This window comes from Neolamprologus brichardi, chromosome 4, assembly GCF_056152115.1.
Source record: "Neolamprologus brichardi isolate AB-2024 chromosome 4, ASM5615211v1, whole genome shotgun sequence".
Lineage (NCBI taxonomy): Eukaryota > Metazoa > Chordata > Actinopteri > Cichliformes > Cichlidae > Neolamprologus > Neolamprologus brichardi.
Window position 1 is genome coordinate 3,939,029 of NC_142107.1, and position 142,572 is coordinate 4,081,600.

The 142,572-nt window shown below is 42.8% G+C and overlaps 7 protein-coding genes and 1 pseudogene across 15 annotated transcripts in view; 3 read left to right on the plus strand and 5 right to left on the minus strand.

Annotated features, from left to right (window-relative positions):
- Positions 1–6,270: 6,270 nt before the first annotated feature.
- Positions 6,271–24,040, plus strand: fscn1a (fascin actin-bundling protein 1a). The gene is made up of 5 exons (XM_035910838.2): positions 6,271–7,341; positions 17,898–18,054; positions 19,096–19,217; positions 21,151–21,318; positions 21,598–24,040. The coding sequence occupies exons 1-5, from the start codon at positions 6,501–6,503 to the stop codon at positions 21,804–21,806; spliced, it is 1,497 nt and encodes a 498-aa protein (XP_035766731.1). The 5' UTR covers positions 6,271–6,500; the 3' UTR covers positions 21,807–24,040.
- A 7,876-nt stretch (positions 24,041–31,916) lies between these two features.
- Positions 31,917–52,820, minus strand: rnf216 (ring finger protein 216). Of its 2 annotated transcripts, XM_006797986.2 has the most exons (17): positions 52,703–52,820; positions 51,543–51,676; positions 50,559–50,689; positions 49,102–50,451; positions 48,871–48,947; positions 47,863–47,971; positions 46,792–46,953; positions 46,594–46,702; positions 46,336–46,469; positions 44,998–45,048; positions 43,611–43,748; positions 43,060–43,208; positions 41,365–41,443; positions 34,549–34,646; positions 33,715–33,937; positions 33,249–33,318; positions 31,917–32,825 (listed from the first exon to the last, which is right to left on the minus strand). In XM_006797986.2, the coding sequence occupies exons 2-17, from the start codon at positions 51,607–51,609 to the stop codon at positions 32,434–32,436; spliced, it is 3,339 nt and encodes a 1,112-aa protein (XP_006798049.2). In that variant the 5' UTR covers positions 51,610–51,676; positions 52,703–52,820; the 3' UTR covers positions 31,917–32,433. The 2 variants fall into 2 exon arrangements, with proteins under 2 accessions (XP_006798049.2, XP_006798050.2); XM_006797987.3 differs by lacking the exons at positions 51,543–51,676; positions 52,703–52,820 and adding an exon at positions 51,388–51,454.
- Positions 52,821–54,531: 1,711 nt separating this feature from the next.
- smurf1 (SMAD specific E3 ubiquitin protein ligase 1) lies at positions 54,532–70,299 on the minus strand. 2 transcript variants are annotated; one of them, XM_006797989.3, is made up of 18 exons: positions 70,018–70,299; positions 63,490–63,528; positions 62,866–62,974; positions 61,116–61,249; positions 60,938–61,003; positions 60,737–60,812; positions 60,288–60,499; positions 60,111–60,195; positions 58,786–58,932; positions 58,359–58,593; positions 58,132–58,235; positions 57,688–57,802; positions 57,430–57,608; positions 57,169–57,306; positions 56,938–57,058; positions 56,561–56,762; positions 56,193–56,268; positions 54,532–56,105 (listed from the first exon to the last, which is right to left on the minus strand). In XM_006797989.3, the coding sequence occupies exons 1-18, from the start codon at positions 70,070–70,072 to the stop codon at positions 56,006–56,008; spliced, it is 2,193 nt and encodes a 730-aa protein (XP_006798052.1). In that variant the 5' UTR covers positions 70,073–70,299; the 3' UTR covers positions 54,532–56,005. The 2 variants fall into 2 exon arrangements, with proteins under 2 accessions (XP_006798052.1, XP_006798051.1); XM_006797988.3 differs by having other exon boundaries at positions 56,193–56,277.
- Positions 70,300–72,994: 2,695 nt separating this feature from the next.
- On the minus strand, positions 72,995–74,180 carry LOC102789417 (calaxin-like; annotated as a pseudogene).
- A 22,089-nt stretch (positions 74,181–96,269) lies between these two features.
- wipi2 (WD repeat domain, phosphoinositide interacting 2) lies at positions 96,270–104,884 on the minus strand. Of its 3 annotated transcripts, XM_087839645.1 has the most exons (13): positions 104,632–104,884; positions 103,744–103,826; positions 103,313–103,462; positions 100,689–100,858; positions 100,479–100,575; positions 99,664–99,761; positions 98,519–98,611; positions 98,300–98,370; positions 98,077–98,190; positions 97,807–97,971; positions 97,030–97,137; positions 96,843–96,940; positions 96,270–96,617 (listed from the first exon to the last, which is right to left on the minus strand). In XM_087839645.1, the coding sequence occupies exons 1-13, from the start codon at positions 104,703–104,705 to the stop codon at positions 96,505–96,507; spliced, it is 1,434 nt and encodes a 477-aa protein (XP_087695771.1). In that variant the 5' UTR covers positions 104,706–104,884; the 3' UTR covers positions 96,270–96,504. The 3 variants fall into 3 exon arrangements, with proteins under 3 accessions (XP_087695771.1, XP_006798054.1, XP_006798053.1); XM_006797991.3 differs by lacking the exon at positions 103,313–103,462 and having other exon boundaries at positions 98,083–98,190; positions 104,632–104,880; XM_006797990.3 differs by lacking the exon at positions 103,313–103,462 and having other exon boundaries at positions 104,632–104,880.
- Positions 104,885–109,493: 4,609 nt separating this feature from the next.
- Positions 109,494–124,482, plus strand: mmd2a (monocyte to macrophage differentiation-associated 2a). Of its 2 annotated transcripts, XM_087839647.1 has the most exons (8): positions 109,494–109,827; positions 113,358–113,439; positions 115,883–116,043; positions 118,467–118,541; positions 118,635–118,736; positions 118,919–118,988; positions 120,512–120,708; positions 122,786–124,482. In XM_087839647.1, exons 1-8 carry the CDS (start codon positions 109,799–109,801, stop codon positions 122,889–122,891), a joined length of 822 nt encoding a protein of 273 aa, XP_087695773.1. In that variant the 5' UTR covers positions 109,494–109,798; the 3' UTR covers positions 122,892–124,482. The 2 variants fall into 2 exon arrangements, with proteins under 2 accessions (XP_087695773.1, XP_087695772.1); XM_087839646.1 differs by lacking the exon at positions 122,786–124,482 and having other exon boundaries at positions 120,512–122,048.
- On the minus strand, positions 123,956–133,873 carry ap5z1 (adaptor related protein complex 5 subunit zeta 1). 4 transcript variants are annotated; one of them, XM_006797994.3, is made up of 18 exons: positions 133,755–133,873; positions 133,298–133,435; positions 132,288–132,468; positions 131,887–132,037; positions 131,421–131,533; positions 131,081–131,246; positions 130,756–130,809; positions 128,386–128,526; positions 128,250–128,287; positions 126,871–127,033; positions 126,531–126,709; positions 126,314–126,456; positions 126,101–126,219; positions 125,729–125,856; positions 125,526–125,623; positions 125,301–125,433; positions 124,964–125,178; positions 123,956–124,865 (listed from the first exon to the last, which is right to left on the minus strand). In XM_006797994.3, exons 1-18 carry the CDS (start codon positions 133,793–133,795, stop codon positions 124,613–124,615), a joined length of 2,454 nt encoding a protein of 817 aa, XP_006798057.2. In that variant the 5' UTR covers positions 133,796–133,873; the 3' UTR covers positions 123,956–124,612. The 4 variants fall into 4 exon arrangements, with proteins under 4 accessions (XP_006798057.2, XP_006798055.2, XP_006798056.2 ...); XM_006797992.3 differs by having other exon boundaries at positions 126,808–127,033; XM_006797993.3 differs by lacking the exon at positions 130,756–130,809 and having other exon boundaries at positions 126,808–127,033.
- A 2,371-nt stretch (positions 133,874–136,244) lies between these two features.
- card11 (caspase recruitment domain family, member 11) overlaps positions 136,245–142,572 on the plus strand; it is a 20,402-nt gene continuing 14,074 nt past the window's right edge. Inside the window, exons 1-4 of the mRNA XM_006797996.3 lie at positions 136,245–136,455; positions 141,048–141,247; positions 141,353–141,490; positions 141,916–142,092. Of these exons, the coding sequence (XP_006798059.2) occupies positions 141,058–141,247; positions 141,353–141,490; positions 141,916–142,092 (505 nt within the window). The 5' untranslated portion in view covers positions 136,245–136,455; positions 141,048–141,057. The remainder of the gene's footprint in view (positions 136,456–141,047; positions 141,248–141,352; positions 141,491–141,915; positions 142,093–142,572) is intronic.

The following is a 142,572-nucleotide window of genomic DNA, read 5'->3' on the forward strand; positions in this document are numbered from 1 at the left end:
TACACAGTGTTTTAATGTCTTTCGGCTCATTGTTTTGGTTTTACGTACCTCTGCTTTACTGCTTTGTCCCCGCTCTCCTGTCCAACACCAAACCGCTCAAAGACACAACTAGCAATCATCTGGTGGTCACCAGCTCCAAGTTAGATAAGGACAGAGACAGAAACTGGCCAGCTTCGTTATCAGGTACCTGCTTACTCAAACTGATAATACGCTAATGCTGCGTTTACAGTTAGCCTTTCAGTAAATGTTTATCTCTAAATAAGTTGACTAAACCTTAACAGGGCAGGCTTTGTAAGGGTAATGACACGATGCCGTCTGAAGGAAAAGAAAAGCTCAGTATCTGTTTGTTAAGACGGAGAGAGATTTAAAGTGTGCAGCTGTTTACTGCATCAGAGATGAAAGAATTAAGGTTGGAAGAAAAGGAAGGAAATTAGTCAGGAGAAAGATCTATCAGGGCTACAGTGTTCATTCATAAGGACAGGATGTGATGTCACAGGCTCTCACAGTGAGGCAGGAAGAGGTATTTTTAGTGGTCCCGATCAGGTTTCCCTTAAGGCGCCAATCATGCCACAATCAATTCAAGCACACACAAAAGACAGAGCTCTCTGGCTTCTCCTGAGTTGTGGGGAGAGCAGTGTGTGTGTGTGTGTGAGTGTGGGGGGAGGGGCTGAAAATGAGAAGATGTGACAGTTGCACCCACAGTTGACCGTCACGCCAGCATAAAAGCACACAGAAAAACAGATAATATGTGACGCTAGCAACACAAACGCATGCGCCTGCGCCGGCCTGCTTGTGGCTCATTGCACCGTCTCTCCTTGAGCGGCCTGCGTCTTTCTGTCGGCTTCGGGCGTCGCCGTCACACTCGCAGAATCTCACACACACACTTCGTAATGTGTTAACGAAGAGAGAGGCTGTGAAGTAGCTCTGCTGATCTCAGTTCAGCTGCTTTTCTGTAGCCATGACAATGTGAGGGCACAGGGAGCTGGAGGACACCCCCAGAGCACACACACACACACACACATGCTGAACTTTGACCTGACCTCTGTGTGAAGAATGGAGGTGAAGGCAAGTAGAGGGTGGGGGGCTGCCCAGTGGCTTCAGCTTCCAGTTCTTTGTTGGTGGAGAGGAGGCCCTTGGTAGGGCAGCAGCTGTGTGCACACACTCACAAGAAAACACACACACACACATTCCTTACTGATTGCAAGAGACACCAGCGCACACACACAGAGGACCCTCTCAGACATCCACTTTCAGGATTGTTTCAGTCCATCTTTCAAAAAGTTTTTTTATGCAGTTTTCTTCATATAACAGTACTTATAGAAACATTTAAAAGGCTTTAATTATGACTGACTGGACATTTAGCAAACCTGAAGCATGAAATCTGGAGAACTGTTTCTCAGGAATTTAAGAATATCAAGTATTTAATTTGTCAATGGCTGTTTGAAATCAAAGGCAACATAAAGCATAAGAACAAAAAAACATCCCTCTTACATTTCTGACTTTATTCAGCTTTGATAATGAGATATTTGGTTTAAAGTTTTAAGTTAAAGTATTTCTGCTATCGGTTATTTAGATTCAGTTATTGCTTAAGAAATTTGACTCTCAGACATTAGAGCTAACTATAGAAGCCCTATTGGGGGGTTTAACCTGTCATTAGCATTTTTCAGGGTGAACTTCACCAATTTTCAAGCTCTTCTTAGTGAGAAAGACTCATGAGGGCAGGAAAACAAAGAGAGGGAAAACAGGCATTTGTTGGTTTTATGACACAAGACTGTAATGACCAGGAAAGTGATCAATACAATCAATGGAAGGACCCTGTTGTAGAACAAATTTAGGTTGTTATGTCTCCCACACTAGACTGGAGCACACTAGGGATCGAGCAGTGATGGGAGGCTAAGAAATCATTGGACGCTCGGGCTTGAAATGCTGGCACGTTTGCTACAACCTTCTGTCACAGCATCGTATGATTTACTGCAGCAGGAAAAGTGGGACAGTTCATTCATGTCTTCACTGAGTTGGTCAATGCTCACTGTAAAATATAGGTTAATGCTTGAGAGGTGACGCAGATTCTGTTCCAGCCGGTTTCTCATTATTGCTCTGCCGTCCCTGGCGAGCTAAAGCTGCTCTGCGCTCAGTTGTGCATGTCTGCTCGGACCTGATACAACCCTAGCTGACCTAATATGAGATCTGTAGAGCGAGGACACTCCAGACACTTTGGTTTGCGCTTGCCTGCTCGCACACACTCACCATCAAACAATGGTTTCTGCAAGTTGGGGTTTGTAAATATAGGTCAGAGGAGAGGGAGAGTCCCCCTGCTCTCCCCATCGTTCTCCCTTTCTTTCTCACCGTGTTCATATCCGTCCCTTTCCTGCTCCTCACATTATTTTCTTTGTTCAGTTTCAGTCAGGTTAGTGAGTCACGACTAAAAACGCTGCAACAACTTCTCCACAGCTGCAGACAAAAACAACGACAGGGAAAAATGTTGCCATTACTTTAATTAGACTCAGGCGTCTCCTATAAAAAAAACAACAACTCTGTTTTAATAAAAATGTCTCCCAGGCTTCACTTTGATTTGCTTTTTTGTCCAAAGATGTTTCCTGATTGGTTGATGTCATAATGCAGCTGTGGAAAAGGAGGTGCCATTGGCTCCGGTCCAGAGGTGTGTCAAAGGCGGAAGCTTATTGGTCAGCTTAGCGTCCTCTGATGCAGTGCTGCGCCGTCTGCAGGTACTGAATGCAGCGTGCGCGTGTGTGTGTGCGATCTACAGCAGAGTGCCTGCCCTTCATCAACTGACAGATTTGAGGCTGATCACTATAGCAACCATCCTCAAAGCTGCTTTGAGAACAAAGATGGCGTCCCTCTCTCTTTCCCTCCCTACCTCCCCCACTGAGTCTCCACAGAGGCTTGTGCTGATGGGTGCTTGACTGAGGTGTGGTATAACATAACACTGCAAATATTACCACTCTCATCAGGTCCACAGCATCTGTAAGAGATGCATAATGAGACTGTGTGTGTGTGAGAGAGAGAAACTACCTCTCTCTCACGCATAATTTAAAGATGTATCAATGGAGGCAACAATGCATAGGGTGAGAGAGGTGTAAAATATTCACACACACACTCTATAGTAATGAAATGCCATTCCCATAGGCTGTATATAAAAGATGGCATAGCATCTCAATAAGCACGGCACAAGTAACGACGTCTGTATGTTGTATGAATGTTGATCCATTGGTTTCTGAAGTCTTGTTTAAAATGAGCATTTTCAACTTTGTCATTTTTGTCAGTTTAAAAAAACAGGATGTGATAAGGATGAGTGAGTGTTGCTCATTGGCTAACGACTTGTCAGCTATAAGTCGTTAGCCAATGGGAATAATAATAACATTCTTTCTGAAACATAGAATGACCAAAAGTACAAAATCGATTTCATTTTCTATTCAGCGTGATCCAAAATGAATGACTGAGCCCACAAACACACCAGGAAAGTGTTGACAGAGGTCAAGTGAGAAAGCCATTTTCGCATAGACTTCTATAGGACTGGAAGTCTTTTATCAGCCACAGCTATCGCCATCTGGTGGCCTTCAGACAGATTGCAGGTTTAAGGATCTTCTGCACTGGCTTCACTTTCCCCACCTGGAAGCTCCATCCATCATGTTTTATTCTGTCTATGAGCTCGATTTACTTTTGGTGCCAGCCTCCAGTGGCCATTATAGGAACTGCACTTTTCATTCCTTGGTTATTCCTTGAATGTTGTTGCCGTGTGAGTGATTCATCAATCATTATGTTTCTGATTTCTTTTTATTTCTTTTTTTGCTGGGTACACCGATTTGTTGTCAGTGACTTCATCGTTTCCACACACTTAGACGTAAGTAAAAACATCAGTAAAAGCATCTACAAACATGTAGCATGACGAAAAAAATCACAAAGTAGTTAAAGATGATTTTCCTAAATGGGCATGGCCGCAAACTAAAGCTGTAATTAGGATTTTGGTAAAGGGGATGAAATTCTCTGAGCAGCAAACAGCCTCAGAGAGGAGGGGAACATGTGTGATTGTTGACATGTCTGCTAATCCCACATCAAACCCAAATCAATTATTCATCTGAATCCTCTCAGTTAATTTGAGCTGTGTTTGTCAGCACATAATGAGAAGGATTCTGCACTTAGGAGAAAAAGCTCATTGATGATGCTGCAGGCAGGCAACCCCCCACCAAAAAACAGCCGATTCTTTCCAGTTCAGCAACACAAGTTGTCCTACAGTAAGACTATCTCTAAGATGGATGGGTGCCTGAAACATGATCTTTAAAGGATTGGCTAGCTCAGCTCAACCTAAGGACTAGAAACAGCTACGTTGAGTGTGTCCACAGAAATAATCCTCACAAACCTCACAAACTGAACTCTTGAATGATGTTGAACTTTTATGGGAAGCTTGATTATTGCACTTTTTCTTTCCTTGAGCTGTTTTTAAAATGAGCATGTTGTGCATGCATGACCCAGAAGTTCTTCAGTACATTGAAAATAGTTGAGGCTGCTGTACTGACACATTTTTTGCATGCTGTTAATCTTTCCATGGAAGCTCCACTGGGATCGCCACAGCTGCTGTACAAAAGTACAGATGCAAATGGTTTCTGTGTGAACTGCAATGACTCAAAAGGTGATGTTTCCGTGCTGATCTGCAGTTTAAGTCACTGCTTTACCACACACACACATACGGATACCTCACAGACCCTTACACGCACATTTTAAAATTAAGTTTTGCAAAATAAGGCTGTTAGAAATGAAAACAACACAAGCCCCCAAAACGGAAAAAAATACATGAGAACGAGTGTGGTGATTTTATTAGAGTGGAGCTGAAATTACACAGAGATTTGATTTGTTTGAAGATGTTCTGTCTGAAGATTGGATTTATTCAGACTGCAGGAGAGAAAGGCAAAGATTACTAGTGATTAGATTACTGGTTAGGGGTCAGATTACTTTACGTTTGCAAACCCAGCAGAGAGGGGAGTAACAAAGACCTCAGAGCCTCGTGATCAGTTCACCGGATGTGACAGTTATTAGTTTTTTGATTAAATGAAAACGAAAATCCTGTGTTTTTCTAACTATTAAAGTTTGTATTGTATTGGTTAAGATGTATAGGACTAGAGTGTGATGTACATCCAGGCCAGCTGCACTGTATGAATGATCCAACAACACAAACACCCATTCATTCATGAAAGTGAGTGGGAGTACATCACTCTTTGCTCCTCAGCTCCAGACACAGCAGATGACAAACAGAGCCACTGTCTGTTATAAATATAGCTCAAGCACTCATTAAATAAAAATATGATTATACAAGAAAAAATCACAGTGCAGGGAGGTTTCAGTGCTTTGGCTGGAGGGGGCTCCTGTTGGCAAAGTTAAAAAAGAACCAAAAGTTTATTAGTAATAACATTCGAACATTAGAGTAACAGAACATATAATGAATGCATATTTAGAAATTGTTTGTAACATGATGTAATACATCTTCTCTACCAACATGTGCAACACTTTTTACACTGTGGTGCTAATTTTTTATTTCTGAAATAGTTTTGTTGCTCTCCTGTTTTGTTTTGTTTTGTTTTTGTTTTGTTTTTTTGGGGGGGGGGTTGTTTTTTTTGTTTTTTTTTTTAGCTTGATGACAGATCTCTGACATGTTTGGAACAACTGCCCTTGAAATTTCACTGAGCCATGAGCTACTTCTGCGTTGGCCGTTATCTGTTTGTATGTTTTGTTTTGTGTGTGTGTGTGTGTGTGTGTGTGTGTGTGAGAGAGAGAGAGAGAGAGAGAGAGTGAGAAGGGGAGAGGATGCTCGCTCATGCACATGCACTGAGAAGATGCCAGTGTGATCTGTTTGACCTCTTTGTTTCCAGCCCTCTGATGTGCATGCTCGGCCCATGAATAGAGCTGTTTTGTGAGCAGACACACGCACACGGTCCTCGTGATTTGAATGCTGAACCGGTCTCATATGTGTCTGAAAGGGGGAGAAATTGATATTATTTTAATGCTTGGATGGAATAGATATTAAAATAGAGGGCTTTTTAAGAGTTTTGAGCTTGTACCAACACACACTGTTCGCATTTAGACTTCTAGGGAATTCTGATGGGAAGCGGGAAAACAGGGGAAAATACCTAAACTAGACGGATAAAAGCAACAGGGTTCGAGCAGAGGAGACAACCGAGCTCTGCTCCCAGATTGCTGGTCATCCCGGAGGGCGTGGCTTGATGTGCGACGTCACCGATGGTTATATAGGCTGCAGCTGTGGCGGCGGTCTCGCGCTGCTGAGACAGGCAGAGCACCGAGGACCGGCGGCGCGCGCTCACAGACTCCCCCAAACAAAGAGAAGCACGCGAGGCTGCACAGCATCCCACCCTTTCAGCCGCGAGCTCACTTGCAGAACCGCTCCTCCTCCCCTCTCCTCCTCCTCCTCGTTCTTCTCTCATCCCTCTCAGGACAGAACCGGTCCGAGGCTCGAGCGCACAGAAGCGACAATGACAACTAACGGAGCGACGAACGGAACCAGCGACATGCTGCAGATCCAGTTCGGTCTCATCAACTGCGGGAACAAATACCTGACGGCGGAGACCTTCGGCTTCAAAATCAACGCGTCCGCCACGTCCATGAAGAAGAAGCAGATCTGGACCCTGGAGCAGAGCGGCGATGACTCCAGCGGGAACGTGTTCTTCCTCAAGTCACACCTGGGCCGGTACATCGCCGCCGACAAGGACGGGAACGTCACCGGAGACAGCGAGACCCCGGGTCCGGAATGCCGGTTCATTATCACCGCTCACGACGACGGCCGCTGGTCCCTGCAGTCCGAGCAGCACGGCCGCTACCTGGGCGGCACCGAGGACCGGATCATCTGCTTCGCCCAGACCGCCTCGGTGGCGGAGAAATGGAGCGTGCACATCGCCATGCACCCGCAGGTGAACATCTTCAGCGTGACGCGCAAGCGGTACGCGCACCTGAGCGACAAGGTGGACGAGATCGCCATCGACCGGGATGTCCCGTGGGGAGTGGACTCCATGATCACGCTCGTGTTCCGAGATCAGCGGTACCACCTCCAGACGTCCGACAACCGCTTCCTGAGGAACGACGGCGCGCTGGTCGCCACGACGGACAAGAGCACCGGCTACACGCTGGAGTTCCGCTCCGGTAAGGTGGCCTTCAGGGACTGCAGCGGCAGGTACCTCGCGCCCTCCGGGCCCTCCGGTACCATGAAGTCCGGCAAGAGCGCGCGCGTGGGCAAGGACGAGATGTTCGTGCTGGAGCAGAGCCACCCGCAGGTCGTGCTCACCGCAGCCAACGAGAGGAACGTCTCCACCCGGCAAGGTGGGTGTGGTGGTGGTCCGGTCCAGATCCTCTGAGTGTGTGTGTGTGTGTGTGTGTGTGTGTGTGTGTGTGTGTGTCTGGTAGAGGAAGGGTTAACGTGATGGAATTTTGAGACTGCATCTCCCTCCTGCAGCGCGCGCACACACACACACACACACACACACACACACACACACACACACACACACACACACACACACACACACACACTGAATGATGGACACAGAGCATGGCCTAGACTTCTAGTCCCACACCAGAGGCCTGTGCGCACTTACACATGTTTAAACAATGCGTTTTGGGCCAAATCACCCTTCTTGCATAGAAAGTACTCCTGGTGTGCCAATACCAAGCAAATACAGGGCCAGTGTTGTTGATACCAGTACCAATACTTTTAACCTATAATGGCAGCTTATGTAGGGGAGAGCAGTGTGTCATGATTTATGAGAGGAATCTCTAATTTGCAAATTCTGAGCACATTTTAATGACCACTGAATCACTGATTTTTACATTACACTATAATTGGCGCTAATGCAACAAAACCCACCTTTAAGCTTTTCATGTACTCTGAAACTTGGTTTTTGTTTGTTTTTTGCATTTTTCATAGTGCATGTTTGGGGTAAATGATTTCCATTAATTCTATCACGCTTGTATCCATCTGATACCAATACCAGAACTGGTATCGATACTATCGATATTTGGATCCATCAGCCCACCTCTACAAAATGCAGCACGAAATCCACGCCATCATTAGCTGAGGGATTTAATACAGTGGACTCCCCCTCCCCCCCCCCCCCCCCCCCCCACCCGCTATTCCCAACCCCCTCAGGCTGGAGCAGATTAAAAGCACTGTTGTATCGTCTATGGTCAGTAAACTTTACAAACCACCACCATGCACACAGAGTTCTCAGCCTCTTACACACAGAGCACCGTGTGCACGCGTGCCTTCATTCAAATGTAAAACAGTCTTAAACTGGAAGGCTGACCGTGCCACAGAAGCAGAATGGCTCCACAGTTAGAGAAAGGGGAGAAGATGACTGAAAACTTGGTAGGCAACTGCTACTTTTGTCTTTATACCAAAACAGCTTGCTTAATTTAGGTCGGGTGAGGTTCTGACTGATATGACCAGGAGCATTTAAAAATGCAACACTGGAGTCCTCACCATCTGTGCTGCAGAAAAAGCTCCACAGTCTCAGCTGTCCAGTGAATGTGGATGGAAAAGCTGAAACTGGAGCCTTTGTGTGTCATTAAGAGAGATGCACAGCAGCATCCACTGCTGATGTGATTATTAGCTTCGATAAGGCGGAATAGTTTTTGTTTTTCTTCAATCTACTCCCCCTTCCCTCCATTACTGTTTGAGTGAGAGCTCATGGTCTTCATGCATGTCTGATTTTCGGCTGCATGACTGGGCAAGGACACAAGCTTGTCCCTCCACCTTCTTCCTTCCTTCCTTCCTTTTTTCCTCACCCCTCCTTACTCTTACTTTTTTCCCAGTCTGTCTCCTTTATTGTTCTAACCTTTGTTTTTAACACCTCTTCTATATTTCCCCTCCTCTGCCTTGCCACCCCTCCCCCACTCATACCAAGCCTTCAGGCTTGGCTGCTGTGTGTCTCCAGTCGTCATCGATGGCATGCGCATGCTGAACAGTTGTCAGCCTTGATGTGTGCCTGAATATCCCTTTTCCCATCATTAATCGTAAACAAAAAAAAAGAAGTATGATGAACTCAGCAGAAATTTGAGATCAGAGCCCGAGTGTGTGAATCATTCTCTAAATATCACTGTGAGCCAGCGCAGTAATCTCTGAGTATTTGCATGAGGCCGCGAGGCTCTGAAAGTAATGAACGACTTATAACTGATGCTCTCTGAATCGCTCTGAATATTTGGCGTCTGCTGAGAAGACTGGTGGTTTAGTTGCTTTTTTGTTTTGTTTTTTAAATACAGCTTCTATTTTCATGAAGTGTGATCTGTCTATCCTTTCATTTTCCTCTCTCATCTTTGTCACTCCCCGGGCATGTTTGCTCTGTCTCCCTGCTTTGTTTACTTGTCACAGAGACATTCATCCTCGACTCACAAAGTAGGAGTTGCTACTTTGTTTTTTTTCCACCTTCAAGCTCAGTCCCAACCCACAAAATGGTGGTCCATTTTGAAGGTGGAGGTTGCGGTATTAAAATGATGGGCCCCTGCAATGAGAGCACGAACTGCTCTTTAATAATCCACCACAAAAACAATCACACTGTGATCTGAATGCTGGCTGCTCCACCACAGTTTATTATGGAAGGTGCAGTATCCTGCTTACATGGCATGTGTTTAAGCAAATTTTGATACTAAGTGGCTTGTAATCGAGGAAACTGCACTTTGTCATATCCATCTCTTTACGATTCGAGTGACACATGGAGTATTGGATGCAGCATGGTGGATCTGCATTGATGGTTACCTTGTAGACAAACAAAAGTGTACTTGCACTCGATGTTTCTCAGTGAGAAAAAGGTCAAACAGAGGTGTTGGGTTCAGAATGTCTTTACCTTTATTACACACATGCTTGCTAGCGTGCACTCTCCCCCGTCATGAACTCTGTGGAGCACCTCTTGCGTGCGATGGCTGGTTTTAAACAACCAAGATGGCGACGGCCAGAACTAGTCTACAAACCAGCGAGTGATGTCACAGGTGGTGTGAGTCACTTAAGTGTGTTGCTTTAACTCAACGGTGCAGGGAAAGGAGCACTGCTATCATCATGTCTTTAGATGCTTTATGCTGAAATATTGGAAATCATATCAGACATGTACCCATGATGCCTTGCTCATGGGTGACTCAACCCAAGTCGTCCCTTCTGACTGCTACAACTTATAATGAGCAGGAGATCCGAATCTTGAGAGGGGGAAATCCACATTCAGCCCGCAAACAACGGGATCATTGTGATGCAGATTAAATGCCAAGTGGAATTAAACTGCCTCCAGATGTTTTTTCAAATCAACAGCTGCTTATAGTCCCCTCCACTCCATTCTAAAGCGGCTACTCGACTGACAGACCCAAGCCGTGATGATGGTTAAAATCGGCTGGCTTTCATTAGGGTTTTTTTGGGGGGGTTGGCTTGGGGCAGCTCAGTCGGGTCACTCTGAAAGCTGCTTTTGTCCAGTCAAAACTGTTGATTTGGTGACTCGCACTTAATTGCTGTTTGTCAAGTTCTCACGCTCAAAAGCAGTAAATCCAGTTTAGACATCCTTTCATTAGTCGGCCATGATTATTGAGTCGTGAAAGTCTCCTTTTTTTTTTTTTTTAATCTTTCTCATGCAACCCTACTTTAAGATAAAATTATAGTCTGCATTGTGTGTGTTTTCAGTTTTGGCTACTGCAGGTTAGTTTGCACAGACACCGTGTTACAGTGGAGCTCGCTGGAGGAAAAAGATTCAGTTGCTCGTTTCAGGTTTAGCACGTTTGATTTGTTGTGGTTACGTCATGGGAATCTGCATCCGCACACTTCAACGGTGCAGATGGTTAATATATTATGAATGCAGCTTCAGCTGATAGTATTAAGTCAGCTCATCCAAACACACCTACCAAAGACTCTGAGCTGAATGGGATTAGAAACGTTATCAGTGCTTTTGTTTGCACTTCATGAGACCTCCGTTAATCTAAAATGTTGCAAATAACTCAAATGTTGCAAATGTTTTTACAAGAGAGGAGCTGACTCTTAACTCCCTTCTGTGATTTATTTTGTTACAGCCCAGCAGTGTTTTAATAAATCCAATATTTCATATTGCTTCAGGTTGAGTCTGATGTCCGTCATCGTGTGACTTTAAACAAAACCCAAACTTCATTCAATTCAAAGTCGCTGAAATCAGTCTTGTGAGGACAGAGTAGGCATCACATCGGTGCCACAGTTTCTGCTGTTCACTAATCTGAACTCACAGCATTTTTAATTGCTTTTTAAACTGACTCGGTGCCACCGCTTGTTTCCGGCTCATAACATCCATTCTTCTTGTCTCTGCTCACGAATTCTCAGAGAGGCTGTTTAACGACCTGCATATGGACTCACGCAATTATCAGTCAGTTAGCCTGCAGCTCGGTTGCCCTTAAGTGGGCTGTTCTTCCTCTAAACTGTAGGGCAAGTGTGAGTGAAGACTGAGTGCTGGTTTGTCAGCTAAACCAATAAGAATCCGTCACATCCTGTTGGCGACCGGTGGTTGCTTTGTGACCACCGAGTGCTGACTGCTCTTTGTAAGCAACAATTCCCTGAGGGGCAAATGTGAGGTGACTCGGGGGGGTCTTTGGTTTTTGGTGACAAAGCTCCTGCTGTCTCCATAAAACCCAGAGGACTATGAAAACAACTAGATTCAACCAAACCTCCAACCCCCATTGTGAGACAGTTAGCTTACAGTACTGTGTACCATCTTAAGTCTCCCTTTATTTCTTTATAATTTGCTAGGAAAATGGGAAAGAAGTGCAGCAGCTTGTTGAAACATGCAATATCATATACTGTGTGTGTATAGTTGTGTATATAAGTATATAATACTTTAAGTAATCTTCAGGAATAGTTCTCAGGGCTTCTTTAAGAACGTTCAAAGTTCTTCTTTGGGTTTCAGCTGCTGTTTCTTCTGTTCTTTGTCCAGATGATCCCAATAATGTTCAACAAGGTTGAGGTCTGGGGTTTGGGAGGCCAATCCATGCCTCTCAGGTCCCGTGTCAGGTCTTTGGATTCTTTTTTCACCTTTATTTCTTAATGACGCAACTTTATCTTTGGCATTTTTCAGAGATTCAAGTAAACAAAATGTGAGCTAATGTTTTTTTTGGGGGGGTTTTTGTCTCTTTTTTTGACGGGCTGCTAGTAATAAATTGTCCAGTATGTGCAGACACTATGCTGGTTTATCTCTAGAGCCGGGAGTCTTTTTTTTAAATCTCTTGAATGATTCAGTGAGTAGTAACAAAAAAAACAACCCCATTCCTCTGAAAATGATCAATTGCAACTGATGCAACGAAAAACAGCCTGAAGATGACATATTTTAAGAAAATCCGGCTCCTTGGAAGCAAAATATCAGAAAACGAGGTGTGACTAAAGACACTTGCATAGTCTGGGGATCGAACAAACTGAGCTTTAAATGAAGCTCTTTAACTCTTGTTAAATGGTTGCTTCTCCCTATAAAGTCATCTATACGGATTACAGATTCATCTGTGGTTGCTTTGCATTAATTTGACAGAATCCTCATCTCCTAATTCATAAATAATTTTTAAGTCTGCGCATTAGTCAGGGTGAAACCAACCGTGTAATGTGTGGAAAACGCAGGAAACAAAAACACTGGCTCCATGTTGTGTCTGGCCACGAGTCAGCCCTGACACCCTCTCTGCCTCCTTCATCCCCACCCGTAAGCAGGAAATGAGACGTGAGAGGCGCAGCTCTGACCTTGGCTGGTGTGCGATAATCCCCGCGGGGTGAAGGGCGACTATTTGCTTTCTCTGACTGCAACAAGGTCGGCCAGTAGGATAAAAAAGATGGGAAGCATTTAATTTATGCATCCTTGGTAATGCTCGCTGGCTGTGACTGAGTGGGCACGATGGCGTTTTAATGTTTGCGCGCCCTCTGCGTGTTTGTGTGCTGGGAGCGCGCCAGAGGATCGGCCTCGCGTCAGCTGCATACCCACGAGGGGGGGAACCTCTCCTCCTCGATGTCTGCGCTTTATTATAGGTTCGGGTTCAGCTGGTCTCCAGCGTGTCATCCTGCCGTGCTCTGGGTGTGTCTCCACATCGCCGTCCTTGAGTTCACAGCAACTGTACTTCAGTAGAGACGAGCTGAACACACAGTTTGAATCAATTTGCCAAAAGATTTGGGGCATCCCCGGGCACGATACTCTCTCACATGCCTGACCTCCTTATCTCTGCATGCATGTGTGTTGTTTTTGTTTTTTTTGAGTCGAAGCAGCAGTGTTTCAGTGAGTGTGGGCCGGCTGGTTACACTCTGTGTGTTTGGATCAGAACAAAAGCTGATGATCTGGCTCCCTGTTTGTGCCCCAGCTGGTCGCCTCCTCAGTCAGGGCCTGGTGAACAATAGGAGCCACACAAAGTAGGCTTGATAGAATCGCGTGCGTTCACAGCAGGCCTCTGGTGCTGGCTCACTGAGGACAATCTGTGCCTGCCGCCATTAGGCTGAGTGCGATGGGTGGAGTGGACAGAAAGATGGAGGGGTTGTTTAAGTAGAGTGTGTGCATGAGGTTTGGGAGGAATCGGCATGTGTGGTTTGCTGGTGTGTGTACATGATTGCAAACCCTCTCTGTCCTCCTTCATAACCCTGTGAGTGTCAAGACTGATCAGTGTGGACAGATCTGGTTGTGTAGCAGCCTCGGCCTCACGGCGGAGGCTGCACGGCCTTCAGGGTGACTGTTTTGTCTGTCAGTCTGGTATTTTTATAGCAGTTTTTTTTAAATGTCCTTGTGATAACTCAAGACAAGGCAGCCGAATGTGTGAAAGTGTCTGACACCATCTGCAAGGCTGACTGAAGTTTATTCAAATCAGATAATCGGAGAATCATTTACTCAAATCAGCTCAGCATGCAAAACTGCGTCTTAGTTTCCGGGTTTATTTTCATATAGTGAAATGTTGTTTGTTTTTCCGCTGAAACTAACAGTTCCAAACTCACGCCAGACTTTAGCCGGTGCCGGTTTCAGTGTTTGTCTGATTTTTACATGCATGTATAATGTGTATTTTCACACGTCTTAGATTTGTACAAAAATGAAGTAAATGAAAAACATGAACTGAGAATGAAAAGCAGAAGCTAAAGTAAACCCTGCTGACCTTTTTTTATTCAATATTTTTAGACTGAGTTTAAAAGTGTGTGATGCTTGATATTACCCCAAGTCATCGGTCACTGAAATGAACGTATTCGAGCCTCGTGATGGTTTGGTGTCAGCAGTTGTTTTATTTTAGACTGAAGTAGTTGTTTTGCTTGGGCAGAGCGCAACTGAATAGACTGTTTGTTTGAAAAATTCCCTATTTTGGGAAGTATGCTTATCCTCTTGACTGATGACAGTCAGATAAGATGCGTGGTTAACAAAGTTATATGTTTTGAAGCTGTAATCTAATTTCACCGGTCGCCTCATAAGCAGAAAGAAAAAATCTCCCAAAACATTACCCCGCCAGCAGCAGCCTGAACTGCTGGTACAAAGCAGCATGGATCCATGCTTTCATGTTATTTATGCCAAATTCTGTCTGTAACGTGAATGTTGCAGCAGAAACTGAGACTCCTCAGACCAGGCAGCATTTTCCAAGTCTCCTGTTGTCCAATTTTAATGCTCTTGTGTGAGTTTTAGCATCAGTACGATGGGTTTTCTTCTATTGTGGTCTTCGGCTGCTGTAGCTGAACTGCTCAAAGGTTTGATGTTTTACATTCAGAGATGCTCTTCTGCATGGCTTGGTTATAACGAGTGGTGTTGGAATTACCTTCTCAGCGTAAAACAGCTTGTCCATTCTTGTCTGGCATAAACAAGGTATTTTATCCAGAGAATAATTTTTCTTCTCAGACCATCCTCTATAAACCGATGGTTCTGTGGGAAAATCCCAACAGACTAGCAGTTTCTGAAATACTTGGACCAACAACCATGCTATGTATAAAAAGTAACTTGCATCGCCTTTCTTCCACATTCTGATCCTCGCTTTGAACTTCAGCAGGTCGTCTTGAACAGATCTACCTGCTTAGGTGTGTTGAGTTGCTGCTATGTGGCTGACTGTTGAGAGATTTGCAATAACAAGGAGTTGAACAAGTGGCCAGTGAGTGTGCAGTCTTTGAAAGCAGTTAAAGGATTTTCATGCAAGTTATTTTTCACCATATGAGCATATGTAGCTCTTTTCACCAGAGCACTGATTTAAAAAGCCATGCCAGTTCATAATATGGAAACAGCCAGCAAAGAAAAAAGATAGGAGGAAGTGCATACTAATGAGTAGATATGGCCGCCACCACCACACCTGTGCTCCATGTGTCATTGACGAGTGGCTCAGGTTTCCAGGTTTGGCTCTTGATTGGTTCTTTTGGAGGACGGCGCGTGAAAACCACCAACTTTGCCTTTGAATAGATTTCTGTTCAGTGACTCTGAGTGCTGTGAGTCTCATATGTAATTTATCACATTTGTATGAAGCTCAGGTTAGCACCAGGTTAGCTTGAACTGAACAGATGTAATCAGCTAGATTGGCTCTGTCCACAGTAACAAGTCCACCTACCACCTGCTCTTGAAAGCTCAGTAATTACCACACCGATTTGTTCGCCTTGCCCTGGTTGTCTGGTTTGACCCCTAACTTCCTGAGCTGGATATCAAACTGCTTGTTTTCCATAGAGCCGCCTCGACACTGTATCAAAACAGAGTCCATGCTACTGCTTTGAATGAACAGCTCACGTTAACACAACCCAGATGACATAACTCACGCTTGACAGGCTTTTTTCTTTGTGCTCTTATCATTTACAAGTCAAAATTTCAAAAGTAAAGACCTCATATTAAAATTAGGTTTTGAATGACTTTCATAAGAGTCTTTTGTAGTGTTTTTAAAATTAGCACATTTGCTATTTGCATTGTAAAGTCGTCTCTAATACGTCATGGGTCAAAACCACCAGCAGATGGTTTGATCCACGCATAGCCACAGTCTCTGTAATACATGGACTCTGCTTTGCTACTAGAGTTGCGTTGGCTGAGCAGGAAGCAGCGAGCATTAGAGGAGCGTTCAGAGACGTGTCCTATCTTGGAGAAGACTGATCTTTTTGTTGCCATTTTTCTTTCTCCTTGTCCTCTTCAAACCCTTCTAAATGAACATTCTTGTTTCCTCCGTACCCCCTCCTCTCCACCATGTGGTTCCCATTATGGTTATATTTTCCTTCTTAATCATCTGTGTGTGTGCACATGTGTGCATCTCTGCATTTTTCTGCAGAAACTCAATCCCGAGTTGACTTTTAGTGAGCGCCAGACACAGTCCGTGAGCAGTAACTGTTGAACACCTTCATGTAACGCTGGCTCTGTGTGAATACTGTTACTACAGAGTGCTGCTGGCAGAAATAGTTACTGTTGGGGTAATAGTTCCTCTCTTAATGTGTTCACAAACACGTGTTGTGCCACTTGTGAGGCTGTTTTTTTCAAACATCTTTTTTTTTTTCTTCGTCTTCTTCTCCCGATTCGCCCTCTCACCTCTTGCTCTGCACACATTTACATAGCAGACAGGCTCTCTCGCTCTTTCTCTCTTTTTTGTGAGCCCTCTGGCTATAGGTCAGTGCACAGTATGATTTCATCATATACAATAGCGGGCTTTGTGCTGCTTAGATTGTATTTGTGCGTCTGGGTTTTCTCTCTTATAGTTGACTCATGTGTTTACCTCTTTGTTGCTCTTGAGTGCCTGACTAAGGTTGATTTGATTTTAATGAGGTCTGCTGATCTGTACAAACACACACATGCACTCACAGACTCACTGATTTTTGTATTTTTTTTTGGACTACAGATATACAGCAGGGGAAGAAGGACGTGGAAATGACAATTATAACTGTGATGTATTTTAAATGTTCACAGAGCTAAAGCTTTTTTCTTTTTTTACATTGGCCTACAAATTTTGTCAAGGCTAGCTGCCATCAATTAAATAGCCAATCAAATTATTCAGATAGTTCCCATTACTTTTGGTACACCTTAAGGGACGCCATCACTCTCGTTTCGTATTCTTGGAATCTGCTATAGTAGCTTTGCATGATTCACAGTTCAAAATAATCCTTTTTATCTTACACTGGGCCTTGTTGCAGTTTTCTTCTGATATCTGATTGGCTGCCCCTCTTTGAACAGCAGGTGGGTGGAGCTTCTGTGTGCCTGAGATGACCATATTAGGGATATGTTCTCACTGACATCATGCAGAGTGGGGGAAAAAATATCTCTGAAATACTAAATGCCTACAAAACCAACAACTTATACTTTAGTTGAGTGATGATGTTTTCATGCTAAAAATGGAAGCATGTTAATATTTTATCATTATTTGGGGATGTAGATGTAAGTGTTTAGCTTCAGTGCTGCTGTGCCTTGTCAGATTCCCACAGAGACTGTTGTCACCGCTGGCTAGCAAACTCTCTGTGTGCTGTGACCGTCCACTGTGACGCCTGATCCTTTGAAGTGTAGTGGGGTCTGTCTAGACCAGGACAGATGTGAGTGGGTGGGTGTGGGTTTGTGTGCAGCTGTGTTAAATCCTTCACTAATCTAAGCAGACTGATGTTGTTCATTTAGTACGTCTGATCCTGACCAGCGGATGTGAACGTGTGGGCTGTGTGTACCTCGGTGGGTATAAGGGTGCGTGCAGCGCTGTCCGGACATTTTTGAATTATGAGGACAGGGCTGATGTCCTCATAATTCTTGCAAAGAAAAAGCTTTTGGACAATGTTTGTATAGAAGTTTTAGAAGAAGTCCTTACTATACAGTTACCTGCCGTGTGTGTGTGTGTGTGTGTGTGTGTGAGTGTGTGTGTGTGTGTGGAATGTTAATGATGAATCTTCTGTGGTTATTCATATCCCTCTCATATTCATCAGCCTGACAAGGTCTCCCCAACATTTTAACCCCACACAGGTATGGACCTGTCAGCCAATCAGGATGAAGAAAGTGACCAAGAGGTATTCCAGATGGAGATCTGCCGTGAAAACAGGAAGTGCGCATTCCGGACTGCCGCTGGGAAATACTGGACCCTGACGGCTAACGGCGGCCTGCAGTGCACGGCCTCCACTAAGTAAGAATCGCACACATCATCACAGCTACACCTGCTTCAGTGAGGTCCGTTCATTGTGTGTGTGTGTGTGTGTGTGTGTCTGCTGACTGTGGAAAACTCAAACTGGTCCGTCATAGCTTCTGGTGTTTAGTCCTCACTCGTAATTTGACCTGTGTGTGGGAGGGATTGATGGCATGTTCATAGCTGTGGCATGCTGTGGGAGTTGAAGTGCATTTGTGTGCAACCCTAACCTGTGGAGTCATTTGCTTTAATGTACAGTAGTTCAGTCCAACCAAAGAGCTAGCTATTAACCCCTGACCTTTGACCCTATGCTCTTGAGTCACTTCTCTGTGAGGCCCCAGACAGATCCAGGAGTGGGAGTCTGGTCATTTTACATGTGATGCTTCAGTATTAAGAGGGAGTTTTACTTTTAAAGCCTCTTTCTTGAGGAAACGATGTGCGGCGATCAGGAGGAGCTGCAGATGTTTAGCATTAGCATGTTTGCACGTGTGCAGGAATGATGCAGAGGACAGCAGTAAACTGATCAGCTCGGTCACAAGCATGCGCTATGAGGGAGCTCAGAAACAGACCATTCTGTTTAAGATAAGACCGAGCAGATCCTCGACACTGAGGGGGGCCTGCAGGAACTTCACCAGATTCCTCAATCACATTCTTGAGATTTCCCTCTGTTTACTTCTCGCAGATTAGACCACCAAAGTGCTTTTTTTTAAACCAGCTGTGGTCTGCTGAAAACATTTTGAGAATGTTTCTGAGCTTCAGAGAATCAAAATCAACTTAAAAAATCCTCTCCCAAGTGAAAGTATTTAGTAAGCTACTTGATTCCACTTAACCAAAGACTTCAAGCTTATCCCTCTACCCGGATCCTACCTATCCAATTACCCAAGAGTCACTTGCACTGCGATAAAGCTGCTGGGTGTCTCAGTCTGTGAAGATGTGTTTGGGGGTTTTTTTGGGGTTTTTTAGCTGACAATCCTGCAAGTGCATTACTGCGTATCTGACTGCTGTGTAAGGTTTTTTGGGTATTTCTCTCCGTCTCTGCAGATCAGCTAATTGCTACTTTGACATTGAGTGGCGTGGGAAGAGGCTGACGTTCCGGGCTGCTAATGGGAAATACGTCGCCGCCAAGAAAAACGGCCAGTTGGCGGCCACCATCGACAGTGCAGGTTAGTGCGACGTGTTGATACAGCCGTGCAAACAGACGCACGGGGGCTAACCAATTTACACCTCTGCAGTGACGGGGAATTTCAGTGCAGTGGAAGTAATTCAATTGTGGCTCCAGTTGTGCACTCGAGAGTGGAGGGGTTCTGTTTTGTAAGCTGTTTAATGCTTTTTAAGACTGTTGCAGTCTTTTCGTTTCTGTTTTTTTGCCAAGTTCTTACTCGATGTATTGAATTAATGGTGCTGATTGGAAACATCATGGGGAAATTCCTGAGCAAGCAAGAGTGTGTGTGTGTGACACTAAAAATAAATAAGGGCTGGCTTTTGTTGAAAAGCTTCCTGCTGACTAAAAACAAAAAACCTCTTTATATCTCTCACAGCCATGAATGTGCTCTTTATCAGCCACAACATGGAAAGTGAAACCATCGCCCAACACGTTATATTGGCATTTTAGAAAATACAGGTTATGCTGACATTATGAAGGTTTTTTTATGTTACCTTCAAACACTGAATATTTTAAGCTCTTCTAGTACTGCAAAAACTGAGTTTATGCAAGACTGAAAGTCAATATTTGGTATGATCCCCTTTAGTCTCCAACACAGTCTGAACTCTCTTGCGCAGGTATAGAACAGTTCTCCAGGCTTCTTGAAGGACATTCAAAGCTCCTCTTTGGATGTTGACTGGCTTTTGCTCTGTTCTTTGTTAAGATGATCCCACACTGCTTCAGTGGTGTTGAGGTTTGGGTTCTGGGGAGGCCAATCCATGACTGACAGTGTAACATTGTGTTTTTTCTATCGAGATATGCAGTTATGCTTTTATCCCATTGACAGTGTGTTGGGGATCACTGCAAAGCGCATTGACACAGATTTTCAGTCCAGTTCTTGTATAGTTTGGTATACCTATTACAGCCTTTTCTCCCCGTTTGTGAGTAAGAATGACTTCTTTCTGCTGAGACCATTTCTCATGAGGCATCAGTGAACAGTAGATGGGTCAGGTGAAGTTCTGGATACATCTCTCAGGTCGTGTGTCAGGCCTTTCACCTAAGAGCTCGATGCGGGGGAAGAAAAGAAAAAGTGAAACAAACGTGTTCTTTTTGTTTTTTTGCAATAGGCTGCTAGCAACAAAGTGCCTAAAGGTGCAATTTAAAATTGCTTCTGTTGGGTGCCTTTTCTTCATTCTTGAATGATTCATAGTTTTAAATAAAAGATCTTCCCTGTGAAATGGTCAGATATAAGAAGCCAATGTTGAAATAACAGCTTCTCCTAACAGTCTTTTGTAGTTGTAGGGTTAGCTGACTTGATGTCAGCGCTAACCAGCTAGCTAACAGCTGCAGATTTTCTCATACACTGATGCCACATATTGTCAAGTAGTTTGGTTTATTTGTGTTACATTGATGTCCTTACATTGACATTACACTGAATTTTTATACATGTAACGCTTGGCCAGATAAGTTTTTATTAATAAGTGTTTATTAACTTTGGCTGCAAGCACATGATGAAAGTCTTTGTGCTAAATGGCTGCCTGTAACATTAGCATTTAATAGGCAGATCAACCCCTCTGTAAACACCTTTTTCCTCACATTATTCGGTGGCACAGAGGTTCTAGAAAAGGAAATGCCAAGCTTTTCCACAGAATTTAGCCTGACAGAAACTACAAGTCAGCAAGCGGATCACAAGATGCTCCGCTTATAGATCAGGCGTTGGTCTCCAGCACTGGCGGATCAAAGCTGACGGGTTTTTGCTTTGTGCTGCAGTTTCTCTTTCAGGAGGCTTTGGCAGCTTGAGCGCTCGCTGACACAGATTTCTGACATGAGTTGCATCACATACGTTATTTTTTAATGAGAACAAAGAGTCAGCATTTTTAATCATAAGCAGCATTCCAGCAAAACAAAGATGTGAAGACCGCACATTGCTCTGACACATCTGTTGTCTCTTTCAGGCGAGTCTGAGGAGTTCATCATGAAGCTGATCAACCGCCCGATCATCGTGCTGCGCGGGGAGCACGGCTTCATCGGCTGCAGGAAGGTGACCGGGACGCTGGACTCCAACCGCTCCTCCTATGACTACTTTACTCTGGAGTTCAGAGATGGAGCGTACAGCCTGCAAGGTCTGTTTTCAACACAACTGGGTCCTGCAGGAGAGGACTCACATTAATGGAAACTTTCATTTGTAGTAACCTTAAACAGTCAGCAAGCTGATGCTATAACGTCAGTATGTGGAGAGACACAGACACGGGGGGGTTTAATCATTTATTCTCCAAGAGATTTAGATTTTCACTGTGGACTCACAAGGTGTCTGTGCCAAAAAAAGATTTCAGTCTTTTGTTTCTTCCCCATGATTATCATTTTTCCTCCTCCCCTGTGCCTCCTCTCCACTCTTCCTGCAGACTCCACAGGTAAATACTGGATGGTGGGGAACGAGCAGTCGGTGGTGAGCAGCAGCGACACGCCCGTCGACTTCCTCTTTGAGTTCTGCGACTACAACAAGCTGGCCATCTGCCACGCCGCCGACGGGAAATACCTGCGCGGCGACCACGCCGGCGTGCTCAAGGCCAACGCCGACGACCTTGAGACCGCCACGCTGTGGGAGTACTGAGGGGGAAGCGGAGGGGGAAAACCCGCGGCGAACGGGGATGTGGTCGCCTGCCGCCGTGATGCCGGAGGAGGGAAACGAGAGCACGGCGGCGGCTCGACGACACCACCCGTCCACACATATATGGTGTCCTCACTCCCCCTCCCCTCCCCTCCTCCCTCCCCTCTTGCTCCTCAGTATATCCTGTACTTATAACTTTATATGTTGATGAACTGCACAGAGAGAACAGGAAGGCTAGAAGAAGGAAAGAAGGAGACGCTCCTTTTTCCTTTCCTTTTTATCCTTCCTCTCTTTTTTCCAGCTCTGCTCTGCAGTGCCGACCTTTATCTGTTGCCATAGTTACCACGGGGCTGTGCACTTTTCTTCTGCTCCAATCTGGTTTGCTGCTCGACCCATCCCCACCCCCCCATCCTCCGCCACTCACTCCGTCCTCGCCTTACGATTGGGCTGTTACTCCCCCCAGAGCAGAGCAGAGCCACGTTTAAAGAGCCCCCCCCTCTCTGAGTGAACCCCCTCGTCTTTCCACTCGTCTCTATTGTTTGTGTGAGCGGCACACGGTGGCAGTATTTATGGTGTCTGAGCTGATCTGGTAGAGTCCTTTTTCTACTTGATCTGATCTCTGAAAACAGACTCAAACCTCATCGCTGTGTCCTGTCAGGTGGCTGTAAGATAGGAAGGAGGAGGTCTGTTTCTCTGATGGTTGGCTCTTGTAGAAACTGGTTTTCTCACCAGGCTGTTTTCTTTTGTTCTTAATTTCCTTTTCTCTCTCATGAGCGGGCCTCGTGCGCCTGTGATGACTGTGATACAACTGGAGTGGATCTGCTGATGATAAAGATGTTGAAGATGTTCTGATCGAAGGGTTCAGTCTCGCCCGTTTTTCATCTCAAGTGTAGGAAATGTCCAAACAGTTTCCCGTGTAGTTCCTCTAGCTGTTTCCTCATTGGCTTGGCAGGAAGTCTGATTTCCTAGACCAAACGATGGGAAGTAGGAAGTTGATCGCTAATGCTATTGTCACAAGAATAGTGTAAAGAAACTAAGTGAAGCATTAAAAATGATGGGCCACATGTGGTGTGTGTAATGGAGGAGGAAAGAAGTCTGTGAAACACAGTTGGATTCATTTCTTTTTCCATGTCCGAGGCACAGACATTATCATGGGTAAGTGTACAGTAGGTAGTCCTAAAAAATAAAAACTGGAGTAAAATGATTTATAAACTCTTTGAAAGCTGCTTTTTCGATTCCCTCGACTTGGCGCACGCCTCAGCCTTTACATGTAGACCAAACCTTTGATACTGGAACCGACAAAAACTGGAACCTGGTGCTACTAACAACGTCCCGTCGAGCATCTCGCACACCGTCCGGGGACGGTTTTCCTGCTGCCTGTCCACCTCTACACCCGTTCCCCATTCCCTAAATCTGCTGCTTCTTTTCAGTCCGAGCAGCGCCGTGACCGCATTTACAGCGACGTCTCCATTTCTGTTTGCGTTGGATTTTTTTTTCTTATGTCTGAACTGTTGGTGAAAGTTCAGAAGAGACTTGTTTTAAAAGGAGGAAAGAAGTAGTTTGGTTTCGTGTTTGATTACAAATGGTCTGTAATGCAGTCATGTAGCACGCTGCACCCACGGGTCCTCCCCCACCTCCTCTTTGATTCTCCACCCTTCAGCAGTCTGCATTCATACTAACAGAAGCAGAACGTTTCTATCTGCTGCTTTTTTTTTCTTTTCTTTTTTTAACGATCCAGCAAAGATGATCTTGGCACGTGCACCCCCGCCCCCACCTGAATTATTGGGCTCTTCCACCCATCATCATCCAGCATTCCTCTGATCTGAAGGTCAGTATGGAAAACCAATCACTGCTTAGCCCACGTCCAACTTTCTGAAGTTTTTTTAATTTTTTAATTTTTTGGCATGAATGGTTGAGAATCTCGAGTGAATAAAAGGAGCAGTTGTCCTCTGAGAAACCAGCTTCTCCAAGGTAACCAAGACATGGGCTTAGACAAACGGATGTGGAAGGGTAAACATGTGGTAATGACTGTGCCTTACTCTTGAGTTTTCGGGCAGTAGACAAATTAGAAAAAAAGAGTCCACATCTTTGCTTTGTATAACTGGAACTTCCTTTTGTATTATTTTGTATAATTTTTCTTTGATATTTGTGGATTAATCTCTTTCTCTCTCTCTCTCTCTCGTGCCATTGGTTCACCTAAAATCCAACGACCAATAAAACTGGGATTTGGAACGCTACGTGGCTCAATGGTATTTTTTTCTCATTTCCTGGCAAGTTTCAGACAAAACCCTGGTGTCCTCAGTGACCTCCTCTCCAGAACTTTTTTTTTTTTTTTTGAACTGCATGCATTTTTAATAAAAACCTGTGCACATCTGCTGCAGTAGTAATGCTCAAAGCTCTGATTACATTGATCACGCAGCTCACCAAGATACTTGGTCAGTTATAGTTTCTGTGAAAAAGAAGCAGTCAAGTATGATCAAATGGAGGCTTTAAACTTTAGTCTGAGGGGTTTAATGTAAATATTGCATTACTGATGTGGAATTGCAGACATTTTTAATCTTTTCCTATATTTTCAAAAAGGAAATCTGCTTATGGAGCAAAGTAAGCTTATTAAAATCAAAAACTCCAAAAGGCCTGAAAGACTACATAAGAGTGCATGATGACAGAATTATTTCCATGGTTAAGAAAAACAATGTGAAAACCTCAAACTAGGAAAACACTATTGGATGCAAACCAGAGGTATCGCATCACAAAAAGGTAGGGGCAAGATTTAAGCAGTCTGATCAGTCCAGGAAAGACATTCATGGACAAATTAAGATTAAGAATTAAGATAAACTTCAAGAATGATGGGAAGCCTGGAAAAGTACTTCTGATCTGAAGCGTGGTGGAGGTGTGGGCACTCAAAAATAACTGGGTCAGTTTTTTGATATTGTGGATGCTGATTGGATCCGGATCTGAGAGCTACACTTTATAACGGATTCAGTCAGACGCCGCAAATGGATTGTTAGAAGCAGCCTGCATGTTTCTGAAGCAGTGTCCCATCAAAGTGCTTATTTAGGAAAGCTGGGGATTTAAAACTGCTAAGATCATAATGCAATAGCATTTGTGTCACTTGCTGAAGGCTACCTTGAAGCTGCAAAGACCTACAAACAGCAGCACAAAATGGTTCCAGTAAAGACATGTCAAAGGAGGATCTTTACAGGTTCCAGACTTTAAAAATATTTCTTTTCATCTCAATTCAGTTATTTATATAGCATCAAATCACACCAACAGTTGCCTCAAAAGTTTTATATTGTAACGTAAAGACTACAGTAATACAGAGAAAACCCCAACAGTCAGATGATCAGCTATGAACAAGCACTTTGTGACTGTGGGAAGGAAAAATGGGGTGAAATCTCCAGCAGAACTCAGAGCGGTGGCTGTTCTTGCCATCTTAGTTTGCCTTTTACAATTTTTTTTTTTTTTTTTTTTAATATTTCAACGTGAAATATCAGGAAATAAGACGACGTTCGTGTCCATCTTGCACTTTGATGGTCTCATTTCACATGCTTTATTGTGAAGGTAAACAGGTTTTGGAGATAAAAAGGAAAAAACTATCCAAAAGCTTCACATATTTTCTTTCTTTCTTCACTACTTTCTTCAACCGCAGAGGACGGATCAGGACGATGAATGTGCCAGACTGGGGGGGGGGGGGGGGGGGGGGCAGGGTTGTTAACACATATAAGGAGAAAGTCTGTGCATTTTACTCGACATTTAAAGCTTACTTTGAAGCCCAAGACTTTCTCAGGCTAAATTCTTCTTTTGTTCTTGCAAACTGATTTATTTATTGTATCCTCAAGAAGACGACATTTTCCAAGTTCAACCTGGATAATTCTGGAAACCCTAGTCCTTTCTTCCCCTGCTCGTTTCTCATGTAATCATAGCTTCATTTTTAGTCTCTTGCCAGTTTCTGACCACAGCAGCTCCATTTGTTGCACACACACACACACACACACTTTTTTTCTGTCTCCTGAATGGAGCCGTTGTGTTGAAACATTTATTCTAGCACAGAGAAAGGGCAACTGCTCACTCACACACACAAATGCACATTTCGGGTGGTAACGTAATGTTGGAGCCTCCAGAGAAGCCCTCTAATCCATCCCCCCCCCCCCTTCCCCCCGCACACCCCTGTCAGGTTTGCAGATCCCAGAGGAACGCCCAACATAGCAAAACAAACATACACCACCCTATCTAATCTGCCCCCCAACCTCCTCTCCTCCTCCTCCAGCTGCTGACTGATTCCGCTGAAAAAATGAGTCACTCAGAATATGACCCAGATCCCAGGAATGGGTGCAGCGGTTTGTGGGTGAAGTGTGAGGCTGCAGGCGGAGCTGGGTTGGCTCGCTCTCTCTCTGCCAGGAGGGGGAGAGAGAGGGAGGAGAGGTTGTGTGCGAAATGGCCGCTGTCTCCACCCACATCTTGTGCACCCCAGCAGTGTTACCATGGAAACACCAGCTGCTAGAAGCTTGGATAGTGTGTGTGTGTGGCACTGTCAGGGCGTGAAGTGTCAAAAACCTTCATTGCATTACTGATGCTCAGGCCTGGTTAGGTTTAATTTGAGGGGGTGGGACTGCACCGAAGGGTGAGGGGTGAGGAGCCTTTAGGGAACAGCACCAGGAGGAGGAGGAGGAGGTCCCCCTTTGATCAGAGAACAGCTCATTGAGCCATGCTCTACTGTGCGGACTCCTCCTCCAGCATCCATCCTGTGTGAACGTACACACTCCTCCACCTTCGCTATCAGCTCTCTCCGCTCTAATCAAATCTACCTCCCACCCACCATCACCATGTTTTTCCACTCTCAGGCAGTGGGTCAGTGGGTCAGCGTGTAATCTCTTTAGGGGATGTGAGTGAGCAATATGGGTCTGTGCAGGATGAATAGCAGGTTGACTCATTTTTACAAATCAGCCATCAAAGGCACGAATGACGCTTTCTGCATAGTTTCACATCTGCAGCGGCTCTTACGAGTACAGCAGTGGGTTGGTGGTAAAGGTAGCTGTACTGAGGGGATACAGCTGCATAAGCACATGCTCATTAAAAACATACAGAGCCATTAAAGAGACACACAGACGATAACACACACAAACAAAGCCAGCGGAGGTGGAGCAGCAAAAACCATCAGGGGACCAAATGCTGCCAGACACCAGCGCTCCCTGAGGAGAGCTCCAATATGCATGCACATGCGCACACACACACACACACACACACACACACACACACACACACACACACACACACACACACACACACACACGCCTGCAGTTCTATTTTTGTGAGGACCTCTGTTTATATGATGCATTTCCTTATCCTGATTCGGAGCGAGAAGACATCCCAGATTGCTCTCACTCTGCTCCGCAGTTGTTGTGCTGGTCACCGTGTAACATGCAAACAATATGTATACAGCAGTGTGAGCACAGGAACGTGGATGCAAAATAACAGGAAGCAGCAGGAAGCTGAGGCACTATTTGTCCATCACAGGTGTCCCAGAAGATATGTAGGTCACGTCTGTGGTTTGTGTTTTCAGGCCTGCCAGAATGCGACGCATTTAAAATCCGTTTCATCGTTCAATCCCATCCCATCCCTTCGGCTCCACAACCACTATTCAGGGAAAAGACTCGGTGTTTGTCTTTTAGAGGCTTGAATAGCCCATGGTGATACTGTTATTGTTCACATTTATGCATCGCTGCAGATAAGGACAGTCTGTGCATATTTACATGACCTTTTCTGCACACAATGACCATTCGAGGTACTCCACCTATCACACGCAAGACTTCAAACTAAAAGTACAGTCTGTGTTGGTGACATAAATGAAATCCTCTAATCATTATGGGATTTGCGTCTCCTAACTGAAATGAACTATATTGGAAGGGCTGGTTTTGACATATTGGTAAAGATATGCAGCAAAATATAGTAACACAGCTGGAGATAATAAAGGTATTGCTACCTTAGGACAAATAGTACGGTGAAAACGCTGATGAATGTGAGGTTTAAATAGATGACGGCGATGCTGTTATTGTACTGACTGAACTCCTGATTTGCCCTTTTATGCATCAGTGCAGTTAAGGACAGGCCCATGTATATTTATATGACCTTTTCTGCACACAATGACCATTCGAGGTACTCCACCTATCACACGCAAGACTTCAAACTAAAAGTACAGTCTGTGTTGGTGACATAAATGAAATCCTCTAATCATTATGGGATTTGCGTCTCCTAACTGAAATGAACTATATTGGAAGGGCTGGTTTTGACATATTGGTAAAGATATGCAGCAAAATATAGTAACACAGCTGGAGATAATAAAGGTATTGCTACCTTAGGACAAATAGTACGGTGAAAACGCTGATGAATGTGAGGTTTAAATAGATGACGGCGATGCTGTTATTGTACTGACTGAACTCCTGATTTGCCCTTTTATGCATCAGTGCAGTTAAGGACAGGCCCATGTATATTTATATGACCTTTTCTGCACACAATGAGCATTCAAGGTACTCCACCTGTGACATACAATAACATGAGGCACGTCTGTGTTGCTGCTGTGACTGAAGTCCTCTATTATTGCTACTTTTGTCTGCTCCCTTATTCACACAGCTCCACATGTTGGATGTAGCAGAGCGTTTGCACTAGATGCAAACACCCACACTCAAAGGGATTTGTGTCTCCTACCTGGTGTGAAGCAGGTAGCAAATGTGTAAAGCACTACTCTGTGGATGCTGCTATGTAATTAGCACTAGAACTATATAGTGATCTAAACTGAATGGGCCAAATGAAGCGGCCCACAGTGGACGAACTGTTTATTTTTCTTGTAGTCTCTGGTCTGGATGCATTAGCATGCTGTTATCTAAGCAGGAAGCATGGCTGAGGCTGACTTGGTGGTTCAAGCCAACCTTACTGAAGTCGTTGCACAGGAAGTACAGAAGGTCCTCTACCAATCGGAAGCTTTGATCCCTGTCTCTGCATGGCGACACTGAATCCTGAATTGTGTGTGTGAATGTTAGATAAAGTGCAGAATAAAAGCACTGTGAGTGTCGCTCATAGCAGAAGGTGCTCAGTAAACTCTACAAGTCCCGGTCCGTTTACTGCACGGGCAGCACATTAACACACACACCCGTCTCTTCAGATGTACTTTTCAGTATGTTTGCTATACTTGTGTACTTACACTTTCCTCTAATACTGTAAAAAGCCATGCCTCCATCCATGACAGTGTTTCAATCATAATACCAGGGTAACTATTGAGAGCTTGAATTGTGTAAGTGACAGCATCGACTGCGTTGCCAGAAATCTCCTTTATTCAATCTAATCATGTCAGCTAAGCCCGCCCTTTGTTGTTTGAATTAAATGAGTCATTAGGAGATAATTCCCTTTAATGCTATCCAACTGTAATCCATGACCCACACGCTCTTCTGGCAGGCCCTGGGGTGTCTTTGGGGACTAGAAAAGAATAGAGTAGAATAGGATTTCTAATTGAAAGAAAAGATTGTTTCTCAGGGATTCAAACTCATGATGTCGGCAGCAGTGACAGTCGGGATGAATTCTTACAGGCTCTGAGGTCAGGGCTAACAGAGGGTGGCACAATGAAACAATGAATCTTTGAAGGTACAGTCCAGTGAGTTTACACATTAGTCAGTCATCATGAAGGCATCACACAGCTTGTAAAAATAGCACATGGTGTTATGAACAGTGACCCCCCCTCCCCCTGTCTTTGGAAAGGCTTTTTAATTAGTGATGGGATTTCCGGCTCTTTTTAGAGATCCGGCTCTTTCGGCTCGGCTCACTAAAAAGAGCCGGCTCTTTCGGCTCCGAACCGGCTCTTCAGGTTGTTTTGTTGCTTTAATTATTTAATCATTAACAATAATATAAAATTATGCAGAAAAGGAATTACTAATGTAAAAAAAGTGGTTTTATTTATATATGTTTATATATGGCCCCTAGAGACAAAGCACGTACAAACTCTAAAGCATATACAAACTCCAAAAAGCACATACAAACTCCAAAACACATTTCTAGCGTTTACTGAACTTCCAAAACAGAGCTACCCAGATTACTTAAATTACACAATTGAAAACATGTGTGTATTGTTTGTGTATTTATAGACAAGCACTCATATTTATTCAAATAATTAAAAAAAAAAAAGTTCATTTACCTGTTACTACCACATACCAAATCCGGTTGTTGATACTTCCTGACTTGTGTAGCCACTAGGTAACAAAAGCGCAACACTGGGCCCAAGAAACCTGGAGCACTTCTGTTGTCTTTTGTACGTGTTTTGAAATTTGTACGTGCTTCTGAGTTTTTACGTGTTTTGGAGTTTGTACGTGCTTCTGAGTTTGTACGTGTTTCTGAGTTTGTACGTGCTTCTGAGTTTTTACGTGTTTTGGAGTTTTTACGCGTTTTGGAGTTTGTACATGCTTAGGAGTTTGTACGTGCTTCTGAGTTTGTACGTGCTTCTGAGTTTGTACGTGCTTCTGAGTTTTTACGTGTTTTGGAGTTTTTACGCGTTTTGGAGTTTGTACATGCTTAGGAGTTTGTACGTGTTTTGGAGTTTGTACGTGCTTTGTCTCTAAGGTCCACCATAAATATACTTTATTTATTCACTCCACATAAAATGTAATAAATAAATCATATAATACAAAAAACAACTATTTACATTTTAAACTTTTAACTATTTAAATTCAGCTTTTTCCTTTTAAACAAATTTAACGTGAAACAACACAAAACACTGCAAACCACAACACAATTAAATATAAATTAAAATATTAAAACAAAAAGAAGATGCACATTCTCTGTCATATGGGCCTGCATGATTTCTGAATCCTTTATCATCTGCAACTGAAAATAGCGGATGATTACTATACCTTTCTAATGTGACGTTGTTGTCCCTCGCTCTCTTTCTCTCTGGCTGTAACTAACGCCCCTCCCCCCTCTGCCCAGCGCAAAGTACAGGCCGCGCATGCGGAGTTTAGCGGAAAAAAGGGCGAGAGAGAGGGTGAGAGAAAGGAAAAAAAAACAAAAACAAAAAAAACCTCACGGCTCCCAATAAGGAGCCGGCTCGCGTCGTTCACTTCAAAGAGCCGGCTCTAAGAGCCATTCCGTTCGCGAACGACCCATCACTATTTTTAATCACATCTGGAAAATAAACTGATGATGTCACAGTGATGTCAGCAGAGCTTTTTTTTTGAGTTCATTAGTATAATAAAAGCGCTCAGTTATTTTAGCTGTCATGGAGGCCTAACTGGAAGGATACCAGGACTCACAGCAGGCAGTTTCCACTCTGCATTTGTGGTTGTCACTGAAAATTCCCCAAAATTAGGAGCTGAACTACCTTGAAGGAAACACGCAAGATGTATCCGTCTGTGCTATCACATGTATGTTTGCTAACCAACTTACTGCTCCGCCCCCTCAGCAACATGTGATTAAGAGTGAAAATGCTAAACTCTAATATAATCTATCACTCAAATCTCTTAAAAGTCCAAACCTCAGAGTTAAAAAAAGGTTTCAAATAACTTTAACTATATGAAGAAGAAAAAAAACAAACCTAAAATGATGCAATCATGCGTGAACGTGAATTTGAGTGAACGACCCAAAAACGACAAACGGCTGTGAGCCTCATTTACATGATTCAATTCATGTCGGCTTGGCTGGTTTAAGATGAAGAGTCTGATTAAAGTCTAATTCCAGCCCTCGAAGTCTGTCTCCCACCACCCATGACTAAAACCATTAGGACCCCCAGGCTAAAATGGAGCTTTTCTGTTTGCTAGTGTGCACGCAGAAATAAGAAGACAGCAAAGTGTGTGTTGCAAAAGTGATTTGTCACACTTGCAGCACGCTTGGCTGAACAAAGGAGTCCCCTCTGTCTGTAACATCACAAAGCCCGGCTGTCGCGACACGGCGATTGGTGGAAAACACTCCGTCTGTCATGTGATTGGCGCATAGCCCTGGGGCGGGATGGGTGGGGGGCTCAGTTATCATGAGTCAGCCCCTTTTTCTGCATGAGCTGAAGGAGGAAGGAGGGGGTGAAACAGAGGCTCAGACAGAGAGAAATGTCTCCCAACATCGGCTTTTGTACGAAGCAGCAGGTCTTAAAAATGCGAACAGAGGACTTTATTAAAAAGTTTGCAGTCTCACATGTTACACAAAAGATACAGAGCAAATGCTAACAATATTTTTTTTAATTTTACGCTTTTATTACTCAAAAATATCTGTATAAACGGGAAAGAAATTGTCTCAAGATTCTCAACTGTCCGTGAACATTTTAACGAAAACAAAAAAAAGGGTGGAAAAGAGTAACAAGAGGATCTCGCCATTATTGAAGCCCAAAATCAACATGAGAAGGCAAAAGTATCTGAAAGTGTGTTTGTGATTCTCTAAAAATGCACTTTCAGTGTGTTTTTCTTTATTTGAATTGATAAGGAGAGGCTAGCTCGCAGAGCTATCAAAACGGATGAAAACACTAGAATGAAAAACAATAAAGCACAATAAAAGGAACGAAAAGTAATAATCAGACGGGGAAAAACTTTACTGAAATACTGTAGTGAGGGTACATGAGTGTGTGTGCAGGGGCACACCGGGTCAAAGAAGGATTCACGCCACCGCGTTAGAAGCGTCTGTAGTAGCGGTGCGGTGGCCCGTAGTGCATCGGCATGTCCATCACATCCATGTTGTGCTGATGAAGGTTGAAGGGACCGGGGTTGTGGTGGTGATGGTGGTGGTTGTTGTTGTTGTTATTGTTCAAGGGAGGGAGGTGCTGCAGCGGGGGCACGTAGGGCGCCGGGCGAAGCCGCGGCATGATCACCTGGGGGTAGTGCGGCGGTGGCGCTGGTGGGTAGCGGGGACGCGGAGGGACGAAAAGGGGAGCTTGCACTGCCTGGGGGAGAGGAGCGGGCGGGGGGTTGGGAATGGGTGGGTTTTCTGCGGGTGGACCGACACGGGGCCGCTTGGTGTCTGCGACGGGCTCCGGTGGTGGGCCGACTCTCTTCCCTGAATTATCTGAGAGGAGAATGAAAATAAATAAAAGGATCGGTGAGGTGCAAAGCAGGATCAAATGTTTCCCTCACGCCTATCCTTCACATAAACCACACACAGGAAACGCTCGTGCAACTGCTGCCAGCACGCCTGAATAAATAATAGTCAAAGGGATGAAGAGGAAACACCGGAGAGGAAAAGTGTTGTCGTGGCAGTGCCACAGTTTCTTGTCAAAGAACATAATTCACTGCAAACTGAGCGATTAATAGCAGTTTGATGAGTGCCAACATTATTTAATATTGTTATTATTATCAGGGGCTTTTTGCTGTTATTATATAGTGCAGTGAAGAAGAAAGCGGGGCGGAGAGACACAGCAACACCGCTGCACTCAGCCTGACGGCGTATGAGCTAAAGCTCATCGTTTTCAGAGCATGTTTTATTACTGACCTGTGCACTTCTTATTCAGCTCCGCCTCCCCTTCCTTCTGGATCTCCTGAATGATTCGCTCATCATCTTGCTGTAAAAACACAACACACAGAGAAGTTGACACATTTCCAAAAACGCTGTTGCCATTATTACTTGACCTTAAACGGCTGAGCTGGTTCGTGTGTTAAACGGTCGTTAACCCGCGAGATCGCTACTACAACGTCTGCATTATGTAGTTCCAGTAGCTAGAGCACGCTTTACTTCCTGCTCTGTGCTACAAGTGACCGAGGACATCAGAGGATGAGCTGGAGCTTCTCCAGCTCATTAACTGACTGGAAACTAAAGGCTGGCTGTTGGTTGCCAGTGATTCTGTAGCCAGGCCGCTGTGGGCAGCCACGGCCTCAGATGGTCAAGGTCAAAGTGCAGTGGGAAACAGAACAAGCATCAAGATCTGTGATTATGAGAGTGTTTTGAGTTTGGAGCGCACCGTGGGGTCGGTCCAGAGGGAGCACTTGCGGCAGTGGCGGCAGGGAGCGCCGGGAGACCGGGCGTGCTGGCAGAAGTGGTTATAGCCGGTGATGGGCTCTCGGCAGAGGTAGCACATGAAGCTGCCGCAGCGGCACGACATCCGGTTGCAGCCCTCCGATTTGACCAGGCCCGTCCCACACTTGACGCACTTCCTCACCCGAGCTGCCGTCATGCGCTCCTCGCTGCAGCACAGAGAAAGTTTAGGAAAATGTGACTTTTCACACACACAGTATAACAAGTTTCTGTGAAGTATGTGGTGTTTATCAGAGGATGCCTGTGTGACACCAGTCCTGATGATATGAACTCCTTAATTTTCTTGTTATTTATCTGATAAAGGGCAGAGAAGAAGAGCTTCTGTTCTGGAAGCAAACAAAAAAAGACAAAAACAAAAACATGACAAGCGATCCTGTCCTATTGAGCCCTGAATATGGGGTTTGTTCCTCTGGATGCAGCAGAACAAACTCCTGCAACTATGATTCCCTTTTAGTTTTGTCCTGTTAGAATCATCAGACCCCGATCCTCTGATCTGTCTACCAGGCCGCTTCCCGTCTCCTTCAGCGCCTGGAAGTAAGACGATCTGCGACCGGCTCAAAACAGGAAGCACTGCCTCCAAGTCCGCTGGGCCTGCAGGAAGCAGCCGGCCTCTGTTTCCTCAAATGTTGTCCGGGAAACTGAAGTGTTTACCCAGCATCCTCTCTGGTAGATGTTAAATCTAGCTCTCCTCACATGTTAAATCTGAGCCATCCTGAGCACTCTGTACATTACTGATGAAGGCTTCCTGTGACCCACTTACAAGAGCACCCTCATGCGGATCTCGTCTCTCTCCAGGACCTCATCGCAGGTCTTCCCAACATGCTGCTTCCACTGGACGTGGCACTTTCGACAACTCTCCTAAACAGAAGAAGAAGAAAAAAAGACAGGAAGGGGATGTTGAGAAAGAGGGTGCTGCTTCTGTGCTTTTCTGCAATTGTACATTTCTTAGCATCTCATCAAAAGTCAGGAGATGCATCCACCCATAGTTTTCCCATTAATGCTGAGCAGGTGGTGTAGGGGGGTATTACACTGCAGTCAGAGTGTCTCCCACACACGCACACACACACCGCTGCCTCTGCTCAGCATGCTGCTGGTGCTGCCACTGCAGGGACTCGGGGCTTGCACGGTTAGGTGTGGCTCTCTCTCTGCATGACTGCAGCGAGAGCGCTCGCCGCTGACTGCTCGGTTGCCTAGAAACAACGACTCCAGGCTCCAACCTTTCTCCGTCTCCTCAGCCAAAAGCGCTAGGTTAAAGGGATGTTGGGGAGTGGCGGGGTGCAGGCGGCTCGAGGCTCCCACTCTTCCTAACCCTTAGCTAAGTGGTGTCACCATAAATATTTGAGCCCCTCATCTAATATTAAACAGTGTGACAGCTGATGCAGCAAAGCATGATCCACATCTCCACCGCTGCTGCTGCTGCTGCTGCACCTTCCCTCTGTGTCCTCCTCACACATCCTCCTTTCACTGGGGGATTTTCTTTTGTTATCATGCATGTAAGTCAGAGCTGATTTCACAATATTCAGTGAGACAGCTCTGCATGAGTAAGGTCAGCCAGAGGGTGGTGGGGGAGAATCTATGGTTTTGGCTGGTGCTTGAGTGATGAGCGCTCCCTAAAAAAGGCACAAGATCTGGATCCAGTTTAGTAGTTTCTTCAAAAACAGAAAAAAAAAACATTCTGAATAAAACTGATATAGAGATGAAAAGCACGGATTCAAACCATATGGAGGTTTGGGGTTCATTATGTCAATTATTATAAAGACCCAGTGACCTAATGGATAAGGCAACAGCGTCCAGGGCTCAGGATTGTGGATTCAAATCCCATCTGGACTACATTTTGTCAATTTCCCAACTGTGGAACTAATAAAAGTGATCTTAACTTATCTAACTGAGGAGCAAAGACATTAGAAACACTGTGTGACACTGATCTTGTAACTTGTGTTCTGCTAATAAGCTAATAAGTTGCCAGTAAGTCTCCCCGACAGCAGTGGTCTCCCAACAAGATAACTGCAAAACTGGAACATCTCCGGGACCCCGAGAAAGTGTTTAAGGTGCGGACTCAACCTGACACAACCAAGTCAAGAAAAGCCCAATCATCCACACACGCTGATGTAATCATGCAGATGAGTGAAAGCTAAAGAGGAAAATACCCCTATAGTCTGTAGTTAGAGAATAAGTGTTAGAGATTACAGGAGAGGAATAAACAGGAAAAGCTCAGGTAGAAGAAAAATTCTCCTTAAACCTCAAAAGAAAAGAGCCAGAGTGAGCATTCCTGGACTCAAGTGTCACAAAACCCCCCAAATCAAAACAAGAAAACGCCACCTCACACAAAGCCAGACAAGGGCGAGAACGACAGAACGATGAGAGCTCGCCCCCTAGTGGTGACATCGAGGCAAAGGAACGAGGAGAGCAGAGCGAGCGCGCCTGTCCGAGACCTGTTTGACAAGACACTGAAAAGCAGGAACACACCTGAGTTCTTATAGTGCAGCTAAAAATACAGCTGCTGATGTCACAGCCAAACCTCGTAGGGGGTGTGTCGCCCACGCCTTCACTTACACACACACACACACACACACACACACAGGAAAGAAAAAGAAACGAAAAAAAATTGAAGCAGGCTGAAATGTGACAGAGGTCACAGAGATAAACACACAGCAGCAGCACCACAAGTTTGTCTTTTTCACCCTCTCTCCATTCATTAATTCACACTCACTGCTCCTGCTATTTTTTCCCCAGCATGTTCCAGCTCGCCTTACTCCTTCATTCACAGCTCTCCTTTTCTGCGTGCCACTCCCTAACAGCACCTCCTTCCTACTTTCATTCATATTTTGCGTCTCCTCTAAATCTTTTTCTTCTTCTCTTGCGGTGGACGCTACAGCAGCCCTTATAAGGATGTGCACAGCTTCTGATGGGCTTGTAAGGGGATGTGTGTGTCTGTCAGCGTGTGGCTTTTGCTGCAATCAAACTCGAGTGGCATTTCGAACGGCAGGAAGGAAGAGGTTAAATCTGACATGACGAGCCATAAGCTTGTTGCTTGCAAACCCGTCACAGGTCTTGCTCCTTTGAGAAAATTCATCTGATCTACAGGAACAGCAACACCAAGTCTGCAGTGCACAGATTTGCACAGTGCTTTCACTTCCAGTGTCTCACATATCACATTCCTCAACAAGTAATCATGCACAGGCCGGGGACAAACCTGTGCAAATGTCCTCACAACCACATGTGGAATATGTTTGTGTAGGTCAGACAGAGCCAGGACAGATTGGGAGAAAGAAAAAAAAACTGAAGGAGAGGACAAAATCTGGGTCAAATTTGATGAGAACCACATTTGAAATGGACGAGGAAGTGTGACCGACCAGTCAGAAACCAGTATGAGGGGAGTGGACAGCGTGGCTAGCCAATGAGACGGCGGTGTGGAAGAAGGCGGGTGGGCTTACGGAAGTGTGTCAGTTACATAATGAGGCCCCTCCCTGCTTGAGATTGAGCGGGCTGTGGGGTAGACTGTACAGTGTGTATGGGAATAAAAAACACACACACGTGAAAACAAGAGAGGAATTAACACCTCAATATCACCCGTCTCTTATTAAACACTGGTGATAATACCAGCGCGTGTGTGATGGGGGTTTCCAGGTAACAACACACATCCCAATTCTAAGTGGAAGTGGAAGCAGCTTTTTGTGGCATATATAAGCAAACATATCTGTGAGCTTAAACGTGTTGGCTTTAAAAGCTGACTGAATTTGTTTTGCACTGCAGACGAATCACTGAGCAAGGATCAGACCCAGAGTTATCTGGAGCATGTCTAACTTTTAAGTCTCTGGATGTGTGTGTGAGCTTGTAATGAGGTGCAGCTGTGCAGTGATGCTGCAAGGCCAGCAACTGTAAGCCTATGGCTCCACCTACAGGCTGCTGGCAGGAATTGCATTGGATTTCTATTCTTCACTGCCTGAGGTCGAAGATCTGCAACAAATGCAAGCATAATGCTGAGCCAAAAGGAGGCATCTGAGAGCCACGTGCTAATAGAGAAGCTACGGTAAAGACAAAACGCTACTGTGGAGCCACAAGTAAGAAGAACTAGTCCAGCTTGGGCCAAGTCAGCAGATGTAGGATTACAGAAGAGGTTTGCTATGGAGGAAAAACCCTGCTGGCAGATGGAAAAGCTCAGGTGTAATTAAGAATCTGGTTAAAACCTCAGTTTTAGTTTCCTCCAGAGTTCCTTAAAAATCTTTTAAAAAGGCCTCTGGGAAAGTTGATGCTGGAAACACCCTAAAATACCAAGGCAGCAGAAATGCTGAGGAGGATAACTCACATGACTCATTTCTTACTGTTTCAATGTGGTGTCTGCACTGCTTTGAGAGCCGTTTAAAGGGCAAACAAGTCTCACACTGATGTCTCACAGCCCTCTGACTGGAACTAAAACAGGGTTTGCTCAAACACAAAGACAAAGTGCTGCTCTTGTATGAAAACAAATTAAAAAGTTAAGTACCGTAATTGTCGGGCTATAAGCCGCTACTTTTTGCACAAGCTTTGAACCCTGCGGCTTTTAGTCAGGTGCGGCTTTTCTATGGATTGTCCATGATTTTTGTGATATCGTAAGAGGATTTGTTTTGTTTGTTCCGCTGTTGTACGGCACTCCGTTGCCTGGCGGAAGGATTGGGGTTCAAGAGTGGTATGTTGGTCACATGTCCGTCCGCCAGGCAACGTAGTGCCGTACGAAGTAGCGCGAAAAACAAACTTCAAAGTAGCGCTACGCGTTCAGTGGGAGGCGTGGATGACGAGCGGGGATAAACTTACAAAAAGCAAGTTATGCCCAACTCCACCAGTGGATTCTGACAGCGTGGAAAAGTGTGAAAACATCCATGATCATCAACGGATTTCAAAGGGCTGGACTGCTGCATGATGGAGAGGAGGACACCGCCACGGCCCTTCAGAGGGTGTTCGACTCTGACAACGAGGATTTCTTTGGTTTTGAAAGTGACAACGAAGGAGAGAAGCGGAGAGTGGATGATGTAGCCATCCTGAGCCTGTTCGTATCTGACACTGGAGAAGAGGACTTTGGTGGTTTTAGTGCGCAGGAAGATGGTGGTGAATGACTGACTTTTCTTCTTGTTAAAGCCGTGTCACTGCACCTGAGCCTAAAAAGTAGTCCGAATCTATTTTTCTGGTGTGCTGTAGATTATTGTTATGTACTACATTTGTTACTCTTTTATGAAGCACAGTACATGTTTCGTACTTGTAATTACCGCTACTTGTACATATACCTAAAAAGTTATGCAAATATGTACCCATAACTTGTTTTTCAAAATATTAATAAAAGTGATGTGTCTCCAAACAGCCATCTCTTTCCTGACAATTCGCTTTGTGCATATTCTCTTACATATGATAAGTCAACATTGAAACACCTCCGGCTTTTAGTCAGGTGCGGATAATGTATGTACAAAACAGGATTTTCCCCTGATTTTAGCTTGTGCGGCTAATATTCAGGTGCGCTTTGTAGTCCGGGAAATACGGTATATCCCATTTTCAAAACAGAAAATGACAAACAGGAAAAATATTTTACACTTTGGAAGAGACTTTTTAAATATGTGCTTACACCACAGGGACATGCTACACGGAGGGCACCATAAGCCAATTCACAACAACCTGTTTCACAAGCCTGAATATGAGAGCTACTGGCAGCGTCGGGCATTTAATAAAATATTTTTTCTCTTGACTTGTCTGAGTCCAGGTTCTGTGGGCAGCACTCTCAGCAGAGACACCCAGAGCACCCTCCTCTCCCAGCTCATCTAGGAGAGATTCAGTCTGTCCACTGTCCCTACTCCAGGGACTCCGCTCTTTAGGAGGTACCCAGAACACTTCACCTGTGAGGGGGTCCAGCATCCTAGTCAGATTTCCAAACCACCTCAACCTGCTACCTTTGCTGTGAATGACAGCTCTACTCTGAGCCCTCCCCAAGCGCCTGCACTGCTCCCACTGTCCCTGATGGAGAGCTCAGACTCCCTTCAGACGAAGCTAATTTCTGCTGCTTGTATTTGCGATCTCATTCGTTCATTCATTTGGTCATCCACTGTCACCAGAGCCTGTGACCACAGATCTGGTCACAAGTCACACAACAGTGCCTGTACAGATTGCGAGCTTTACAGTTTTACTAATGTTTATCTGCAATGTCGCCATCTTGGATTGTTAAATTGGGGCTGGTGGGGTTGCTTCAACTTTCCGAGTGGGAAGTCTGACTTGAAGGGCTGTTCTAGTCGAAAATTTCAATTGGGAACTTGGAAATTGTGACTTCAAACAGAACACACCAGAAGAACCATGTCCTCAGTCTTGGAGGTGTTAATTTGCCCCTCTCCACTTCACACTTGGCTGCAAACTGCCCCAGCACAAGCTGGAGGGGCTCGCCCGATGAAGCCAGAAGAACAACATGATCTGCAAAAAGCAGAAAAAAAACCATCGGCTGCACCTAGAAATGAAAACTTGTCCTCTTTTCTTCTTGACCGTGTTTCTACAAGTCTCACAGACCTGATCTGTGCGGGCAAGATCCTGCAGTTTGCCTGCACTGTACAGACTGGCCTTCTGCCATGAAACTGGTTGAGCTCACCAGCTTTATAACCATGTTCTCCGTCCATGGCTACAAATTGGTTTGAAAGCGATTGCACTACTCCTGCTTCTCTTTCTTCTGCTTGTTTTTTTTAGCCTTTTTCTGTCAACTACTTTGTTAGCTTGCAGGTTTGATCTGTGCTTTTCATCATGTGCATGTGCAATGTTTTGTTGGCCAGATTAAAATCTTCAAACGGCCCAAATCTGGCCCACGGGCCTTCAGTTTGACATGAGAATTGAAAGAATGCGAGCTCATCGGTTAATGAAGGGTTTGACCTTATACCACTGTGCGAGGAGTCACATTTTTCTTGTATGGCTACTGACATAACCCCTTCCCAACTTCTCTCCTACCTTTGAGGGAATGCAAAGATAGCAGAGGTGTGTGTGTGTTTGCTTCTCTTTACAGTTGTGAGCAGGAGGGAGTGCGAGACGTTTACAGAAGCAGAGCTCACAGAAAAACAGAGGAAAACGGGAGGGTTGTATTTATGTGGGGAAAGGAGCGTGAATGAGCCTGTGTGTGTTTCTGTTTTTTTTTTTTTTGGCCTGGAATTTGTGTGACAACTCCGGCAGACAAAGAGCATCGCCTCCCCCTGCATTCCTCAGACAGAGGGAGGAGGCCCAGAGATAAACAGAGAGGGAGCCAGAGGTGGCGACCTCGCCACATGGAACGGTTCATCATTTCCAAAAGCTGCTCATCAATCTCTCCTCTGCCTCTCTCTCTTATGCATGTCGGGCTTCGTGTCCAGGCTGCACAGAGATGATTTATAGGTAGACACCATTTCGCTGTCACGACGCTCTGAATTATTCACGATCCAGTCGTCCACTCTTGGTTTGAAAATTTAGATTAGATCATCTGTGCTGTAAGTACTCTTACCCAGGGTCACATCAGAAGATGTGCAAATGAGTGTCGACCTACTTTGGCGGACACTTCTTTGAGAGAGTGTTTAATTCACTTTATAAACAGAGAGAGAGCAGAACTCACCTTGCGGCACCGAGGGTTGGGGCAGCTAAACAGAGACATGTCTTTGTCCAGCAACGCTGGGAAGTTGCAAAACGGACACCTGGAAGAGATCAGAGAGGAAAGGAAGATGAGAGGAAACGTACAAGGCATCTGTATATGATAAGATGATGGTACGCTGACAGCCGATTAGAGACAGTCACACATTAAATGACTCCAGTCATAATTCAGCAACTCTATGACTAAAAATGAGCTAGACAAAGCAGCCAGATCTTCAACATCCCACAGTAGGAGAGGCAAAGTGCTAATCATAAATAGGTTAGGCTGCAGCTAGCTATTATCAATCTGCGGACCATTTTCTCACGGCAATTTCTCTAAGCCCCCCTTCCCTTTCGTTCTGTAAAAGTGAAGATGAACTATACTGAACATGAATCCAGTCTGTGGGAGAACCTCAGCTGACTGGCTTTTGCATTACAGCTGAAATATTTTCTACTGTTTCTGTTTGCATCACCTGATTTGCATTTCCACCAACCCATGTTGTCGTGTAGACTTTGAATCTACTCCTGATGCTTTGCGTTTGCTTTGAACACATGATTAGCCCATGAGCTGAAGTTCTAGCCAATATTTAAAAAGTTTTTAAATGAAAATTTTACATTTTCAATAAAGGCTGGAGGCCACTTCTGCAAAATGACAGGGGGCTCAGGAGCCAGTTATTAAAAAATAACTGATTATCATTTATCATGATTTAATTTCATTCAGTTACATTTTTATAGCACTGAATCACAACAGTCGCCTCGAGGCGCTTGGTAAGACCCTGCAATAGGACAGAGAAAACCCCAACGAAACCCCCTCAAAGCAAGCACTTGGCGACAGTGAGAAGGAAAAACTCCCTTTTAACAGGAAGAAACCTCCGGCAGGACGAGGCTCAGGGATGGGTGGCCGTCTGCCAGTTGGGGTGAGGAGAGGGAGACAGGACAAAAGACAGACAGAGAGCCAGAGATTAGTAATAACTGATGACTGCATGCAGAGGTGTGTATAAACAGAGTGAGTGTGAAAAAAAGGTGAGTGAAAAACACACACTTGCAGTGCATCATGGGAAGCAGCCTAGGCTTATTGCAGCATGGTCACCAGGGTCACCTGAAGCCCTAACTACAAGCTTTATCTAAAAGGAACGTCTTAAGCCTAATCTTAAAAGTAGAGAGGTTGAATCCAAACTGGGAGCTGGTTTCACAGAAGAGGGGCCTGAAAGTTGAAGGCTCTGCCTCCCATTTTATTTTCAAATATCCTAGAAACCACAAGGAAACCAGCAGTCTGAGAGCGCTCTGTTGAGGTGGAATGGTACTGTGACATCTTTAAGATACCAGAGGGTCTAATTATTCAAGGCCTTGAACTTTAAACTTCAACTTTAAATACTATACAAACATTAAAATGCCCACTCATTTTTAAAATAGTGCATTTTCAAATTAACTGACTTTTTGGTGTTAACTTAGTAGAAAGATTGGACACCAGGCTAAAGATGAGCCTTATGTCCCTACAGCCCGTAATTCTATCCATCTGTAAACATTGCTGGAATCTCTTTATTCATTTTTATTAAGTCAATTAAAAATCTGTTTGTGGACAAACTGGCACCTCGAGTTATCAGTTACTTTATTATACCTATAAATCTGGGAGCAAAGAAAAGCAGAATCCAGCTACAGAGCTACCCCCACACACACTTACCTCACTAACTCATCTGCACAGGTGGCAGCAACCGCCTCCTCCGCCTGCCTCTCGTAATATTTACACAGTATATTCTCTGGTAGGACCTTCTCCAGCTCACACACAGGGTAGGAGCACGGGCAGCCCCCCTCCATGCAGCTCAGGTCCGACTACAAGAAGAGGACGGAGCGCGACTTCATTACAGAGCAGAGACGCTGCACGTTCAGTCACCTCCAGTTTAACTGACCATTATTATGACACATTATTAGGTACAACAGTGCGGTCAGATGAGGCGGATGAAAAACACGACAACCTTTTATGCAATACAGTATATACCAGTACCAGCAACAAGGCACCTAATAAATGGGAAAGTCTTTATTTTCACAATAATACATGGACAACAAACATTGATGATATTGCGAAATCTGTGCCCCGGCTCATATTCAATCTTGACATTTACTTGACAGCTCATCACTCAAAGAGGTGTGTATTATTATGGGATTAGTCAGTTATAGTTGCCAAGCAACATTATCAGTTAAGTCATATTGAAAATAGAAAATGTCTGCGTGTACCTTCCCAGAGCCGAACACCGCCTCCTGAGCGTATTTGACCAGGCACTCTTTACAGAACAGGTGACCGTCCGAACACTGCGTCATCTTCTCAAAAGCAAACTCCCCAAAACAGCAGCCACACTCTATCAGCTGACCATCCTGGAAAAACAATCGGAACACATCATAAGTCAAAAACCTCACATTGTGCAGAAAATCCTGACAATATCTAAAATGAACCTCGAATGAAACCAGCACATTCTGCAAGCTAACAAGTTTTATACTGGATTTATTATGATTATTTCTGAAATACAGAATATGAGGCAAAAACAGACATCGTAGAATTCTAAAAAGCTTAAATTTCAGTATTTTGTACCACAAAAGACCACATTTATTCTTCAACACAATCTGAGCTCTCTTGGGCAGCTTTCTTGTCATTTCTTTAAGTCATCTTCAGGAATAGTTCTCCAGGTTTCTTTAAGGACATTCAAAGCTCTTCTTTGGATGCTGACTGCCTTTTGTTTCAATCCATGATTGATACTTTCCATTGTGTGGTTTTATATCTAGGTTTGTTTTAACTGCATTGCTGGTGTGTTTGGGATCACTGTCATGCTGAAAGGTTAACTGTTTCAGGTTAGATACTGAGTAAGATCCTCAATAGCTTCTCAACAGCCACCCTTCCACTAAGATCATTTCTGATGATCCTTCAGTGAAGAGTAGATGGATTAGTTGGATCTCTCAGGTCCTGTGTCAGATCCTTGCTTATGTCTTGAGGACACGACTTTCAGACACTGAAATCTGCTGTAGATACTTCTTTAGACCTACCACTTCTTCTTTCATCCTCCACTTCTCCAGTTTCCGCACTGCTGACCCAGCCAAGCTAGACAGGCTTTCGGGTAATACTTTGGGAATCATGTTATATTAAATTTTATGCCTGTCAAACTGTGTTGTATTTGGCATTTTTAGTAGATTCAGTGAAAGAAATGGGAACAAATAAGTTTTTTGTGACAGGCCGCTGGTAAAAAAGTGGCTAAAGATACAATATAAAACTGGTTCTAAGCAAAGTTATCTGTTATGTGTAGGAACAACACTGGTGTCACAGAAGCTGCCTTATTATCATTATCATTATTATTATCATTAATACTATTATTATTGTTGTTTAAAAGCTTGATTGAAATGAGTGAAAAGGCAGCCAAATATCCAAAGAAAAAATTTAAGAGCTTTTGAAAGCCTCAAAACCACATTAATTAAAAAACAAACAAAAAACAAACGTCTGGCTCCTTGGCAACACTATAAAAAGAAATGAGGGGTGTCTCAAGACTTATTCACAGCACAGTGTTATCTGGAAACATAACTGAAAAGCCACTTTAGACTGAATGAACAGATAGAGATGCATTGTGATGAATCCTACCTTCTTATACTCATCTTCATTGACCTGAAGAGCAAGGAGGAAGTCCTCATGCTGGACACAAAGAGAGAGAGAGACAGAGCGGGGCAGTCGATTAATTGGTGAAGATCGGGCGCACGAGGTAAGCTGTAAGCCAACATTGATGTAACACTTTTCTACCTCTGCAGAGAGTGACCTGAAAACAGAGAGTCTCTGGGACTGAACCGGCTCCGCTGCTGGGTGTATGATGCCATGGGCGTATGCTAATTTAGCTACTGACTGTGCCTAAGTTTGACTAACATATTCACCCTACTAAGTGCTTGAAATCTAAATGACTGAACATTAGCCTCAGAAATCTCTGTATTCCATGTTATGCAACACGTCACAAGGTTATCAACAGTTGTGAAGCAGCTCTATGCAACATATCCAACCATTATAATTGTTCTATTCGCTGAAGCAAGACGCCTTTAATATACTGAGCAGCACCACATTATTCCCTGGTCTTCGAACAAATGCAGCTTCTAACAGTGGAGTTGTCCAATTAGTAACTTAAATCCTCAAGCGGTAGATAAATACAACCGCCTGTGCAAGGCAAGAAATTATCATCATGAAGCTGACTGCACAATATGAAGCTCCAGACTAGTTCCTATATGCTTCAGTTTGACTATGCGGTTCTATCACCTGCTAAATGGTTAATGGCACAAACAAAATAGGGAGAGGATAGCTACTGGTAGCTACCACAGACAGGGGAAATAGCGGACAGTGGAAACTCTACTCAGCAAAAAAAAAAAAAAATAAATAAAAGGCCTGGTAAACAGAAGCAAAGAAGGTGAAAGAGACCTAATAAAAACAAGAAGGAGCTTTGGATACTGGATGGAGAGAGCTCCAGGACTTGAGAGGGATTTAAAGCAACATAATTAGCCCCATATACCCGACTGCTTTAAAAGCCAAAGCTATCCAGTCTTTGAGACAATGGTGCAGGGTGGGGAAGGGTACAGTGGGAAAAGCTAGAAAGAGTGCTTGCTATACAAATGAGTTACTGCATTAGAAAGCTATTGTTTAGATAAGTGAAGTATATCATACTCTGTTAAAAAATGAAGGCTTATAGAGTTCAGGGTTTTCTTGCACAGAGGAATTCTTGGTGCAGAAAACAAAGAGGTTTTTACACAGCCATAAACACCCCCGTAAGGAATGTAAGGTAACACAGACTTGCTGCCTTTATACTCCATGAACCAATTATGGTTGTTGTGCTCAGTTCACTCCGCCACCCCCCACATAGGGCCATTCTGGGCTATAAAAATCGTGATAAATGCAACACTGAAGGAAAACAGAGTGTCTGAGTGAGTGTATTTGTGTGTGTACCTCTGCCCATTCCTTTGCCTTCTGCTGATAGAACGAAAGCTCCTTCTGCACAGATGCCTCCAGACTGCTGTATGTCCTACAGTACCGACGGTCATTCTCCAAGAAGTACATCCTCTTGTCAAACTTAACCGAACCTGGCGGACAAGGAAGAAACCAGTTACTGAGAGTTTCCAGTGGCTTGTGAAAGCAATTTCTGAATGTGCAAAAGAGCAATAAGTAAAAGATGCAAAAACAGGTGCATGCTAAAAGTTTTCTCACCATGCTCAAAGTGGAAATCGACGTAGCAGCGTTCCGAGGTCCTGCTCCGTCGTTTCTTTCCCGACGGGTCCCCTGACTCTTGCCACTTCTTCAGAGCTTCACATAAGGCCTGGGAGGAAGAGCGAGTGAGAGTTGAAAGGTACGACAGAAAAGAAGACAGAGGAGGCATGGTGTGCTCTCAGATGGGACTTTAGGTACCTTGCGTGTGATTGCATAGTGTCCCTTCAGGGCGTTGAGAGCCCATTTAATGTCCTGACAGCTGAGCATCCTGAAATCTGCCATGAGCAAGTCAGCGGCCTGCATCACAACTTCAGGTCCCACTGCGCCCAGCTTGCCATAATCAAACAAGTCCTCGGTCACCTGAAAGACCACAAACATGAAAACAGACACACACACACACACATATACGATTCACAGATTATATGAAGCTGTAGTCAGTGATCGGCTTGAGTGGAAAGGTAAAATAAATAAATATTGGTAAACCTCCAGCACTTAAAAGTCAATTCAACAATGAAAAATTGCAGTGTTTACTTGAACTAACAGCTACACCCTGACACAGGCAGTCATAGCTAATAGCTGTCTGCTAGGCCTCACCTCCACCCATTTGTATCACTGATGTGAATCTCTTCCCTACATTTACATCAGAGGAAACGTCTGGGACATTTTTATTATAATAATCTCAAAAATAAAAAGGCCTACTCTGAGATACAGCCCATCCATAAGGATTGTTCCTCAGTTTTGCTGACTGAAATTCTATTACTTCTGAAGTCCACGAATTAGTAGATATTAGTGTCTGATTGTTGCAGTTAGCTAATAACTTAGCACTCAACCCTTTGGTCTTAATATAATCACTTCTGACATCAAAATACCCCCAAAGAACATATACAGTCTATATTTACATACAGCATGGTTTATTTCTTTTAATTTGGTTACTAGACGGAGCCTCAGCACATCCATTCCATCATTCTACATCAACACTCTTTAACCACATTATAGACATAATCTGATACCAGAAATAGTTCCATTAGAAACTATAACGGTCTGCTCAGCTTGAATTCATGTAACGAGGAACCACGTCTCCGTTATTAATTTGTATCTACACTTTACATAACTGTCCTAAAAGGGCTTTTAAACCCTGACCCACACTGCGAGATCCTAGCTTACTTTGCACTTTTTACTGATTGAAATTCTACTGTTTGCACATTAACACCATTTACACACATTTTCTGTGCATCTAACACACACACACACACACACAAAGACACCTGCCTCATTTTGGGTGCCACCAGACTCTAGTAGGATGCTGGTGGGAGCTGATGTGGCTGCTGCCGTGTCTTTCCTCGGATAATCTTGAGTCTCCAACAGCAGGTTACAGATACTGGGAACAGAGCAGAGGGAAGGGGGGCTGCATGTGTACAAGCTCTCACAAACATTCACACAGTTACAACTGTGCACAGTGGCAATCATTTCATATGTGACCACCTACACCTGTCTTTATGACGCTGTGTAACATACAAGCTAAAACAGAATGCAATAATTTGCAAATCCTTTCAAAGGATAAAGGGACTACCAGAGAGTTAGAGACTGTATTGCTGACAAATATCAAGAAAACCGAGAAAAATTGTTATACTATCAGTCCAGAGGCCAAAAACTCTTGACCCTGGGCTCTTTGAAGATAGACTGAGGAAAAGGGGAAAACTGCCCTGTGATCAGACCAATTAGTAACTATCTTTACCGTGTACTCTGCACTAAAGCAAAGAGTTTAAATCAGCTTTTTTTAATCAGTGTACAAATCAAGACCCAAGATCGTGACGATACAGACGTACATATATGAAGGCATCACTAATACTGGAGAAGGTTCTGCTTATTTCAGCTAGACAATGGGAAACCACATGTTGCACAAAAATGATATATTATACATGTAACCACTTGAAACTGCAGCTTAGTATCCAAAAACTTGCAAATTGCTGATAAAAGAAGAAATGACACAAAAGAGAGGCAGATTTGACCTTGTCCCATCTTTTTCTGAATAAATTCTTTGCATAAATTCCAAATAAAAATGTGTATTTAAAGGAAATACAATTTCTCAGTTTCATCATTTCTTTTTTCTATTGAACTATTTTGAATTAATCACAGACTTTACATGACTTGCAAATCACTGCATTCTGTTGTAAAATTCACATGTGGCACATTGCTTCGAACATGGTTACCCAACAAGATTTATGTATCTATTTTAAAGCTCTACGTTAAGGTTAAATTAGATAAGATGATTCTTACACATTCAAGTCTTTCACATTATTCTTTTGGATCAGTTCTGCTACATAGGTTTCTTGGACATCGGGGAGTAGATCCAACTGTAGAGGATATTCAAAAAGTTGAGGAGAGCATGGCCAGAAAGAAGAATGGGGTTGGAACGGATGAAATGCGAGACAACACAGCACAATTACACTCATTTAACTTTATAACAGGTAAAAGAGATGCAAACAATTTTCATAATGAGATACTCACAACACCATTGATAAGGGCTCTAATGTGAGGCTGGTGCTCTGGTCTCTCCTGTTGTGCGGAGGGTCCAGGCCTTGCATCCTCTATCTGGGGGATGTCCTCTGGTGCTGGAGGCACTGCGACCAGATTAAGTCTTTCTGGGTTCTGACCCAGAATAAGTCGTGCTTCTTCTCTGTTGTGTGGGACTGAAGCTGCGGGAGCGGGAGGAGCTGGAGGAGCAGGAGGAGGGTTAGAGTTCACACCAGGTACCCTAATGTTAAGTCTGTTGGCTGGCTGAAGCAGACCCGAGGGACCAGCCTGAGCTGGAGGGTTTGGAAGGGCATTTTTGGGTGCCTGGCTCCCCAGGATGATCCGGTGACCTGCTTCTGGAGGACCCAGTCTCTCTGGGGCTGCAGCTATTAGAACTGCAGGGGGCATCCCTGGTATAACCTGAGGGGGTTGAGGAGGCTGGGCCGCAGCCTGGGCAGGGGCCTGAGCCAGAGGCTGCGGCTCAATCTGAATGAGATTGCCCCGCATTCGAGTGACTGGCACAGGCTGCAGCAGACCCTGGGGCTGGGTTATTAGAGCCGAAGCTTGATTTGGCTGTGGTGGAAGAACAACTAGCTTCACCTCCTTCAACTGGATGAGGTGGGGCTGCACTGACGCTGTTCCACCAGACTGGAACAGTGAAGTACTAGGCTGAGGGTGCGTCCGTATACGAGATGGAGGATGTGCAGACGAAGTACTGGCCTGAGGATTGTCTTGCGTAAGGCTACTCGTGCTAGCCTTTACTTGAGTCTTTGTAGAAGAACTTGAAGCAGTCACTGCAGCAGCACAAATATAGTTTGTGGCACTGGCAGAGGAGTTCGCGTGATGCTCCAACCGTAACTGTGCTGAGGAGCCAGGTTGTGGATGCGCGAGTCCAGATGTGCTAGGCTGAGGCTGGACAAGCACTTGTTCAGGTACTTGTGCAGGTATTCTGGATGAGATGGTGTTGGCCTTGGCATTTGTGGAGGTAGATGGGGTGTGGACAGAAGAAATTGCATGGAGCTCCCCGCTTGTGTCTGCTGATGTACCGTTGTGCTGCTGTGAGTTTATGGTCGGTTTTGGCTGGGAGAGTGATGAAGGGCCGAGATCCAGCAGTGTGTTTCCAGATGTGCTCGAGTGCGCCGGAAACTGTACTTTAATGGCTGCTTGGGGAGACGTGGTTCCCTTGGCATCTCTGGAGGTAGAGGGGGCACAGGCAGGGACTGGGTCCAGTGTGGAAACCCCAGAAGATGCGCTACTTTGACCTACAACTTTAATTGGGTTGTGCGACGCCCCGCTCCATTTCGCCGCTGGGCGGATCACGTGTCTGCGCGCAGGCATTAGCGGCTGAAGAGAGAGCAGAAAGAATCCCAGAAAAATGTATTCAAACATATATAAATAAGTCTCAAGTGACATACACGAAGAAAGCTTCAAGAATAATCTGCATCAGTTACCTCCAATATACTGACATCGTCGTCATCTGCATCGTCCGGGACTAAAACGGGACTGCTGGGTACAAGAGTCACAGGCTCTTCATCCGAGTCATCAGAAATAGTTATGAGTTCTCTCAAATGAGAGCGCGAGCCTGCACAGACACACGCACAGCGGAGTTATTAAACGATGCATTTACAGGGGATGTAAAAAGGGACATTCACTGCATCGTGTGGAAATTTAAGACAAAAGAGATGAGCGATTGCAACATGAGCTAATGCTGGATTTCTTTGCAGAAACGGTTAGTTCATCAGACAACTAGCTGAGGTGCTGAAAATAATCTGCACTTTTGCACTTCCTCCTAAAAAGTACAAAACACGAGGTTTATATGCGTGTGTGCAACAGGTCATATACAAGAAAGTGGCTGGACCTCTCAGAGCATAAGCAGAACATTTACATCTTAAAACGTGAAGCTCTGCAAGGCAAGCTATTCGAGCACATTTTGATAATTGTTTTTAGGTTTTTATTAACATACTGTTACTAACCTGAAGTTTATAAAGGTGGTGATGGGTTTATTAGATCAGCAAATTATTTTTTTATGTAGTTATGGAGCATCTGTTGCACTTTTTACACTGTTACAACAAATGCATGTACTATGCATGTCTGTGACTTCTCTCTGTGTACTCCAGCTGGTGTAGCAAGGCTGACTTACAATTCTAAATTGACCATAAAGCTTCATTTAGACTTCTGGTTGAGATTTACGGAAGGAGTTGAATTGGAGTGTTAGTGTGAATGGTTGTCTGCCTCTATGTGTTAGCTCTGCAACAAACTGGTGACCGTTCCAGGGTGTACCTTGCCACAGATGCGAAAGGCTCTAGCCCTTTCCATGACCCTAACTTGGACAAGTGGAAGCAAGCAAATGGATAGATGCATAAAAACAATAATCATATATCCTGGAGACAGACAATTGTGTCTACATGCATGCCGGTGCGGATGTGAAGTCTCACCTTGGCTGCGGTGGACGTTGAAGCTTGCCAGGTGAATGACCTCATCATCGCTGCCTCCATCTGCCATTGTGAAACTACACTTAGCAGCTCCCTGAATCAGCCCACATACACAATCACTGCTCAATCAGTAACATCTACACCCACACACACAGACACACACATACAGAGAGTTATGTTTCCATCAGAGGACATTACATACACACGCATTACTTTCCTGGAGATTTACCATAACCATAATCACTGCCTTTTAAACCCTTACCACAAACAAACTGTTCAAACGAAAATAGATTCGTGTTATGGGAACTTGTTTTATTTTATTTTTCTCGTAAAAAGGAGGCAAGTCCCTTCAATGTGACTTTTTATAACCATTAATTTCTATCGTTAGAATGTCTATGTATGACACGCGCACAACAACACTATCACCCTGCTGGTATTCCCCTGGAATCCAGCAAATGGTTTCAGTTTAACATCTGTCACATTTACAGAAAACGAGGAGAGCTGGACTCCACCCTGAGAACACAACTAATCTAATCGCACAGACTACTAAAGACTCAGGAGCACGTTAGTGACTCCCCCAAACACGTTACTAAAGAGAACTCAACAAAGACGGAAGCTCCACGGGGAAACAGAATGCGGAGTTGGGCTCATTTAAATCACCACCGACGAATAACATTAGCGCTACCACTGATGTGTTCGCCAGCACAGTCGTGTAAACAAATATGTGCTAACGACCTGTATCGGCTTTACTTGCGGGCGCAGCTCTGATCGTCCTCGATCTGATCAAAGGTGGCACAAATCTTGTGTTGTTAAAACAGGACACGCTAACCCAGCGAGAAGCTGCCTGTACTCGTCCCCCGCAGTCGTCCCCCGCACTTGCACCGCTTTCCCCGCCGTGACATTAGGTTTAACATGGCCCTTTTAGCATCAAGTTTAAGGCGGTGTTTGAAAACAAGCATCCCGTCATGGCTATCGATCATTTCCGCTGACACAAACAGAACAAACTGCTCTTAGCCAAGCTAGCATTCGTTAGCTTGGCTGGCTAGCTAGCCAGACTAGTTAGCTGACTTGTGCGAGGCTTCCTGTCCACAGAACCGCTTCAAACAGTCCCCACACGGCTCGAAGTCACAACACGAGAATATCTATGTAGAAAAGTACTATACCGCAGCTCCGTCTTGGTTCATGAGTACAATACGTCTTCTTGGTCAAGTGACAAACCGTGAATAACGAAACAAACTGCCAAAACAAGAACAGCAGAAACGTCACGACGTTAAAACACCCAGTCACCACGTTCAGACGGCCTGTGGGAAATGTAGTCCCACCCACACCAAGCGTTAAGTCCAAGATACAAACGTACCCATTCTGTCGCGAAATACAAGTTATCTACTGCCTGAGGTATTGTATTTATATGTAGGGCTCCTTAAACAAGAAGCAGAAAAACTTTGAACTATTAGCTCTCTCTCTCTTTTAGTTAGGATTAAAGAAAGCCATACTCAAACAAAAGATCAAAATAATATACTTAAAATGACTTTGAATATGAAAATCATATGTAACTATCAAATCTGTATTTTTAAATGCTCTGTAACGCTATAAGCTATTTTAAAGGAAACCAGCTATGCTTTTCACGTTTTCCTAACATTTATAGGATTCTATTGCAATGATGAATTAAATAAATGAATTAAATAATCATAAATAAACAGTTCAGTGTCTGTCCAAGTTATCCCACAGACTGCACTAAATACTCTGTTTCAGATGACTGACTCAGCCACTGAAGAATCTCCAATTTCTTTGCCTCTTGGGTTATTTTTTTACTGTTTGCTTTGGGTCATTATCCATTTGCAACGTGAAGCTCTGTCTTGCAGGATTTAGCTGAATCTGAGCAGACAGTATAGCCCTATACACTTCACAATTCATCCTGCTGCTTCTATCAGCAGTCACATCATCAATAAACACTGTATGGCAGCCATACCTCCACCATGTTTGACAGATGATGTGGTATGTTTCAGATCATGAGCCGTTTCTTTTCATCTCCAGACTTTTCTCATCATTCTGGTAAAAGTTCATCTGGGTTTCATCTGTCCATAGAACTTATTTTGTTATTTTACAGAGATGCAAAGGCTCTTTTAGATGTTTTCTCGCAAAGTCTAATCTGGCCTTATTCATGAATAACAGTTTGCACCTTGTTTTGAAATTTCATTCATGAAGGTGCTTCTTGATTGTAGACTTTGATAATGATATGCCTACCTCTTCCAGGGTGTTCTCGGGTTTGTTACATGTCGAGAACACCCTGGAAGAGGTAATCTGCTTTTCTTAACCTTGGGAGTTACCTTCTGTGTTGTTGAGCAGGTCAGGACTGGTTCATTTGTAAAACAATCTGGTTCATTTGTAAAAGACATTCTGTCTTTTACAAATGAACCAGATTGTTGATTTGCGCTCTCTCTCTGCGGTTTTATTTTTGCAGTCTAATGAAGGTCTCCTTAATTTGCATCAACATTTGTTTGTTACAAAATCCAACACTTGGAATCAACTCCTGATACTTTCTGTGCTTCGGCTGTTATGGAATACCATGGGAACAGGCCTCACCAGACTGTGAAACTGTTTGTCAGTCAATTGCCCAATTACTTCAGAGCCTCTGTAAATGGGGGGCACTGTGCATAAAAATGGCCCGAATTCCTAAACAGTTGTTAAACCCATTGAATTCAAGCTGAAAGTGTGCACTTCAATCACAGTTCCTTTAAAATCCACTGTGGTAGTGTACAGAGGCAAAAATGTCCAAATACTTAAACTTTACTGCAAATATTAATCATTTTGAATCAATTTGTGTGATTCGTGCAAAGTCCAAGAGCAAAGTAGGTCTCTTTTGCTTTACATGCTCTCATTAATGTTAATGTTTGAAGTGATGGAAACCTGCTTAAGAATACATATAATAAATGTGTTTGGTTTAATTAGACCCATAAGTGTCGACATAGAGACACAAGACACAAGCAATGTATTTTCAATGTAATTTCTTTTAATATAATCTTATTTACAACGCATTTTTCATAAATGTTTAGTACATAGTAAGTTACAATACTTCTGCATCCATTACACAGTGAACTCATACCCTTGATAATACAGACTGAAATGGTCCTGCTTATTAACAGTCTTCAATTTAAAACAGAACTTTCTATGTTGTTTGCTCAACTTCTAAGCTTCTGATTTCGTTCAATTTGGAGCATTAATGACTGTTAAGAAACTCATTCATGGTGGTCTTGAAGATGACTTCTTGCCAACATTCAGGCTATGGAGAGAAAAAGGGGCAGGGATCAGGGCCACAAAAAAAGCAGGTAAAATGAGGGCTAAAACTTGTATAAAAGGCTTAGGAGATGTAACTATACAGAATTCCAGAAACACGTTCTTTCAATCCTCGGTTTAAAAAAACAAATCCAGATGACCTCTCCATAACATCAGTAGAGTTAGAATTTTTTTTAAATCAAGGCTTGGGAAAGCCACTTTGATTTCATTTTTAACAGATGTAACAGGGCATTTAAAACACCAAAAACACTAGCAGGTTTCATACAATGACAAGGAGTATTTCTCTGCAGTAATACGAATGTTAAAAAAATGTAACAAAATTCAATAGAACCCACTTTGTGGGTTACTTGCATGTGAATTGACCCTTCAACTATGGGGGAGGGGGTGATGAGGACATTAGTGTGGGCTCCACGCAGAGCATATAGCAGCTTGGTCAGTAATCACTTAGTAATAAATAATAAAATAGAGTGGATCAGAGTGGTCGCAGATACAAACAAAGGAATTAAGATTTAAAAAAAAAAAGAAAAAGAGGAGCAGGCTCATTTGATCATTTTTACAGCGTAACCGAGTGTCATGCCTGACACAAACACAAAAACACGCAGACACATAGATCTGCACTCTCTCACATGCACACACACCCAGACAAACACGTGTACATACATGCGCTCATTCTGAGACACGACAGTGGTTAAACACGAAGCATGAATACTAGTCAATCAATCGACTCGTCAGGCAGAAAGACAAACAGGCTCTGTCTTTTTTCTTTTTTTTTGTTTCGTCGTCTTCTTCACAAATCTGATTTCTATGTTCCCGGCTTCGTATGCGATTGGCTGAATCCGTCCCGAGACTTCGCTGCGGTGGTTAAACATTCTGAAGGATGACATCATAGCTTGTTAAAACAGAAGGATAAAAATGCTTCTTCAAAACATTTGAAAAAATCTTTAGTTCTTTTTTTTTTTTTTTTAAATGTTCTCCTCTTGCTGTGCTTCCTCCTTTAACCTCCAACAGGTTCGGGAGGTGAAGGGGTGGCAGGAGAGTGAGTGTGTTCTTGTGATGCTTGGCTGCTCTGTATACTTGGTGTATACTTGATATTCGGTTTGTGTGTGTGTGCATATATGTAAAATGTCACATAGTCTGTGTGCACGTGCAAGGGCCAAGTGTGCGCAGATTCATCACTCCACAGCAAAGCCGCAGGTCTCCTCCACAGCAGTCAGCAGTTTCTCGTAAAGCTTCTCGTAAGACTCATAGGGAGGGATGTCTATCCTGTTGAAACTGGAGGCAGAAAAGAGTGAATTACTTACCTAAAAAAAAAAAAATATTGACACAATTATAGACACACTAAGAGAAATCGGTTCTTACCACGTGTGAGCCTTGGGCAAGTTTTCTGTGTTAGCATCTATCAAGTGGATGGTGAAGAGTCTTGGTCCTGCAGAACCTGTAGAGCCTTACACACATACATTCTAGTTATCACTGCTCTGGTACACAGAAAAGACTTTAAATAGAAAAAGCTCTCAACACTCTTTAATGGGTTTCAGACTGAAACATGCATCTAACCATTCTCACATGAAGCTAATATTGTTCTAATTTGGGTTAAAATGTTTGCATTTAAAGGCCTTGTATATGAGTTATGTGTTGAAAAAGTCAACTAAATGCTACCATCAAAGGAATAGCAGAAGCAAAGTGTAACCAAAAGGTGTATGTTGTGTTTGTACCAGTGCATGACCCACCCTGCAGCGCTTTGAATCCCTGTAGGGGGACCCTGGTGGAGCCTGTGACAAACTGCAGGAGGCGTCCTCTCCTCTCCTCACTGAAAGCCTCCACTGCTTGCCAGAACCACCGCACCACATTGCTTTCACTTGTGCAGTGTTTCAGACGGGTGTTAGTCTTCCAGTCTGCAAGGTCTATTTTTCCTAGTCCACCAATGATCAACTGAAGAGATTTAGAGACGGGGTGGTGGGTAGGGGTTTGAGATGGATACAATGAATTAGATAATAGATTAGAAGAAGAAAATTAATCAAAACTACCAATCCAACATGCAGATATGGTAAAAGTCATATAAATATTTAATAAGTACTAATATATTGTTGACGTATCAAACGCGTACCTCAAGTTCTTTATGGTCGAAGGGTTTTAGGAGGTGCTGTGGGATGAGCTCACTGAACCCCTTCTGCAGAGCCAGAAACTGGGCTTCAATTCCACGCATAAACCTCCAGTTCACATAAAGTCTGAAATGAATAAAAAAAAAAAAAATAAGTAAACGTCTGGCAGAAGTTTGCAAGTTATGTTTACACTCTGTATCCGACAGAGTTTAGAGTACTACTGTGGACTTATTTACCTTACATATTCCTTCTTGTTCTCCTCAGTGACGGGGACATTACGACCATTAGGCTTGAGTTCATGTTGTGAGAACTTCCCAAAGGCATTGTGCTCTACACAGAACGTGTGATCGAGTACTGAAGTGATGTCATTCTCCCTGCACACAACACATCAAAATAAAAGCTGAAACGGAAACTATGTAGACAAGCACGCAGGACACAAACTAAGCAGTCTGCCTGTGCCAGGCTGAGAGGATTCATTCATTGGTGCTTTTGCTCACAATATCCAGACGAGGCTCTTGTGCAACTCGGGGTCGGTGGTCTCCAGGTCGTTGAGTTGGATGGGTTTGCCAAGCAGCTGTTTGTAAAAGGGCAATGTGAAGCTCCCGTTGATGTAGTGACCGTGAAAAACTGCCAGGCCCATCACACGACCCACAAAGTGGAAATATGACAGGTGGTCCTTAAAAGAAAGACAGTGTGAGACAGAGTCGGGACTTATTAGCATGGTTCGTTATGTGGATTTACTTGTGTGTACTCACAGGATTGATGGAGGAGTCTGGGTTGATCTGTAGTGTGTAGATATTGTCTGTGGAGTACTGGAACAGGCCGTAATAGGGGTTTAACATCTCGTGACACAGCAGGTACAACCACTCCCTGCAGACAGACACCACAATGATCACAAAGATGAAGCAGCACCAAGACTTTAGTGAAAACAATCAAATACAAGATCCTGTCTTTGTATCCAGTCTTTTGTACAAGCAGTTGATGTAGCACTTTTTCAAAACATGTGGTAAATTTATAAATTATATAGTACTTAAGTTCACAGCTGTATGTCAGACTACCCCTTACTACCTGTAAATTCTCGGTGGGAAACACTGCAGTAACATTTAACATTTAAGCGCAGGCATTAAAAGAGCTGTCACCGCGTACTTAGCGCTGGTACTTGGATGATAGGATGATAAAAGCACCGTGCAGCAAATTACCTGGCCACTCCACCATAATCGAGTCCTTCCTCTCCCCTGAACTTCACCATTAGCCGTTTCTTCAAGTCTTTGGGCCTCATCTTCATTATCTGCCGGTATGACTCCTGTATAACGCACACAGCTTTAATTACAGGCTATCAGGTTTAGATCAGTTTTCTTTTGTTAATCGGTTATTTAATATTCACAGCCAGTGCTTCTGTGTTTCCTCCGCTTCCACCTGCACTCACCTCAAAGATCTCCTCTCGGGACACCTCTATACGACAGTGTCCCGCTTGAGGCTGCTGCAGCGACAGCTCGTGGCGGAGCAGCTTTAACTTGTGCACTAAATCTCTTTCGTATCGCGCTGCCACATCTCCATCCCCTCCTCCTCCGCCGCCGCCACTTACTCCTCCACCGACCCCCTCCTCACCCCCCACATCCATCTGGGGGGCCTGGGAAGATTCCTTCACTTGTGATTGCTGACTGGAGGTGGGAAGAAGTAGAGGAGAAGAACAGAAGGGAAATATAAGGTTGTGGAAGAATGATACGCACAGGATTACACACAGTCCCATTCAGCATAAGCAGTGAAATCTACCATAAGCTCATGTTTCTGTATATCACACCAGTCAGCAGCGTTAGTAGGTCGGTGGCAGATTAGATTGGTCCATGCTTTACCTGATAATGTTGTGTAGGCGCGGGTCTGTGAACTGTGTGGTTCGGTTGTTGTGGTCCACAAAGTAGATCCGGCCAGACACGGTGCTTCGGACCTCCCAGCCTACAGGTAAAGGCCCGAGTTCCTCACAGCTCACGCTGGCCAAATCCCTGCACCAGTAACACATAAACACAGTGAGACAGAGCACCACATTTCCACCTGTTCTGAACATGCATACTAAGTAGTATAATCCTCATACTGAACTAAACTTGGACCCCAAAGGCCCATGAAAAGCTACTAAGAGTTATTTTATTTATCTGCTGCTGAATAAGAGCATAAAAAAAGACACCGGGCATGCTCTAAAGACAAATGGATCAAAGTGTTTGTGCATTTCTTTTAAATATTGCTGCTCATTACAGGGTCGAACTGTGTATTTAGTGTTGGGTCACAAATTTGAAGAAACTGTTAAACCTCTTTGGGCTGCAAACATTATTAAAACCAAAACATTTGTTGAAGAAATGCTTGCACATGTTTACTGTGATCAGTACCTCACCATAACAGATTTTGCATTTTTCTTCAGTGTGAAACAAAACACTTGAATTTCATCATTTTTTGGCACTCTTTACATAACCCTTGAATCATAAACTTTAAAACACAGTCATTTTGACATGTTTATGATTAAGGTCAGCATATAGGGTCAGAAGTAATGGCCTGTTATGACAGATTTATAGTTAGCAGTAATTAATATTGCTGACATTTTTATGACCGGGGGCAGTTTGTACTCTCAAAACCATCCATAAATCTTACTAATTAAGAATTGTAAGTGGTGTAAAACTGCCACAGTCAGCCATTAGCACAAATTATGAGATCATAAAACAAGATGTATCTACACAAAGTATAACTTGTAGATAAAGTATGATATAAGATGTAGATAAGGCCTAAAATGTTAGCCTGAGTGTATAAATCAAATGCTTAAAACATTAATTTTAGTGTATTGACAAGTCAACCATATCACTCTAGTTTAGAATAGGTACAAGATTAGAGTTATAATCCCAACTATCTGATTGTCCTCTATGAGCATGCACTCAGCACAAGTAGGAACTCCCTCTTAACATGCAAAGAAAAGTTTAAATTACATGTAAACCTACATGTGAATGCACTCACTTACAGAAACAGACTTTTCTCGTTAAGCCTTTAGAAACATTTCATACAATCCTAAGTATAACCCTGAGAGTCGAGTACTTTAATGTGTTAAGTCTGTCTGCAGATGCAGTGGCTAAGTCTCTTTGTGGGCTTTCACCTCTTTTCCAGTTATGCTTGGACTAAATGAAGTGCAGCATAGTCATACCGTGGTATCCGGGGGTCATGCCAGGTGCTGACGCCTGTCTGTGTGTGGAGGAAGTACACCTGGCCCTGCACTGTTGTTCGCTGCTCTGTTTTAACAAGAAAAGAAAGCCATTAAATGGACTATGTGAGGTTTAGGTTAAACAAATATCTATAGCCACAACAGGAGTTCATCACTGACCGTATCCCTCTGGCAGGTCAGGCGGTTGGTGCCCATGCGGTCTGTTCTGAGGGGTGTGGCCATGACCTCTGGAGTCCTGCCCTCTGATTCGCTGGGTCTGAAGACGGCTCTCCTGACTGGGAGAGTCGAGCCGACAGTTCCCGCCTCCCGCGGCACCAGTGGAGTCGGAGTAGGGCAGCGGTTCTTCACTGAAACACCCCTCAAACACAGGCCTACACACAAACGCACAAAGAAAAACACACTGGAATCACATGACGGGTCAACTGCTTTTTATTTAAAACTCAGCGCAACAAAGACAGCAGGAGGGACAAATACTTAACAAATAGAACTAAAATAATCCTCTGACCTAAAACAGGTTGTTGTGTAACATCACATGAGATCCAAACAACAGTCTTGTATTTAAAAGTTAGGGTGTGATATTAGCAGGGTTAACATCTGGTGACACTCACCCATCATTTTCTAACAGTCCTCTACAGTCCACAACAGGGCCTCCGCTGCCAATGCGGTCTCGTGTTTGCAGGCTCACTGTAAACAAGGAGGACGGACAGGTCAGAGAGTTGACGCCGTGTTAGAGGGGGGAGCGCAGAACGTGCACACAGTGAAAGAAAAGCAACAATATGACTAATCTGTACATCGCTGTCCAGCCTTACCTACAATCTGCCCCCGCACTGCATCACTGTCAGAGGGGTTCAGCTTACATAGATCTAGACGCTGGTCTGAAACAGGAAGCAAATACACTTTTATTTTCTTCACAGAGCAGCACTAAATAAATGCTGTGAAAATGTGTGTATTTAAAATCAGAGCAGTTGATAAAGGCGACGGCCTTACATCCTGTGTCTTTTAGCCTGCTGATGGCATTAGAAAGCAGTCGTATGCAGCCCAGAAAACCTGCCCCCTGTCGTTTATGGATCTTCTTGTGGTTCCATATACTGATAGTGATGGAGTCTGTTTTACCAATGTAGCTAAAAGAAAAAACAAGTGACAAGTGCAACAGGTCTCTTTAATCCAGCTTTTGAAGGCGAGCCATTTTAAAGGTCAAAGATCTGAATGAATGAAACAATCAACATCTGTAGATCTTCTGCATCTTTAATGAGTTGTTACATTTACATATAACTGAAAATCAATTAAAATGATAAATCAATTAAATTGCTGCCAAAAGTGGAGGAGTTTAAGTGTCTTGAGGTCTTCACGAGCTCAATTCAATTCAATTTTATTTATACAGCTCCAAATCACTAGAACAGTCGCCTCAAGGCACTTTAAATTGCAAGGTAGACCCTATGATATTACATACAGAGAAAAACCCAACAATCATATAACTCCCTATGAGCAAGCACTTTGGCAACAGTGGGAAGCAAAAACTCCCTTTTAACAGGAATAAACCTGCAGCAGAACCAGGCTCAGGGAGGGACGGCCATCTGCTGCGACCGGTTGAGGTGAGAGAAGGAAGACAGGATAAAGGACATGCTGTGGAAGAGAGCCAGAGCTGTGAGACTGACGCAGGGATTGGGGGCAGATGCTGTACTGATCTGTGGTGATGAAGAGAGAGCTGAGCTTAAAACTGAATCTGTTGATTAACTGGTTGACCTATGCCCCCACCTTCACCTATGGTCATGAGCTCTTGGTAGTGACCGAAGGAATGAGGTGGCGGACACCAGTAGCAGAAATTAGTTTCCTTCGAAGGGTGGCTAGCCTCTCACTTAAACAGATTTCATATTTTCTGTGTCTGTGAGTTTGCTAGGGTCTGTTTGGGTCCCAGTGACGTCAAACTCATCATCAGACAGTCAGTGTGAGGGTCAGCTCAGGCAGCCACGTACCTGCCTGTTTTTTGTAACCGCACAGATTCATCTGCAGAGAATTTACATTACAATCCACCAATGACGCATCCCATCAAGGCAGCGTACTTCAAAGAAGTATAACAGGAATGAATATTTGGCTGTAGGGTCTCCAGCAGTCCGTGTCCCCAACAGAGACACAGGCTTTGCAGGCTTTAGAGACAGGGTGAGGAGTTGAGTCATTTGAGAGGGATTCAGAACAGCGCCACTGCTATTTCACATCGAAAGAAATCGTTCGGGCATCTGAAAAGGATGCCTCCTGCACACCAGGCCTCAGGTTAGACCCAGAACTTGCTGGCTCCAACCTGCTGGCTTAGGAATAACTCAGTGTCGCCTGGTGATGACTGGGAAGAGGTGGCCGGGGCAAGGGACTCTCTGTTTGAGTCCCCAGTATACCTGGTGCGTTTATCGCTTTGTGTGCTGCCGGTAATGTCTTTAAAAGTCACTTCTACTCATGCCCTGTGATAAGGCACAGGCAGCTGCCAATGTCTTTTCATGAATGATAGGTGTCGCCACTCAGACAACACCACCACATCTGTCAAAAACTGTTGTTTTATTTTAGTCTGTTTAAAAAGCACGACAGAGTACTGCTGCCTCCGTGATCTGAACACAGACAAGTGGTAGCAAATGGATGGATGGCTATGTTAAACTAATTATCATTCATTTTAAATATCTATACCTGAGCAGAAATTACTTTACTGTAAACGTATAGTAGATTTGTTTTTAGTGCTGTGGAGGAGACTCACAGGTCATAGTGCTGATTCCATTTGGGGTCCAGTGTGCTCTTTACTGTGTCTGTAGAGTGGCATTGACCTGATCCGTCCACCACGACTTTGGCAAAAGGATCTGGCAGACCTGCACACAAAAACTTGTAATTAAAAATCCGTTGCCCATAAAGTCTCTCAAAATCCAAAGTGGCTTAGGTGCTTCTCATAAACATGGTCTCCATGATAAAACATTTAACATAAATGGAGTTGTTGTATTTGTATCTAGACTAATACTGGCCTGCAGTTTAAAAACAAACAGGAAATTCAGTTTGTTTGCCATTCTTATTAACAGTACTTGAGATTCACCATCTAATCTGACAGGAAATGAAGACTCTAATCCAGGCAGCCTTTAACAAATTCTGACCAAGAACAAAACTGGGCACACTCGGAGAAGCTTTGCAGCCTTAAACAAACCCCTGATTGTGGGGTGACAGTCAGGGTCATTGTTGTATTCCAGCGCTACCACAGGTCAACAGTTATCCCTCAGAACAGCAAATGAGCAACATCAATGGCACTCTGTTTTCACAGTCGCTCCTATGTCACACGGGCTCTTTATAATGCCAGAAATATGCATGTGAAAAAGATCACAATCAAAGTACTTACGAAAGAAGTCTTTCTTTGCGAGGTTCTTGGCACATAATACTGCAAGAGAAAGGAGAAAAAAATTACACAAATATATGTAATATCACAGCACGTGGGCTGACACAGTGGACGCATCTGAGGGGAAAGAATGTGGGTCAGGATAAATGTATGAATACCAGAGGACGGTCATGAAAGTGGATATGACACGGACAGAGAAGTACAGGCTAGTGTCAGGCAAAACGCACAAAGACAGACACACGCTGAAAGACCACCCACGGAAAAAGCAGGAGACCACTTTCTATACCCACACCATCTTTGTAGAGTCAGAGAGCAAAGCTCAATCTGACCAAGACTCTGAGAATTTGTAAGTGTGTGCAAACTGTTGTTTATCGTGTACGTGGGTGTACACAAAGTCTGGTTATTTGTTTCCCCAGACAGCTGGCATATGACACCCTAGGCTAGCTCTCCTCTAACACTGAAAACACAAGAGATCAACAACTTTACAGCTATTTATTTATTTATTTTTTAGAAATACACTCAAGTGTTTGTTTCAGGGCAGAACAAAAACAAGCTGCATGTTGGTTTTCACAGCTGATGCAATGCAATTCAAAAGGTAAGCTGTAATCAACACGGATAATGTTTACACTTCAAGTCCACCGGGCCTTTGTCAAATTTATATGCAGTGTTTTTATTTGGGCTGGTAAGTAAAGTGTAGGGTGTATACCTGTGAGCTCTGCTTTGTAAAGAAACAGTAAGGTTTTTGTTCTGACTGCATGTGAGCTTTGTGTTTGCTGTTCGACACACGTATCTGTAAAGATCCGCTGATCACCGTGCATTAAAAAGGAGCTTCAAAGTTCCGCTTTTTTTAGTTATCTGTCCTGATGTTTCATCTCTTATTTCATCATGTCATAACAGCCAGTATGCTTAAGATTAGATTATCATCTTCTTCTGGTGCGCTAACATTTCTAAAGGTTAAAAAAAGAAGAATGTATTGGGCTAGCTTCATTTAGTCACCATCGGCGTCCAGAAGACACTGTAGTATTTCTGGCTTCTCATCCCGTCACAGACGACGGCAGATCTAAACTTAGTTTTAGTCATTTTTAACTTTAGTTTTTAGGAAGAGAAGAATCCACACACTCCGTGTCATGACTACGTGGGCAACAGCACAAATGCACAAACAGCACTTTCTGCCATAATTAGTAATCGTTTGCTTTGGAAGGCACTGAAGAGTGGAAATCACTAAAGCTGCACTAACTAACAGCTACAACTAACAACTAACAGCTTGAGTGAAAGTGACTACGTGCAGGCAAACACAGCAGTCCCAATGCCTCTAGCCTCTGCTGTCAATGCAGAAAAAAAACCACAGTTAAGCCACTGTACTGGGTTATTGACAACATATAGGTTATGTGTGGATAAAGTATGATTTCCGTTGTTGTCATGTTGCACATTTACTCCTGTGTTACTGCAGAATATCAGTGTGAGTCTAGTGATTCACAGTCACACTGATATTTTAAGGAAGTAAAGGCAAAATCTAACGTGAACAGCACATTTCTTGAGCTGGACTGCAATGTCAGCAATTTATTTATTTTTTGATTATTCTTTAAATATTAAAAATACACCACTATGGACCAACATAAAGGTCGCCAGAAAGTATTTATGAGTTCTTGTGCTAGTTTCAGCTCAAACTGTTTGACATGACAAGTAATTAAGATAAACGGCCTGCTCTGTAGCCAAAAACAAGACAGCCTGACAGAACCTTAGAAAAATAATGTGGCTTCATCTCTCTGTTGTTCATTTTCATATTAAAATGAATTTGGGGGGGGGGGGGGGGGGGGGTGTCAAAATCAGATCTGAGTTAGAATGTGTAACCCAATCAATCACCTGCATGGAGCTTGGCAGGGGAGCAATGGGTGCATGAAGTGGGTAGGAGAGTCATCCCACACATCTGAAGGATTTTGTGGCCTTCATTACACATCTACCGCAACTTTAAATTACCTTTCATGGCAAGTTGAAATAAGCAGACTCTGCACTTAGTCTACTTTTATGATCCCTTAATTATTTGCCCTTCTTTTTTTTACCCAAATGACCAAATATTTGTGTTCCTCAACATGTAAATTTGGTGCTTTTCTTGTTTTGTGTCCATTAATAGATTTAATCCTTGAGCTTCACACTGCTGACCTGATAAAGCAATATTTTCATTTATTACCCCAGGCACTGGACTAGATCAGTGTAATTAATTCTTTAGAAGCTGATTTAAAAAAGTATTCTGCATATTAATAAAGATAATCTCAAAAGTCCAATCCAATCTACACTAACTGAACAATGCTGGTGAGACACTGGGAACATTTCAGAGTTAAGTACTGCTGGTACCGTCAGGGGAAAACAACCTTAGATCTTAACTGATCTGCCACACACCTAAACTGCCTTTTGATTCGGTTTGGCCCAGACAGCTATCTAGGAAGTTAGTCAGGGAGTCAGTGGTTTAGGATGTGGTGGCCAGAGTGGCACGTACGTGTCTGGTGTTGCCTAGTCCATTTCCTGTGATTAACCAATGGAGAATGGCTTCAGGATATCCTTCCCTGTTCCCTGTCAACCTCTTCCAATCCTTTCCTCCTGACTCACACATTCCACACTGAGACTTCATCTTTTCTACAGACGTAATGAAAGAAACGCAGTGTGTGAGGAGAGGGAGGGAATCGAGTTTCTAAAGTCTGCCACCTATTTCAGACTGGAAGCAAAGGAAGCCTCTGTCGCTGTCCCTGCTGTGCTATTCACCAATTCTTCCCACAATGTGTTTTCTGACTTGCTCTTCTGTGGCCCTGAATGTGTGACAGGACCTTTCTCAGCATCTCAGGAAATTCCTCATTCTGCGAAGGTCATGGCTGGTAAAAAACACACAGAGCTTACAGCCTAACAGCTCAGCTGGTTCTCAGTTTCTTTCCCCACTGTCATTTCCCTTTCTTTTTATTTGCATTTACTGCCTTTCTGTTTAAAAAAAAAGAAGTATGAAAAAGCTAGACCGTCAGTGGGGTAGTGATGGCGGGGGTTCTATTCATCCAATCTTGATGGGACAAGTAGAAACAGTTTGAGAGAGGTGAAGAAAAAGTGAGCTTCTTTTGCACCAGTCAGTCAGCTACATAAGGAATATAAAAAAAAATCACATCAACCATCTCCTACAGACGTTAGCAAACTTGCTCTACACCTCTTTGACACCAGATATTCTTTGGATAATGACCAGAAATGCACAACTGCAGCGCCTAATTAAAGCTTCCTAAATCACCATTAATGGCAGAGTGTTCCGGTAACGAAGCCAAGGTAGTGCAATCTCTTTGCACTTTGATCACAGCTCGAGTCAAAAAAACATGATGAATGCTGACAAACTTCGAGCGGTCTAGACTTTCTTGTCTCAGCAAGCGCCCGCAGCCTTACAAGCAGAACAACTCGTGAGTTTATGATGATGTCATTTCCTGTATGACCTTCTTCTTTCGGCAACAAAAACAAAGCAGCGGTTGGTGGACATGTGAGCAAATATCACACCTGCTCAATAACAAGTAGCCTGCAGTACACAGACGCAGGACAACAGAAGGGCTTGCACAAACACCCAGACAATGGTTCTGTAATGAAGAATAAGTGGACGCTGAGGCTCTTTAACCTCTTCATCCATGTTTCTACATCCTGTTTTGCATGCTTTTCTGTAAATGTGTTTCTGCACATACTGCAAGCTTAGTAAGTGAAGGGATTAGAAATGCTTATGCTGCTTCCTAAGTAAGCATGAATCTGACTCCCCCCTTCTCTCCTCTGTTGTATCCATCACACAAACACTCACTTTTATTTCACTGCTTTTTTCTCCTTTTCTTTGATTGTTCCTCATTCCCTCACACTTCTGTCCTCCTCTTTTCAGCTCCTTCACCCCTTCCCTCTCAAGTAACCTCTTGTCCTGACACTGCCCTGTATTGCAGCTCAGGCAAGTTAAGCGCTCAATCCGACAGACTGGCACCAAAACCTGAGCGGCACGTGTTGCGTCCACTAACTTTATCCTACTAAATGACTGATTCTTTAATTCCTTTCATGGCATTTTCCACAATAAAACACCATTCACTTACAAACAAAAACACCCTTTTCTCCACCATTTTTGACCTACTTATGCTCTGCATCTTACCTTGACCATATTTTTGCATTCAAATGTTATGTTTCACAAGCTCAAAAACCAGAGATACACTACAGCTAGTTATTTTATTTATTTATTTTTTTTAAATATTACTGCAGTTGCAAGTTTTTGGTATCAAAACTCACAAAATTGGCATATGATCAAACATTTGGTGCTTTTTTCAAAATATTTAACACTCTGTATGACATAAATAATTTGGTTATACATTGGTTTCAATACAGAAGCTACTTCTGACTGTTCCCTTCTCACAAGCGGTGGATGCACTGGGTTGATTTGGTAGAGTTTTATGCCAGATGCCCAACATAATGCAACCCCAGGGATTCATGTGTCTCTGGCTGGAATTCAACCAGTATCCTTTTGCTTCCTGAACAAATGTCTATACCGCATTACACAAGTTTCAAAATAGTTTACATTTCCCCCCCCGTTTTCATTAAGTATTTGACTTACTTAGGTCTGCCATGTTACTCAAAGCAATACTTAAGCTTAAGAAAAAGATAACGAACACAGGAAGACACAACAATCACTTGTAAACACAACAAAGTCTCTCAGATCTGACCCAGTGTCAAACATGCTTATGTCCCTACTGCGCACACACACACGTGCACGCTTTTCAGATATACTGATGTTAAGGGGGGGAAACAACCAACTCTTTCTGGCAGACTAAACAGAGCTGGCCAGCCTGGCAGCATTGCACTCCCATTGGCTCATTGAACATTCCTTACCCAATTAGAATTCCACTCATACCTGTGGAGGCGGGGCACAGTCAGGGGCAATAACCTCTGGTTGCATACAAGTTTACACACACATACCTTCTCTGCTTGCTTTCATTTTAACTCATCTGATGAATCACTTAACGATAACATACTTTTTGTAGAGCTTATTTTACCAGAGTCGCTTACAGTAAACTTTATCATAAGAGGACACGATCTATTATAATCCCGGATGACTGCAGTGTTTTAACTGATTCTGATTAAAATGATTTGTTATCAGTTAATCTACCAATCTTAGTAGTATATAAAATACCCGCTTACAGTTGATACAATGACATAATCTATTTTGATCACGGATGTCACTCTTGAATGTCAAGAGTGACATCAGTCCTTTGTTATTATTTCAAACAAAAGGAGCGGTGAACTGTTCTTTTGCGGATCTACGTGGCTAAGTGAGACTCAGTGATAACGTCAGGCGCAGATAACCTCAAACTGAAATGTATAAACAGTGGGATAAGTGACGAAGTGTGCTAGATCCGTTGGTCTGATTCCCGTCCTTCCTTCTTGAAATCCACTCTGAGAGGAAGAGTCAGTAAGTAAACAGCATGTGGGGTGCATTTTCAGACAGCACTTCACCACATCAGTGCTGACAGGCATTTGCTTGAAAAGACATCCATCACAATCATACCTTTGCAGTACACTGCTGCAATGTTCCATGAAAACCACACAAAGAAATATTTAGTCTGACGGAAAGCAAATTTTAGTGTGTGTTATTGCTCAGTTTTGACTCAGGGGGACAAGGCGTCTGCTCAGCGGGGTCATTTCCATTTGAATAGAGGCCCTTGGATGCCCAGTGGGGTTACATTATCAACAGTAGGAACCTTTGTTCCAGCTGTGACTGTATGTGGAGCAGAGGAGGAAACTTCTATATGACCTACAGGGCAGACTCCGACCCACAAACTGAAAAATAAAAAAATTATCTCAATTCGGTTGAATAAATGACCCCTGAAGAACAAACATGCTGCACTTCCTTCAGTGGGGACAAGTTCAACGAGTCCGACATTTGTGCAGCTACAGCTGACACAGCAGCGAAATGCCAATCGATACTCATTGGTAATCCGGACTAGGATGTCAAATCTAGCGGGAGATCAATTTTCATACAGGCTGCCGCTCGACATTTGCTCTCTCCCCCGCGTTACAGAGCTCGCCGCATTCGGCTGAAGCGGAGGTTTCGGCTGGTGGTCAGCACCCCCCAAAAAGGGTGTAGCTAGCAAGCGCTAGCGGTCAACATTAACCACAATGTTACTATTAGCTAGCAGGCTAAGAAGCCACTGTTAGTGGTTGATAAAGTTTCTGAGCGTGGCTTTCAAGCGTCGGCATTCACCACGACTAGCGGACTAGTAGCCTGTCTCAGCTGCAAAACGCACAGGACAGTGAACAGCTCCTCGGCTGTCCTCTCGGTAATTTACTTAGCATCTAAGCTAACAAGCTAGCACTCGGCTGGTGTTTGCCACACAAAAACCGGATGTTTGGGCGAACAGCAGACTCGAGAGGCTCAAAGACACTTCGCGTCGTCTCGTTAGGTTTGCTAAAATCAACACGTTACCGAGCAAACACTGAGTTCCGGTTTAAACGTGCACCGTAAGCTCTTTCTTTCGCTCTCGCTTTTACCTGTCAGTCGGATTTTGATGCTGGACCCGTTCCTCCGACTCCCAGGATTCGACATCACTCCGGGAAAAACGATCACACAAACTTCCCTGTCGAGCCAGCCAAAATCACAGTTTCACCAAGTAATGGAACTGCGAATAACTTCAGTTTCCACACATGCGGTTTGCTTTTGGTTTCCTCACGGATAAAAATGTATTATTTCACCGCAAAGTCTTGCGCTCCTTCGAAATCCGACAACACGGGAGAACATTTTCGGGCAGGCTCAAGCACGTACTGACGTATTGTTCTCAGGGTCTGTACAGTACGTGCTCGCTCCGGGAAGCGTGGGCGTGCCCGTGGTGATCAGATTCTTTCAAGTCTTTAGACATTCTGTTTTGGTTTTTACTTCAGTAATTAGGGCCCGAGCATTAAAAGTACGAAGACCCTACTGGAATTGCTACGTTTATTATTATTCAGACAAAACAAGTGGCATTTTGAGGGCTTTAACATACTTAAAATAGAGAAAAAATAAATAAATGTTGCACACGTGTCAGGTCTGGTAAAAAAATTTTTTGGTATTTTAATAGTTTCGCATATGCGTGGTGCAAAATGGCTCTAGTGCGCCACCTATGCGTTGTTAAATAAAGTCCTATGACCACATAGTTTGGGCTACATGAATGAAATTTGGCACAGACGTGTAACATACCAAGACGAACAAAAAAGTAATTGGGCCCATCAACGCAAACCCAACAGGAAGTCCACCATTTTGAATTGAATGTGAGATTTTGGCACCGATTTTGCCATTTCCAGGCGTTGTACTATTGCGAACTCCTAGGAATTTGATCAGATCAGCTTCATATTTGGTCTGTGTCAACTACACACCCGGGCCATTTAATTTACAGCAGCATTCATTTTGTTAAAAAATACAAAAATAGAACAACACACAGAACGGGCCAACATTTAACTAAAAATTGTTCAATTCAACAAAACTCAATAATTTTGCTGAAATGATACTGCTAGGTGTTTTGTTAGCTAGGCTATTTCACCTTGTTCAGGGATATTAGCTTCAAGGGGCGGTGTAAAAAGCATTGTTTTGCGTTTTTAAAAGTGACAGTTATGGATTGAATTGGATTGCTAAACATAATTTTCACATAGTTTTCTTTTTCGTGTTCAACACTTCAAGCAAGCTAACATCAAGTGTGTGACAAACTCATAGTCGATCGATGTGGTCTGTGTGTGCCAGGCCAGCAGTCAAATCAGTTAAGGTAAGAAGATGCCTCTGTTTAGAAATATATGACCAAAAGCGGGTATCTTAAGGTGTGAGATGCCCCCTGCTAAAGGGGAACGTCACTTACATTGTTGTTAAAAAAGCATTTGCTCCCTTCCGAAATTTTATGGACTCCAGTGAACCACAGTGAGATCCATTAACCACAATTGGAAAAGAACTTGTAACAGTGGTGAACCTTACCAGGAGTGGCTGGCCTACCAACATTCAGTGCATCGATGACTCATCCAGGAGGTCACAAAAGAACCCAGAACAACATTAACGAACTGCAGTCCTCACTCGCCTCAGTCAGAGTTCATGATTAAACAATAAGAAAGAGACTGGACATAAATGGCATCCATGGAAGTGTTCCAATGAGAAAACCACTGGTGACCGCAAAGAACAAAACGCCTCGTCTCACATCCGCCACAGCTCATCTTAATGATCCCCAAAACTTTGGGAAAAGATTCAAAAGTTTCAGAAGGGTTAAACAGTCCAAAATGTCTCCACAGAAATGCGCCACCGCTGTAAAATGTACAATATGGACGATAAATATAGCCACTATTTACAGTTTTCACACAAACATTTTCACACGAGTGTACCGCAGTGAAGTGTTGCATTATTTGCAGGTGTACACCATAAATTTAGAGAGTCGTTATCTGATGGTTCAAGGGGTCCCAGAAATTGATGTTATAACTTAGTTGATTCGGCTGTTTGCCCTCTATGGAGCTGTAGAGGAGTATAGGCCCCTGGATGAGTATCCTGCAGAGGTCTACTTTGTAAAGTTCCAGAAACTGTTCACTATGCCTGAAGTCTGAAGAACCTTCGGAATAATTTGGTTTCATTTCGGCTCAGCAAAGCGACACATGGATGAGAAAAGTTTCTATGGTGGTGTGCTGCATGTGTGCTAAGTCTGTATAATTTTAGATTTTGCTTCACAAAATCCACCACTCCAATAAACAACAACTTAGTTCCACCTTAGTCCGAGCAAACCTAAGCTAAGATAATCACACTCACACACACACACACACACACACACACACACACACACACACACACACACACACACACACACACACACACACACAACTAGTCACTTTACATCTTTTCATTGTTTCTTTGTACATTTCCACAATTTCCCTTTGGCACTTTTCTTTTAATTTGACTAGGATCTTTTTAAATGATGTTGATTTGTACACAGAAAGAGGACAAGAGGAGCCTTCTTCATCAGAAAAAACTACCACATCAGACGACAACAACCTCACACGCAAACAAACCTCTGGAAAGGACAATACAATGGAGACTTCAAACATCAGCTGCTATTTAGACTTTACTCTTCTGCTATTACCCCCCCCAAGAACATCATTACTATGGACCTAAAAATCAACATAGGGTTTTACTGACAGAGGATAAAATAGGGACTTTACACAATACCTGTGCTGACACAGCGAGAAGGGGATTCAAGGTGCAAATAGACCTTCTCAGAAAGAGACAAGCAGCACATCAGACCACTGCAGTCAGATTTCTCCATTGGACCACACACTTGGGAGAACCCTAAAGGCAAAATGGAAGAGGCTGAGGAGCCCTCCATTACTGTTTCTGGTCATAATGAGCTTTTGATTGGGCCAAAACTACCAGAACTATCCTTTTTTTTTATTTAACAAATTTTACATCACAGCACTGAACATTGAGGTCAATATTAGGGATGTTTAAAGAGTATGCAGGTATGTGATTTCTTTATTCTTCCATTTGTTCCTGAAATACACTTCCCTCAAACATCTCGACTCTCTGAAAAAATAAGAAAAGCAAACTGTCAGATTGAGAATTTCTGAATTTCTGAAATTTAAAGAGCTTAGCAACTTCTCATTAAAGATTACCCTGAAATCAGGAAGGCAGTGTCCAAAAGATTCCAGCAATAGGTTCTCATCTTTCACAACCTTTTCAAAATATTTAAAAGACACATTGGCATCAAGATCATAGTCCTGTGGGAGGAAGCACCATTGGCAGAGCTGGTAAATTATTTACAGACCTGAGAATTTTTTAAATAGTTTTATTTTTTGGAAAACCACATGAAAACAGTTTTATCTGTGCAGCAAACAGCTCACCATCTTTTTCAGTATGATCTCCACCAGGTCTTTGATTCCTTCGTCAGGGTCCTCATTGGGCCGTCTGATGAGCCTCTCCTGCAGAAAATCGAGCATCTCCTCTCTAGAGATGGCATTGTCACCATTCAAGCTGTACATACTGACGCAATCTGAGCCATGCCAAACATAGGAATTTGTTTTAGGGAGATAAGCTACATGTGTGAAGGTGTGAGAGTGAGCCTAAGCAAAAAAAGTAAGATTGAGGAATTACATTTCATTTTTTCATCCAAGGTGCCCCGAAGAAAAACAGGCAGTCCCCTCAATCCACTCTTCCATGCCGACAACACCGTCTTTGTCTTTGTCAAATGTAGTAAAGACTGAATGACAGACAGTTACTCTCACAACATGTCTTGGATTTAATTATAGATTTTAATTGTTCGTATTGAAGAAATTGTTCATTCCCAACTCTGTACTCCTGGACAAACGTACTGAAGGATATAATTTAATCATTTTGAAAGAGCTGGTGGAGGTGAGTGATTCCTTTGTGCTCCCATATTGGAAAGTGGACAGGGCTATTGTATAATAAGAATTCCGGGTTGTGCTAAATTGGAGAGTATTTACAGGGTGATAGTGATGATTTGGAGATTTAGTTTACTTGCCACCATTTTATTGACATTTTACTATAAATAAATATAAGTAACTGTAAACTGAATACCTCTACCTGTGATCCTGTCATCAATCAGCCCAAAGATGCTGTGCAGTATGCTTAGGAACTTCCCACTGTCCAGACTGTGCACTGCTCTTCGAGAGTTGTCAGACTCCACCGTAAGCAGGTTAAAGTTAACATTTAAAATTGTGTTTTAAACATAAAAAGCTACAAATATTTTAGTAAATGTTGTAAAAAATGACTCGAAAAAACATGTTTTTGTAAGGTTTTGAGCTAAAAGTGGAAAAGTGTTGCTGTTAATTCCAGCATGTTTCAGTTTACAAACGGCGCCCCATAATGAAGAGCACTAAACTACCGCTATAACAAAATTAGCCGAGTTTAGCCCGGAGATTTTCCGATTCAGATCGATTTTAGCTTGAATAAAGCGATATCGAATCATTAAATCCTGAATTGATTTTTTATAAATGTATTTTGCCAGAAACACCAGAATCTCAGGTTAAAGCTTACAAAACTATTTCAACAACCACCAAACAGCTAAAAAAGCAAATGCGAGCATGTATACGGATTCCACACAGAGATGTTAACACAAAGCGCGGTCCCGACGGCGAATTTCGATAAGTGGCCACAAATTGCTGTAACTAAAAGAAATCCAGTCCGATCGCTACCAAACTTCACAGGCATGATAACACTCCCGCACAGAAGAGATTAATATGCCCATTGTCAGGAATCGTCAAAGCGCCACCTAGGGAACAGGAAATGTTATGTCTTATACTTTTGTGCACTGCTCCTCAAAGGTTGAGCCCATCTACCTGGAAAGCGTTGAACATTAACATCAGTCCATCATAGTGCTTCAGTGTTAAAATTGTGAGTTTATTGAACTGTGCACCCTGGTGGAAAGGCGATTTGCTATGAAATAGAAAGTAGCGTTTGAGGGGCTTGGAAAGCTCAAAAACTCTTGAATTTTGAAACAAACCTCCTTTGTGAGGAAGGCTTTCTTGTTATATGGTCGTTTTCATGGAATATTGCAAAATAGCTCCACAGCACCCCATACAAAATTTCAAAAGACCACCCCTACTCTATGTTTCACCTATGTGTCTGAAATTTGGCAGGCTTATGTAAAATGCCAAGATGTTTTCAGGCCTCGTACTTTAACGAACTCCTCCTAGGGATTTAATCACAATGACGTGATCTTCAACGGGTAAAATCTAAAGATCTTGATGATGCTAAATTGCAACTTTTCACGTTTTGTGAAACCGTGTGGTCATGGCGACACGTCGACCTTCAATCACAAGATCAGAAAAAGCATTTAACTGTTGTAACTAAAAGATACACTTGGCTTTCCCAAAACTTTCCCAAACTTAACGGGCAGTATGAGAGTCCAGCCCCGAACCGATTCATGTGCCATTTGTCAGTAATGATTAGAGCAGTGCCTAGTGGGAAGAGGAAATGCAAAGTGGGTTATAATCATCATTGAACGAGATAAAATTTTAACTTGTGGTTCTACTCATGATATGCGTCAGTGGGACATCAGATTGGACGGTAATCTCCATCGCTGCCTGCTGGGCGTAGGTGTTGGGCTTAGCTTGATGCGCTGGGGTGCGAGGGCCCTCTCGTCACTGCTTGCAGCTTTAATTCTACTTATTTATTTATTTTTTACATTTACTTCACAAAAAATTAATCAAATATAATAATACATAGATAGGCATACATTAAAATATATTTATAGAAGGTCATAGCAGTTACTTTTTAATATAGCGCTCTTTTACCTAATTTCTACTTTAACAATATTCCTACATAGAATCACTGCCAATAAAAAATGGTACGGACTCACTTTTTATGGCTAACCTCATCAACCCAAACCTAGTTGTTTAGGTTTTTGTCAATAATTGCTCACTTTAAAAATAACGTTTAAAACTTAGTACCTAAATTAACCCTTCAACAACTCTGCTTTACGTTTCTTATTCAAAAATCAATGAATATCATTAATATAAAAAAAGCAAACAACAAATTTTTGTAACAGCTTTGCTTTGTTTGGCAGAGCTTCCATTTTAATTAAAACTCAGACAAATGCTGCGGAAAAATGGGTAATATATGATAATATATGCTGATAGGAATGGATGACGGTCTTCCTCTAAAGTTAGGCCTTGAATGCTGTTCACCCCAGCAATATTTAAATTGCATTATAATCCTTAGTTCCTATGATATTTCACTCAGACCCACAAATGTTAATTTATGGTGTCAAAAGGAAAAGTTGGGGTTTCAACTGAGTCATGGGATTCATCTGCACAGGTACCAAAAATATAAAATACCTGAACTGTGAGAGACTTACACTTGCGCAGAATTATAACTTTGATGGGAATATGAGTGAGACGATAAAGTCATGGCAGATGTGACATAAAATTAAGTTCAATTGGAGTAAGCATTTGCCTCATAGCAGCATGACAGGCTTTAGGAAATGTTTAGCAGGAACATGAAGCGTGCAGGCAGCTAAAACACAAAAAGACTTAAGGAAAGCCGGGTGACCTGAGATTATAGCTGCTTGGATTTGGCTCTTTAGCGGCGGCACAGTTAGCTGCAGTATTAGCAGTGGGAACAATGGTACCTCTCACCGGCCTGTTTACACACCACAGTAAATCCATATGAGCAGACAAATGTCTCGCACACGTCCCAGGGGCCAGACACAAACACACATGTTGCAGTTTCAACTCTTTCATATTCTGCCCATTGGCCACAAGCCCTTAAAACAGAGAGAGATACAGGTGGAAGCAATAATTCATACACCTTTCCACCTTCCTCTTCATATGAGTACTCCTCTTTATGTCTTTAATATCTTTCCCCATTTTGTCCTCCACTTTTAAACTACATCTGTCTAATTCCCAGATGATGTTTGTATTTGTCTGTTTAACTATGTCAACACTCCACAGGTGGCTGTAGTCACGCTGGGGACACACACACACAAATCGGTCTATCCCTCTAGCCATCGTGTACAGCTGTTAGTGTGATTATGTGATTATGTGGGTGTATCTTTTATTCAGCTGGTCTCAGGGGCTGTGGAGCCCCTGAGACCAGCTGAGTGTGCTCACAACAAAATCATTCCTATCATGGAGACAGACTAAAACCGCAGGGACAAGCAGACACATAGTTAACAAAGATGAAGTCATTCTGTTTAACTGAGCAGTTGGGGAATAATACTGGGCGGCCAAAACATGAAATAAAAATCAGAGGCTGAGACATGAGAAGACGAGGAAGAAGATGAAATTACACCAAGAGAAGAAGGGGATGGTAAAAGAGAGGCTCCTCAGAATCTGTTAAGTCATTTTAAGCAATAACGAAAACACAATTTAGAAAGCTGGAAAAAAATAATACGATTGAAATGCTGTGAAATGAATGATGAAGAATATGGAACCAAGTCAAACCATCATCCCCCTGAGGCTCCTTCTCTGTGCCTCTGTGTCAGTACAAATGTGAGTGCCCCCTTTGGGAAACTGGAGCAACGGCTACTTCAGCTCAGAGGAAGTTGGGAGTGAGGCTACAGGCTGAGAACAAAGCAGTGATGTCATAAAAATTTCAGCCTCTGGGAAAGCAGCAACTTTTGGCATTCTCTGGAATTTTTCTTCACATCCTGGAATTTACACATCCTGGGAAAAAAAAATCAGCTTTTTTATATTTGACCCAGAGCTGTTCCTAGCTGAAAAAAATCCAAATGTAATTACTTACACACCAAAATACACTGAGGAAATCATTGTTTTAATATAAAGGATTTAATCTGACTGTAGGTATTTCAAAATAATCAAGATGGACAAAGATCTATTTGAATTTGATGGACAAAAATAACCCAATGGCACATCAGTGGTTTCAGTTTAAGGTGCCATACTAATCCTAATGTACACACACAGATAAAGTAATAGCTGCTTAACAGCAGAGACATGGTGGAATGAAATTGGAGGGGTGGAAATCAAGAGGGATCGGGGAAGATAACTAAAATAATGGTCTGAGAAAAGGAGACGGTTTTGATGGCTTTGCAGGGAAACCCAAAATGGACCAAGGCAGACTGAAGAATTCCCAAATCCGCATTCCCAGACAGATCATGGGATGAGACCTTGAGGTTACTGCTGGTTTTAAAGTCGTGACCGTATCAGGAAGGAGGCAGCCCAGTCGCACACACCTACAGTGCATCCTGCACTGGTGAGTACCTGAGTCAAACACTAGCTCTTGTTGGATCAACATCTACTATCCTTTCTCTCACTCCAATTAACAACTCTGCTTCTGCTTTCTTTAAACTGCCAGTTTTTCTCTGATGAAGTCAGTGGGTGAGCAGGCTGATTGGTCACTAGGTTGAGTATGTTGGCGGCAGCAAGCAAGCCTGGTGTCTATAAAGGCGATTGAATAAACCACATGAAATCAAGCGCCCCTGCTGGGTCAAAGATGACGGACGACATTCTTATTGTTATCATCTTCTCTAACCAGACGGTGAAAGTGAGGCAGGATGATGTCCAGCAGATGAAGCTGCCCAAGTTCTACCAAGCCAGTGACATCGCTGATCACACGTTCCTCAACGAAGCCGCGTCTTGGAAAACCTACACCGCCACTATGTCAGCACAAGGATCTACATAAGCAAGCTTCACAGCACTGAGTAATCCACAGCACCATTAAAAAGCAGTCAAACCATAGAAAAAAAGCAGTATAGGAACAGAAAAGCCTTTTGTGACTTAAAGAATTTTATTACTTTTGATTTTCAATGTGTTATTCAATATGTTTCCCATCAATCATCAAACATAATCAATCATAAAGATTATTCACTGCGCAGAGAATTAATCACACCATGTGGTTGATGCATACCCCCCCCCCCCCCCCCTTTTTTTTTTCTGTTCTTTTGCCATAATGGTTATGCAAGCTTAAAATGATTTAAGATTATTCAAACAACTGATTATTTATTTGATGACAAACTGTAATTTATCACATTTAACATTAAATCTACATGTGTAGCTTTGTACTACTTCTTCAGTTAGTAAAAGTCTGAAACTTTCCAGAAGGCCTAGAAGGGGTAACACCATGTAATTCTCAAGTTAATAAATTGTAACCTTGTAATTAATCAAACTTCATTAACAAACAATGAAATTGCATCTTATAATCTTTGTTTATCTTTAGTAAAAATGAAACCGAGCTTGTGATGACAATGCAAAACTATTTTTACATTATGTGTTAGTTATTATTGGTTACAATTCTGATCAGTCGTTAGCCCGTCCTGTTTATTTGTGGTGCAGCGCTCCATAAATCTGTGTGGAATTGAGGATAAGGGCCAAAAGGCATATTTATGCTTTACAGTCCTTAATAAGCTCAACTTCAGATGTAAATTCATTAAAAAAAAGATTCAAATAATATTCATGTATGCTTTAAAAATAATTTATTATCCATTTGATATTTGTTATAATAGTTTTTTCATGTTTACAACCAAACAATAACCAATTAGTAAACATGATTGTTTGTGATGTATTATTTGTGAACTAAAAAAACCTCCTACTACTAATAAGAATAATAAGGATTTAATTTAAGAATTGTAAGACGTGACAACTTCTTTCCCCCCCCATAAACTAGCTGATGCCCATCTGCATCTGCCTCGCAAGTATCAGTATACATTAATTTCATGTTTATTCAATTCAATTCAACTTTATTTATACAGTGCCAAATCAGAACAACAGTCGCCACAAGGCACTTTATATTGTAAGGTAGACCCTACAATAATACATACTGCGAAAAACCCAACAATCATATGACCCCCTATGAGCAAGCACTTTGGCGACAGTGGGAAGGAAAAACTCCCTTTTAACAGGAAGAAACCTCCGACAGAACCAGGCTCAGGGAGGGGCGGGGCCATCTGCTGCGACCGGTTGGGGTGAGAGAAGAAAGACAGGATAAAGACATGCTGTGGAAGAGAGACAGAGATTAATAACAAGTATGATTCAATGCAGAAAGGTGTATAAATACATAGTGAGTGAGAAAGGTGACTGGAAAGGAAAAGAAAAACGTTTATGTTTATCCCAGTAAAGCTTAAAAAAACAAAAAAAAATTCAATTTTTTTGTAAATGGGTTGTTTATTGAACCCCTTGACGAAACCAAAAAAAAGCATTAAATACTAGTTTCCATCCATCCATCTTCATCTGCTTTATCCGGGGCCGGGTCACGGGGGCAGCAGCCTAAGCAGAGAAGCCCAGACCTCTCTCTCCCCAGCCACCTCCTCCAGCTTATCCGGGGGAACACCAAGGCATTCCCAAGCCAGCCGAGAGATATAATCTCTCCAGCGTGTCCTGGGTCTGCCACGGGGCCTCCTCCTGGTCGGACATGCCCGGAACACCAACCCCAGGAGGCGCCCAGGAGGCATCCTTGTCAGATGCCCAAACCACCTCAACTGGCTCCTTTCGATGTGGAGGAGCAGCGGCTCTACTCTGAGCCCCTCCCAGATGGCCGAACTTCTCACCCTATCTCTAAGGGAGAGGCCAGCCACCCTTCGGAGGAAGCTCATTTCCATATATGATTATTAATTTGTGTCATATTTGCTACATCTGGCATTTCATTTGCAATGTACTGCTTAAAAATAAATTGGGCAATTATGATGATACATTGATGATTTAGAATTATCAAAAGTATACAAAAACCTCATGTATCATATCTGATACATGAGGTTTACATACAGGTTGAATTACACTAAAAATGTAACATTTATTTTTTAACACAGTACAGGAAATAGCATCAACATGTAAAGGTGCCACAAAGTTGAAAAACTTTCCATCATGTTTTAACATCATTGACCGAGCATCCTTAAACCTTTACACCCACTTCTGGACCTGCACAGGCCTCTTCTGTGTGACAGTCAATCCCTATAAATGGCTTCCTATCTATGGAGCTAAACTGGCCCAGATATACAAGGGGACGAAACGCAATTAAGTTCCTCCTCATCGTTTCTCCATTCCTGACAGAGCAGAGGCGTGCAAGTGGCCTGTCGTTACGCAGTTGTATGTTTTAAGACGGCATTTGCTGGAGGTGTGTAATCAGTGTGCCGTGTGATGATTTGTTAGGGAAGTAGAAAAAGGTTTTGTGGCCATTATGTGGCATCGGGACAGCTGTCTGTGTTGTTCACAGTGCTGACGGAGAACATCGCCAGTCGTCTGATTTGCTCAGAGGGAAATCAGCAGCAATTACTCTCCTCTCTCACACTCGCTCTGTTTGTCTGCCCCCTTTCATGTCCTGTCGTCGCAGAGCGCGAGCACCAGTCTATGCTGATCACGTAAGGATAACACGTGTGTTTCTGTTTCCGAGTTTGAGCTCTCTGCAAAATCATGTACACCGTGTAATCACACCGTTCTTTTGATCTCTGGTCCTTTCCTATCAGTGGGGAATCTGGTGCAGGCAGGACTGAAAACACTAAGGTTATCCAGTACTTTGCCAGTTTTGGAGCCTCTGGGAGCAAAGCCTCAGACTCCAAGGCTCAAATAATGGGCATTTGAATGTTGCTGCTTCCAGGGCTCAGTGGTGGACTAGATCACACAGGCCAACGCAGTGTTGGAGGCATTTGGTAAACCCATCAGGAACAACAACTCCTTGCACTTTGCAGGGATCGGATTTTAAATAATCAGATAAACTATTAATGTCTCGCATGAAATGAAATAGAAAAATTGTTTCCGAATATGTGCGTCTGTTTTCCTTCTAAGGAAAGTTCATCCTCATCCACAGCTAAGCCGGCTGGCGCTGACACTGAGACCTGTGAGTGGATGTTACTCTTGCATTACTTCTGATCAGGCTTGCCAGTGTCAGGGGGCCTTGTTAAAAATAACACGCCTTGCTTTTTATGTGCCGTCGTCCGTGACATGAAGATGTCACGCCATGACAAAACATCAAGTGAGAAATGAAAATAATTTGGATAAATGGGCCCTTATGAATTGCGTTTGTCTTGGTGCTAGATCTGCTCGAAAAATCAAGACTGATTTCCCAGCAGGCTGCCGAGAGAGGATCTCACATATTCTACCAGCTCCTCTCTGGAACGAAGCCAGAGCTCAGAGGTAAAGCAGATAAATCTGCAGTGGATGGAATTAAAATGACTGAATGTGAAACGACAGACTGGGGAAAAAAAACATGTTTTAATAATGTCATATGCTGCATGCTAATATGCAAGAAAATGAATAAATAACAATTTAAAATTCAACGTTTTAAAAACTAAAACACTTGTAGCGGTTTTAAAAGCAAAAGCTTCGTTTGTGCGGATATATGCAGTTTCACTCTTAGGAGATTATTAATCCTATTAGGCCAAGATCCAGCAATTCATTCTTGTCCTCTGTAGTAGACATGAGTCTACATGACATCAATCATCATTAATTCCTGCTGTACTGTCAAGAGGAGATCCTGGGCTTTCTATTGATGCCACATTTGTGGAGGTTTCAAAATGATGGGCAGTGCAGCTTCCACATTTTACAGCAGCAAGGGAAGTTAAGTGATACAGTGTTTGCAAATATTATGTTTCTATTGCTAAAAATCTAATTGTTTCTTCTACATGTGACTCCAAACATCAATTTCAGAAATATACAGAAATGATAACACCTTCAAAACAAAGCTTTTAATCGGTGTTCTTTAAGTGTTCTTTCACTGTTTTCTCTGTGTGATTGTAGGGTCTTTACCTTACAACATAAAGCAAATTCAGGCACCTGTTGCTGTGATTTGGCTCCATATAAATAAAGTTTAATTGAACAGTGGACAGCAGGACTTACTAACTCCCATTGCAATATGTCCGTGCTTCAGAAGGCAGAGGTTTGAATGAGGAGCAAAGGGTTTTAGTCAGAACTGTAGAAGGGGAGTCAGACTTCTTGCTGTCAGGGGATGAGGCGGAGGAGGGCCAGACATTAGAGCGGGAAGGTGAAAGCTCAGAGGACGACATACCAGCTTTCAAGGAGCCTGAGCAGGGACAAACTGACAACGCTCGCCGCTCATTATAGATAAAAAGCATCGTGTAAGATAGGGCTCTGACGTTTTTTCACATTGCAATGTGTAGAAGTGGAACACACACACACATACAATAAAATAAAAGTTTGGTTTCTTAAACTATTTGCTTTGCTGATTTATATAATTTATATATTTCCCAAAGGTGCACTAAACTCCAGCTCTTCTTTCCATATCAGTTCTGTTTCAAACCTCCTAAAATTGGGTTTAAAAAAAGTTTACAATATGAAAAATTTAAAGTAGGACATTGTTGCCCACAACCACCAAAACTGGAGGCTCTTTGATTACATCAAACAGTTAATAAGCAACCAGGTTTTTTTGGGGAAAAAAATGAGCCACAGCACATAAAACTACAAGAAGGTGCTGCTATCTGAAGGCATCTTTAAAACTGAAAGCATTTTTTAGCATGTGTATGTTCACAGTATGACTCGGATATCCTCCATCCAGACCCAAGTATCCTAGCTTACACAACATAATGGATTCCTGGTGTCACGTTTTTGTCCCTGCGCAGGCTTCTCAAAAGCTGGTATGTCCTTCTCTGAGCTCACACCTTCCTGCTCTGATGTTTGGCCCTCCTCCACCCCATCCCCTGACAGCAATAAGTCTGACTCACTTTCCACAATTCTGAGTAAAATCCTTTCCGCCTCACTTAGCCTTCTGTCACATCATGCACAATCACTGTTGTGATTGTGCACGGTGAGGTGACATAACAGCACAGCTTTAGGTGCCTGTTAGCTGCTGAATGCAGTTTAACCAAAAAGCTTGACTAAGAGAAGTTCTTTTTAAACAGGGTTTTTGTGTTGTTAAAATATTATTACGTTAAATCATTTTGGGATATCATGAAGGACAGACTATCCCTGGGTCTCAGAGATATGTTCTTGTGGCTACTCTCTGTTTTCCCGAGGGGTCACGGTGGTGAATTTATCCACATGTTTGAGTTGACAAATTTTGCACCAGTTGCCCCTGTGACACAACATACATTTATCCAGGCGTAAGACCAGCAAAAAGAATACACTATCTTGTGATTTGTTCCTCTTCTTGGTCTCAAACCAGGGGTCTTTTGTGTGTTAGTCAAATGTGTTAGCCATTACACTGTGGAGCCACCAAATCTGTTTTAATAGGATCAGTTTTTTAAGCTTTCTAGAGTCCCAGTTTTGAAAAAGTGTCACCTGAATTACTGATTCCCAACATGAAAACTTGCAGGAGATACCAGTGCAGCTGTAAGGTAGCAAGTGGAGAGTTCGAGGTATAGCTCAGCTAATTCAATGGAATAAATTTAAAATGAATTTTAAATGCATTTACTTCAATAAGTTGTAACTTTAGTAAATGAAAAGTAGTCAGCAAGTAAGTAGACTGCTGACTCTGTAACGTAACATGGTTGGAGTAATTATGTTAGCTTTAAGACTCAGGGAGCTAAAAGAAAATAGTGAAACCCACCAAAAGCAGTAGTAGTAAAGCAATACACGATTGAATAATTAAATGTGAAGGGAGACAGCGAATAATGCGTATCAATATGTGAAACCGCTACAAAGCTCTGGATAAACAGTTCCAAATAGTGGCTAAACACAAATTTAATATGTCTGAAAAATACTAAAATACAAGTATAGTTCAGCAGTTCAGATGGATGTAGCCAATGTGACACCATCTGTTGATTTGTGGACTCTTGTTTTACATTTTGAACCAGTAACTTTACTTGGAACCAGAAGTCACCATGTTTAGCCAAGTGGGTCTAGCGCTATTTAGCTAGCAAACCTCATGAAAAGGCAAAACCACTGTTTGTAGCTTTTACTTATTAAAAGACTGAAAAATTGCAGTTTCATTCACTAAACCTGGAGGACAAATGTCTTAGGGGCAGTTACAACAGGGTATTTACTTATCAGTTAAGAAAAAGCAGCTAGTCTTGGCTACCTGCACCCAATGCTCATGCTAACAGAACCCCAAAGTGGACTTGTGTGGCTGACTGAAACTGAACCAAGCAAATGTATAAACCTTACTACACTATGGACCCATTTATTTAACTATCGTGTAATTGCATTAAAAACTCAAAAAGGCAAATAAAGCACCAGTTAGTGGTCTAATTTATCTGTGACGAAGGACTGCAGACAGCTAGTAGCTAGCCTCCTTGTTTTTATATACCTGCTGATCAAAGTAACCACACCCCTAATGCTAAACTTTAATTCAAGGATTTTTTTTTTTTTGTAGCAGGCCATAAACAGTTTTATTTCTATTTTTTTTTGGTACAGCTAAACGTATTTGGGTGTGCTGATGAGTTTAAGTTTGTTTTTTGAGTCTAAAGGACATACTTTAAGAAATCAATATTTTATCAAATCTTGTAGTGTAGTAACTGTGGTGTCTCTTTTCATTATAACAAAAAGGTAAAGTATCATTACCTTACCCGAAACAGTGTGGGTGTGTCAGGGAGTCACTCTGGTGGACAACGTGGACGGCGGCGAGGAGCTGCTGCTCACTGCTCACTCTTGTGCTCCCACTGAAAGCTTTTATCTTTCATTCAGAGTTTGTATATAACATTTGATTATGCAAACGTACTGGACTGTTGATGGTGCTGTTGCCTCTTTTTAAATACAGCTTTATTGTGATACTCTGTTACCAGTACGCTCTGTTCTCTCTGCTCGTGTGTCCACAGGAGGCCTTCGATGTCCCGGGCTTCACTCCTGAGGAGAAGATGACCGTGTACAAACTGACCGGAAGCGTAATACAATTTGGAAACATGAAGTTCAAACAGAAACCCAGAGAGGAGCAAGCTGCTGTGTCTCCACTGAGGGTACAGAAAGTTTACCTCCCTCTCTCAAGTATACCCCAGTTCTTCTCTTTTTAGCTCTCTCCTTCTCCTAAAACATGCCCTTCCATTTTGACGTACAACTAAATATTTTTTCATCCACTGCATATTGTTTTTTTTTGCTTCCATTAATCACAGTCTTGGCAGCAACCTATTTTTCAGCTGTGTAATTAGATCCTTGTCCTCTCTCTCCTCTAAAGTAGCTGACAAAGTTGCCCACCTCATGGCCATCAACTCCGGGGAGCTGCAGAAGGGCATAACATGCCCCCGCGTCAAGGTTGACAATGAGTTTGTGACCAAAGCTATGAGATCACTTCAGTACTTATTTAACAAAGGTGCCAATGGATTCATTCACATTTTAAAGATCACCCAATTTGAGCTTGAATTTTCAAGTCAGAACCAAGACCAGTGTGTGTACTGGATTGATGCTCTGGCAAAAGCCACCTATGACCGCATGTTCAAGTGGACGGTGACCCGCATTAATAAGACACTGGACACCGAGATGCAGCAGCAGTTCTTCACAGGAGTGCTGGACAATGCTGGGTTTGAAATCTTTGAGGTAAGCTTTAAGCAGAGTGGTCTCGATCAGAAGCTACAATGTGCTACTTCCTCTTGTCAGCTCGCAGGGTCGTGCTCTGTGCTTTGTCTCCAGTTCAACAGCTTTGAGCAGCTGTGCATCATCTTCACCAACAAGAAGCTGCAGCAGTTCTTTAACCACCACATGGAGCAGGAAGAGTACAAGTAGGAGGGTCTTTATCGACTTTGGCCTGGACCTGTTGCAGAGGGTAACGCAAACATACTCTCAGAAACGCTGTGTGCACTCACGGGGCATTATTTCCACCTTAATGTATTTTATCCCCCCCTCCAGCCTATTGGGATTTTCTCCATCTTGGAGGAGCGGTGTGCGTTTCCAAAAGCAACAGATGCAACTTTCACAGCAGCTCTGTATGAAAACCACCTGGGCAAGTCCTCCAGCTTCCTCAAGCCAGAAGGGGGGAAGAAATTGGCCAAGGCCCACTGATGCACTATGTCGGCACTGCAAGTACTTCTTAAGAGATTACTGGCTGGTAAATACACGAATGGCTCCGAACATGTGTATGTGATGGAATAAAGTTATTTCAAAATGCTTCTGTCAATGAAATCAATGCTAATGTGTGACTTTAAGCTGTTTTTACCTCTCATAGGTGGGCTACAATATAACAGCGTGGCTGGATAAGAACAAAGACCCCCTGAGTGAGACAGAGGTGGGACTCTTCCAGAAGTCGTCAATGCCCTTGCTGGCCCTTCTCTTCAAAGAAAAGGACACTTCCGGAGGATCCAAGAAACAGAAAAAAGGGTCTTCCTTCCAAACCGTCTCCAAATTCTACAGAGCAACTCACACAGCCACAGGAACAAATACACATCTGCAGATACTGCACGATAACCATAAAGTAACAGAAGGTAAAAAAGGACTTAAGGACAATACAAAACGTAAAATTCAAGAAATAAGAACAATGCAAATGTCATAGATTGCTCATAGTCTACCTTTAACATAGTCTACCTTTAACTACTTATGTACAACAGGAACAGGAACAACTCAAGAAGCTGATGAGCACCCCGCGAAGCATCCTCCCCACTTTGTTCGCTGCATTGTGCCCATTGAGTTTAAGAAGTCAAGTCAGCGGCTAAAAGTCTTTGTAAGTTTTGCTTTAATGTGAAAAACAGTGATGAATCTGGGAACTTTGTCATAGACATTGGTGAATAATTTTAGTTTCCAAATCTGATCTTGGTATTCGTGATTTCATTCTTTATTGTTTGTGTTGCAAAGGTGTGACAGACAGTCTTCTCATCCTGCACCAGCATGCCTGTAGTGGGGTGTTAGAGGGAAAGGATTTCCTAACCCAGAGTTCAAACCAAGGTCTAACTACATCTGTATTTATCCCAATCATTCTAGTGTATATACACATACACAATGTAACTAGAGTATAGTTAGTTCGATCCCAACAGATCACTTCAATCTTGGACTCTTTACCTTAAAATATAAAGCGCCTTGCGGTGAAAGTTGTTGTGATTTGGCGCTATATGAATAAAATAAAGCAATCATTTGAGTGTGATCATATTTTTTGATACTCTTTTCCCTCTCTGGTCTTCTCTGTACTATGTCCAGGTACTAATCCTCAACACCCACATCATCCTCAAGGGACTTGCTGACAACAAGAAGGCCTCTGAGCTCATCCTAAATTCCATCGGCCTAGATAACATGGAGCCACTCCAAGGTACACCTGCATTATGATTAACAGAGTGGTGAACACATGATGTGTATGTTGTATGAATCAAGTTTATTAAAAGGTAAAGTTTGTCATAATTTGCTACAATATTCCTTCGCTTCAATAAAATCATACATTGGCTAAATTTCCTTATGATTTAAATCTTCAAAAAGCATAAGTGATGATTATGACTGTTAAATACTATCTACTATTGGCATCTGGTACAGATATAGTATCGTATATAATATTGTAGTACTAGTATAATACTGTCTGTAATATGTTCAAAACTGTTTCTCTAAAGACTGACCATAGGCCTTCTTTTTTCTATTATTTCCTTTTTTAGTCTTTCTTTTTTCCATCTTTTGCTTGTCCGTGTTTTCCTCCCATCCTGCCAGGATTTTGTTTTCCATGCGGGCATCCTGGCAAAGCTGGAGGACATGCGTGATGAGCGGCTGGCAAAGATCATAACCATGCTGCAGGCTCGGCTTAGAGGATTTCTGATGAGGATTGAGTTTAAGAAGATGCTGGATCGACCCTCAGTGTGTGGATCTGTTTGTATATGCGTGCATGCACAGTACTGTAGCTGTTTTGGTTGTTCTTTCTGCATTTATGTGGCGCGTCTTATGTAGAATTGCACTGATGGGTATCCAGCACAATGTGAGGAAGTTCCTCCAGTTACGCTGCTGGGGTTAGTGGAAACTCTACACTAAGGTCATATTTTGAAATTACTTCTCTTGACAAATGATTAATTATCATCATTATATTTTCATCATCATATTTCCTGCTTTGTGCCAACAGGTGAAGCCCCTGCTGATGGTCAGATGTCAGGAAGAGACCTTCAAAGCTAAGGAGGAGGTGAGGGTGGCAGTGGAGAAGGTGAAAGGACTGCAGAGCAAGATTAAAAATCTGGAAAGAAAGCTTGTCACTCTGTCACAAGAGAAGAATGACCTTGCCCTGTCATTGGCTGCAGTAAGTAGATCATTATGTCTACACACAGCACTGCTTAGCAGATGTTTCTGTGCATTTATGCTACATTTAGAGTCCTGCAAATTAAATTCCTGTAGTATATTGGAAATCTTTTTTCTGCAAAGTAGCACAGTAAAACAACCGATACAATAAAACGCTGATGCCTTTGTTGTTTCTTTAATGCAAAGGATGCTTATGAGCCAATGTTTGTGCTTCCCATGTGTTACCGTTACATCAGGATAATACATATTATACATCTTTAAATCGCTTTGTTTCTCTTGTGCCTTTGTCTCTCTGCAGGAGCAGGACACAGTGGGTGATGCAGAGGAGCGCTGCACACGGCTGATGCACCAGAAGGTCCAGCTGGAGGAGACTGTGCAGGTAATTTGCAATACAGAAACTTTACTGTGTTGCAGACGTCTTTAGCATCTACCAGTAGAGCTCAGTGGAGGCCATTTGGTATAATCTGCAGTAATACAGCAACAAACAGGATAAAGGGGATTTTTTGTCAGTAATAATAACTTGTATCGCCAGTATATATGAATATAAATGAAGTAAAATTTAATGTTGGGATAACTAGCAAAATGGCCTTGTGTATGTTTAGCACATACACAAGGTCGAATACTCATTAAAAACTATGAGGTCATTATTATTTAGAGTTTTTCATTTCTTGGAATCCACAAAAAGTCTTTTTCTTCCTTTTTTTTTTTTTTTTTACAAACAATTGTGAGTTTAGGATCTAAATGAGCGCCTGGAGGAAGAAGAAGGCAACACAGCGTCTCTTCACAACCAGAGAAGGCAGCTAGAGGGGAAACTGCATAAGCTGAGGAGAGACCTGGACTCCCTGGAGTCTACACTGGCCAAGACTGAGAAGGAGAAACAGGTTAAGGGCACAGGGAACGGGAAAGTAGCAGCTGATGAGATGTAGCTCATTTGTTCCATTTATTTGCATTTTCTGTGCCTGCAGACATTTGGACAAATAACCACAAAACCAGGAGATTTGATGCAGAATTTGAAGGTTATGACTAAATGCTGGTGACCTGTCCAGAGTGCACCCTGCCACTTGATGAATGGGAGCTGGCATATGAAAAGTGAGAGAGGAGACAAGAGTGCTCACACACACACACATGCAGATTTACATTTATTTCCTGGACACTTGCACTTGATAAACATAACTTTCTTCCTTGAAAGCCTAATGTAAAAGTAAACTAAAATTTGTCTTCATCTCAAAATTTAAAGCCCGACATTATAGATACATGCTTTTTGTCTCATCATATTGACCTCATCTGTAAGTATAACATAGAAGAAGAAGAAAGTTTACACCATTTCTACATATATCTGTGTATGTTCCTGTTATCTACAAACTGTCAGTGGAAATGGATCCTGTTTCATGTTCTGCTGTGTCCGTTTGTTGTGTGTTTAAAGGAGAGACTTTGAAATTATCAACACGAACTAGAAGGAGGAGGATGAGCAAGCTCTCAGCACCACGCTCACCCAGAAACTCAAAGAACACCAGGTTGGTGAAACTACGATAGCTTTTTATTTTCACTATATTCTTAATAAGGGTTATTTGAAACTGTTCCTTCTTCTGTCAGGGCTAACAGGGTATCAGAAGCACCGTATAAGATGCACACTTTAGCAGTTGTAGATGCTATTTATGCAAAACCTGAACTACAATTGTAAATTATTTTTAGCAGCACAGATGGCTGTACTGGTTGGTCTATTGTTTACACAGAAAGTTCCAACACTCTGAGTCTGGTGGTCATCTGACCTCTCTGACGGCATCATCATGAAGCTTAAATTTCTATTCATCCATTAAATGTCTTACCAACAGTTGGAGGATTGTTCATTTTCTTTTGGCTGCTCCCGTTAGGGTGAGCCACACATCATCTGCCTCCGTCTCACCCCATCCCTAGCATCCTCATCTGTTACGCATATCCACTATCTGTCCTCTGCACATGTCCAAACCTTCTTCTAAACCTCAACCGGAGCCGTCTCTCTGATGTAATCCTGTCCATCCTGGTCACTCCTAAAAGAATCATAGCATCTTCACGCTACAGGGTAAATTCTAATAAATACACTGATAAAAGTGAACTTTTATTGGAAGTGAAGAGAAAAAAAGATTAAAGCTTGGTGAAAGCAAACGAAAGCTAACCGGATGGCTAAAATTACAATGATGGGAGCAAAGAAGCATTGCAATGTGAAAATGTGGAAATAGGAAAGTGAGAAGCAAAAGAGGATAAAGAGCAGTGATGATTAATAGTCTGGCTTTAAAGACGCAAGGTTTTTGCTGTGAGTGCTTATGCACGCGTTGATTCGTTTTCTATCCTCTTTCAGGGACGCATCGAGGAGCTGGAGGAGGAGCTGGAAGCTGAACGAGCCATGAGAGCCAAGGTACACGGACAGCTTGTACCACAGCTTTACCTAGCAGTTTCATCTTTGAGAGTCTATTTCAGTCCAAACGTGATACATACCTGACCACTACGCATATGAATTCAAGTAAAAATACACAGACGTGTGACATTATGCTACAGCTAGAGAGTCAAGTTGTTTTCCTGTTAGGTAGAGAAGCAGAGAGCAGAGCTGTCACGAGATCTGGTGGACCTCAGTGACAGACCGGAAGAAGCGAGAGATCTCAACGTCACCGTGAAAGCTGCTCAGAAAGCAAAGCTAGATCTTTAGACTCTTGTGTGCTTAACTCTTTCAAAATAAAACAGCCACAAACATAGACGCTCAGCCACTCTTATAGATGAACTCTGAGGCCCATGCCCACAAAGTGGAGGACAGCGTGTCGGAGGCAAACGCTCGCCTGGCTGAGATGGAGCGCACTCAGACAGAGCTCGGTGCTGCCAAAATCCATCTGACTGGTGAGAATGCGGATGCATGTGTTACTGTTCCTTGTTGAGCTGGATGCATCATGCATTTGCCTCCTAAAATAATGACAATCAGACCTCAGATAAACATAACATCTACAACTGACGGATGAGGAGTTAGAATCCCGTGGGGAGATCCAGCGTCTTGTGTCCAAGCTCACTGCTGACGTCACCACATGGAGGAGCAAGTATGAGACGCCATACGCCGCACCGAGGAGCTGGAGGAGACCAAGTAGGTTCAAAAGAATTAAAAAAAAAAAAAAGAGTCTTATGAATCATGACAGTGATAAAATTTTAATTTAAATTCCACTCTGGTTCTTTCCTCCCACTCTCTCCCAGGCCCAAACTTGCAGTGCATCTCCAGGAGGCTGAGGAGGCAGCAGAGGCGGCTCAGGCCAGAGCTGCCAGCCTGGAAAAGGTCAAGCAGAGGTTGCAGGGAGAGATGGAGGACTTCACTATAGACCTAGAGAACGTACACAAGCACAAAAACAAAATCTCAATGTGTACAGCCCCGAATGATGCCTTAATATTGCTTAATGTTTTAGACTAGCTGTAATAAACAAGGCAGGACAGGACACAGAAGCACCAGAGGCTATTACACAGAAGAGGTCATGCACATGAGGTTAGCTGTTAACAAACAAATCCAGCAGAGAGCAGTCAAGAGGCAAAATTCCAATAAACAAGCAAAGTGTTTTCAACAGCACCGGAAACAAGAGCAATGCTGGAACGTCTGATTATTCAAAGCTATTACTTAGAAACTTAGTTACCCAACTAATTTCTGATCCAGTTATCCTCACCTTTTGTGTGGATAATGCACTTCTTTATTATAATAATGTTTTCTGTAATGATATATCAGCAACAATTAATAATAATAATGAATCTAACTAACTGAGTTTGCTATGTCTGCCTTTGTGTAAGCAGTCCAACGCGGCAGCTCTGGATAAGAAGCCGGGAGTTTTCGATAAGATGGCAGCCGAGTGGAGCCAGAAGGAACTCGAGAACAGCCAGACGGAGAGTCGTTCCTACATGATGGAGATCTACATGCTGGAAACGGAGAGCCAGGATCACTTGATGACTGTCTGCAAGGAGAACAAAACCCTCTCAGGTGCTTTCTAACTTGTCCAGTTACAGCTGATCATAACTTGCAAGCATTTGAAGAAAGGAAAATATAATCCTCTGTGTTAACTGTTGTTGTTTTTTTATTTCTGTGCCATTTCCTTTCAGAGGAGATCAAGGAGTTGACTGTCAGCTTGGGGAGGGAGGCCGCAGCGTCCACAAGCCAAGAAGAACGTGGAGGTGGAGAAAGAGGAGCTGCAGATGACTCTGGAGGAGGCTGAAGCTTCACTGGAAGTTGAGGATGTGCCATATTTTCCCAGTGTTTTAAAAAATATTATGATGTTATTTAGAAAGGTTTAAGATTTGACATGTGACATGAGTGAAAGAAAGCAGACACAGTGTGTGTGTGTGTGTGTGTGTGTGTGTGTGTGTGTTTTCAGGTGGAAGAAGGTTGGTGCTGGCTGGAGCTGGCAAGCTAATTTGTGTGTTTCTGTAAGAATAGCAGGCCAACAGCAGCCTGTTTAAATACATGAAGACCGTCCATGACCTGGATGAGGCTGAGGAACAGGCTGAAATGGCAGAGATGACCCTGACAGGAAGTGGTGAACAAGGTCTTAAACTATCAAGAGTCTTTAACATCACTGATAGTCTTAATCAGTGTAGTCTTAGGAAATAGCCTGCATGCTGTTGATGTTTTTGCTGATGTGCCATAAATGTACTGTATGTGTTTTTGTGGAACATTGGGTTTGGGGCTTTGGTTGTTGGTTGTTGCTCTTAAAGTTTTGCAAAACTTTTAGATCCTGTATTGTCGATTAACATAGCAGAAAAATGTTTGAAATGTTCTTCTGTACATGGGGAATGTGATTTATATCATCTCATCGTTGGTGCTTAAGCCCTCGAGGAAGGAGTGGCTAAAGCTGTGGTCTCACGTCAAGGATAGAGTCCACCCTTGCGTGTGAGTGTGTGTGACCTGCTGCAAAGTTCAATAAGCTGCAATGAAGCAAGTTCTTGAGTACATTATTACTCTAGTAGCAGAAAATTTGTATCTTATTGTATTTATTTATTTTTTCCTTGAAGGTGATTCAGATTTGGTCGACTTTCCTTTAAAGTGGTAGCGTTTAAAGTGTCTACAAAAGATTCTGACAAATGGGTCCTTCACGTCCTGAAATATTACATGAAATGTATTCAGTTCAATTTCATTTATATAGCACCAAATTACAACAACAGTTGCGTCAAGGTGCCTACGATAATACAGAAAAAAATGAGGTTTTGGAGCCTTTGTTCATGCACAGCTCTCTGAAGGTCTCACCATAACATTTTGATCAGGTTGAGGTCTGGACTTTCACTGGACCATTGCAGCACCATCCTGTTGTAGATTTGCTGCTGTTCTTCAGCTCATCGTCCCACTGCATAATATTTAACTCTGGACTACTTTGAAGTTCAAGTTCGTGGCATTGTATTAACACACAGTGCCAAAAAGTCTCCTTTTATAGGTGCTCACACTTGCCGATGATCAGTTAATGAAGTGCATTTGATTTTCAGCACCTGGCTGCTATGTCATGTGGAAAAAGTAAGGGTGTAAGTATTGCTTTTGTACTGTCAGGATAACTTTGACAATATGGCTCTTGGCATTACCCCCCTCCCCAAAAAAAGAAAAGAAAAGAAGCATATTCTGACTGAGGCAGTTGGAAAGGGGAACCCACATCACATATGAGCAACATGGGGTACTATAAAAAACAAAGCCACATGTGGTTGTGCAATGGAAAGCTAAAAATTATTTTTCACCTACACGGGCAGGGCTCGAGTCCCACATGAAGTCAGCGCTGACATGTACAGAGCACGCACACATTCCCATGCTCTTTTAGTAGGAAGGGCATAAAACTGAGATGGGAGGCATGTCTTTTTTTTAGATGCGATGTTATGTTACAGCACACTGCTCTCACTCGGGCGAACGTTCTGGTCTGTGGGTCAAAGGTTTCTGCTTAACAGGAGTCATTCTTTCACATACATATTATAGTAATATTACAGTGTAGGATAGAGGATGTCTGAAATTATGTGGTAACACCTAAAAGCATAAAACTCCGATGCTTAAAAACAGGATTTTACCTGACTTCTATTGCTCCAGTAGCTGTGATGCTGGCTAACACATCCTCCCATTCAGTTGGCCTAAGATGCTCTTTATAATGAATGCAAGATGCCAGTGCAACAAGAACAAAAGGCACTTAACTTTATACATCAACATGGATTTATTTTAGTTTCAGATGAATGTTTCACATTTTATACAAAATCATTAGAAAATGCCCGACACTCCAAACTCCCACATCTAATCCTTACTTGGTGGCTTCACACACTGAAAAGGATTATTTGGGGAATCATGCAGCATCCCGGACCAGATGATGAGGCTCAGCCCGACCTCCAGATCACAATCGAATGACGATGCCCAGCTTGCTCGTTGGCCAAATACTCACTATCCCTGCGTGACACAGTGATATCTCGCCACATCTAATAATGTACAGAGTAAGATACAGTAGGATGAGTTGTTAAGAGGAGACCGGCGAGCTTCCTGCCTTTCTTCGTCGATCATCACCAACCACCGCTTAGATGTATGGACACAGTACCACATCAACAACACCATGCATGTTTTCATACGCATGACACATCATTGGTTATGATTAGCTATGTAGTTTAAAAAAACCCCAAGATTGATAGTTTAAAAATTAACCAATGACTGCAGGCCTGAGGACAGGGAGGAGAGAGCAGGAGAAGGTCCACTGAGCCCCTTGTTTGAATGAGGTAAAGTGAGCAGGGGCAGGTGTAAAAGCTCATGACTAGATGGTTTGCTAATGTACATGCCCGAGGACACACACGCACGCAAGCAAACAAACACACACATATATTTGTCAACACCTCTGCCTCATGCCAAAAACCTTAGACTGATGCCCGCCCTCTGCAGGACAGTGTACAAGAGAGTGTGTGTGTGCGAGAGAGAGGGGAAGGGGTCAGAAAAGACAGCACACACCCTCGATTAAGATTGAACAAGTGAAAGAAGATTTTATTCAGCCAATGAAAAGAGGTCGCCCCTCTCAAACACAAGAAAGCCATCACAGCGGGGGCAGAGAGGCACTTACACAATCAGTTTCTACTCACACACACAGGGCTCGCTGTGTGTGTGAGAGTGTCTTCAACAGAGACACAGCTACATTTTTTATTTTTTAAATGACACTCACACTCTCAGATACTCATTTTCACACTTGAGCTTTTGGCACATGTACATGCAAAGCTTCAGTTTGGCCTGCTCAGGCTAAACTGAGGGAAAAGGGAGCGCAGGAGGGAAGGGGGGGGGGGGGGGGGGGGGGGGAAGGAAAAAAGAAAAAGAAAAAAGAAGACATGTATGTGAACGGACGGATGCATGAACAAACTGGCAGACAGGCTCTTGAACACTTTAAAAGAAAAACAAAGACACTCCCCCCTCCCCGCCTCTATCTTTGATCCTGTCCACGCCCCTTTCGGGGTCACGTGTCTCTAGCAGCACCAGAGGAGCCCTCTGATCGGTGGGTACAGCCATCAGTCCAGTCACTCGGTCTCGAGGATGAGCGGCGGTTGCTCGTTGTCTTCCTCTAAGCGTAGGTCGCTGAGGTCGTCGTCAAGCCCCACCCCTCCCACAGCGCCCTGCTCTTCACAGTAACCTAGGAAACAAGAGTTCACAAGTCAAACATTGAGGAGATTTCTTCTGATTCGATCACTTCCAAACTTGTCCCGCCTTTCTGCACAACTTAATTACAGATAGTCGCTCCAGAACAGCCATCTTTACAAAAAAGAAAAAAAGTTTTGATTCGTTTTTATTTACCTATTGCCTTTTTTTCCCCCAATCAGAAAAAAAGAAAGAAAGATATCAATACTGTGTCACCTACCCTTTGAGACAGCAGCACTGTAGGTCTGGGCCACAAGTGGGCGATCATGTGACGCCTGCTCAAGGATCTCATTGGGGGGCTCGGTACTCCCGTCTAACCTGAAGCCAAAGACGGAAATCCTCAGTTTAACTCCCCAAAATTTACCTTACCAGCTAAAGCGAGCCACAATCTGCCAATGCTGTGTTACCTGTGCTGCTTCGTTAGTGTGCATTCGCCCCCCTCTTGTGGATCCAGGTTGTACATATACAGGTAGCCATCAGCCGCTGCTACAAGCAACCTGGGAGTCTTCTGAATCCTAATTTTTAACAATTAAAAATGGAGATTCATGAAAGATCCACAAAGCCAATCCAACACGTCAATCACATTTATCCTCTTCAGCATTTTCTCTTCTTCAGCACCAGATGTGACATACCAAGCAGCTAATAAGAATCCTACAAGCTCATTAATATTTTCCAGTTTCCTATTCTTAGATTCCTCCTCTGAGTCCTTGGCACACAGATGAGGAGTGGCAGAGATGGCGGATGTTACATTACTCAAGTATTTGCATTATTTTAAGTGCCTGTCAGAAGCTCAGGACCTATTATGGAAATGCTACTAACTTCAGCTCTCCATACAAAGTGGTACAAAGGCAGAGTGACAGAAGCCTGCACATCCTCAGGAAAACCACCTTGTATAAACTTATTGATTATTATTAATTATTAATACTACTCGCTACAACTTTAAATTGAAAAAAAAAAAAAAGTAGGTCAAAGGTGACCAAAGATTAAAATCAGTCAGTATTTTAAAACTTCCTACAATCAAAGTGCAACGTAAATAAAATGTGCTAGAAAATTTGTATGACCTGTGATTGTAAATTCAGTCAACTCTACTTCACTTTTTCCCCCCCCTTTCTCTGGCGTGATAAGAAAAGTAACAATTTCATAATGTCTCAAACGCAGTGCTGCATTTGTGTGTGTGTACTCACACAGCTAAGGCGCAGATATTCTTATGCCCGCAAAAGGGTAGACGTACGGTGGCGAAGGCTCGCCCCTGGGTAAACATTTCCGTGACTTGGGAAGGCAGGTAGGTGGTGGACGCCATCAAGACCTTCCCCAGGTAACCTCCCCACGTGGTGGGCTCCTCGGCTGGCCTGAGCGTACACGTACAGAATGTGAGATGCATGTTTTCGTTGGAGGAAGCAGCAGCTTGATAAGTGGCTACGAAACAAGCCATCCAAAGACAGACAGCTACGTACACATACTTCTCCTTCTGTGTTTCTAATTTGAAGATGTGGACCGTCTCTGTGTTGCTGGAGGCAGAAAGGTACAGGCTGTCCATACTGAACGCCAGCGAACAGATGCTCACGCACCTGAGGAGACAAGCACGGCAACACACGTGCACAGAGGAGATGGTAAACACGTACAAAAGCGTGCACAGATGTTACGAAGAATCAAAACTGCAGTGCATGAGCCGTCTACCTCTTGACTCCTCGTCGAAACTCGAAGAGCTTCTGTCCCTCTGGGATCGAGAAGACACGGATGACTGTACCCTGAGAGGAAGTGAAAAAAGGCACAAAATATGTACAGAGTTGCAACACTATTACAGGATGCAAGAATCAAAATCCTCATTTCCTCATGTGGAAAACAAAATTAGCTGCGGAGATGACAGGGTAATGTCCCGCACAGCAGCTGAACTACCTTCTCTGATGCTGTAGCCAGCTTAGTTCCAGTAGCATCGAAAGCCAGAGCCGCTAATGGGCTGTCGTGGGCTGGAATCATATTTGCTGCTCTCTGGAAAACGACACACAGATTAACTACTTTACAAACCTGCTTTCAGGCCCAGAAACATCTTCAGACAAAAACAGCCAAACACACAAACACTGCAGGAGTACTCAGACCTCTATATAGGAGAAGCCAAACCACCAATTTACAAAACACATGACACAACACAGGAGAACCAGCTGAAGAGGAAAAGACTCAACTCTAAGCCTGCACTTTAAAGACAAAGGTCGCTCTTTCAAAGATGCAAATGTTCACATTTTAGGCCGAGAAGATGGAAAAGTAAAGGAGGTCATCCACGTCCACTATGAAAGACCATCAATTAACCATGTTTGTGATTCCGGTCAGACACAGGGGCCATGCAGTCCTCCAAGACTCCTCCATCACTATGTGTTGCTGGAAACGCATGAGTTAAGTAATTGCTGAATGGTGATTGGTTGACTAGATCAGGGAGCGACAGCTGAATTAACCAGCAACGCTTTTAAAAGTAATAACTGTGGTTCTTCACTGCAGCTGGCTGACCGACCAATAACAGCACTGCCTCCATCTGACAACAGAGCTCTCTGCAGGCAGACGGCTCTGTGCCCCGACTAGAGCGACTACATCTGCTGTTACAGGCTGTTCAACCCCCGCTCGCACTCACACTGTGCCTCAGGAGACCTCAGCAGCCACACAATGGTTGGGCAGGGCAGTGTCTCACAGAGGTTTCACACTTCGGTGCTCAGTGATGGTAATGACCCAGTCTTTTTTCACAACTTGGCTGATGATTAACAACAACCCTTAGTGGAAAACCCCCACTAGGTGTTAAACACCTCTCAGCCCAAGTAGTTTTAAAACTGAGGAAGCCTCTTTGATAAACCTAAAGAAATCCAGCTGATTTCTTTTCAAGCACTCAAAGCTACCATGACCTGGACGACTGAGTATCCACGCAGACATTCGTCAGAAACTGAAACACTACTGTAGCACAGCAAGCGTATGCCCCGGAAAATTATTGTAATAAATCCTGATGATGGCTTTATTTAAAAACAGGAGCACATAAAGTATCATTGTCTGGGTTCACCTACCAAGTTGACTGTGTCAAACACTTGGACCTCTCCTATCGTAGCACTGCCTGGGTATGCCAGGTAACAGTTATCATTGCTGATGGAAAGGGCGCACAATCCTGGAGAGATACGAGCACAAAGACAAACTAATCAGTAAAAAAATGATGGAGAGAAAAAACAAAACGTGTCAACACAACCAACTACAACAATGGTATCGGTAACATTAAAAAAAGAAAGGAGAAGAAATGAAAAGTCTTAGTGTTGAGAGCGGCAGACAAAACAACACTGTTCAAAATAAACTGAGAAAATGAAAGAGGAGGCACTTCTCAGCTGATACGAGAAAGTCATATTACTGCTTTCAGTGGGCCTCACTCACAAACCGCGTGAGCACACGTTACGCACAAATCTGAGTCGTACTCTGCAAACAAATTTTGAATAGCTACGTATGAATCTTGGGCTAACTGAACAGATGGTCCTTTTACTCCAGCTCTTTATTCTCTTCTGATTAGTTTTATTCATTCGTTTTAAACCTGTGCTACAGTCCAGATCTACATACACAGTCATGGAGGCCCAAGCCCAAGATTTTTTCCCTTTCATTTTAAAATGATTCCGATTTGCTGACACACGAAAAGGACAAAACTAGATTTGTACATTTCTAAATATTCATGATGAGGCTCAATACAAGCACATACATGTAAAGTGGAAAAAAAGGTAAACTTTTATAAAAGGCACATATTACATTCACTATATTTTCATATTTATATGATGATGATGATGATGATGATGATGATGATGATGATGATGATGATGATGATAGACTGTTTCTTCAGACTCACCTGAAGGGTTAGGCGGAGTCTCTCTAATAGTGTGCAGCACTTTCATGTCTCTGATGTTGTGAATATAGAGCGACTCTTCCAGGCACACAATCAGCCTCTGCGGAGGAACCACGCAACATCAACTTGTGTGTACTTAGCAAACATAGTCGTCATTAGAGGGCAAATAAGCCTCCTCGTATTCATGAACACTGCAAACGACCTTTGGCCTACCTGTCTGTTGAGCTTCACAGCCAGTATAGTGTTTGAATAGGAGTAGTTGCAGATCTCAGTTCCCTTCTTGAAGTGACAGACTTTGAGCTTCCGGGGGGCCTTCAGACTAACTATAGCCACCAGGCTGCTGGAGAACAGACGCTCCACAATGCACACATCCTCAGTGTCAGCTGCAGGAGACGGACACAAAATTATTATTTCATCAGTGCTCTGACATTTTATAATCACTTATGTGATTAAAGGATTAGATCCTAGATCAGTTTGACAATTTGGGCTTAGACATTAAAGCATCCCATAATAACTACAATACTGTAATAAATAATCAGCTGACAAGCAAAGGAATAAAGCTCCAAGCATGATAGTGCATTTGTAGCCTGTAGGTGCCATAGAGCGCTGTGCAGCCCCACATACCCGTTTACTGTCACCAGGGGGCAGTGTCAAAAATACAACAAAGGAAATACGTGCTACGCTGTTGTTAGCGTAACCCGTACCATCCAGAAGAAATAACTCAAAATACTTAATCGGTGAAGTGAAACCAAATGTTAAAAACAGTAACCTATATCTGCTGCCAGTGAGTGCATTTCCCCATTCCTCCTTGTGGTGAGCTCTACCTTGTTTCCCCTTTCCTAGTTAAGCTAATTGAGTTACGCATTGTTGCTTCTTCACTTCCTGATTTTCTTGATAGCTAAAGATTTACACCAACGTGTCTACCCTAAATCTTTATTTTTTGACTCTACTCGAGTTATTTTGTGTGATTCAGACTTCAAAATATACATATCCACCTATAGTGGAACAAAGAACCACAGTAGCATCACTGATAACTGAAAGAATTACTAAATGAAGGAAAGCTGAATTCATGTTTTTCTACTGCTATCATACTTAAAACTCAGCTTGGATCCTTTGTTTTAGTGATGATTAATAACATTGGTGGAATATGGGGCACAGCTGTGGAAGCGGGACATGCCACAAACAGGAGAACCACTACTTAAGGAAGCTGTCTTCTGATTGGCTGACATTTGAAAACAAAAGGTTTCAACAGCAGCCGGTATGGGTTGCTGTCTCAAAGCCAGAGGAAATACAAAAGCAAGAGGGAGGGGGAAAAAATTATTACTTGCACAGATTACTCGTAGTTTTAAACTCTGACCATGCTGAATGTGCACCATGTAACAGTGTGTATGAAATGTGAGCAAAACATTCTGGGACTGGGGATATTGGTGAGCTCCCCCCCCCCCCCCCCCCCTTCTCTCTTTGACCATCTTCAGCGTGGCTGCTATTTTTAGATCACTCCATGGAAGTCGCGTTAAGTCTCATTGCATCTGCGCCTCTGTAATACTGTTGGATCTCCTCCAGTGTCTCAAATCATGATCCTTAAAACTTTATTTTCATTTTGAAGAGTGGAACAAGCTGTAGGAAGCCAAGCGGTCCACGTGGCGAGTGAAAATTGGTTTGGTGAGGCCAAGAAGAAAACTCCTGGCATGCAATGCAACTCAGGGCTATTCATCTAAACCGGGGGAGGGGGGCGCCTCAAGGGCCGGTGTCCTGCTGGCTTCAGGTGTGTCCTTGACCCAACACAGCTGATTTACATGGCTTAATTACTTCCTGAAGTTCTCCAGAGGCCTGGTAATGAACTAATCATTTGATTCAGGTGTGTTGACCCAGGGTGCTATCTAAAACCTACACCGGCCATAGAGGCCTGGAGTATTCCACCCCTGATCTAAACATCATCTCTCCGAGTCCAGAACTCTGCAGAGGGAGGGCAACTCACACACACACACACACAAAGGGGAAAAAGGGTCAGTGTTTATCTGCTTGCAAGTCTGAGGTCTGTGGTGAAACTGCAGCATGCACAGTTCCAGTGGTCAGAAAGGGACTTCCAGGGAATGATCCAAAAATACAGAGTGGGCTGGAATCTGTCTGGTCTTGCTCAAGAAGTATAGATGTGGATAGTTTTGCATTTTATAGGTAGACTGTGTGAACGTCTTTCCTTCTTTTATCTAGGGTGCAAAAAACAAACAAAAAGCTAGCCTCTAACACTTTGTTTCATGAAAGAGTCGAACGAGCGCTGTTCAGAAATTGTAGAAATGGCTTTCCCATTCTCTTAAATCACCTACTCCCGTCTTCTTCTTTGGTATTTAAATATAAATTAATTAGCAAAAAAGTCAGAATACAACATATAGGTGAATAAAAGGGATGCAGCAGAAATCATATGTAACCTTTGTCCATATACAAGGAGGATGGTTGATGCTTAAGCATACTAGTAAGGGCAGACATACTTCATTAATTATTTAAAGTAAAAGCACTGCACTAGTGGTATAGTGACTCCAAACTAACAGGAACAAATGCAGTAATACCTCATAAAATATAATTAAGAAATGAAGTAACAGTTTTTATAAGACAAGTACCTTTAAAGCCAACTAACTTAAAACAAATTTGCTGTGCTGCAAATACCTCAATGGCCAACTACATCTGGACAACTAGATAAAGGTATATCTGGCAGCCTCTCCAGCGAGTCTCTGTCCTGCAGCTGGTAAAGGTAGTCGGCCATTTTATAACAGGCAAACCTTGCAGTGTCCTCCTTCCCCTGTGCAGTTTTTCGCGTTACGCCGCATGGACCGATTATCTACCTGTTGAACGTGGCTTCAGCTCTACAGTGTGCAGTAGATCGCCGTCAGTCATAGGTAGCACAGATGGAATCTGTGCCTGGGCGTGAAGACTAACTGCAGAGGCAAAGGAAGAGCGACATCGAGGACCACCGCAACAGGGGCCTACTCTGTCTACGCCATTAGCATACACATGTGTGGTTAAATTACTGGAAAGAATTTCATGTTATGCAGCCTCGTGCACCATTACCACCACCATTACACCCAAGTTGCACTTTCACAAAAACAAACAAACCAAAAAAAAAAAATGCATGCCTTTAAAACAAAACACAAAACAGCTAACTGCATGCAACTATTGTGTGTGCATTCTGTTTAGTGATTGGATGAGGAAAACAAACACAAACGGGTGAGTAGATGGTAGTAGAAAGCCAGAACAGAGGTCAGTTTATACTTACTACATTCATAAATCTGCTCCAATTTGTCCACAGAGGACAGGGAGAAAAACTTGTATCCTGATTTGGTGCCAACAGCTAAGGACCTGTACATAACACAGAAAGGAAGCGTGGCAGTGACCAAGCACGGTGTCACACAGACATACACTGAATAACAATGTACTCTGTGGTCGTTGTTACAGCCACATTGTATTAGTCTACACAATGAAAAACAGGGGGGTTCGGTCTAATTTCAGTGATCTCGGCTAACTCCGCGTACCCTAGATACATTGGTCATTGTGGTCTCAGTGTGATTGTGATCACACGACTAACGCTGTGTCTCAATAATACCAGGCCTCTGCTGCTGAGAGCAAACACCGGCAAATTTAGTATATGACCGAGTTTAAATTCGACATGTCTATCTTAATCATATTAAAACAAATACAGTGACCCAGTTCGAGTCACAATTTCCTACAACAATTTCCAGCAGTCTTCCAGCTGTTCACCAGTAATGAGTCCAAAACACAGAAAAATCGAATTGCCTTTTACTATTTCTATCTACAGCTAGCCTAAATAAGTAATTACAATTACCCGTAGCAAATATGCGTCTACAGCACACTTAATTTACGAGCATGTTGCTAGTTAGCCTCGGACCACAAAACACTATGCTAGCTAGCAAGCTATGCTAGCATCTGATAAAATAAAAGGTAAATGGATAGTTTAAAAGACCCAAAACACGACGCCTACTGATAGTCTTTTCTAGCATGACAAAAACCACATCTATGAGATTTCAAATCCATTCCTGTGACCCCGCTAGGCGTCCAGACAAGTCCAAGCTGGGTTAATTAGCATTAGCTAGTTTCACAGCACAGGCCATCCGATCCCAAGCCACTTTCCCCGGCCCTGCCTTACGTGTTGTCCTGGTTAAAGTTGGCGAAGAGCAGCTGGCTTCCGCCAGCGTCTCCGTTTTGACTGGCCAGGTTCATGGGTTCGGCACCATCGACGTATAAAGCTTCAGTAGAAATAGCAGCAGCTGGACTGAATACAGTGGTAAGGACCAGAAGTGTTGAGCTTTACGGAACCATCTCTGTTTGCTGCTCTGCTCTGCTCTGCTCTAACGATTGTTGTTGTTTTCCACAGGAGCTGTTGCTCACCCCCAATACGCATGCGTTATGCGCACAGCGTGCAGTTCCTTTAAAGGGCCATGACAGATTTTAATAAACGAGCTCCCCGGACTCTAAAAAGGAAACGATACAAAACAAAAATATGAAATGAACACAAACAAAACATTAAAAAAAAACCAAAAAAAAACCCCACAAACAAAATTATGGTAAAACGGTAAACATACTGGTATCTCGGTTTCTGTCTTGTTTAAGCCAATAGGGAGACAGAAACCAGGACCAATCACGACTCTATCAGAAGACTCCTCTGTACATTGAGGATTTCAGAGAACCAGCGCCCCCCATCGTTACATTGTGTAAAAGTCATCTACAATGGAGGCGCTGCTAGCAAGTATTTATTCTACAGTTCCCATCTCCTCATAACACCAGCATGAAAAATTATATTGTATCTTTATTTTAGCTTTAATTTAGTTTAAAATTTTAACCCCTTGTTATTCTCTTTTTTAAATTATTAAATATATATAAACAATCACCAATCGAGGCAACAGGATCCTCCCTAAAATCACGATAGTTTATAGTGAACTTTTAAAATGATAAATAGTCAGTTTATTTCTAATTTGAACCCTGTGCAATCTACATTTTATGTGCAAAATTTGTGTTTATTTGTCACTTCTTTTTAAAACGAATTTTTGCACTTCTTATTTCTTACTGAGTGCAGTTACTGCTCTAAACTCTATTGCAAAGCAAACCTCCAAATAACTAAAAGTTATGTGTGTGAGATTTGAAAAACTCAATGTACTGACACTTTCACATAGTCAGATCTTTGTGTTAGAGAGAGGCAAGTGAGTGCAAACTAAGTAATGCCTTTTAAAAAAGAGTTGCAACATTTCATACATCACCTTTTTTTAGCCATTATATGTTGCCTCTTCAGTTAATGTGCCACAGTTTACAACATTTTAACAGATGCTGAAAGGATCATGTAGAGCAGCTTTCAACATATGTGAACATCAAATTGTATTACATATATGTCTGAGTAGCCCACGTTTTTTCCTTTTAGTATGCCATATTACTGAAAAATAGAAAATGAAGCTTAATAAAGCCATTAATTTGGAGCTTTCTGTGCTTTTGCAAATGCCTTCAATGACTTCAAATGAAAAACTTTCTTTTTCCTCTGTGAATTCTCACGTGGGAGCACTGGACTAAAAACTTTCACATAGCATGACAAAAGTCCCAAATTCTGGCAGTTGGAACAACAAAGTATAAGGCGTGGGATGAAAAGGAAACAGCGAGTGATCCCATCCACTGACTTAAATGTAATTTAGAGCATGAGTCACAGAATTTCTGTCTGTGTATTGGTTTCACTGGAGTTTCAGGTGTAAGTCTGAGCATGTTGGAGTGGAAATTATTCACTCACGCAAATCTGACAGGTAAAGTGAAACACCAGGATGAGACAGTTTATCAGTGAGGATCTCCCGGGAAAACAAAAAGGAAGTGTATAATTTAGAAATACTGTCACCTATTTGGCAGAAGGGGTAAAAGCATAGAAAACAAGAACACGAGTAAACTAAACATACCTTAACCAGAACTCAGTCCACTGTGACAGACTTTTAGTGTAATGAATTACTCTGTGTACCTACAAAGATTCCACTAGAGTAGCTTTGCATGAGTCACAGTATAAAGAAGGATTATTATTAGTGCAGCCTTTCAGTTCATTCTGTGTAGAACAAGTTGTTTAAACTCTCTCCTCTTTAACACCACTTACCTTTCTTCCCATTGGCTGCTCCTTGCAAACAGAAGGTTTGAACAGCGGGTGGGTGGGGCTTGTGTGCCCACAGCCAGAACAATGACCTTTGATCTCGTTGAAAGTCTGGTGTATCCAGGATAAACACAAAACATATGGAAGCTTGGCTTTAAGAGCAGGAATCTTTAACCAGTTTCTGTCTAAGGCTCCTGTCAACATTATTTGGACTGTTTCAACACTATCTAAACTCTCATTATGAACAATATTTTGCATTTTCTTAACCATGGTGACGACTCCAGTTTTTTTTACACAATCAAGATCGATTATAGAGCATCGCACACACATTTATTATAACCACAGTGACTCCACCGAGAGCTTTTCATTTCTTCGTCTGCTCCAGTGCCTTCATCGATCTGAGTCAGCCGTGTCCTTTGGACCAGCCTGCCGTTTCCAGGGGCCGGGTGGCCGCCTCTTCTCCAAAGGTCTGTCAGCACAAACATGATGGGCTTTCTCAAACAGAAAGCAAAGCTGCAGTCCTGGCATTTGCGAAATTTAAAGGCGATTACAGTAGGAGACAGAAACCAGCGTGTCTGGCCTACACAGATGTTTGTCACCACACCCCAATCTACCAGCTGTGTTACAGGATGTTAGTTTAAAATACATTCAAATAGTGTTTAAAACTGACTTTTGAATGTTTGCAGTGAGGCTAACCACAGGCAGCTGGTTGCCTTTAGGGGCGTATATTTATAAGTATTATTCACCTGAATAAATATGGTTGTCAGGTCACTGTCCCTGATATGGAATCTTATCTGCAAACACAGCCAGGGTGGTGGCAGCAGTGGTGGTCGCCTGTGTGTGTGTGTGTGGGGGGTGTATAACACATTATACACATTTCTCTCGCAGTTTGGGTATCTGTGCATTTGCATAATGGGTCTGTGCTGTCTCTCACATCTGCAGCACGGTGCCGCAAAGGGCTTCTGCTGGCCACTTTTATTGTTGGATAATATTTAATTTTCCATTCAGTGGAGCGTATGTGTTTGAAAGGAAGAATGGGGGTGGTGGGGTTGTGTGTATGTGTGTGTTTATGAGTGTGTGTGTGGGGGAGTGTCTGTAAAATGCCAGGCACATAAATGAACTGTAGAGCCAGCAGTCAGCAGTGTATACTTTCCTGTTATACACAACATTTGTGTATTTTATGGGCACAGAAGAAAACATTGCTACAGGGAAGGATTGCATAAATTAAAACACTGTTAGTCCAAGTCCTAGCAGCCTTCTTCTTTACTTTAAATACACTTGCTGGCCACTTTATTGGGCACATCTGTAATAACCTAGTAATCTAATAATTTTATAAGCCAATCAAATGGTTTGCAACTTACTGCCCGTATTCATGTAAACATGATCAAGATGATTTACTGAAATGGAGCATCGGCATGGGGAAGAAAGGTGATTTAAATGGTTGTTGGTGCCAGATGGGCTGGTAAAAAAAGAAAAAAAATGCCTTGTTGATGCTAGAAGTCAGAGGACAATGACCAAATGGCTTTTCACTGTTAGGAAGGCAACAGTAACTCAAATAACCACTTGTTACAATCGAAGTATGCAGAAGAGCATCTCTGAATGCACAACATGCTAAGCATTGAAGCAGATGGGCTACAGCAGCAGCAGAAGACCACATCGGGTGCCAGTCATGTCAGCTAAGAACAGGAAACTGAGGCTATTTTACACAAGCTAGCCAAAATAGAATAACAGAAGAACGGTCTGATGAGTCTCAATTTCTGCTTCGAGACCATAAAATCGCATAAACAACATGGAAGCGTGGATCCATTCTGGCTTGTATCAGCAGTTCAGGCAGCTGTTAGAGGTGTAATAGTGTGGGGGATATTTTCTTGTCACACTTTGAGGCCCTTGGTACCAAGTGAGCAATGTTGGCTCATCAGCCTGAATGAGTTTTGTTGCTGACCAAGTTCATCTCTTTATGACCACAGTAGATAAGACACCTTAATCATCTTAAACTTGAACACGACAACAAATCCTCTTTAGTTTGGAAACTATTGCACAAAGAATTCAAACGGCTATAACTTTAGCTTATAAAGTGGCCAGTGGTGTAAATATCAAAAATCTAATAAATAAAATAATTCCAATGGCTCCAAACCTTGAGGTCACTTCTTATTTGGATCATAAGCGAATAGCCAATACAGAAATTTAGATTCTTTCTTTCTTACTATTTTGTTTTTCCAGTCTTTTGCCAAATTTCTGCATATCTGTCCTTCCCTGTTCCTGGACTTTATTTAAATGAAACGTCAGAGGAAGGGGATTCCCTGGAACAACACAATAGCACAACAGAGTGATGTAAAACTACTTTCCCGAGAAGAATGTTGAGAGAATCCCATTGAATACTTTAACACTACAAGCTGTGTTATCTCAGCTGGTTAGTTTTATTATATGAATATCTTGAAGTATATGAAGTTATTAAGAAGTCACGCAAACCCCCAAACAGCTACTTTAAAGCACAGTGGAAAGAAATTAGAGCAGCGTACAATGGAAACAGTAAAGGAGATAAAAAACAAACAAACTAGGTAACAGAGGTAAATGTCTGTCCAGGATGTGTTTGGTATCATTTTCGTTACAACAGCGCTCGCTCCAGTCTCTTGAGTTCAGTTGACTCATTTGGTCAGGTTTTGTTATCACCTTTGTGCCTCCCTTCCTGTCTTGTTTCAGTCCGGGTTTGTGTTTCAGAAGCGACCTGTTCACATGTCACACTTGCAAGTCACAGCAGAGGGTGTCGGTGCTTTGTGGTGAGGGGTTTGCCTTTCGCTGGTGAAGTTAGCAGCAGCCAGGAGAGCGAAAGGGGAGGGGAGAAGAGGGCAGGGGAGGGGTTACGAGCCCAGTCCCGCGGAACATCCTGCGACCACATCTGAGAGAGTCGGAACGAAGCTCGGTAAGGTCCCCTCACCGCCAACTCCTCTTGCTACGCCGATCGTCGCTTTCGTGCCCAGTCGTTTAAACCCCGGAGCAAGCGCGGGCCGGTTGTCCTGGTGACCCGCTCTGCGAGTCGCAGGCTCTCCTGGACTTATGTTTTTATCTCTGGACGCGCGGTGGTGGGACATCCGGAATGGGGAATCCGTAGGAGAAGACTGCGCTGGCTGGTTTTACTGTTTGCGATAAAAAACAAGAGAACGCAGGCGCGCAGACGCGCTGGCCCGCATAGCCTACGCACGAGATGGACTTCAAGAAAACAAAATTTGGCAAGTAAGTTGAATTCCAAGGAAAAGAAGAAAAAAAAAGTTTGAGCGTTGTTATCTAGCAGCATGTTTTTGTTTTCGTTTGTGACAGTTCCTGTGCATCCATGCGTACTGACGCGCCGGCACGTGCGCGATCAGAGGGATATGTTATAGATTAGTTTGTGTGAGAAAGCCAGAGAGAGGGAGGGGGGGGGGGGGGGGAGTGTGCAGAGCAGTTATCTTTATTAAAAATATAAGAAGGTTTTTTTTTAATCTTACTGCGGTGATCGATCCCTTTGATGTATAAGTCGCTTTGTGGTATCCGTGCAATCCATCGGGCTTTCCTTGGGAAGTTGAAAATAGTTCAGTGTCAGTTAACTTTAGACAGAACCGGTCTGTGTGTGTGTGTGTGTGTGTGTGTGTGTGTGTGTGTGTGTGTGTGTGTGTGAGAGAGAGAGAGAGAGAGAGAGAGAGAGAAAGTGATCTGGGGACGTCGGTAATCATGAGAACCAGAGTCCCAGAGGAGATTAACTTGATCTTTGCTGTAAAAGGAATAGCCTTGAAGTCACAAATATTGGATACACACACGCACAAACAATCTGTGGGGGTTTATTCATTTTACTGCATTCCTTAGCTCCTTACTCTAACCATCACAGTTGAATGCCAGCATTCCCATGATTCTGGCCTTTACCCTAAATCCAAGTCTTGGCCTTGAAAAAAAAACAAAAAAACGTGATCTAACTAAACTAGCTTGTGTTGGTACAGTCAGGTTAAAGTCCCCACTGGGCTTGATAAAACACACACACACACACACACACACACACACACACACACACACACACACACACACAGATTCCTCTGGTGTGCACCCACCACCAGCAGATCCAAAGGTTCTGATCCTCTTATATGCAACTGATCTTATTAATGTATGGAATGTGCTGTAATGCTCAGTGAGATGAAAACAGGGGTGCCACATGCATGCACGTAACTGTGCCGTGACACATCTGCCGGAGGGGAAGAGGTGAGCGCACGGAGAGGGAGACTCTCAATAGAAGAGGATGCTGATACAATAATGCCCTGTCTGATCAGCCTTTGATTTTCCATCCCTCTATTTCACTTCATTACTCACACACACACACAAAGCCCTCCTGTCATAACTGATTAGAACACATCAGAGTACCACACTGAGCCACAGTACAGCAACAGTGCTCAGAAAAATACTGCTCCCTTGTTCTGTTGCTTGGCAGAACCTAAAGGGACACCGGACAAAGAAACGAGGAAAAGCAGTCACAGAGCGATCTAATGTTATCTTGCTAAATGCTGTTTTCGCTTTTTATTACACGTTTATTACAAGTTTAATGTGTCCATAATTTTTTTTTAAATTTTGCAGTAGGAAAACATTTAATAAAAGCACAAGAAGATGGAAGGGATGAGTCCTGGTGTGTGTGGGAGACAAATGGAGGTTGTTTGTAAATGATAAAGCCCTGATGACATTTTCCACCAGCCAGACCAACAACAACCCCCCGAAAAAGCACCAACTTTCCTGTTATGAGGGAATACATTCATATTTATGCATATTTATGTTTTAATTTTAGTCTAATTAGTCTGTTAGTCTAATCTCAAACAGTTATGGAAACCTAGAAATGTATCTGTTCATGCTTTTTGATCCTTCAGGGTCAGCTGGGTCCTCGCTCTGGTATTTTGGTAAAAACAATAAAGGCACAGACGCTGATCTGTTATTAAATTCTGCTATCAGCCGCTGGCTTAGCTTCTGTGTCAGCAGACTCGTGCTCTGTAGATTAGTTTGACAGGGAGGGAAACCCAAAGTCTTCCTGTGTGTGAACACAAGTCGGCCCACACGGACCTGATGTTCAGGGCGAACTGGCAAAGTGTAGTTTTAGCACGTTGCCTTGGTGTGAACGAAGATGACGGGGAAGCCGTTTTTAAGTGCAAAGAGGTGAAAAGGGGTTAAGAAGTCCACGCTCCAAAACCAGAGGGAGCTCGTTTCCCGCATGTGGGCACAAATTGAGGAAATGCTTTCTGTCTGGGAAAAACCGATCAGGCAGGAATAATGAAATAGAGGGAAAAGCTGGAGAAGTTAGTCCTGGAACAAGCATCAGGTTCTTTCACAGCTTTGAGGGCATGAGGACAGATATCACTTGAAGGAGAATGTGAAGGAAACAGCAAATATTAACTCAAAATCTACAAAGAAGAAAAAAATGAGAGGATGAGCAGGTCATAGCGAGGCTGATTGCCAACGTGTTGCCATCAGTTAATGAGCACAACTCAAGCAGACTTGACTCAGCTTGCTTCCAGCCACTGACAAAGTACATTTGGAGGATGTAATTTGAAGTTAATTAAAGGTGATAAATACCAATGCATGCTGTTACAATACTCAGCATATCGCAAAATGTTAAAAATCACAATAAAATCCTAACATGAGTTATAAATATTGTGATAAAAGTATCCTCTGCCCTCTATTCCCCAAACAGTGACGTTTTACTGCTTCACTTACCTCTCCACAAAGCTGAGGCGTTCACTGACACCAAAAATACAAAACAAAAAAACCCTCTGCTGTCATCTTGGCATTGGTCAATAAAAATGAGCACGCACTTTGTGCATTTTAAAATCTGATATTTTTTGAATTTGAGAGGAAGTCACAGTGGTTTCCTTTCTCCCACGAGCTACATTTTGCCAAAGATACTTTCTTTTTCATAGTCACGTGACTTTCAAAGGGTTCCTTTATCACATATCTGTGAAGCGTCAGAGGTTTGGATTCAGAAAGTGTGTTTTTTCCCTCTGATGTCTGGTCAGAGTTCACGTAGCCTCGTATTTGGTAGGCATTTAGGTGACTGGTGTGTGAAGTCGTAGTGCATAAGCTTAAGCAGCCACGTTACCTTCCCCTATCTGCTCTCCTTCTTCTGCTTTACTTCCTCCCGACTTACTCTTTCCATTCATCTTTTATAACAACGCAAAGACGAGGCACGTGATGGTGAGTGCACGGCCTAAATGTGTAATCAAATAACACAGCTGACCAACAGCGACACACCTGTGGCCCTGCGTGAGAGGCTTCTTTTAAACCAGTGTGTGCGTGTCCGTGTGTTCATCCTGATGTAAAAAAAATGTGATTTCGTAACATCTCCAGATGTGTTTTTTCCCTTTAAGCTGGGATTGAGAGGTTTACTGCTGATTACGTAAATACAACACACACACACACACCTACGCATATACACACACACCCGCACACACGCATGTAGCAACTTTCTCATGGCGAATAATGCAATGCGGTTAATAGTTAATGGCCAGTGGTGTCCCTTTGTGGTGGTAACAATGAAGCACTCTAAAATGCAGACAGCGTGATGAGGATTAGAGAGCTGCAAATCCTTTCACAATGACCATCTCACACACACACACACACACACACACACACACACACACACACACACACACACACACACACACACACACAAGAACAAGAAGTAAGGCCTCCAGATCTCCTTTCATTATCTAAACACATACTTTCGCCTCTCCGTCTTCCCCCTCTCGGCCCTCTCTCAGGTTCATGAACTGCAGGGTGCCAGCCAGCAAGAGATACCAGCCCACTGAATATGAACACGTTGCAAACTGTGCCACACATGGGGTAAGTCTAAACAAATACGTACGTAGAGCAAACAAACAACACACAATACATGTACACTAAGAAATACACGTGTCGCTGCTGCGTTAGCTCAGAGGAACCTCTAAAAAAAAACGATGAGGAGGATTGTGAAGAATGAGGCGCGGTGATGTGTGATGGAAGCATTGCGCTGTAATCTCTGAGTCAGCCTGTAGTTTCCTGTAATCTGCCGTAATCCCAGTGTGTCCATATGGAAGACTATGACTGCCAAAATCAAAAATTAAATAGACATGAAGTGTAAAATAGTGACTTTCACCTCTCATACTTTACTTTTCTGTTTCATTTACAAAATACTCCTCAATGTATAAATAATAAAATAGCTAATTAAAACTGATAATTATGTAAAACTACAATAGTTTTTAATCAATGCTAATTCATGCTACAATATTTTGTAGCATTAATGATGAATCATAGATACAGAAAATCTAATACGCCTCTAAATCTCTCATGGCAGTTAAAATACGTTCAAACGTGTACACAGTGAATATAGATGTAATGTCGCCGTTTGGTGCTCAGTTGAAATGTCAAATGTGCAAATATATGTAGTATTTGTATAAAATATTTGTATACACCATATAGATGTTCGCACTCAGTCCCAGAGGGAATGTTTATGCAAAGTTTCATCAACATTGGTCCACTCGTCTAGGAGGAGATAGGGAACATACTAATATAGATCCATACGCTACGATCACTATAGTATGATATACATCGTTACTGCTTCCATAGGAATTAAGAAGGTCAGTAGCAGCCAACTGCTTCAAATCAAATGCACTGGATCAACTGCTCAGTGGGGTTCCCACCTCTATAAAAGCAGAACTTTTGGCAGTTTGCTCGTCAGGAGTTCGCAGGCGTGTTAACACAATGCCACAGTCTTACCAGGAGTGGACGTGCCAGCAAACTCGTGCCAAGGTCAGACCGTGCACTGCTCAGAGAAACTGTAAAATACCCCAAAACCAACATCTGGGATTCCACAGGCCTCAGTTAGCATGTTATGACAGCACAATTAGAAGAAAAGAATCAACAAGTATGGCTTGTTTTGAATGGTTACCTGGAAAGCTGCATCTGATTGAACCAGATTGCTTCTGAGTGGAGATGTGTGGCCATAATGCAGCCGCATACCTGGGCACCTTGCAGTCACTGAGTCGACCATGACGTCCTCTGGACTCAAATGTGAAGCAATCTGTCTGACGGCTAAAACTTGGCCAAAACAGGACAATGATGCCAAACACAGTCTACACAGTCTGAAAAAGAAAAGACGATTCAGTCAATGTTCAGACCCCAGCCCGACTGAAAAGCTGTGGTGTTACTTAACAGGGCTGTGCATTAACAAATACCCACAAAACTCAATGAGCTGAATTGTCGTGAAGAAGAGTGGGTGGAAATTAATCTGGGATGATGTGAGAGACTGTTAAAGTCAAAAATGAGTCATAGTCATTTATATATGACATAGCCTGATATATTTATATATGATTTTGGTAGCTTGTGTCCTCCATACACGTCTTCTCAGTGAGAGTGAATGATACAAGCAGTGAGAGGAGACACTACAGCTCTAATGGCCGTAAAGCTTTAAACAGGATGTTCTATAGCCATTTGTGTTTATGATGTATGTTTTGATCATCCCCTCTCCTGCCACAAAGCCCATTAGCATGTGAGTCGGTGTATCTCGTAAACATGCAAACGAAATGTCCTACTTCTGTTACCAAAAAAGTTCAGTTTTCATCAGTCAATAACACTTATAAAGGATCCAAGTGGACTTTTAGTGAAATCGTGGTTAATTTTTTCTTTATATCCCACTTTTGTCCCCTGGTTGTTCACAGAATAACATCAAATACAAAATCCGTAAATATAGTTTATGGCCTTTTTGGGAAATATACTTACGTGCTTTTCTTGCTGGGAGTTTGATGAGAAAACACGACGCCACAATGAGTGGAAATAAAGCGGAAACTTTATTGCTCTGCTCAAAGGTAATAAACTCCTCGTGAGTTATACGCTGGTATAATAACCACAGAGTTATTAAGTCTGGCAAATAAATAATACCACACATTACCCCCATGAAAGCACAATGTGTTATTTTTCAAAGGTGTTAATCAGCGTTGTTTTGGACAGAGCCAGAATTTCTGCTAAGCGAAACTTTACTAGAGCTCAAGAGTGCTATCAAAAAGTGATTTCTCCTGGGCTCAGAGGAAGAGAAATGTGAAAAGTTTCATTTTCAGGAAGAGTAAAAAATGCAATTTTTCATGACGGCGGTAAAGAAAGTTAATTGTGTAAGGGGATGGAGTTCTGGGTACATTTATTTATTTATTTATCTGTTTGGAACTTGATTAGCATTATGAACAATGACATGAGTGTGAATGAACTGCACATATTAAAGTCTGACATAATTATTGGATATTTGAATCTTTTCCAGTTGTGGATTCTTCCCAGTATGGTCGGTGGGTCCGTCCTCTACTTTCTCTCCATGGACCGATGGCATCGTGTCGCTGCCTGGCTCTATGGGAGCGGCCTCACCGGCTTATTCATCACCTCAACTCTTTTCCATACTGCTGCCTGGAAAATCAGCCACCTCAGGTGTGTGTTTGTGTGTGTGTTGGGGGGGAGGAAGTGCTGATAGGGATTTGGCAGATGTGCCATCGTGTACTTATGAGCTGCTCCGGTAGGTTTACGACACAGTCAGATGAACACTTTGTTTGTTGCAACCCAAAGGTTTTACAAAAACACCAGATGAGGAACAATAATTAAGAAATTTTATGTCACTTTGGCTCACAAAAATGTGTTTTTGGTGAATTTTTTGTAGTCAAAGCGTCCAAAACAGAAGATATTTGTGATACTGAGGTATGACAAGCAAATTTTATTTTGGCTAACAGCTTTTCCAAAACAACAACAACCAAAAAGTCCCACAAAGGAAAGTCTTTGGAGAAAAAAAAGATTGTTACGGAATGGAGAGACAGGTTATTGATGGAAAAGATGGCAACTGAAGTGTTGCTTATGCACTTTATTTACTTCCAGGGGCAGTAGTCTCACTTCTTTATATATTGCTAGGAAAATGGGAACAAGGGGTCATGATTTATTGAAACATGCACAAAGATACTTGGAAATGCAGTTTATGAGCCAAAATTGGGTTTTGTTTAAGTCTAACAAGCTTGAAAGTCAATATTTGGCATGACCACCTTTATTCTTTAACAGAGCCTGATCTCTTTTAGGCAGCTTTCTCAACATTTCTTTAAATAGTCTTTAGGAATAGTTCTCCAGGCTTCGTGAAATACATTTAAAGCTCTTCTTTGGATGTTAGCTGCCTCTTGTTCTGTTCTCTGTCAGGATGATGCCAAACAAATTAAGTTGTTGATGCATGATGGTTCTTTCCTGTTTTTTCTATTTCAAAGAATTGGACAATAACACAGTCCTAATCCATAACAGAGCCTCTGCTGTGTTTTACAGATGGCTGTAGACACTCTCTGTTGTACCTCTCTCCTGTCCTTTCCATACATATTAAAATGAATCTGAACCAGAAAAACGTTCAAATTGGGATTAATCACTTCATGGGACCTGTACTTCAATCTTTTCTCCCCATTCCCCTTCCTTAATAATAGCTTCTTGACAGCCACCCTTCCACTGAGACCATTTCTGATGAGGCTTCAGTGAACAGTAAATAGGATGCATCTCTCAGGTCCCGTGTCAGGTCTTTGCAGGATTATCTCCGACTTCTCGAGGTCACGACTTTCAGATAGAGTTCGTCTGCTGTAGATAGTTTTTAGGCCTGCCACTTCTTCTTTTGTCCTCCACTTGCCCAGTTTACTTAAGCGTTTTAAGGACACACTTCACACCATGCTGATATGGCAAGTTTTCAAAAGAAATGGGAACATGTGTTGACATGTTTTTACTCACAACAAAGTGCCTAAAGATACAATTTAAAATTGGTTCCTTGCTAAGGTGTCTGTTATTTGTGGACACAACACGGCATCATTTCTTGAGTTAGTCACCTTTTTGATCCTTGAACAGTTCACAGGTTAATTTGTTATGTGTTTCAACAAGAACAGGTATTTTAATGCTGCTATATAAAAATACATTTCCAGGAGATCTAAAATCATTACATGGATTATGCTTATAAAACGTGCTCATAGTCTTGGTTTAACCCTGTAAGATCAAGCCTGCACGAGGGTTGATCTTAGCAGGCCACGTCACCGGGTGACTATTCTTGTATGAAGAACAGCAGATGTTTTTTTTGTCCCATTGCTGCAGGTGTATAAAATCAAGCATCTAACCGTGCATTGTAAATAGCTCACCAACTTTACACTAACTGTAACAGGATGCCACCATTGCAAAAAGTCAGTTTGTGAAATTCCCTCCACAATCTACTGCAAGTTATATTATTGCAAAGTGGAACCAAAGCAAGGCAGCCGCAAAGTGTCACACCAGGTAAAGTTACAGAGCGTGGTCGGCGAGTCCTGAGGCCCACAGCACGTAAAAATCATCAGTAACTGCAGTGCTCCAAACATGAGCATTAACACAAAAAACATCAAGAGCTGTTTGGGTTAACGTTGTAGTGCTGTAATTGTAATGTGTAGGTGATTCAGTTCATTTTGTTATACATCCCCAGAAACGTGGATGCGTATTAAGAAAAGGTGCATGATTTGTAGGACTCACTTTGACAATTTAAATGTGTTCCTACCCTTTATACAACACGAGTCCTCCTCTGGTCTTTCAGCCATATTGCTGTCCAAAAAACAAACAACACTTTCCACATTTTGGTGGACAATCATATGACCCACTATGAATAAGCAGTTGGTGACAGTGGAAAGGAAAAACTTCCTTTTATCAGGAAGAAACCTCCAGGAGAATCAGGCTCAGGAAGGGGCAGCCATCTACCCCGACTGGTTGGGGAGGAAGACAATAAAAATCTTCATACAGCCTGGATCCTTTCAATTTTAGACTTATTATGTTACTCTAACTGAATCTTGACAAATGAGCTCATGCCTCCTCCTCTCTCCATGTAGGAAGGTGGAGCAGCGCTTCCACATGTGTGACAGAATGGCCATCTACTTCTTCATCGCAGCCTCCTACTCTCCATGGTGGGTCATGTGACTACAGCAAAAAAAATAAAATAAATAAAGACCAGAGCGAACACACTGTAACCGTGTAGGTGCGATGTCGTGTGTCCTCAGGTTGATGCTGAGGGAGCTGGGACCCTGGACGTGCCACATGCGCTGGCTCATCTGGGTCATGGCGTGCATAGGATCGGCGTATGTCTGCTTTTTCCATGAGAGGTAACACAGCCTCCATTTGTACTGTGTGCACTAATTTGACACAGTTAACCTGAAGCCAAACGCCTCCATTCAAGTGTTGACAGAAAACACAAGACTGCTGTTTGAAGCACAAATAATTAGGCAGGAAAATGGAGGTATTGTTATTTTTATTATGACTTCACGGTCCAGTTTTCTACTTGCAGGTACAAGCTGATCGAGTTGCTGGGATACGTGGCCATGGGGGCTGTTCCTGCTTTGGTCATTCTCTCTATGGTAAGTCTACATCACATAGATGAGTCTTTCTCAGCGTCTGCCACTCCCCTTCCCCCCTGCAGACTTCCTTCCACTACCGTTACTATTTAAAGAACCAAACTGCGGCTTTTGTTTGAGTGCCCCATAACCCACAGATGCGTCTAATTGCTGGTAATAGAACTGCTGACTATTTTCCAATGCATAAGTCTTACATTGACTTCCCCTGTTGCACTGAATCACTGTTTTCCATTTGATTACGCTCTTCAACTTGAAATCAAGAGCGTAAAAATTGTCACTTTCTCTTGGGTAAGACAGTCAACACCAATGAAGTAGCTGCCACGTTCATTTATAGCCCGGGCCGTTATGGAGTGATTTTTTTTCATGTCCCCCTGAAGATAAAGGTAGTAACGTAGCTCATTCCCTGGCTTCATAAATCACGCTGTGTTTTAGTTTCATGTCTGAGAAATTGTATTTCTTGACATCTCTTTTATTAAAGGGAAAAGCTGGCATAAATCTTATAGTCATATTTTATAAAAAGGCCTTAAACAATGTGCTCAGAACCTGAATTTGATTCCTTTGGGTTTCTTTTTACCCACATAGAGCTCCGGGCCCTTATTTTTCGTAGCACTCCATAGTTATGGTGCAATTTTCTAATGTCTATTTGAAAATTCATGCTCCAGATTTCAGTGCATAAAAACACATGAAGGACAGAAGAAACAGAAATCATTTAGGCCAGGCAGGGCATGACTTGATATACAGTATACTCCTAAAGGTATTCACTCACCCATGCAAATCACTGAATTTAGGTTTTCTAATCACTTTCATGGTCACAGGTGTATAAAACCTGGCATCTAGGCATGCAGACTGCTTCTAAAGATGTCAGGAAATCAGCGAATTCCAGCATGGTACTGTGATAGTCCAGCCCAGTCATGAAATTTTCTCACTACTAAATATTCCACAATCAGCTGTTAGTGGTATTATAACAAAACGACACCAACTCAGGCACAAAGCGGTAGGTCGCACAAATTCCAACATGCACCTCAAAATCACGTGTTATTACAATGTAAGGATAAGTGGTTAGGATAGTCCGTGATACAGCCTGGGCCCTTAATAAGTCAACGTAAGAAACATTGTTGGTCTGATCTTCTAAAATAACCAAAAAGTACTCATTACTCAGTATAATTTGTTGCTTCTTTCTTTTAAAGCTTTGTTATTATGCTGTACCTACAGGTAAGGAATTTTAGGTATTAGAAGTTACACTCTAACCTGTGAAAAAGTCCATGGTAAAGGTTGGAAAACTATGACTACACCACAAGTATTGGGCTGTTCGATGAAGTGCTACTCTGTCTTTTATGGAGTGGGCATATAAAACGGTATTTCTCAAAAATTTGGGAAACCTCTTTTAAAAAAAGAGTATTTCTTATTTCAGATGAATTCAACCAAAAACTGGATACATCTTTAGCAAACAAATATATAGTTTATTCACTGTAAGTTCAAATAAAGCGTCTTTAAATTAATTACCAGCAAACTTTCCTATGTTCCAGGTAGAGCGCACAGGTGTGTGTGAACTGGCCGTGGGAGGTGTCTTCTATGGAGTAGGCGTGGTTTTCTTTAAGAGCGACGGCCTTGTGCCATTCGCCCATGCGATCTGGCATCTATTTGTGGCTGTTGGAGCAGCTATTCACTACTACGCCATCTGGAGGTACCTGTATTTACCGGGGACACAGCTGCAGACGTCGAGGTGACCGGCTGCATACTGACGTTAAGCGTTTCCATGCCGACAGGCTGAATGACAAAAGTGCATTTCATGTAGTCAGGACGTTAGTGTTTTGACTACGGTAAGCTTCACTTACGAAGCTGTGCCACCTGGGACCAATTTTTGTACTGTGTGCTGACTATATAACATCTAGCCTCACTACACCAAATTGACGCTAATTTATAATGTCTAATTCTGCTCTTTTAGACGTAATTAGCGACACTGACACTGGTTTGTGTGCCATGTTGACTGTCTGTAGTGTTTCAGACGAGATCCGAGTGCCAGGCCTGCATTATGAAATCTTCATTCCTGCTTATCTCCGCCAGTTAGAGGAAAAGTTTCTAATTTTGGGAAATGTGTTTATTTTCTATCAGAGGTAGACGAGAAGATTGATAACAATCTATAATGTTTGTGGTAACCACGATACTCTGCACAGACATGTTCAGATCTACAGATTCTCTCAGAGAGACATTTGATCACGTCAACGATCTGACCCCTCAAAGAGCCCTGATCCCAGACAGACATCACGGAATCAGTTTGGGATCACATGAAGAGAAGCAACAGCTTCAGGTTATATTTCACCATGTTTCAAACGTCCTCAGTGACGGGCATCCTGAAAAACACGGTTCAAGTGCAATGAAGGAGAACGGGTGCCTATTCAGACCTGAAAATAATGCTCAGTGTTTTGTTACGGCTTGCGGTTGAGCGTTGAGGTTGGACAGCGGTGTGCACTGGTGCGTCACAGCCTGCTCGGAGGTTTGCTTTTGCATGGTGGGTGTTGGAGGTGTTGCCCCATCACTTGTAAACCCCGCCGAATTATTGAAAGCATTTCATTCCTATTATAAAAAATAGACATAATCTATTTTCCACGGTGTCACGGTGGTTAGCACTGTTGCCGCACAGCAAGAAGGTCCTGAGTTCAATTCCACCATCAGGCCCGGGGTCTTTCTGTGTGGAGTTTGCATGTTCTCCCTGTGTTTGTGTGGGTTCCCTCTGGATACTCCGGCTTCCTCCCACCGTCCAAAGACATGCAGTTTGTGGGGATAGGTTAATTGATTAATCCAAATTGCCACTAGGTGTGAATGTGAATGTGAGTGCAAAAGGTTGTCTGTCCCTGTGTGTTAGCCCTGCGACAGACAGGCGACCTGTTCAGGTTGTACCCCGCCTCTTGCCCTATGACAGCTGTGATAGGCTCCAGCGCCCCTGAAAAGGAAAAAGCGGAAGCGAATAGATGGATGGATCTTTTGATGGGCTCTTACCAGCAAATCAGTAAGCAATCAGGAGATACGACTCCATTGCTACACAAGCACTCACAGTACACTTAGCTTTAAGTGGCAACGATGAGACCCCCACCAAAACAGGAATGGTTTTACAGGTGGAGGCCTTTTTTCCCTCCCCATCTTTTTTGATTCTTTTTTTCCACTACTTTTGCGTTTGGCTAGTGTCAGTGTCAGACAGTCATGCTGGATATCTGTGCTGATATGAACTGGGTAATGTTTTAACCCATCAGCTGGATCGGCATCTGCTTCTTTGTGTAAGGAGGAACATAATGAGCACTGCCAGAGCCACATAATGACCCCCTGGAGGCCACCAAACAATTTGAAACAGACTTCATGAGAGTGGCCTGATGGGCCGATGTCCTCTAGTGCAGCGGTCCCCAACCTTTTTTGCGCCATGGACCGGTTTATGCCCGACAATATTTTCACGGACTGGCCTTTAAGGTGTCGTGGATAAATACAACAAAATAAAACTAGTACAGGTACCGAAAAAAAAGAAGATTTATTCATAACACACCCAGGAAAAGACCCAGGAAAACTGAGTTAACGATAAAAACAATAACAAAATAACGCTGAAAAACGATAAAAACCCTGAAAACCATACATTTCACACCTGAGCCTCAACTCTCGCGGCCCGGTAACAAACGACTCACGGACCGGTACCGGTCCGAGGCCTGGGGGCTGCTGTTCTAGTGGACCCTGTGCTCACTGCCTGGAAACATAGAGCCTGATTATTATTTGCTATAGAATAACAGAATTATCAGGTCCACCTGCCTTTCACACAGATTCACCCACGTGACAGAGATGAAAAGGCCTGAAGCAGCAGAGGAAAACATTATACTGCCAGTAACATTGTCCAGCATGACTGATTTGGTGGTAGATCAGACATAGTCTGGGGAGCCATATCCTCTACAGGCAACGGCACCATGGCTGCCATTTGGTGTTGGGATGAAAGCTTTGGACCCCACAGACCCTACAATGGTGCAGTGGGTATTGGGTTCCTCCTGCTGCATGACAATGCCTGGCCTCATGTAGTAAGAGTATGCAGGCAGTTTCTTGGAGGATGAAAGACTTGATACTACTGACTGCCCGCAATGCTCACCTAAATCCAACAGAACACCTCTGGGACATCATGTTTCAGTCCATCCGACGCCACCAGGCTGCACCTCAGATTGTCCAGGAACTCAGTGATGTCGTGGTCCAGATAAAGATTTCAGGGTATCTTTGAATTCAGCCCTCTGTAGGTTGATCATTTTAATTTCCTTCAAACGATGTGTCATCGTTTGGTTCCTCATTACCCGTTCCATATGGTTTTCTTTCCCACTGAGATATTTTGTGTATTTTAAAGTGTTCCTTTTGTCCACACCAGCTGCTCAACTGTCGGTCACAACTATTCTGGGCATTATTTTACAAGCATGAGGTTACTGGAAAATCAATAAAGAAACCAGAGTATCACTATTTTTATGCCAGACTAGTAAAACTGTAAGAGTGTTATCGATCTTCTCGTCTTTACAAGAATATATATGCACTTTCCCAAAATAATGAAGCTTTCCTTACAGGCATATCTGTTACTGAGCATTCCTAAGCTGTTAAACTCCCTACTTTCAGTAATCCAACCACAACTAATGTGCCAAAACTCACTAAACAGGAATCTCTTTCTGCTGTTGGTGCTACATCCTTGCTCAGTGGTAAAATATGACAGTCAGAAAGTTGACCAACAAAGCTGCCATTGACAGGCTTTCAATATTGATTTGGCTGTAAAAGCTGTTACAGATTTTTACCACCTTATGTGACCCCTTGAGAGGATCTGCATTTGACTTCTGTTCATTTTCACAGTACATGCACGACCTCTGGTTTCGTAATTAAACATACTCATCTTTGGCCGACTGAGACCGAATTAAGCAATCTGCAGACAGACTTTAAGGTCACATATGTCTGTGTGACACACTGTAGCCAGACTGTAAATGATCAACCTGATGATAACAGACGCGAGTAGAACCAGCTACTCGTGTGTGGCTGTGACTCAGCTTTGAGTTTTAATTTTTTTGGGACTTATTTTCAAATTTAATTTTCCTAAAACTGTAATTTGATTTAAAAGACAAAGAAGTCCGTCTCATTATGAAAATGTCAAGGTCTAATGCATTGCGTATCCCGTTCGGGGGACTTTTAATGCCAGTTGTTTTGTCTAAATGGTGCGCTCTTGACTTCTGAGCACTTTTCTATCAACACTGATGTGTAACGTAGAATTTGCTACAGTCCTCTGACTACGACAGAATCAACGTAGCTCGTAAATGCAAATTTCTATTTCCACATTTCAAGATTTTCTTAACTTCTAGTACTTTCATTACGTCTGTTTTAATTCTTGAAAACAGAGCACCTACTCAGGAAATGAGCAATTTTTTAATCTTTTTTTTTTTTATTCAGATGATCTATTTTGTAAAATGATATTTCTGTCAAATCACTGTAATAAAGAAGAAAAATATTACACTGAAAGGGATCTGTGTGTTTTATGAAAATCATGTCAGCGTCAACATCAAACAAATCAATTACAAAAATGCATTGTCAGCGCAGGATGATGTTGTGTTTTGTACATGAGTGTGTGTGTGTTTGTGTCACTGTGAGTGTGTGAGGCTTGTGAGGGCTCGCAGTTGAAGCGGCAATGCCACATTAGTGTCTCTGTGCCACTGAGGTGCGATGACATGGGGAGGTGGTGTCAGGACACTCTGAGCTACGCCGGGGGCCTTCAGCAGCGACCACAACTCCTCCCCTCGTGTTACTATAGCAACGAGGTCCTCCTCATCAGAGCACCAGGCAACCGATCCGCTTCTGGTTACAGTCCTTAGTTTAGAGAGGAACAGAGACACCCTAAAAAGAAAAACAAAACACACACAAACGATATCAGAACATTACAAAGTCCTGGATGAAGAAAAGAAAATATTGCATCTTTAAAAAAAGTCTGTTACCGAGGTATGAGGTCATGTGACCGTGATGCCAGCTTAGCGAGAGCGCTCATTAAAGTGTTGATGACTTTAGGGGCCGGGCAAACCGTTCCAGTTGGAGGGGCAGACGAAGTGATCTCAAACAGCACCGCCTCCAGTGCTTCAAAACAGGAAGTGATGAGGCTCACGGAACAGCGAGAGTCACATGACACAGAGAGGTACTCTCCCAGCACCCACACCTGAGAGACAAACAAGCTCAGTGCTGTTTCAGCATCAAGTTTTGAGCAAATGCTGAAATGTGAGAAGCACTGGGTTTGTGCACATAACCCAAGATACACAGAAGAGTCAGCACTCTCTTTACCACATGTGTATAGAGTTCCTCTTTGCTGTAGACGTTGGCTGTGCTTCCAGCAAACTCCAGCAGCTCGTGGGACTGGTTCACGACCAGAGAGGGGTGGAGCTTACACAGCCTCAACAGGTGGCAGCTGAACACCCTGCAGAAACAGTGAGAAGTGGTTGGAGCGAGTGAGTGAGGAGATGAGGATGAGAGTGAGGCAGGCAGCAGCGCTTTAGTGTTTGGGTGTACCGGTGTATCTCTTTGATGTACGCAGGGATGTTAAGGAGCAGGCTGCTTCTCTCCAGCATCACCAGAATCAAATGAGCCAAAAGCTTCTCGTCAGCGATCTGAAAGAGACGCGCGACATACTTTTTTAATAAGGTGCATATTGTAAACTGCAACACAGCAAGTACAGACGCAGCGAATTTGTAAAGAATGTCGAATCTTTTCACCGTAACAATTGTGTTGAAGAAAACGTGCAACAACACGGGGACCGTCCGAGCACACTGAGTGACTCTCGGCCAGTCAGCAGCTTCAACCAGCAGCTCATGGAGCGTGCTCAGTCGGTCGATTGTGTCACCTAAACAGGGTGATACAAAATTACAATGATTTCATTGGCTAGAGCATAATTTAAGAAGCTACCTGCCCCTGCTGCTTAGATTTAAACAGAAATACAGAAGAAACAAAAAGCAAATACACTGTGTGTTGATCAGAAATGTTATTATTATTTGGGGCTTTTTTGCCTTTATCATAAGGGCAGTGAAGAGAAGACAGGAAAGCAGGGAGGAGCCTTGGGTCAGAGCAGACCTGACCTGAGACCCTACCTGAGCCTGCCTCCGTTCGGAGCACGAAGAGGAAAAGCCCTCTGAACGAAGGGTTTCGAAATGCATCCAGTGACACGAAGCTGCGACCGACTGGCTCAGAGATGGGCAAACATGTGGACCTGTGACACATGAGACCCAGTGAGACAGGGATAAAAACTGTGCATGTAACCAAATCCCTGTGGGAAGCAGTTTTGCTCCTCTGTGTGCCTGAACCTGTGCTGCAGGACCAGCGTGGCAGAGAGACAGGGCAGGTCAAGCAGGGTGTGAAGCAGCTCCACCGCAGTTCCAGTTGTAACCATAGAGGGCAGCAGATCCACAAAGTCATCCACCATCGCAGGACTGTCCCATGCTAAAAACTACACAGAAAGAGAGAACATGTAAGGAATAAAACGCACATCCACAATCTAACAATTGTTGCACGTGTTTTCACCTTCAACAGATTTGGAAAGTAGCGCGTGTACTGTGGAACCCGAAGCTCTATGCTTTCCAGGTTAAGTCGAAGGAAGCGTAGAAGCTCGTGTGCCAGGAATGGGTCGTTGAAAAGCTCCGTAGGAAACCGACCAAACACCACCTTCCACACGTTCTCACAGTCCACTGCAGCCATCTCGCCTGATCGGATATAAATAAACATATTCAACCTTGCACGAACAGAAAAAGGGGTCATGTATGATGTCATTGTGTGAGCAACCAATTTACAGTGAACACACGTGACCCTGTTTTCCGTTCTAAACTTGTGGCAGCTGCGAGCACACGTTGCTGTGTATGCGCACCGTGGTTGAGGTAGAACTGTGCTATGGGCAGCAGGACTCTGGCATACGACAGCTCTGAGCTGAGGCGACCAAAGAGAGCCTTTATGCAGGGGAAGGTCCTGTACACCAGCGAGGCGTCCTCAACACACACGCAGTCCAGGATGCACACGGCCTCCACCAGACACTGAAACAGGAAACAGGACACAAGGGCAGCAGAATAAATCTTGATAACACTGCAGAACTTTCTTTTGGTTAACACCAGTGGTTGCTCTAATGCAGGGGTGTCAAACATAAGGCCCTAGGGTTAGAATCGGCCTGCCGAGGAATCCAATCCAGCCCACTAGAAAATGTGAAGGAGGGCTTAGTTTTTACACACTAACTACATTTTCGTAGCTTTTACAGCTTTTCCAACCGATAAAAACCTCAGTCATGGCCAATTATACTGCACTAAAAAACCAAAGTAATAGATAAACATCTTAATGACAGAAGAGTTCCTCTTTTTTATTATCTACAACAGAAATGTCTTTTTTTATAGTGGGTCTGAAGTTTAAAATAAGATTTTTTGTACACGTCTATTCCTTACAATTTAATCATGCTGACAGGTTTCCCCCACTTTCTGCAGGTGCATTTCTCCATTGTGTCAAAAATCAGAGATGCACTGTTGAAACTGCACTTCTTTTCTCTTATATGAAGCTATCTGAGGGACTCAGTGTAGTTAAACGACACAGGAAGGGGAGTTTTCTCTGGTCTGGCCCCTTTCAGGTCAGAGTGGGCTGTGACCTCAAGGGGTGATGTCACCGCCCAGACTTGATGTCTGGTTCAGCAACATTTATCCCCAAATGAAGAATGACTGAGCACTTTATGCACTCAACAGCTGTAAACAACCTCCAGAGGTATACATTCCACCTTCCCTTTGAGTCACTAATTCACATAGTTTGGCTCTTTTTTGTTTTGACATGTTTCTATTCATTTACATTATACTGTGAGTCATTCCCAAACTGTGTTACATATCCACACAAGTCAGAAAAACAAGTCAAACAGCAGTGCATCTTACAACACCATTGTGTGGAAGTGTAACGCAAAGAATGTAAAATGTAATTAGGGGGTTAGGGGCAGAAAAGGACAGTGTAGATCAGCAACTGAGCCAGACTAAGCCAAGCATCCTATCTAGGTCTCCTTCTTTAAGCCTGACTTCTTAAACAGAACACCAGGAGGCGCTCTTTACTACAACACAGTGAACAGGAAAAGCTACAGTTATCTACATCAACACTGTGGCTCTTAGTTTAAGTATTAAAGGAAGTCGGGCTAAAAGTGTCTGAAAGTGATTTAAACCCCTCAGTTTTACAAACTGCACCATGAAATGTGTTTCCATAGTAATAATAAGTGATCCGCAGACTCACCGCTTTTTGCAGTTCTGTATCGGTCTTCTTGTGTGCCTCTGATGGAAAGAGAACAAATAAAGATCCGTGCATGAGGAATTCTGCTACGCGTCTCACTTTTTTCTCACCCGGTGCAATTTAATGCGCGCACACTCACTGCGGTCGCTCTGTTCGATGAGGCGCTGGCAGTACTGGAAAGCCTTCTCTCTGAGACGCTCCTTTGGAGGCAGCAGTCGGCTGGAGGAGGACGTCGCCGAAACCATAGAAACTACGGACCCGTCCACCTCCGATCGGTCATCTGTGACAACGTGTAACGGCTCGGGAATTAGAGGTCGTGACCTTCTCGGTTTAATGATTCGTGATTAAGGTCTATATCCGATTGCTCCGAACACATCAGGAGTCAGAGTTAAATTGTTAAGTAGAATCACTACAGGTTAGTAAAATGCCTCATGCCTCGACTGAAACCTACTGTTGCAGTCTCTAATTTCACCTCTTAGAACACAGAAATGAAAGAAATCAACACAAATGTGCTCATATTTTTGTGATGTTAATCAAAGCTTAGTTACAGTATTCTTAAAGTGTACCATGCAAGGGATCAAAAGAAGCATTATTAGACCACATTAGCTAGTAATAACTTTGATATACACTTTCATTTTAGGAACCTTGTTTTCTTTGCTCATATTTCAGACACCAGTTCTGTGAAGCAGGATTTGAGGCTCTGTGAGCTAACATCAAGTTTAACCCTTGGATTTCAATATCATGAAGGGCGTTCCCATCTTACCGGGATTCACCATCATAGCACCCACAGCACAACCTGCTCCAGGACAGATCCACATGACTACCAAAACACCACCTACTGACCCTGCTGCACAGGCAGTGACAGGATCTCCCTTTTAGAGATCGTCTAAATCCCGACAAGCATCAATAAGAGACACAAATTCTCAACAGAGGGAGCATTATTCCAGTCCAGGTTTGAAAGAAAAGGGGACACTGGACTTTCACTATTTTAGCCATAACAGATCAGCTCCCTGATAGCAACACCCTGAACCGCTGTTACATGCAGGACGGATTCATGCTTCTGTGCTGTTTACACCAAATTCTGACCATCTGAATGTTGCTGCAGAAACTGAGATGTAACCAGGCAATGTTTTCCCGATCATCTTTTGTCCAATTTTGGTGAGCATGTGTGAATTGTAACCACACTTTCCTGTTCTTAGGTGACAACAGTGGCACTCGATACGTTCTTGTGCTGCTCCATCTCATCTGCATTTCTTCTGCATATTTTGGTTCTAACGAGTTGTTATTTGACTTCTAAGTCTTATAAGCTTGAAGCGTCCCGACGATTTCGTCCTCCACAAATGACTCGATTTTCTTTTCATTTTCCTCAAATTTGTATTCTTGTGGGTCATTTATGGGTTTAGCCGTATCCATGTTTGCGTTTGGTCACATGGTACCAAAACCGCCTCTTTTACATTAACCAGCTTTTAGCTTGATTTGGAAAATCTTAGCTGACGCTGCTCAGCAGAACTATGGTATAGCCAGGTAGTAAAACAGATCTAAGGGATCTGTTGAACTTCCTTTGGTAATCTGTAACTGTTTCCATGCCAAATTATACAATTAAATCATTGCGAAAAATGTGATCAGAATATTAAGCTCACATAAATCCTTTACAGTTTTGGTAAAAGATTCAAAACGCCATCAGATTACAGTTTTATAATTCATCCTTACAAAAACATGTTTTGACCGTGTGGAGAAAGGCCAACCATCACTGCATGACTAAGACTAGCTTCATATTTTGTTTGTATCTTCGAGCCAGTCTGTGGGCGACACTGATTTACCCAAATCACTCATATCGGCATCTGTTTGTATCAGTGGATTCTGTATGAGGCCAACTGGACTGGATGAGTCACACTGACAATGTAAACAAAACAGCGTCTACGTTCAAACTGAACAAATTCACTTTGTTAACAGCAAACTGATGAACTGGCCCTCTGCGCACACAGGACGCATTAAGATCTTTAGCTTTAACATGACTACCGAGGGCTAGATGTAAGTAACCATACACGTTTGAGAAAGTGATGATTATCACTGATGACACAATGACTAATAAATTGTCGGAATGCTATTATAAGAAAGCAACACAGTCAAATTAGGGTCAAAGACCACAAACATCCAAACACAGAAGTTTCAAGATGAAATCGAGCTTGCCGCCCACACTTTACACAACACATGCAATGTGTGGCATTTGCAGTTCAGCATCTCACCCTTAAAAATGGCTGCTGTCAGAGCATATTTGATCATGATTAGGCCCTCATAAGAAAAATTAGGGGAAGGCAAATGACTGTGGAAAGAGGAGGTTAAAAGTCAGAGATTATGATTTCTGATTAGAGACTTGTTTGTTAGTTAAAGCTTAGAGTTGTGAGTTCATCCGTACCGCCTCCAGTTAAAGAACAGTGGGGGAGTTCAGCTTATTTAATTCTTAGAATCAGGCACATGCAGGGAAGGTTCACAACCTCTCATGTCTTACCATTTGAAAAGGAGTGGGAGTGGGAGACTGACAGGCTGAGTTGTAGCCTGTTTGCTGAAGATGATGAAAACACAGAGCAGGTCATCTGAGACTTAGTCATATGAAGCAATAACAGCCCTAATAATTCCTACCTTGAAGCAAAGGCTCCTCAAAAAATAGAATAGTCATTTTTGGAGAAGTATTATACGGCCATTCAAACACCTGCCATTTAAGCTAGTTTATAACTAATAGAAGCAAAAATGGCTCAGATGGGCAGAACTGTGGAGCTGTTTATAAATAGAAACACATAAAAGTGTCACTAGCATATTACAGCAAATGGTCATACCTGCATCTACTGTGCTGCAGCTGGAATGGTAGGTGAGAAGCCAATGACGCAGCATGGAAAAGGAGTAGACGTTCATCCACTGGTCTTCAGTGAAGCCCTGACCTACACATAGGACAGTGAAGAAATCTCCGGACACAGATCCATCCAGCTCTGCTATAGGCACCGGCTGACAGTGGGAGAAGGGAAAAAATCCACAAATAATCCAGTTTAGCTTTACTAAATTATATATTCACTAGTTCATTACCTTCCTGGAAGAGTCACAAGCTTAATGTAATCCTATACTTGCTAATACTAATAATACTTACCTAATACTTGCTCAATATGAAAATTAACTGCTCACCTGACGGGATCTGGGCCCCGTGAAGAATCCTCCAGAGGAAGTCCCGACTCCCTGCATGACGCTAGCATAACGCAGCCAATCAACAAGCTTTTTGCTTACAAGGGTCATTTGATCTGCAGACAGTCAGAATTGGAGAGAGATTTGAGTGCAACTCCCTCCAGTGCAAACAATTTAAAGCAATAAGATAAGACACATGGAGGTGAATCCAGAGGTTTCCCTTCACCCCTCATTATCACTCTTCTCCAAATTAACTGTACTTTGAAGGACTAAACAGGCTTGAAAACACACAAAAATTTTCTTTATATACATTTTAATTTTATGAAATTACCAACAAACATCATAACACGGTGTGTTCTACACTGGATGAACAATTAGTTGGTGCTGATAGCAGATGCAGGAAGTGATGTGGAATTATTTTTTGCAACATTTGATAAAAGTCCAGATCTGTATCTGTATGTCCCGCTACCTTCGCTGAGGCACTCTGGGCTGTGTGTGAGGACGTTGTTGAGAACTGGCAGGGTGTGCATGAGCGAGTGAGTCGGCCCTTCAGACGGTCGACTCTCCAGATTGCGAAGAAGTTGAGTGCAGAGAGATGAAAGATCACCCTTGGATACAGCCTGTCAGGATTTAAAGTGTGAAAGAGGATTGCATTAGATAATGCCTTTAAAAAAGTCCAACAAGTAAGACACACACACAACACAAACTGGGACTGTGTTACTAAATGTCTTCTATATTTAAAATTACAACAATACTGGCTAATTATTTTCCCAATATCCTGAGCTGCAAAAGGATGTGGTGAGTCTTATAAATACATGTCTCACAGTAATGAAGAAGTAGGCTCAACCACACAATTTCAGTTCTGCCCACCTGTGAGAGCAGCAGACCAGCAGCGTGACTGTTCAGCTGACCGAGATTGTCCTGGTAGTAATTCAGCTCCTGACCAGTGAGGGGCAGCGTTTCTCTGAGCACAGCGGCGCTCAGCACCTGATGCTGCTCCGCAGGTGATGAGAGAAGCGCTACAAACCTCTTCTGGAGCTCTAAAGGCAGCCTTGGGTTGACGACAGCAGAAGAGAAATAAGACAACGCACTTATTTATCCCACAGTGATGCAGACCCAAGACATTTGGCTTGACTTATTTGGCTTGACTTGCTTTTTAAAAATTATATTAAGCTAAGGGATAGTTTTAAACATGATTACAACTTTAATTAAAAGTGTGGGAAGAAAGGGAAGCTGCTCTTTACTGTGAAAAAAAGACCACATGGAAAGTGAGAGGCTGAACTGTTGAAAACACTGCCTTTGAGAACACAGAGCAAAGGAACAGCAACTTGCAGACATAACAGCAAAATGTAAGACCTGACATTTATTCGTTTGAACTGCTGATTAGTGGAACTCTTAACTCTTAGGTGGTCACGGTGGATGAAACATAGTTTAGAGGTTGTTGCAAGAAAACAGATGGCATAGGTGCTGATAAGATGATAGGCGCTGAGAGCAGAGGAGACCACGGCAGTGTGGAAATGTGGGTGTCTGATCACCGATTTCAATTCCACCCCCAGTTTCTAGGCGTCCTGACTAAACCACAATCCCAAAGTTTTCAAAAGGAAACAGACATCATGCACAGGAAGTGCTACTGAAATTGACTATTTAAAAAAAGTGTAGTGTTTGCGTACCCTGAATCTCTGACACTAATGAGGAAAGAGTGGGAGGAGGGAGTGAAAAAAGTGGGTTTAGAGAAAGAGATAAGTAGCTTAAGTTATAAGAAATGAATACACAAAGGTAGGGATGAATCATTAAGTTTAAAATGTAGAGCAGTGAGAATGAAAACTGGTATCAGCTCATCCACGACATGAAGTATGAGAGGCGTGGGTGGGAGTTCTTACGTTCGGGAGTACTTGGTGGCAGAAAGGATGAGGTGCAGCCTTTGCAGGGAGTCCACTGTGTCGTGACCGAGGTCCTTGCCCTGAAGCATCTTCATTAATCTGCTGTAAAACTTCTGCAGCTCAGACTCCTGAATCTCTCTGCAAACGACAAAGTGCGGCTGGTTTTGATCTCTTTAAAGACCCCTGACAGATCTCACGGAAGCTAAACACTCGTTGAAAAAATAAAAAAATAAAACCCTGACAGAGTTATGTGACAGCGAACACATTTCTTTCTACTCAAGTTAAAGTCGCAAACGCTTTAAAGAGCCCTGAGAAGAATGTATCTTTAAAGTGCGTTTGAATAACATGGAGATATGTTCAACATGCTAGCTAGCTTTAGTTTCAGTAGCTATACAGATTAAAGAAAAGCGAAATGCGGGGAGAAAGAAAGAAAGCTATCCTTTCATTCTGCCCTTACCTTGCTTGTTTAATTAAACTCTCTGAAGCGTGAGAATACATTTTGAAAGAATATTATTCTGCCTCATCTGTCTGAAGCGGAAGGTAAACAGTCCGTTTGCTAATCGAGTCCTGACTGGAATCACATGACGTGACTTTAGTTCCGCTAATGAACTAAAACCACTGCCGGACCCTCCCACTCCGTTTGTATTCAAACAGTTTAAAGAAAAAGTGCACGGTGGCAGGCATATTTACGGACGAACCGAATAAAAATGACTGTGCCTACAAACCTTCTTCGAAAGCATTTGAAAAGTTTCCAGGTTTTTGCGACAGTCCTTCGACGTACACAATACGTTACAATCAGATGACAACAAATTGCTCAATTATAGAAGGGTAAATTTAATTCTTAATAGGTTACATTGTAACTTTTAATTTTATGTCTTTATATTTAAACATTTACTTAGTTTGATACTTTTATAAATACATTTTTTCTTATTCTGCTTTGTCCTACTAAACCTGAGCTGTCCCTTTGATGTGATCGTTTCTAATCCTGTCCATCATGAAGAAACTTAGCGTCTTTAGCTCTGCCTCTATACATGATAGCAGGTCTCACTACCGTCTTGTAGTGCTGATACTTGTAGTGTGTATACTAATACAGAGCCAGTAATGCCAATATCAATACTGAGACCGATACTTTCAACTTTCATGCTAGTATCGATCTGATACCAATACCCGTGTTGGTATCAATACTATAGATCTGCGGACCCTCACATTCTGTAACCTTTGCTTTCACCCTTCCCTTCTTAGGCTTTTGTCCCACAAAACACCTACACCACTTGTCTCCACTCCACCCTGCCTGCACTCTCTTTCTCACCTCTCTTGTGCACTGTCCATTGGTTTGCATGGTTGACCCGGGGGATTTAAACTCACACACATTCACTGTCTCTACTCCTTGCTGCTTCACTGTTACACCTGTCTCCCTCTCATCCACACACATGCATTCTGTCTTGCTTCCAATGACTTTCATTCTTCTTCTCTTCAGTGTATACCTCCACCTCTCCAACCTCTTTACCACCCACTCCCTTCTCTCACTACAGATCACAATGGCGTCCCTAAACATCACAGTCCACGGAGACTCCTGGCTGAGCTAATCTGTCAGCACTTCCTGTTCCATCACTACTGTCTCGCTGTCCTCATATGTCCCTCATGCAGTACCACAGTTCCTGTCTTGGCACCCTATCATATTCATTTTTCTTTAAATCCACAAAGACACAATACTACTCCTTCTAATCTTCTCTGTGCTTTCCCATCAACACTCTCAAAACAAACATCCCATCTGCAGTGCTCTTTCTCATCATGAAGCCACACTGCTGCCTACTGCTCGTCACCTCTCTTCTTAACCTATAGCTTTAACGACTCTTTCCCACAACTTCACAGTACGGCTCATCAGCTTCATTCTTCATGCATCCTCACACTCCATCCTCTCCTTATCTCCATGTCATCTGGACCAATCTCCTGACTACTCTTCATTTACTACTATAACTTATGCAAAATAAATTGTGTTTATTTCCTTTAGTTTTGATCGCTCATTGTGTTGAATTCTTTCTATGAGTCTGTCTGCAACACACAGTTGTTGTTTTTTTTTTAACTGTTTCTGAATCGGTCAAAGTAACACTTCTATTTTCTTTAATGCTAATTAGCCCCTAGCCGTGTGCTCTTTCTCCAGTGAAGAGAATACAGCTCCTTCTCTATGTTAATGATAATCCCACCACAACCTCTTCTTCCCCTATTCAGACGTGAGAGACATTACAAAATTAACACTATTAATACGCATTTTGCTCGCGTGTAAAGACAAGTTTTTTTTAGCCAGTTGTGGCTGAAACTTCACTTGTATGCGAAATCTAGACGAATGGCACATCGGCCCTTATGGACTAAAGCAACAAATAAATAGTTTATGCAGTTTCAGGGTGCTGAAATGTTGCCATCATCAATGTAACAATATGTAAAGTAAATATAGGCCATATAAAGCCATAAACATACAAATACCTATCGGGTGCCTATACCCAAAGAGTGTTTTCAGGTTATGATCGGTGAAACTTTATCCTCGGGAATGCATTTAAGTGTTTCTCTTTCTGAAGCACAGCATCAGACGAAGATAAGGGGGAAAAGAAGCTGCCGTTAAGTTGATATCACCCAGCTGAGTTTACGTCAGATTGTTAGACATGAAGCATAACAATCCTCATATAATACACTGTAAACTCACAGGTCCCTGTTAGAGTGGACGGGTTTATGGCAGGGCAGTGATGCCGTATCTGATCACAGCCACAGCGCAAACACTTGCAGGTCACGGCGGCTGCTGCGGGGTTGCGCTCTTCCTCACCTCCGTGCGCAGAGCTTGTTATTTCCATCCGAGCTCACATCGCCCGCCTCCTCTTTCTCTCTCTCTCTCTCTCTCTCTCTCTCTCTCTGTTTCTCTATCTCTATCTGAGGCAGTGAATCGGGGCCGCAGCTCCCATGCGCTCTCCGCTCTCTTTTTAAAAAAGAAACTTCTCATTCTTTCGGATAAATGGAGACAACTTGAGCTTTTAGGATCCATGGTGGATAAACCGGTGTTTAGATTTTAACGAGGCAAGAAAAACAGCAGAATCAGGCTCCACACCACAGCTAGAGGCCAACTTTACCGTCTCTGCGACTCTTTGAAATTCACATCCGCCGCATCTCAGGTAAGCAAAAAAATGGCCGGTATAGAATTGCCCGTCTCCCCTCCCTTTCCCTCATAAATATGTCAAAACTTTTCATGTTTATTATTGAGGGAAAAGGTTCACCAACAGCCTTGTAAACGTGCCGCACTTTTTTGGAGTGGAAAAAGCGAGGAGTCACACAGGCTTTACACCTCATATCACCGCAGCGATGACAGACTTTCTAAACCGTGCTGTGTGTCATCTAGATTAGAGCTATGATTAAAATATAGACCGCACCACCCTTCTGAAAACAAGGCAGGTATTCTCTCAGAAGAAACGACACTCGATAAAAGACGATGGCAAATCTGTCATCTGCATTTATGACTCCGTTCACCTGTTTTTCTGGCTCTTACATTAGAAAATTTATAGGCTATTAGATGTGTAATATAATATCTGCAATCCTGTCATGGTCTGCTCTTTATCTGGCAATATCCAAATGTTTGGGATTCCAGCAGCAGGTGGAGAAACAATGACATCCAGTGAGAGTGAGAGTGAGGGAGACGCAAGGACACACACATGTCACGGACAGCGCACTGAGATGTGACTGGCGTCGGCTTGTAAAAAACCAAAAACCTTATCATGTTTGCTGAAAGTGTTGAGTAATATTTGTCAGGAAATGGGACGATCTAATTTTAAAAAGTGCACAAAAAGGGACACCACCCCACCAACAACATGCACTCCCTTTTCAAATGCTGTAAGCAGAAAAATGAGTAATATTAACTTGTCAAAGCTGGTCCAACAGGCATGGGAAGCCAAGCCTATTGGACATGCCTATTGCCTGTCATCTCTGGGCTCAACTGTTCATTCTTTTCAGTTAAATTAAAAGTGAAATGCAAAGTATTTTTTTGTTTATTTATTTGCTCTGCTAAACTACGAAAGCAGTGCATATCAATCTTAAAGAGATGCTCGACGTCCGCCTTTGTCTGCTGTGTTCTTTCACCGATCTCCACAGAGGGAACCCAGATATCAAATTCTTATAGCTTCAGCTATTCGGCCAGACAATGGAGTCTTTATGATGGTTTGTACACCTGAACCAATCATAATCTGCCTATCAGCTAGCTGACCCGCCTGTATGAGGCCAACACTTTGACAGTAAGCCTTGACCCCCCCCCCGTAGGATCATATGACCAGATCTCGTGCACCTGGATGGACTGCATTTGAAAACTCAATGCAAAACATTTATCCGCTACAGAATAGCGCAGAAAATAGTACAAATTGCATGTGCGGATCAATGGCACTGTCATCCTATGTCACACATTGTGAGTCTATGAGTTGCAACACTGTTAAGCTGTATATTAGATCAAAATTTGAATTATTTGTATTATTTAATTTAGAGAGGAATATCTGTGCGTCTTTACCGTTTGCATCTTCCTAATTAAATTCTTTCAGCACTCTGATTTTGCAGGGATTTATACAGAGATTTATGTTCTCTGGGATTTACAGTGAACACCCCCACTGCCACTGACTTTTTCTTGTTGATTTGAAAATTAATCTCAGCTTCCATTATATGCTCTGATCTTAGATGGACCCGCAGAAACTAGTGTCATGTAAGTCTCAGAATGACTGCATATTCTCTGATTGTCAGAGAGTGGTCTCGAGCAAACTGATTCCCATGATACAACCTGGTTTCACAGCAGTTTGGTGTGTTTCCAAAGCGGTTCACACCCGGCCCTGAAAGAAAAGCTTTCTAAATAGTCAGTGCACTGAAGACAAAGGATCACCATTTTAAGGACACTTTACTGCTTTCCATTACAGATGCACAAAAATGAAAATGGTTTCAGAATGAGTTTGATGCCATTGTATTTGAGGTGAAACACTGACGCTGAAAGCAACTGAAATCCCGTTTGAAAACCATATAAAGTAAGTCTTTCACTTGGGTGCACAGGTCCTGATGTAGAGCAACGTTAAAGAAGCATTTGAAATGGAGGTTTCTTTATTTATCGTGTTCCACTGAGTGGAAATACTGAAGCGAAAACATGTAGTGTGACTTCTCCAAAAAGGAAATTCAAATTTTTTTTTCTTTGGGTGGGTGTGTGTCACCCAAAAAGTCAAACGGAGTTTTCTAAGTATAGAGACATTAACAAAAAGGAAGGGAGGGTTAGACACACACACACACACAGATGCATGCGTCTGCGCACTGCTTTAAAATGGACAATCAACTCCTCTGACCGCAGTACTATAAACAAGAGTGGCTGTCTGTGAAGACGAACAGAGAAGAGAGGAAGGGAGCAGCTACTCACATCTGGTTTGAAAAGGAGGAAGCAAGGATGAGCTTTCTCGGTAATCAAGTCCAAATTAAGAAAAGAGAGAAGAGGAAACATGTGTGTGGTTACTGAAGGGGTCTGTGCGTGCATGTGTGTTTGTGTGTGTTTATAATGTGCCTGCATGCACTGCGTATTTGTGCATGTGCACAACTGCAGGGGTGTGTGTGTGTGTCTGTGTGTGTGTGGTTTTATCATCTGCAGTGACTGTGGCAGGGTATGCACGCTGTAGACACAAATAATAGCTTAAGAGTTGAGAGGGTGTGATATTTGTGCTTGTATCGAACTGCGGAGAAGCTTGTCATTGATTTTGTTCACTGTCTGCACAAATATCTGAAGGCAGTTACAAAATAATAGAGGTAAAGCTGTTGAGAGGAGCTTAATCTCACTTTTAATTTACTTTCACATTTACAATAAAGATTAAACCGGGTACATCAGATGCTGCTCTGGCATTATAACTAGCATGTGTCATTTCTAAGCAGGACAAAAGCTCAAGCTCCAGTTTTTACACATGCAGTTAGCGTATGCAAAAGTATGCGTGATTGTGTGTGTTTACATGTGCTGCGGCATCAGATAACCATGATTTGCCTAACTGTTGGCTTCAAGTCACAAAGCGGGCTTGTAGGATAACACCCACTACCCAAAGAGCATGCAAATGCCAGCAGTGCATGGACAGTGTGCATGCCTGTATAAGATGGAGAGAGGAAACCAAGTGGGAGTAAGAGGAAGATCAAGAGAGCACCAATTTGTCTCTGGAAAAGTAAAAATTAAAAGAGTGGAGAGGCAAATGGAAAGATGTCAGCCAATTCAAGTCTATGTCAAGAGTGTGTGGGACCAAAGTTCTGTTATACTTAGTAAGGCATGAAGCGGCTCTTTTATATGCATCGGTTATCATATTTCAGGACCATATCAGCTATAAAAGGAAATATAAAAAAAGATTGTGGAGGTACTACAATAAATATGAGATCAGTTGGAAGTCTCAGATAGGAAAATGAGTCAATAATGATGTGTTTTCTCGAGTGATGTCAGTATATGCAGTTTTGGGTAGGACGAGGGATTTACCAGACGTAAGTTCTTTCACCTCATGGCTCTCAGAGAACAATGGAGGAGCTAGAGAATGACTTAAGCTGCTTACAATGTAGCAACACAGAAGCATATAATTCTTATTGTGCTTCCTTTTTTTACCATTGTTTATGAAGGCCATAAGATAATCAAGGCCTAAAATGGTGGTTTCTCTCTGTATGGAAACAATGGCGGCAGTGAAATGGTTCAGCAATAAAAACAAACAAACAAACAAAAAAATCTGCTTTAAAAAAAGTAGTGGCTTCATGTAATTACAGCAGTATCAGTATATACATCCTACCTGGCATAGCTTCTGGTTCTGTAGGGCAGCCACAGGTGCTCTGTCCTTGACCACTTAGACGAAAACTTGGTGCATATAAATGAGTATTTTCATATTTAAATACAGAAATGTAATAATTTAGACACTTGTCTATGAGACAGCAGTAACTATATGCACTAAAGGTTTCTTTTAATACCCTTTCTTTTAATTTGGCATTTAGCTTAACATGTTGGCATGCTAACATCTGCTAATTGATGCCAAACATGCAGCTAGTTTTTGCATATAGCTGGTGGCTAAAATTGATACACTTCCCTCTGTATGAGATGTGTGTATTATGTGTCACTTGGTGGTCTGTTCGGAAATTTTATTGAAAACCACAAATGTCAACTTTCTGGTAATAGTTGGTGGGGGTACTAACGGAAAAACTAGGAGGCTAAAAGTTCAATCAGCTTCCCAGAACCATTAATATGCATCCCCAGATTTTATCTGATGGCAACCCATCAGACCAAAGAAGGAAAGAGATTCCATCCATATGCCAGAAATAAGTAGCATGAAATTCATAAACAGAAATTATTGTGGCTCACAAACAAAATCAACTTTTATATATTTAAAAACACTGTGTTATTCTGTTTTACCAAAGTAGAAACTTGTTTCGGGATCATATAAATGTGTATATCTTTTATTTCGGTGCATCTTTCTTAGTCTTGTTGATGTCTGAAAGTAAACTAAGATATCATATTTCAAATGTGGTTTCTCATAACCTAACAAATATGTCCTCTCAGTTCCTTCTCCTTTTTCATTCACCATTTTGTGCTTGATAACTGTTCAGGGAGCATTCACAGATCTGCGATGTCCTCAGCTAACTCGCATACGCAAACTGAGAAGTTTATTTCAAGTAAGAGACACGTAAAACCAGACAACATGCTGCACAGCTAACCCCCCCCCCCCTGTGGGTTCTGCTACTTTTTAAGGGTGTAAGAAATGGAAAATGGGATATCTGATGATGTGGAGGCATTGTGGGAGAAGGTGGAGAGCCAACGCTACAACCTGTGTAGTACGATCACCCCGTCAAAGCTCACGCCCTACCTTCGTCAGTGCAAAGTCCTGGATGAACTGGATGAGGATGAGATTCTCAACTCACTAGTGCTTGCCACAAAAACAAACCGCACAAGTGGGTAGAAAGGCGTATTTCCACATTTGTTAATTTTTAAAGGCAGAACTCCTATTTTGCTTTCTTTTTCTTTGACCTCTCACATGTTAACCCTTCCTCTCTCAGGCCGTCTACTTGACATCCTCCACACTAAAGGCGAGCGGGGGTACGTGGCCTTCCTGGAGAGTCTGGAGTTTTACTACCCTGACCTGTACAAGCTGGTCACGGGCAAGGAACCCACACGACGCTTCTCCACCATTGTCGGTGAGGCAAAAATCTTTGCATCCAGCACATATATGCATGAACACACATCTTCCGTGTACTACAAAGACTCATACAGGCTTTGATGGACAGTGAAGTGTAGAAAATTTCTGAAGTGAAGCGTGACATGTGTGAGTTGAAGGTTGGTTGGTGGATCGATTGCCTGCTCCTTCTGCAAGATGCTGAACCCAAAGTTGCCCGGGAGTATTTGACTCAAATAGAGTAGATAGCTCCAGTTCATAACTCCAGTTATGGGAGGAAACTGGTCGTTCTGTAGCTGCTTTATAGCTCTGTTCAGGCAAAAGCAGTCACTTCAGTTATGCAGTGTAAGAGTCTGAATTGATCCAAATCAGCTTACTTTGCAATCCTGTTATAAAGTCAGAGGTGTATAATATACTTTGTTTTTTTCCTCCTCTGCTCTGCTGCAGTGGAAGAGGGTCACGAGGGTCTGACGCAGTTTCTGATGAATGAAGTCACGAAGCTGCAGCAGCAGTCCAAAGTCAAGACCCTGCAGCACGCTGAGCTCAACAAGAAGTTCGTCACTCTGGAAGATGAAAAAAGGAAGTTAAAGCTGGCCAATCAGGAGCTTCAGGCCTTCCAGCAGAGTAAAGATTTTTTGTTTTTGTTTGATATATTTCCTGACCGCAGTTTACTAGCTTGAATTTGTATTAATAAGACTGACAATGCAGTTGCGTGGCTGGACTAAGGTGTTGTTTGCATCCACGCGTATGTGTGCACCCAGACTGACCTGTTGTGTAGAAAATATCACCGCTTCAGAATTTGATCCTAGTCCAGGTTAGTTTTGTCCGCAGTCGTATATACATTCATGTGTATTGTGTATATAACATATGGACAACAAATCATTGAATCCTTAAAAAGTAAAAGTCGGTACCAAATTTGAAGTCATTCTCACAAAGCGTATAACTTACAGTATATCATTATTATGTTTACTGGGATGCATTTACCGAAAAGATAATGCTTTCAACTACTGCTGCTGATGTCTTGGATGCTTAAAAACACACACACACACACCTACTCGCTGCAGACAGTAAAGACAGATGGCTATTGTCTCAAATGGTTAAACA

Coding starts and splice junctions, on each gene's coding strand:
- fscn1a (XM_035910838.2), top strand. CDS start 6,501: ATGACAACTAACGGAGCGACGAACGGAACCAGCGACATGCTGCAGATC. Junction 18,055..19,095: donor CAGTGCACGGCCTCCACTAA/GTAAGAATCGCA, acceptor CCGTCTCTGCAG/ATCAGCTAATTGCTACTTTG. Junction 19,218..21,150: donor GGCCACCATCGACAGTGCAG/GTTAGTGCGACG, acceptor TGTCTCTTTCAG/GCGAGTCTGAGGAGTTCATC.
- rnf216 (XM_006797986.2), bottom strand. CDS start 51,609: ATGGCAGATGGAGGCAGCGATGATGAGGTCATTCACCTGGCAAGCTTC. Junction 48,948..49,101: donor GAGCCCTTATCAATGGTGTT/GTGAGTATCTCA, acceptor TATCCTCTACAG/TTGGATCTACTCCCCGATGT. Junction 46,703..46,791: donor ACTATGCAATCACACGCAAG/GTACCTAAAGTC, acceptor TCTTCCTCCCAG/GCCTTATGTGAAGCTCTGAA.
- smurf1 (XM_006797988.3), bottom strand. CDS start 70,072: ATGTCGAATCCTGGGAGTCGGAGGAACGGGTCCAGCATCAAAATCCGA. Junction 60,196..60,287: donor TGACCTGCCAGAGGGATACG/GTCAGTGATGAA, acceptor TTGTTAAAACAG/AGCAGCGAACAACAGTGCAG. Junction 57,803..58,131: donor GATTATGGTGGAGTGGCCAG/GTAATTTGCTGC, acceptor GTCTGTCTGCAG/GGAGTGGTTGTACCTGCTGT.
- wipi2 (XM_087839645.1), bottom strand. CDS start 104,705: ATGAACCTGGCCAGTCAAAACGGAGACGCTGGCGGAAGCCAGCTGCTC. Junction 99,762..100,478: donor GACTCCGCCTAACCCTTCAG/GTGAGTCTGAAG, acceptor GTATCTCTCCAG/GATTGTGCGCCCTTTCCATC. Junction 97,138..97,806: donor AATATCTGCGCCTTAGCTGT/GTGAGTACACAC, acceptor GTTAAAAATTAG/GATTCAGAAGACTCCCAGGT.
- mmd2a (XM_087839647.1), top strand. CDS start 109,799: ATGGACTTCAAGAAAACAAAATTTGGCAA. Junction 116,044..118,466: donor TGGAAAATCAGCCACCTCAG/GTGTGTGTTTGT, acceptor CTCTCCATGTAG/GAAGGTGGAGCAGCGCTTCC. Junction 118,737..118,918: donor GTCTGCTTTTTCCATGAGAG/GTAACACAGCCT, acceptor TTCTACTTGCAG/GTACAAGCTGATCGAGTTGC.
- ap5z1 (XM_006797992.3), bottom strand. CDS start 133,795: ATGTATTCTCACGCTTCAGAGAGTTTAATTAAACAAGCAAG. Junction 131,534..131,886: donor CCCAGAGTGCCTCAGCGAAG/GTAGCGGGACAT, acceptor GACTGTCTGCAG/ATCAAATGACCCTTGTAAGC. Junction 127,034..128,249: donor ATACAGAACTGCAAAAAGCG/GTGAGTCTGCGG, acceptor TTCCTGTTTCAG/TGTCTGGTGGAGGCCGTGTG.